Source organism: Tachypleus tridentatus, chromosome 2 (assembly GCF_004210375.1).
Source record: "Tachypleus tridentatus isolate NWPU-2018 chromosome 2, ASM421037v1, whole genome shotgun sequence".
Taxonomy (NCBI): domain Eukaryota; kingdom Metazoa; phylum Arthropoda; class Merostomata; order Xiphosura; family Limulidae; genus Tachypleus; species Tachypleus tridentatus.
In genome coordinates, this window is record NC_134826.1 from 153,704,240 (window position 1) to 153,848,418 (window position 144,179).

The following is a 144,179-nucleotide window of genomic DNA, read 5'->3' on the forward strand; positions in this document are numbered from 1 at the left end:
ACCTCAACTTTTGGTGCTACCTAATATTAACTGAAAGGATAGCTTCGATCAGTTAATTATTATATCTTGATTTCGCTTCTGCTCCCGAGATATCTAGAGATACATACAAAATAGCAGACGAACGTGAAAATACAGCAGGACAAACTAGAAGAAACTTAGAACAGAAAATAGACAACTACAAAAGAAATAACAATACACAACATATGAATCAATGAGGAAAAAAAAAAAGTTACTTTGGCATAACCTACAAATACCAATTATAATATTTGTAAATATAATGAAATAATGAAGTGTAATAAATGTAATATTAAAGCATTATGTAAAGCCGAATGTCCAGTGGGAAACTTCACTAACAGATGGCATGAAATCTCCAAATTGGTAAGTAAATTTCATCATGAGATTTTGCTGGGTATATATAAATCTTAAATTAATCAAAATACTGCACTCCTGACAATGATGCAAAGAGATGCTGAAACACGTAAAAGGTACAAGACTGAATATCACAGCAAGTGGTGTGTACAGGAATTTAACAACATCAAGTGAAAATACTGTTTTATTATTAAAACACGTGATACACAATTTCAACATAATGAAATGCCTTGAAGTGAAAATATTCTACTTTGCTATAACTAATATGGCATCAAGTAATTAAACTCATTAAAATGCTGTTTTATCAAATGGTCAAAAGATATTCATGTTCTTTTAAGTATATATTATTCCACAGAATGTAGTTTCACTAAGATACACATGTTCTTATGCTACTCAATACATTGCAGTTTCACTAAGATAACAATGTTCTCCTAAGTATATATTATTCCATACACTGTAGTTTCATTAAGATAACAATGTTCTCCTAAGTATATATTATTCCATACACTGTAGTTTCATTAAGATAACAATGTTCTCCTAAGTATATATTATTCCATACACTGTAGATTCACTAAGATACCCACGTTCTTATGTTACTCCATACACTGCAGTTTCACTAAGATACCCACGTTCTTATGTTATTCCATACACTGCAGTTTCACCAAGATACCCACGTTCTTATGTTATTCCATACACTGCAGTTTCACCAAGATACCCACGTTCTTATGTTATTCCATACACTGCAGTTTCACTAAGATACCCACGTTCTTATGTTATTCCATACACTGCAGTTTCACTAAGATACCCACGTTCTTATGTTATTCCATACACTGCAGTTTCACTAAGATACCCACGTTCTTATGTTATTCCATACACTGCAGTTTCACTAAGATACCCACGTTCTTATGCTATTCCATACACTGTAGTTTCACTAAGATACCCACGTTCTTATGTTATTCCATACACTGTAGTTTCACTAAGATACCCACGTTCTTATGTTATTCCATACACTGCAGTTTCACTAAGATACCCACGTTCTTATGTTATTCCATACACTGCAGTTTCACTAAGATACCCACGTTCTTATGTTATTCCATACACTGCAGTTTCACTAAGATACCCACGTTCTTATGTTATTCCATACACTGCAGTTTCACTAAGATACCCACGTTCTTATGTTATTCCATACACTGCAGTTTCACTAAGATACCCACGTTCTTATGTTATTCCATACACTGCAGTTTCACTAAGATACCCACGTTCTTATGTTATTCCATACACTGCAGTTTCACTAAGATACCCACGTTCTTATGTTATTCCATACACTGCAGTTTCACTAAGATACCCACGTTCTTATGTTATTACATAAAATGTAGTTTTATTAAGATAAGTGTTCTCCTAAGTATATATTATTCCATACACTGTAGTTTCATTAAGATACCCATGTTCTTATATTATTTGATATACTGTACTTTCACTTAGATACCCACATTATGTTATCACTTACATTGTATTCACTAAGTTACCCACATTCTTATATTACTCAATACAGTGTAGTTTCATTAAGATAAAGATGTTGTTCGAAGTATATATTATTTCATATACTGTAGTTTCACTAAGAAACCCATGTTCTTGTTGTACCATACACTGTAATTTCATTAAGATAACAATGCTCTCCTACCCATATATTATTCCATATACTGTGGTTTCGCTAAAATATATATAAAATGTTCTGATCTAGAGTTTTTGAGAGTTGAAAAATTGTGAAAAATAACAGCTTTCAAACCTCAATTCACTATCTGTTTCAGATTACTAAAGTATCCATGATTTATATCATAAATCTTAGTTCTATAATTGCAATGACTAGACATATACATATTTTATTAACATTACGTTTGATATCTTCAATATTTCTGACTAACTACAGCATAACTTTAGTTTTCAACTAAATTTAGCTAATGTTAACAAGCTGGTCATCATCTTATTCTCTCTCTCTAACATTACTTCCAAAATTAAAACCTAGAACTCAAAATCAAACAGATATTTCAAGAACATCAAAAAAGCCAAGGGCTGCTGAATAAAATATTATCAGAATATATATTATAAAGAGGAATTATATTGAAAAAAGGAAACATAGGTGAAACAGTTAGCACCAAAAATACATTTTTAAATAGTAAGAGACACAGAACAAGGGTAGTTGAATAAGACAGTACTATAGCACACTTGCAAAAAAAAATTATGTGAAAGAACATAGGTGTAGTAAAATGGTTAGTGAAACTGGATGAAGGTAGTTCAAATAGTTCGTACTAAAACACGTTTTAAAATGGTTAGTCTAAATGGCAAAGGTAGTTCAGGCAGTTTGTACTAAAACACACATTTTAAATTGGTTAGTGAAACAGGGCAAAGGTAGTTCAGGCAGTTTGTACTAAAACACATGTTTTAAAATGGTTTGTGAAATGGGATGAAGGTAGTTCAGACAGTTCATACTAAAACACACATATTAAATTGGTTAGTGAAAAGGGCAAAGATAGTTCAGGCAGTTCGTACTAAAACACACATTCTAAATTGGTTAGTGAAACAGGGCAAAGGTAGTTCAGACAGTTCGTACTAAAACACACGTATTAAATTGGTTAGTGAAAAGGGCAAAGATAGTTCAGGCAGTTCGTACTAAAACACACATTCTAAATTGGTTAGTGAAACAGGGCAAAGGTAGTTCAGACAGTTCGTACTAAAACACATTTTAAATTGGTTAGTGAAAAGAGCAAAGGTAGTTCAGGCAGTTTGTACTAAAACACATTTTAAAATGGGATGTAGGTAGTTCAGGCAGTTTGTAATAAAACACACATTTTAAATTGGTTAGTGAAACAGGGCAAAGGTAGTTCAGGCAGGTTGAACTAGAACACAAATTTTAAATTGGTTAGTGAAACAGAGCAATGGTAGTTCAGGCAGTTCGTACTAAAACACACGTTTTAAAATGGTTAGTGAAATGGGATGAAGGTAGTTTAGGCATTTTGTAATAAAATGTGTTTTGAAATGGTTAGTGACATGAAATACTTCTGACAGTCTTGTACTAAATCCTATATTTTAAAGGGCACTTGAAATAGTGAGTCAGAGGAAATGTAAAAGAATAGGATACTTTCTTAGTGTTCTTGGTTGAGCGATGCATGGAAGTGTTGAACATTTTGGTAAAGAACTTCACAACTAACAAACATCAGTTTAAGTTTCAATTATTTACATCATATAAATTGTTGCAATAATATTTCCTCAGACAATGACTGTAGTTTCTCATTCAATAGGAAACTTTGTTTTCATGTCTGTACTACTGCTTACTTTGTTTATTGGTATAACAAATCATCTAGATTCTATAGTATGACTCTTGCTTTTCTTATCTTCTCCTGTGCCATGACTCTTTCTACACTCATATTCTTTGTTTCTGTCATGGCTTTCTTTACATCCAGTTGTATTGTGTTTGTTTCTATCATAACTTTCTGTATGGTCTACCATCTGTTTGTCTCTATTATGACCTTCTGCCATTTGTTTGTTTTTATTATGACTTTTTGTATGGTCTACCATCTGTTTGTCTCTACCATGACTTTCTGTACAGTACCCTGCCATTTGTTTGTTTTTATCATGATTTTCTTTCGATCGAATTACATTCTGTTTGCTTGTATCATGACTCTTTGTATGCATCCCTATCATTTGCTTCTGATCCACTGCCATCTGTGTGTCTGTATCATGGCTCTCTGTAAAGTCCACCATCATCTGCTTGTCTGTATCATGGCTTTCTTTACAGTTCCCTATCATCTGTTTTTCTGTACCATAACTCTCTGTACATTCCCCTGTCATCTGTTTGTCTGGATCGCAGCTTTCTGTATGGTCCCTTACCATCTGTTTGTTAATATCACACCTTCTCTTATGATCATACATTAATTCTTGTTGAGTACTTTTTACTATGACATGATCAGAAGAATTTGTATTAGTTACATTAGAAGATCCAATCTTAAGAAGATCAGAAAGTTCTAATGGGTCAAAGTCCACACTCTCCTCTTTTCCACAAATACCTCGAATAACAGAAAGAGAAGGAGCCCAACTGTCATCATCTGTGTCTGATCCTATTCGTGATACTTCTAAACGTTCCATTTTCTTGCGCATTACATTCACGCTATGTAGAAGAGCATCCCTTTCATCTTGAAGAGAGTTTACCCTCTCTTCCAGTCGTTTCACAGTGTTCTGGTGAGAACTAACAGACATCTCCAAGTTATGGATAGAGGTGTGTGCTACCTGAAAAGTAACAAAGTAAGTTCAGAATAATTATAAAACAAAATTCTGATATCTCATTCATAAAACAATCAAATGAAATGAACTAATTACAGCTCTTCCAGATCATTCTCCTGCAACATTTAAACAAATTTCTGTAGCTACATTTATAAACAACAAGACTTGCCTGTAGCTTTATCAAACACTAAAACACTTTTCATAGTTGCTTAAAGAAAAAAATAGCATATCATACCCTCTTTATAAAACTTACATGTAGTTACTTCCAAAAAATAATTATGTACAGCTACTCCAAAAGAAAATGGAAAAACTTTGGTAACAATTTGGTAACAGCAAATCGTGTGAAATTACTCTGAGACATAAATTCTTATTTGTAACTATTCCAGAATACTTGTGTGGTTCCTCAAGAAAAGACAGAAGTGCTTTCTTGCTACAACTTTGGGTTAAAAGCTGATCCAGTTAAATGTAAAATTATTAAAATTATTATTATCCAGAAACACTCATGTTGCTCCAAAGATCTACACTTGAAGATATCTTACTGATAGTTCGAAGAAAAGAGATTTATGTGACTACTTTGCCACAAATATATATTTTATCACTGTTTAAGAAGACGGGGAGCTAGGCAGAAGTTTCTTCCAGAGACAAGACTTACCTGCAGTTGCTCTAGCAGTTCCATGTTCTGCCGTTTCAAATTTCGATTTATAGTTTCCAGTTTCTGAATTAAGTCATCGTCTGCACGGTCTGGACTGTAAAGCATTTCTTCTTGTAAGACATGATATTCTACTTCATATGCCTGAAGTTGTTTACTAAGGTCCAGATTAAATACCTATTGAACAAATTTACCAGCTATAAGTGTTATAACAGGATATAATGAAAATCAGATTGTAACAAAGTCAATAAAGTTTGTAACACACTACCTGTTTAAAACAGGTCTAATAAGCTAAAAGAATGTAAAAAGCTATATGTTAAGATTAACACTAAAAGTATAGAGAAAACCTCTTATAAATATTTCTGAAGAATATGACAATAAATAACAATTAAAAGCAAATTATAAAAGGTTAAAACATAAATGACTTGTATTTATAGTGGATATGTACAAGTATGTAATAGATTTCTTTAGAAAAAAGCAACAAATAGTTGTTAAACAAGACAGACAATGTAAACTAGAGAGAAAAATTGGGTGTTTACAATATAAAATGAAAAATATTTATATTTTTGGTGATGTAATAGCACTTACTGAGAACTGGGCAACATTAATAGTAGTTTAAATAAGTCAAACCTGATTAAAAACTCTTTCCATCTGAATTATTCCCATTGATGGCAAAGTAGTCTTGAGAAATTCCATTATTGATTCAAAACTGCAGCACTGCAATAGAAGTTCCCTGTGGTTACTAAGCAACACAAGTGCCACTTTAAAAACTGCTTCAATACCTTGTAGAAATATCAAGTCTGCAAAGCAAAGTAGCTCATTACAAAAACATTACAATCTACAAACAAAAGTAGCTAAAACTTTTAATAAACATTAAAACCAACTTTAACACCTCATAGAAACATCAAGTGTGCATAGAAAGGTAGCTTGAGACAAAACCTTCAAATCACTTTAAACTCTTTCAGTATGTTGTAGAAATAATGTCTGAAGGACAACAAATATCTCATGATGAAAATTTACAAATATCATTAAAAACTGTTTTGAGACCTTTTAGAAATATAAAAAAACATCCTTTGTTGAATATTCTGTTACAATTTTGTATTGTTTAAATTGTTTATTGACATTTTAAACTTCTCACCAAACTGATTTTTTTTTTATGGAACATTGCAAAGTATCTTTGTGATGTTTTAACATTGATATGAATATTTAAAACTATTCCAAATCACCTGTTTTTCAAGAAGCTTTTGGTATTACTGTGTTTCTAATATTTATTACAAAAGTTTGTTTTCCACCTAGTGATTCAATTGTAATATATTTTAAGGAACTTTTATTATATTTAAATAATCAGTTTAAATTTTAACTAAAATGGAAAGTAACAAAAAAAAAACACCAAAAAATATTTAAAAAAGCTTTATTACAAGAAAAATTATGAAAGCACTAGAAAATACTTTAGTTTATATTAAGCCACTATACTGCAAGGAAATTTTAATTTTAAGTCATATTTATCTCAACATCATTGACCATATATTTATCTGTATTTTTAATATAAACACAACTTTAAAATTCTTCCTTAAGTGGTTCAACAACCAACCAAAATTCATCTGTACTTTTGATACCAGCATACAGCTCTATTTCAGATTCTTCCTTAAGTGGTTCACCAACCAACCTAGATTTATCTGTATTTTTAATACAAATATAAATTTATTTAAAATTCTTTTAAAGGACTCACCAAATAACCTGGATACAAAACCTAAGGGGAATTGAGAAGCAAAAAGAGTGAGAAACCATGGAGCTGCATAGAGTGTCGGCCCAATTTCATAATTCTCCAAGTGGGAGTAAACATCATGATGTTGGTCATGAAGTAATCTAGAGAGTTGATACATCTGGACCTAAACAGAAATAAATACTGTTAAATTACACTACACCCAAATAAAGATAAATTTAAAGAGCATGATGAAAATATTACCTTTTTAAAATGTTGTGTATTGCCCCTCATTTGTTATCAATTACTAACTTCTGTAAAAGCTACTATTTTAAAGACCTCTTCTAATTCCCTAAACTTAATGACTAATGTCTGGTAAAATAAAGATCTTCACTATTTTATGAATACATTTCACAGAATTAAATTGGAGAGTATGAAGAATGTTCATTTTGTACACTAATGAAAATGAAAAAACTGTGAACAATTGATTATTGAACTTTATTGTGTGACTAATTCATAAGATTAATTTAATATTTTTCAAAAGCAGCACTCTCAAGAGGCAATAAAAACCTTACTTGTAAAACAAATCTAAGAAATTATTCAGTAAATTTAACTACACTTCTCCCACCTGTAAAGCTACCATGTCCGGCTTATACTGCCTTCGGAATCCAAGAAGAAAGAGGATATGTTTCATCATTTGGAAGGCCTGTCCTTCTGACATCTGTAAATGCACATTTAATAACATGAATTATTTTGTATCATAAAACTGAACACAAAATAGTTTTTCTTATATTTGGGAAGTATATTACTTCCATGGTATTCTTCTGTTTTATCATTATCTACTGTTAATATGCATAAAGTGACAAGAAACTTGAGATGCTTGTAGGTTAACCTCACTTGAAGGTTCAGAAACACCATCACAAACATGTGTAACAAAGCAATTGAACTACTGATGTATGTTGCCTCACACATCACCCTACACCTCTTCAATTTTGTTTCCAGACAATATGAAACATTAGCAGTAAGTCACAAAACTAGGGAAAGGAATAAAACCTACTGTTTGTAGTCAGAGATAAATGGTAACAATATATTATTCATGCTCCAACACTTATAAATAAATGTATTTTATGATAATAAAGCCTGAAAAGCTATCATTGTACATAACATGCTTGACAAACTAAACTGGTTAGAATATGTACTACACAATAAAAAACCAGAAAATTAAATTGGTTGCAATATCAATTTTTTTTCCTGCTTATAACCATAGGGCACTTTAAATGATTAATTGATTGATTGATTTAGTGTTTTATGGCACAAAGCAGCTAGGCTATCTGCACCAAACGTCCAGTAAAAAGGTAAAAATAAATTAAATGTCGTAAAATAGATAAAATGGAAATGAAGGTAAAACAGAAAAAGTATAAAACCAATGTTGACACCTAGCCTACAATGTTAAGAGAGAAAGCAGAGTAAGAGAAGTTGTAAAGGACTTTCTCTAGCATAACCCAACAGGAAAACTAACAGGTAAGTACAAGAACCACCGTCAGTCACCTGAAGTTGGCCTTTCCAGTCCTGGTTCGGGTTCGGGTTATGTTGTCATAACAGCCATTTTCAAAAGGTAAAATAAGAAGTGTTAAAAGACATGTAGTAAAATTGTAATAATAATTAGCCAAATGTCTGATAAAAAGGTAAAAGTAAATGAAGTAAAATTCGTAAAAGGAAACAAAGGTAAAAACAAAACAGCAATTCAAACATAAAGCATCAAGAAAAACATTCTCCTGCCAGATCCGGTTAAAAACAATTAGAAGAATATCAAGAGAAGCAGGAGAGAGATAGCACAGCATGTCATAGGGTACATCATCAGGTCCAACAGATGTACTGCCAGACCTATGAAGGGCCATTTTCAGTTCCACCAGTGTAAAGGGACAATTGTAGTAAAAAAGACAGTCAGTACAAAAGGAAAGAGGTGAATGCTCTGTCCGAGTCTTGATGGCCAAGAAGGTGGAGGAACAAGCAGAAGTGCTAGATACCTGGCAAAAGCTTTCACCTAGAGTATCGGCAATGCTCCGGACATCAGCTACCTCTTGGCCATCAGAAAGTAAGATCAAGAGGGGGACAGGATTGTAGTGCCCACTGACCTTTCAAATCCTGTCCCATATGACCTTGGAACTGGTGGTAGAATATATGTTAGTTGTGAACTTAATCCAAGATTCCTTCTGGCTTTGACATCTTACCCACCTAGCATGAGCACGGGCCCGCTGGAAAGCGATGCTGTTCGAAAGTGTGGGATATCTACGAAAAGTATCCCAGGCCCGTTTTTGAGCTTTCCATGCCAAGTGGCAAGCAGGATTCCATAACGGACAAGGATATCGTGGAAAACGTGTTGAGGTTTTAGAAATACATTGAACAGCTGCTTGTATAATACAATCAGTTACCGCTGCCACACAGTCTTCTATTAATGGCTGATTCACGATGGCAGGATAAAGTTCTGCAACAACAGTGAAAGTGGACCAGTCTGCCTGATCCAGCTTCCACCAGGGCACGCGGGTAGGGTGGCACTGACCACGGCCAGTCTCTCTCAAAAGTATAGGAAAATGATCACTGCCTAGTGGATTATTGTCAACCGTCTATGAAAAATGGGAAAATAATGAAGGGGAGCAAACCGAGAGATCAATAGCGGTAAAGGACTGACTAGGTGCATGAAAACAAGTGGAAGAACCAGTACTGAAAAGAAAAAGATTGTGATCAGAGAGCATACGCTCTACAGAATGACCCCTCCTATCAATAACAGCACTTCCCCAGAGGGGATGATGTCCATTAAAGTCCCCCAGGATTAGAAATGGAGTCGGCAACTGTTCAATGAGAGCATCATGGTCTGATTGATCATATGTCTCTCCATGGGACAGGTAGAGAGAACAAACAGTGATGGTATGACCCAAGGAAATACGGATGGCTACGGCATCCAAGGGTGTGTTGAGTGACAAAGACACTCAAAGTGGGCACATACTGATCAACAAATAGTGCCACCCCTCCATGTACTCGGTCCATCACACAGCCTGTCATTTCTGTACAGAGAAAACTGCCTAATGGTGACTGTATCAGCAGGGTTTAGAAATGTTTCTTGCAAGGAAAGACATACAGGATGGTAGAAAGCAATCAGTGTTTTGATATCATCCAGATTAGAACGTAAACCTCGACAGTTCCATTTTATCAAGGTGGCCATTTTTAGTGACGGGTAGGCGAAGTGGCTAGAGAACCCTTCTGTTTACGACCACGTCTTTCTTCCTTACTGTCCTTATTCGGAGGAGGTCTACTGACCTCCATGGATCCTGTCCTGGGTCGATTGGGCAGGTCTTTGTTGTTGGAAGGGGATTCCAGTGACTGAGGACGCGAACGAATGATTGTTTTGCATCATGGGGTTGGAGAAAACGATGTATCAGAAGAAATGCCTGTATTTGAAACCGAAGGATGTGGATCTTGAGATTTGTTGGACTGTATGAGAGGAACAGAGATGGGTGTAGAATCCGATTCATGAACGTTTTTAACCATGGAGGTCAAAAGGCTTTTCATCTGTTTTGAAAATGATTCTCTTGGAGGTACAGAGACATTTGTCTGCACTCCCACTGTAGTTGTGGAACGAAGTGCAGCAGCATACGTACGAGATGGAGTGCCGAACAGCAATTTCTGAGCCTAAGGATAACTAATGTTACAAGCCGTTTTCAAATGCTGCACCTCTTTTTCCCTCCAACCATTTTGGACAAGAACGAAAGTAGGAAGGGTGGGAACCATTGCAGTTGACACAATGTGGGTCCGTGTGACACTCATAGGCATCGTGGTCCTTGCCACCACAATGAGCACATGTCAGGGAACCACGACGGGACGTTTTTGAGTGGCCGAACCTCTGACATTGGAAACATCGAAGAGGGTTTGGAATGTACGGCCGTACCCTGCAAATTAGATAACCTGCCTTGATGGTGTCAGGTGCAAGTGGTGATGTAAATGTCAAAACGAGAATATTTGTCAGTAGTGTAACTCCATCTTTTTGACTGGAGATGTGCCTCACTGCAGAAACTCCTTGAGTGGAGAGACCAGCAAGAATCTCTGACTCGGGGACGTTCTTCAAATCTCTCTCAACCATAACTCCTCGTGATAAATTCAAGGTAGCATGAGGGGTAACCTCAATAGGTAATCCCCCAATTGTCTTTGAATTCAAGAGGAGTTCACTGTGTTGGGATGTGGATGTTTCAACCATTATGTCTCCAGATCAAAGTTTCTTTACTGACTTTGGAGAGCCAGCAAGTCACTCTAGTCCCTTCTGAATGAAAAAGGACAACATTTGCCCTAAAAGTTTTTCTGAAAGATAATGTAATACAAGAAAATGAGGTACGTGTGTTACAGATGTTGAAGATTGCTGCTCAGAGTCTTCAAGACGTGGTCGTTTACCTATTGACTGTTTTTTCACTATTTTATTTAAATTTTTTGAAGGAGGATCCATAGGAAAAAAGAAAAATTTCGGTACCCACTGACCTCACCCACCATGGAGCCCTACAAGGGGATGCACTACAATGTCATGCAAGGACAATGCAGCAATGCCAGGGTTTTGTGAGCACTATACCCAAACGCCAGCATCAGACACAATGTCCACAACCCCCGTTGAGAACTTCCAACACTGGTACTTGGTTGACTCTAGCCCAAGTGGATCAGCTGATTGACCCAAGGGGGGCCACCCAAAGGCCGCCCATCTACAGGAATTCATGGCCAAAGTGGTGTGTTAGGGTTGGACCCCTCAACTACCAGGATCCTCTCCTACCCTTCACGGGCTGCCATGCACGGCAAACACGTGGGTGAATGTTTAGATCCCAAAGGAAGTAAATTGAAAGAGCAGAACCTTCTCTGGGAGGTCCCCTCACCATGTACAGGAATCCACACTGAGGGACTTTAAATGAAAATGTTTTATTAGTGATTCTTGGGCAGAATTATCTGGCAAACCCATAACTAAAACTACTATCACACACTGGTGACTGACAATCACCATGAACAACAACACTACTATCACACACTGGTGACTGACAGTCATCATAAACAACAACACTACTATCACATACTGGTGACTGACAGTCATCATAAACAACAACACTACTATCACACACTGGTGACTGACAGTCATCATAAACAATAACACTACTATCACACACTGGTGACTGACAGTCATCATAAACAATAACACTACTGTAATAAACTGGTGACTGAAAATCACTATAAACAATACTACTATTACAAACTTGTGACTGAAAGTTACCACAACCAATACCTGTACTGTGACTGAATGATACTAACGTGAAGCAACAGGATCCCTGCTACAAAACTGAGCCCCTGACAGTAACCAACCTCTGTATCAAGTAATGAGTAGGCTTTCAATAGATTGAAGAGAGCAAGTTGACCTGGACCAAGTGGTTGAGAGAAATAAGGATGGCTGGGAAATGTTCGTCCTGTAAAGATACATTTCAGAATAAATAAAAGATCAGTATTATCTTATCTACATCGCAATACAACATCTTTGCTTGGTATATTAATTCAGAGTCTATTACATAATTGATGTATTACAAAATGCAATACCATTGTCTTAAAATTACTTATAAAATCATGATAGTTCTGACTAAGCTAATGACACACTTACGTGTAAGTTATGAAATGAGAAGTATCTTTAACCATCTTAATGTAATCCTTCTATTGATAAAAGTTACCAAATTATCCAGACTTAGTAGTCAGTACGGAAATGCCAAGATAGGCCAACCTACTACAAGTTAAACTTTCCATTGTGATATACTGAATAAAATTATAATTTGAAATTTAGTTACCTAGAAGTAGCTTCCAACTTTTATTGATAAAGAAGAGCACCTTCCATATTGATTTTTTTTATTAAACTATTTTGTTACAAAGAGTTTAAATGTCTTTTTAATTGCTAGCATTTGTAGTCATTACTTTCTAGTTTATTTATGAATAAATACTGTGATAGAAAACTTACTTCAAGGAGCTGGGCTTGTCTCATCTTTCCCATGTTATACTTTAATAAATGTTCAAGAGAAAGAGAGGAGATGTGAACTAGGTAACAAATACCAAGTAGGGCTGATAGTCCTATTACTTTTTTTAAATAAGTGGAGTTGCATATAATAAAGATGTTAAGGTTTTTCATTTTTACTTTTGTCTAGTAGATGGGATAATTACTTTGCATCTGGGAGCTATTACCACACACATTATCTGTTATGACTTTAAGGTGAAAATTATGATTGACAATTGATTCTTTAGTGAAATCTTCTTAATGTTTATTTTATATTAAATTCATTAATATTTTATTGTGTTGATTTTAATTGCCTGTCAACAATTAATGTAATTAATTGTCCATAAGCTATTTATTATATATATCATTTAAATCAAATAATTGAAGATTTTCAACAAAACAAACTAAATAATGAGCTGTCAAGGGTTATGTCCACTGCTGGTAAGTTAGCCTTAAGTTTTAACATTTTATGTCCATAAAATTACCAGCCAGCATTGTAATTACACTGGCCTGTTATACTCATTTTAAAACAAAGGTGAGATAACAAAAATTTTCATCCTTCCCTTCTAACAATAAACATCAACTTGTGTATAAAAAACAGCCAGATTTTGAGAACTCAATAATATAAATCAGTACAAAAACTAATTCATCATTGATCAACAGAAATAAACCAAAAATTAAAGAAGCCTTTCTATTAAAACAACTTAAGATCTCTATTAATAAATATCTTCACATGATTCTTAACTTTTCATAAGAGCTACCTATATCTTTCTGTCTCTCAGTACATGTAAAGTTAATAGTGAGTAGACATACTGTTCTATGCTACAGAAAGTAAGGTACATAGTATGCAGACATATGGTTCTATTCTATAGAAAGTAAGGTACATAGTATGCAAACATATGGTTCTATGCTACAGAAAGTAAGGTACATAGTACGCAGACATATGGTTCTATGCTACAGAAAGTAAGGTACATAGTACGCAGACATATGGTTCTATGCTACAGAAAGTAAGGTACATAGTACACAGACATACAGTTCTACGCTACAAAAGGGTAAGGTACGCGTACACAGGCATACGGTTCTACACTACAAAAGGGTAAGGTACATAGTACGTAGTACGTGGATATAAGATGTTACACCATAGAAGGGTAAGGTATGTAATATATAGATATAAGATGTTACACCATAGAAGTGTAAGGTATGTAGTATGTAGATATATGATACTACACTGTAGAAGTGTAAGGTATGTAGTACATAGATATATGATTTTATCCTATAGAAGAGTTTGGTTGCTTGGTGTTTATTGGCACAAAAAAACAGCTAGGCTTTCTGCACCAAACAGTAAAAAATAAAAATAAAATTATTAAAACACATGAAAAGAAATCAAATAAAGTAAAGCAATGGCAAATATTTGTATAAACACTTAAATAGAATTTAAAATGCCAATGATTCTTTAAACTTTAAAAAAATAAGGTGGACTGTGTCACTATCACCAATGACAATGTCTAGCATCAGGGGTAAACCAATGGGAAAAAAAAGATGTCTAATATGGTGCCTTTGACAATAAAACATGAGCAATCATGACTTTAAAGTTATAAAGACCACACACTGGTGCATCAGTTCTAGATAGAAGAAAATTAGGAGTTAAAAACAAAGTAGTGGATAATGTTCCCGTAACATGACGTGTAAATCAGTGTAGTGGACAATATTCCTACAATACGATGTGTAAATCAGAGTAGTGGACAATGTTCCTATAATACAATGTGTAAATCAGAGTAGTGGACAATGTTCCTATAATACAATGTGTAAATCAGAGTAGTGGACAATGTTCCTATAATACAATGTGTAAATCAGAGTAGTGGACAATGTTCCTATAATACAATGTGTAAATCAGAGTAGTGGACAATGTTCCTATAATACAATGTGTAAATCAGAGTAGTGGACAATGTTCCTATAATACAATGTGTAAATCAGTGTTGTAGATAATGTTCCCGTAACATGATGTGTAAATCAGTGTCGTGGACAATGCTCCCGTAACATGATGTGTAAATCAGTGTCGTGGACAATGCTCCCGTAATACGATGTATAAATCAGTGTCGTGGACAATGCTCCCGTAATACGATGTATAAATCAGTGTAGTGGACAATATTCCTATAATACAATGTGTAAATCAGTGTAGTAGATAATGTTCCTATAATACAATATGTAAATCAGTGCAGTGGATAATGTTCCTATAATACAATATGTAAATCAGTGCAGTGGATAATGTTCCTATAATACAATATGTAAATCAGTGCAGTGGATAATGTTCCTATAAGTATGATGTGTAAATCAGTGTAGTGAATAATGTTCCTGTAATAAAATAAGCATAAATCAGTGTAGTGAATAATGTTGTTATAATAGAATAAGTAATTCAGCATAGGGTAACACAATAAGTATAAATCAACACGGATAATGTTCATAAAATTACATACACTAGGAAAAGTCAATGCACAAGGTAATTTTACTATGATAACATACAGAAATTCAGTACAATTTCTGGACTCCAGAATTGGAATATTTAAGTTCTGAAATCTACTGGTAAACTACTGGGATATTGTTTATTTTGTTGCTTTAAGACATAGGGGAATACTTGGCTTTGTCTACCATAGGGATCAAACCCCAAGATTATAGAGCTACTGAAATATACTGTTGAGCCATTTAAATACCATTTATGGTTTGAAAACTGGTTCTAAGTATCATTTTATATCTAGGGTCAAATTTCATCTTCACTTTAAAATATTTCTTACAGTAGGAACCTTCTGTATATATAACACTTTAATATGATGTCAAACACATGTTGGCCCTTTTAAATATTTATGAAAGCAAAATAAACCAATTTACCTAGATCAATGAGAATAGCATGTTGTTGGGATGTCAGCTGACTTAGAAGTTCACTGTAAGACTGACTAAGATCAACATTTTCAGGCACAGAGGCTGGCGTGAAAATGTGGAGCTGTTGCTGCTCAGCAAGGAACTGCCAAACTTCTCCACGTCTGTGACGAGGTACTCCTGACATGATACAAAATAAGTTAAAGGAATTGCCAAACTTCTCCATGTGTGTAATAAGGTACTCCTGAAATGATACAAAATAAGTTAAAGGAACTGCCAAACTTCTCCATGTGTGTAATAAGGTACTCCTGAAATGATACAAAATAAGTTAAAGGAACTGCCAAACTTCTCCATGTGTGTAATAAGGTACTCCTGAAATGATACAAAATAAGTTAAAGGAACTGCCAAACTTCTCCATGTGTGTAATAAGGTACTCCTGAAATGATACAAAATAAGTTAAAGGAACTGCCAAACTTCTCCATGTGTGTAATAAGGTACTCCTGAAATGATACAAAATAAGTTAAAGGAACTGCCAAACTTCTCAATATGTGTAACAAGCTATTCCTGAAATACTACAGAACAGTAGAAAGTGTTACACTTCAACATGTGTAACAAGGTACTAATGATAAACTAAAACATTAACTAAAGGAGCTATTACACTTCTCCCTGTACCTTTTCACAATGTGCTCAGTACAATATACTAGTTTGTCTAAATATTTTCACACATTAAGTACTTGCACTCGAACTTTTAATACAGCACGTGTATCTTCACATAATTTGGTAGATCTTTAGTAAAGATTACAAGTATTTTGTACATAAAAAGTCACATTTTTACCAAATATTCGTTTATGAAAGTAGACTATGTTCTGATACTAGTCTCAATGCAAAGTGATTTCATGTTATGATTAATAAACAACAACTATTCTTCATCCCCCAAATATCAAGTAATATTTATGTAATCTCTAATACCTACTAAATACATTTCAAGTGTTTGATTTCAGTAAAACTATGTTTTTTATTTTTTATACTCTAACTACTTGGGCTTTGGCTGCTGGGTCAACTCATAATTATCATTAAAAAAATGGAAATAAGTGTAAATTATGTTTTTTGTGATGCAAGAATGACTACATATTATGACAATATATGCAGTAATAAAAAACAGAACTTTAGTCATCCCTGTTTTGGCTGTATTTTAGTGGACCTGCATTTTGTAACATGCAGTCACATTTCAACAATCACACATTACTTATCTATATAGATTACTATAAACAAATAAATCATTAAATTTATTTTTTTTGAAATACAGAAAAATGAATCTAAAAGTAAAGAACATGATTATCTCTTCTCACTATGACCTTTAAAACTTGGTTGTAGCTATACAAAGGATGCTAAGCCTTTTAAGATTTTGCACATGAATATCAAACAAATATTACTTTTTTAGGTTTTATATGTACAGTTGAATTAAAAAACCACAAATAATTATACTGACACCTTAGAATTCCACTATAATTTATTAAGTTTAGTAACTACGCTGTATTTAGTTTTTTTTAAAATACGAAACTTCAAGCCGACTAAAGGCACAACCTACCTTCTTGAAATCTTCATTTGAAAGAATGTGGTAACCTCTTCAAAGATTAAAATGACTGAGAACACTGATAGGGGGACATCCTAAGCTGTCAACTGGTTATTCACATGCCACATATTGAAGTAAGTGTATATAATGGATAGCTTTCTAAACTGGAAAGAGGTGAAGGGTTTCTACTGTGTTTTATTCACTACATAAGCCATATCTCAGCAAGATAAAATATATGAAGTTTTAATTTTATATTATAGCTTGTTAATTAGTAATTTGAGTTCCTAATTTGTATGAAACTACTGACTTGATATTTTGATATCACAATTATCTAATTTTAAACAATTCTACATTCAACATACCATGTAACACATTAAAATCTAAATTTAGGTATGTTATTTTAATATTTACTTTTAAATTAAGAAAATAACTCATATATAATATTAATGTTTAAATTATAATCTACAATTAGATTCCAAACTTATTTACATAAATTAATAAAATAGTAGTTCAATAAAATTTTGAATGCAACTTTGGCCTGCACCCCTCACAAAAGGGTTAAAGAAATGGTTATACTTCCCCACACCTGTAACAAGGTGCTCCTGAGATGATACAAAATAAATTAAAAAAACTGCCACTTCTCCAACCCTGTGATGAGGTACTCCTGAGATGATACAAAATAAATTAAAGGAACTGCCACTTCTCCAACCCTGTGATGAGGTACTCCTGAGATGATACAAAATACATCAAAGGAACTACCACTTCTCCAACCCTGTGATGAGGTACTCCTGAGATGATACAAAATAAATTAAAGGAACTGCCACTTCTCCAACCCTGTATGAGGTACTCCTGAGATGATACAAAATACATCAAAGGAACTACCACTTCTCCAACCCTGTGATGAGGTACTCCTGAGATGATACAAAATAAATTAAAGGAACTGCCACTTCTCCAACCCTGTGGTGAGGTACTCCTGAGATGATACAAAATAAATTAAAGGAATGTTTCACTTCTACACACTTGTGATGAGGTACTCTCAAGAGTATCAAATAATGAATTATACACAACAGCAAGTTGTTTTCAGTTTTAAAAGATAAAAACATACAGGTTGCAAAAAATATATATACTCCTCTTGTTATAAGTGAGAAAATAATTTCTATAAAGGTGATCCAAATTCCAGTTCTTTTAAATATGAGTTTCAAACAAATACAGTCAACAACAAGCAGTGACAACATTAAGAACTTAATTAAGCAATATTTATGATAAAAGAAACTGCAGATTCTTCCATGTTTCACTTAATTTGTCCATTATAGATTGAGTCAAATACGTATTAAAAAAGGAACATTTCCATTCTCTAGTCTACTCAGAGCACCATAAACTGTCTGCTGAGACAGAGGAAATGTAGAGCTACTAAAATTTAAATTTTAAATTAAAAGCCAATGATACTGTGAAAAAAACATTTATAATACAAGTAATGTTTGGACTCCAGAATTTCATCATAATTAGTCCTTCAAAACTATATCTGGTACTCAAGAATTCAATTTCTATAAAATGTAATTTTAGGTAAACTTCTAGTGTTGCAGTCAAGTGTGATTTCATTAATATTAGGGCTGTTGGTTTCACTGCCTCACAAGATTTCTGAATTTAACACTGTAATGTTACACAGATAATTAGTTCCTCCTTTATTTTTATTCAATGGTAGTTTTGGGTAGCTAAATGTCTTCTAGATTTAGGATTATATGACATGATTAACCTATTTTACATTTTGAACACAGGGGACAGAACACTTCATCATGTTGATTTGTTAAATCGTGGGAATTTTAACAAGACATTTCTAATTCTTTCATTGTCTTCAGTAAAGCATGCAATACTGAACTTTCACTTCTCAGGCTGAGAAGTCACCTGCCATAACCAAGAGAGTGAGTATACAAGAGAACCACATTAAAAGCAAAAATTTTATTAAAAGAAACTATGTATGTCACCCATCTTAAAACAACAACAAAAAATTGATTGATTAATTGATTTAGTGTTTTATGACACAAAGCAGCAAGGCTATCTGCGCCAGACATTTGGTAAAAATGTAAAAAAAAATAAATAAATAAATAAATGTAGTAATAGACATAAATGGAAATGAAGGTAAAACAAAAATGTATAAAACCAATGTTGACACCTAGTCTACAATGTTAAGATAGAAGGCAGAGTATAAGAAGTTGTAAGGTATTTATTTACTCTAGCAAAAAAGTAATGATCATAACCCGCCAGGAAGACTAACAGGTAAGTTAAAGAACCACAGTCAGTCACCTGAAGTTGGTCTTTCCAGTCCTGGTTCCGGGTTATGAGTCAATATGGCCAGTACTAAAAAGTTAAGTAGTAAAAGTGTGAAATGATATGCAGCAAAAGTATAATAACAACTCGCCAGGACGACTAACGAGTAGTTCAAACAGTAGCGTTAGTCACCTGAAGTTGGCCTTTCCAGTCCTGATGTCGAGTTATTTAATGTTCTGGCCATTGCCCAATGTCAAATTGAAGGAGAGAGATTAAAAAAGGAACCACAATTAAAAAGGTGTAATGAATAAATATGCAACACTTAAATGAGATTAAAAAGATTAATGGCCATTAAAAAATTAAAAACATTATCAAGGTGGACAGAGTTACCATCACCAATAACTCTGTCCAATGTTACAGACTGACCCTGGGAAAAAATATGTTTAAAATATTGCCATCGTTGAGAATTGTAACGATGGCAAGAAAGTAAAAGGTGGCTGATAGTGATTTGAGTGTTACACAAACTACACATTGGTGCATCAGTTCCAGATAAAAGAAAATGAGTTAAAAAACTGTGACCAATGCGTAGCCTAGTGAGAACAACTTCTTCCTTCCGAACTTTACGGAAGCTAGATGGCCAAAGTCCAATTTTGGGTTTGATTTGAAAAAGTTTGTTGTCACGTTGCTCACTCCAAGTGGACTGCCAGCTGGCACGGAGCCGAGCCTTGAAGACAACACCACAGTCCATGTACGGAATAGGCTTGGGATGATGGTGCTGAAGCAGACATATTTAGCTGCCATGTCTGCAAGCTCGTTCCCGCGAATACCAACATGGCCTGGTATCCAGAAAAACTGGATTGAAATAGCTGCTAATGAGAAATGGGCCAGTCGGTTTCGAATATCAGCGAGAATAGGATGTGAGCTAACATGTAGCGATTCCAAGGCAAGTATAGAACTAAGCGAATCAGTATAAATAGTGCAGTTGAAGTACTGCTCAGATGCAATATGATCCAGGGCAAGAGATATGGCATACAGTTCAGCAGTGAACACAGAAGCTGTAGAAGGGATTCTGCGAACAACTACTGACCCATAGCAAACCATAGCAGAGCCCACTGAATTACCTGATTTGGAACCATCTGTATAAATGGGAACTGAATGATTGTTTGAAAGATATTCGTTGAATAAAAGACGGTACTTCCAATCTGGAGTATCTGCCTTTTATAGGTGACTGAAAGAAAGGTCACATTTGGGGGCTGTAATAAGCCATGGTGGGATGGGCCGACCTGTGAAATCTGCAATGTTATCCAAGGACAGACCCAATTCATCCAATTGCGCCTGGATGCGAAGGCCAAATGGAGCAATGACAGATCGTCTGTTCTGAAAAAGTGCTGCCCACCGAGGAAGGGAAACACATTTCCAGGTGGGATGCTTTGGTAAGGAATGAAGTTTCGAAGTATATTGTAAAGATAGTTGCAAACGGCAAAGGTGTAGAGAAGGTTCATGAGATTCAATGTATATACTTTGAACTGGAGAGGTACGGAAAGCCCCAGTGCAGAGTCGAAGTCCTTGGTGATGAATGGGGTCCAGCATCTTTAAGGTCGAGGGTCTGGCAGAGCCATAGACCATTGATCCATAATCGAGTTTCGATCTAATAAGAGCACGATATACCTTTAACAGTGAACAGCAATCTGCCCCCCAACTGGTAGAAGAGAGAACACGGAGGATGTTCAGTGCTCTTGTGCATTTGACCCGAAGCTGCTTTAAGTGTGGTATAAAGGTCAGTTTATGATCAAAGATAAGCCCCAAGAACTTGGTCTCCGGGACCACTGGCAGCAAAACTTCACGGATATGAAGTTCAGGATCAGGGTGAATACCCCGTCAACGGTAAAAGTGCATGCATACAGTTTTGGAGAGAGAGAAATTAAAGCCGTTCGCTAGAGTCCACTTCCGTACACAATTGAGGGCGGTTTGTAGTTGCCGCTCAATATATCTCATGTTTGACGACTGACATGAGATGTGAAAGTCGTCGACATACAGCCCATTTGCAACAGTGAGAGGGAGTTGTTCAGTGATGGCATTTATCTTTATACTGAAGAGTGTAACACTCAATACACAGCCTTGAGGGACTCCAAGTTCCTGTACAAAAGAACGGGAAAGTGTCGAACCCACACAAACTTGGAATCTCCTGTCCATTAAAAAATTTTCAATAAACATGGGTAGATGGCCACATAACCCATATGTATGGAGGTCTCGCAAAACGCCATACCTCCATGTTGTGTCGTAAGCCTTCTCTATGTCAAAGAATATTGATACAAGATGTTGGCGGTTGAGAAAGGCTTCTCTGATAGATGTTTCAAGACAATTAGGTGGTCTGTGGTGGAGTGCTGTCGACGGAACCCACACTGGTGGGCGAGGGAGGTTGTTTGATTCAAGGAACCAAACAAGACGAGCATTAACCATCCTTTCTAATGTCTTACAGAGACAGCTCGTCAAAGCAATTGGACGGTAGTTTGAAGGAATCTTGGGATCTTTCCCTGGCTTAGAGAAAGGTAAAATAATAGCCTGGTGCCAGGCATCAGGAAAAACATTCTCCTGCCAGAGAAAACAATCAGAAGGACATCAAGAGAAGCAGGAGATAGATGGTGCAGCATGTCATAATGAATATCATCAGGTCCAACAGACGTACTGGCAGACCAATGAAGGGCCATTTTTAGTTCCACCAGTGTAAAGGGACAATTATAGTCAAAGAAACAGTCAGTTCGAAAGGAAAGAGGTGATCGCTCTGCCTGAGTCTTGATGGCCAGGAAGGTGGAGGAACAAGCAGAAGTGCTAGATACCCGGCAAAAGCTTTCACCTAGAGTGTTAGCGATGTTCCAAACATCAGTCACCTCCTGACCATCAAAGAGTAAGATCGAGAGGGGGATAGAATTGTAGTGCCCATTAACCTTTCGAATCCTGTCCCATATGATCTTGGAACTGGTGGTAGAAGATATGCTGGTTGTGAACTTAATCTAAGATTCCTTCTGGCTTTGACGTCTTACCCACCTAGCATGTGCACAGGCCCGTTGGAAAGCAACCCGGTTTGAAAGTGTGGGATATCTACGAAAAGTATCCCAGGCCCACTTTTGAGCCTTCCGTGCTAAGTATCAAGCAGGATTCCACCACGGACGAGGATATCGTGGAAAACGTGTCGAGGTTCTAGGAATACACTGAGCAGCTGCATGTGTAATACAGTCAGTTACCACTGCTACACAGTCGTCTATTGATGGCTGATTTACGATGGCAGGATCAAGTTCTGCAAGAGCAGTGAAAGTGGACCAGTCTGCCTGTACCAGCTTCCACCGGGGCACGCGGGTAGGGTGGCATCAACCACGGCCAGTCTCTCTCAAAAGGATCGGAAAATGATCACTGCCTAGTGGATTACTGTCAACCCTCCATGAAAAATGGGAGAATAATGAAGGGGAGCAAACTGAGAGATCAATAGCAGTAAAGGACTGACTAGGTGCATGAAAATAAGTGGAAGAACCAGTATTGAAAAGAGAAAGATTGTGATCAGAGATCATCCGCTCTACAGATCGGCCCCTCCCATCAATAATAGCACTTCCCGAGAGGGGATGATGTCCATTAAAATCCCCTAGGATTAGAAATGGAGATGGCAATTGTTCAATGAGAGCATCAAGATCTGATTGATCATATGTCTCTCCAGGGGACAGGTAGAAAGAACAAACAGTGATGGTATGACCCAAGGAAACATGGATGGCTACAGCCTCCAAGGGTGTGTTGAGTGACAAAGACACTCAAAGTGGGCACATACTGATCAACCAATAGTGCCACCCCTCCATGTACTCGGTCCATCACACAGCCTGTCATTTCTGTACAGAGAAAACTGCCGAATGGTGACTGTATCAGCAGTTTGAGAAATGTTTCTTGTAAAGAAAGACAAACAGGATGGTAGGAAGCAATTAGCGTTTTGATATCATCCAGATTAAACCTCGACAGTTCCATTGTATCAAGGCGGCCATATTTAAGAACGGGTAGGTGAAGTGGCTGGAGAACCCTTCGGTTTACGACCACGTCTTTTTTCTTTACTGTCTTTAGTCGGAGGAGGTCTATCAACCTCCATGGATCCTGCTCTGGGTAGGGTGGGCAGGTTTTTGTTATTGGAAGGGGAATCCAGTGACTGAGGATGCGAACGAATAATTGTTTTGTCTCTTGTGGTGGGAAAAAAAGATGTAGCAGAAGAAATGCCTGTATTTGAAACTGAAGGATGTGGATCTTGAGGTTTGTTGGAAGGTATGGGAGGAACAGAGATGGGTGTGGAAGTTGATTCATCAACCTTTTTAACCACGGAGGTCAAAAGGCTTTTCATTTGTTTTGAAAACGATTCTCTTGCAGGCACAGAGAGATCTGTCTGCACTCCCACTGTAGTTGTGGAATGAAGTGCAGCAGCATATGTCCGAGATGGAGTTGTGGACAGCAATTTCCGAGCCTCACGATAACTAATGTTATGTGTCGTTTTCAAACGCTGCACCTCTTTTTCCTCCACCCATTTTGGGCAAGAATGAAAGTAAGAGGGGTGAGAACCATTGCAGTTTACGCAATGTGGGTTCATGTCACAGTCATAGGCATTGTGGTCCTTGCCTCCACAACGAGCACATGTCAGGGAACCACGACAAGATGTCTTTGAGTGGCCCGAATCTCTGACATTGGAAACATCGAAGAGGGTTTGGTATGTATGGCCGAACTCTGCAAATGAGATAACCTGCCTTGATGGTGGCAGGTGCACGTGGTGAAGTAAATGTTAAAACGACGGTATTTGTTGGCAGTGTAACTCCATCTTTGCGAGTGGAGATGCGCCTCACTGCAGAAACTCCTTGAGTGGGGAGACCAGCGAGAATCTCTGACTCTGGAACGTTCTTCAAATCCATTTCAACAATAACTCCTTGTGAAGAATTCAAGGTAGCATGGGGTGTAACCTCAATAGGTATATCCCCAATTGCCTTTGAATTCAAGAGGAGTTCACTGTGTTGGGATGTGGATGTTTCAACCAATATGTCACCAGATCGAAGTTTCTTTACTGACTTTGGAGAGCCAGCAAGTCCCTCTAGTCCCTTTTGAATAAAAAAAGGGGACATTTGCCCTAAAGGTTTTTCCGAAAGAGAATGAGGTACGTGTGTTACTGATGTTGAAGATTGCTGTTCTGAGTATTCAAGACGTGGTCGCTTACCCATTGACTGTTTTTTTACAATTTTATTTAAATTTTTTAGAGGATCCATAGGAAAAAGAAAAAGTTTCGGTACACACTGACCCCACCCACCATGGAGCCCTACATGGGGACGCACTACAAAATCACGCAAGGACAATGCAGCAACGCCAGGGTTTCGTGAGCACTATACCCAAACACCAGCATCAGGCACAATGTCCACAACACCCGTTGAGAACTTCCAACACTGGTACTTGGTTGACTCTAGCCCAAGTGGACCAGCCGATTGACCCAAGGGGAGCCACCCAAAGGCCGCCCGTCTACAGGAATTCGAGGCCAAAGTGGTGTGTTAGGGTTGGACCCCTCAACCACCAGGATCCTCTCCTCCCCTTCACGGGTCGCCACGCACGGCAAACACATGGGTGGATGTTTAGATCCCAGAGAAGGTAACCAGATAGAACAGAACCTTCCCTGGGAGGTCCCCTCACCACATACAGGAATCCACACCGAGGGGAACAAAAAAAAAAGTTTGTTTTTTGGAATGTTTTCACTTAACAATTCCTCACCTTGTCAGTTTATCTAAACATTATATGTGAGCACCAGCTAAATCTAGCCAGTTATACTTACAGGATAGTTATAGAATTGTCATTGAAATCTAGTCTGACAAACCTAGTCAAATGGTTTGAGGGGTATTTGAATGCAAAAAACTCCAAAACAAGTCTTTGATAGGACATAAATCCAAAAGACAATAAAGAAATCTTCATTGCTCTCCATGAAAGTAGAAATACATGTACAGCAAAATATAAAACCATAACCCAAGCTAATGAGAACCAACTGTGTCATTCACAAAGTGTAGACTATGACCATGCAACACAAAAGCCATTCTAATTAAACTGGGCATATCTCATGATACAGTTAAAATCCAATAAAGAAAATTTGGATGCTTATGCTGAATAAAAAGCTTTAAGTAAAACCTTGAAATCAACAACTATTTTCATAAGAAAGGTGGCTGTAGAAATTACATGAGCATATCAAGTCATGTGTTCTTCATCTGCAAGTGCAAGCTTGGAATTTCTAAGAAGTCAATAGCTGGTTTATAAAGTGGAGGGATAGAATTAGCATAGCTGTTCTCATGGTAATATCACTGTCTGTACATTATAAAGACAGGTGTTTGTTGGAGAAAACATTGTCAACAGCACTAATCATTGCTTCTTAAATTAACAAAAGTTTCTATAGTTTGAGAGTTGGCAATGTTACGTTGCGAAGCTGTTATAATATTTTTGACACTAAAATAGTGATGATTTTATAATTATCAGATTAATGAGTAGTCAAACAATTATTATTAACTCTGGTGTTACTTCAAAGTCTTTTAATGACTCCAAAACCTAAGGGTGTTTCTACCTAAAATATCCAAAACTTATAACTTTATTATTACTAAAGAAAAACTAATTACCATTTTTGACAGCGTCTTTCAGTTTACCAAGACTAAAACACACACTAGACCGGTTTGGAGTACCAAGGAGTTTCTCCCACTGTTTTTGGGCATCTTTAAGACAAGGTGTGATTTCTTCATAGTCCAGTTTTAATCTTTTGTTAGAGACAGCATTCTGTCGGGCTGTATGAAGTAATATTAGAAATGATAAGGCACAGTTGGTAACCCATGTATGATTACTACCATGAAAAAAAAACCCAAAAATAATTATATATGTTAACTAACTAAAACTATTTACCTATAGTACATTTCAACTGGTGTGTTCCATCTCAGGGGTAAAATTACCCCACGGAATTTGAAAAATTATAGAAAATAAACTTACACTCATTCTTTATATATTATACAAATTGATTATTTACATTATACATAATATAAAATATTCAGAAATTGTGATTTTGAAACATTTCAAAGTAAACTGAAAACTTACATTTTTAATTCTCCCAAATTTTTCTGAACACAATACAGACTTGTAGTACACTCCAATGAAGAAGTTCACAATAGTTTTGAATAAAATTATGTTACTTTGATGATGTAATTTAAACACAAGTGTAGTTTCACCCATGTTTAGCCAACCACTACTTCTCAGCTTCAGCAGTCATGGTTTAATGTAATTTCCTATATTAAACTTCAAGAAGTAATGAGCTAGAGATTTAAACATGAAGCAAAACCCATTCCACTTCCATTTCAGCATAGATTTCAATATATATCAGGTCAAAGAAATAAAAGTGTAACACGAAAAACACCTCACGTTGTGTACTATTTGTACAACTTTACAAAAACCACTTTGTATCATACTGTGCTCTATGATACTTGTTCAACAGCGTAAAGAACACTTCCTATGCTGGGCAGTATTCGTAAAACTATATGAAAAATACTTCCGACGTTATGACTTTTCTAAACAAAATACAGTCAAAATCTTCTGTCAGTTGTACAAGTTTAAAGCACAGTAAAATAAGAATATCAGTAGAAGATCTTGTAGATTTGGTATTACTTGTGTTTAACTACAATAAAGTAAAGATCTTGAAGGTTAAGTATTACTTGTACTTTACAATAAAGTAAAGATCTTGAAGGTTAAGTATTACTTGTACTTTACAATAAAGTAAAGATCTTGAAGGTTAAGCATTACTTGTACTTTACAATAAAGTAAAGATCTTGAAGGTTAAGCATTACTTGTACTTTACAATAAAGTAAAAATCTTGAAGGTTAAGCATTACTTGTACTTTACAATAAAGTAAAGATCTTTAAGGTTAGGTATTACTTGTACTTTACAATAAAGTAAAGATCTTTAAGGTTAGGTATTACTTGTACTTTACAATAAAGTAAAGATCTTTAAGGTTAGGTATTACTTGTACTTTACAATAAAGTAAAGATCTTTAAGGTTAGGTATTACTTGTATTTTACAATAAAGTAAAGATCTTGAAGGTTAAGCATTACTTGTATTTTACAATAAAGTAAAGATCTTTAAGGTTAAGTATTACTTGTACTTTACAATAAAGTAAAGATCTTTAAGGTTAGGTATTACTTGTGTTTGTCTACAAAACAATAAAATACCTTGAATATTAAGCATTACTTAAGTTATCTATAAGACAGTAAATAGTTCAAAGATGAGGTATTACCTGTGTTGAACTACAAGACATTAAAAATCTTATAAATTTGGAATTAATTTTCTTTAACTAGAAGGCAGTAACAGCTCTTGAAGATTAGGCATTGTTATACTTACTTAACTACAATAAAGATCATGAATATCAGGTATAACTTCTACTTAACTACAATTAAGATCTTGAAGGTAAGGTATTACTTAACTACAATAAAGTAAAAATCTTGAATATTAGGTATAACTTATACTTAACTACAATAAAGGAAAGATCTCAAATTTAGGTATTACTTATGTTTATCTACAAGACAGTAAAATACCTTGAATATTAGGTATTACTTGTGTTTATATACAAGGCAGTAACAGCTCTTGAAGATTAGGTATTACCTATACTTACAATAAAGTAAAGATCTTGAAGGTTAGGCTTAACTACTATAAAATAAAGATCTTAAAGTTTAGGTATTACTTGTGTTTGTCTACAAGACAGTAAAATACCTGAAATATTAGGCATTACTTATACTTAATTAATGAAGTAATGATATTGAAGGTTAGGTACTACTTATATTTTACAATAAAGGTCTTGAAGATTGGTATTGCTTATACTAAACTTCAATGAAGTAAAGATACTGAAGGTTAGGTACTACTTATACTTTACAATAATGTACAGATCTTGAAGGTTAGGCTTAACTACAAGAAAGAAAAGATCTTGAAGGTTAGGCTACTTAGTGAAGGTACTGATGAATTGGTATTACTTATACTTCACTAAACGGTAGTAAAGATCTTCGAGTATAGATATTAGTTTTGTGACCAGTGTGCACTATGGTTAAGATATGTCACTGTGTTTCCCACTTGTATGTACAACAAAAATTGGATCTAACCTTGCAATTTTCTATTTTCTTTTTCCATACGTATCAATATAACCTGCTCCATTATGGCTTTCTTCCATAAGGCACGCAACTCGAATTTGGGACGCTTGCTTGAAGACCAGACTTTTTCAGATGTTGAAGTCTCTACAGAATCTTCAGGTTTTAGACGCTCCTCTTAGCAAATAAATATATAACAGTAAAACACTGAAACAGGAAATTAATTCATTAACTATTTCTTGGATGTTGAAATAGTATATGCATAAAATATAAGGAGTCTGTCAGTGATAAATAACATAACCAAATTTATTATACTTTTGTAAAAACTATTTGATCTTTGTTGCTCTAAAAGTAAACAAAACAGTACTAAAAATAAAATAAGTACTTTGATTCTAATAATGGTGAGGCAATTTAATATAGTCACACTATAGAAGAAGCTTAATGAAACAACTATTTTGTGTCTTCAATACAGACTTTACCTTAGATGTTTGATTTTAGTGTACATACCAAGTAAAGCTTTTCTTTTCTGAATAGGAGTCTGAACTCTCTGGAAAATGACTTGTCGCCACGATCCTTGTTTACTTGGTGTCTTTTCACCATCTTCAGCAACAGTTCGATTCCCCACTTTCATGAATCTAAACATTTATTAAATTAATATTTGTAACACTCTGATATTTCTAAAGCCTGCAATTCAGTGTTTATAACACTGTTAATTTTCCCAAATTTGTAGGTGCAGTATGACTTTTCTAAAATTTGTTAACACAACACTGAAAGCTAACACTTCCCTTACCTTAAAATTTATTTGTAATAGATACTCACAAACAAAATAGTTTAACCTCTTGCATACCTGTCAATAAAATTTGCATGCACTTAGCCTTGAGCTAATTCCAATCCAAAAGACATAACTTGAACTGCACAAGTTAATGATATCATGATATGATAACCAATAGGAGTGCGAGACAAAACCTTGTGCAGCAGCTCTTCCTAAACACATCCTAAAAATAACTTCATTCTTAGAGAAGAAAAGAAAAAAGTGCCAAAAAGAAGAAGAGAAGAAATGTGTAAACAGACGAGCACAATCATGTAGGGAAAATGTTAAGATAACTCACTTTTACACAGCATATTTGGAATTCCATACTTTCTGAGGGGTTACCTGCATTACACAGACAGTGCTACTACTGCCCTATTTCTTACCATATAATGCTGTACAAACTCAAGGTCCAACACCTCAGTGTCTATGAACTTGTAAATGGCAAGGGTCTCCTATGCTCCACTTGAAGTTGGGAAAAGGGATTCACACTGGAGATAAGATAAAAGCTCAGATCCCCAACAGACACCTACTAGAAAGAACTTTTACTGAAGACAATGTAATAAGTGGCCAAGAAAACCCTATTTTTAAAAGCAACAAGCATGAGTAAAAGTGGGCAGTTGCTTTCTTGGTGCTAATTTTTTCCATTATTATCCATGGGAAGTACAATCTGGATTCAGAAGTTAAGTTATTCTAATATCACAAGGATACTTTTGGTGGTCCTTTGGAAAAAACTCTTTCATAACAATGAGCAGTGACAGAGTTTAGGCAGATAGGAGGAAGCACTTTACAATACCCCAGACCAAATGTAGATTTTGGGAACCAAACAAACTGCAAAGCCATACCAATCATCTGGTGAGATCCTAAAAAAGAAACAAGTCAATAACGACACAAAAGCTCCCAATCTTCCTGGGAACTACAAAATATATTAGAGCAATAACCAACTGTAGGAGTAAATAACCTCTTGATGATATTCTTGGCTAGAAGATAAAAGACCATATCCTCAAAATACAGAAAATGTAGGAGATTAGAGTGAGGAGGGAAGGTAACAGAAAAGTGAAAAGGGAAAGAGAAGAGGAGAGATAGAATTACAATCTCAAAATGTAGATAAAAATAGAGCACAAGTTTAAAAATAAGAACACAGAAGTAAGGTTGAGAAAGCACAGTGAGAAATTGTCCTGAATCAACAAAATTTCAGGGCCTCCTGTCAGTTAAGAACACCCACAAAATACCTCTGGGCAAAGAACACAAATATAAATGAGGTAAGTTTATATTAGCTAGGAGAGCATCATGCATAAGCATCAGAGAAACCAAGTAAACAGAGTTGGATCAGAAAAGGTATGGGTAATTAAGTGGAATGTAAAGAAGAGAATGAAGGTCTTCTGCAAACCTTCTCCAAGAGCAAGTGCCTCAAACATATGGGAAATGTGAGAGATAACACAGAAGAAGGGCAGTAAGAAAAATATAAGTGCAAAAATTAGACACTAAAAAGTGAAATAGAAACTGAGGATCTCACTCCCAAAGCAGGTAAAAATTATTCCAAAAATTATATGAAAAAAAAAAGGCTATAGGTTTGAGTATGTGTTTCATGTAATAAAGCAGAGAAAGAATCAAAATAAGAGAAAAAGAAAAAAACAATTGGGCAGTCATGTCAAGCAAGAGGTGAGAATTTTCCCTCTAGAGAAAAAACTGTGCCTAGAGCAAACCTTGTATGGAAGATGTCTAGTTCAAATCATCCTGGTCATGTTTAAACCAAAGAGAAGGAATGTTAACTGAATGGGTAGGAAGAGGTCCCATTAAAAAATACACAGTATGTCAAACAATGGGTGTTATGTCCTCTACTGAAAATAAGCCCACTTGTCACAATATAGACAAGTCCTTGTTCAGAATGTTCTCACTATCATATTATGAAGCAGAAATTACTGTCACTTGAAGATTCCTAGACAGGTAAGCAAATAAATTTACTTTTTAGTAAAAATAAAAAAAAACAGTTAAACTTCAACAAAACTAACTTTCAACTGTTGAAAATTTCACTTAATTAATTAATTTTAGAATGTGCCTATACTTCACAGTATTGAAGAAATGAAGTTATTTCAAGTGCAAGTGCTTACAGTAATTATTGTGTAATTGTCACATTATTACGTCATCATGAACTAGTGCAGTTCACATTAAGTATGTGCTTTTAGGCTAGTGGAATGCAAACCTCATAGGTAGACATTGTATGATGCAAGACAAAGTAATGTCTTCAAATTGATGTTTTAAATATTCAATTTTTCAAACTTATCAATTGAACATTTGTAGTACTCTGACTTTTCTATGATCTATCAATAAAATACTTAAATCCATATTTATAATCTATTGAACTTCTGCATACTTGTAAACACAATTCCTTTAATACATTGCTATTTTTAAGTCTCTTAAGACAATACCAAAGTTGAAATCTATAATTTATTTACTTTCTCAAATTTGTCAACACATTTGATATTATAATGTTCACTCTGAACAGCATATTAAATGCTCACTGGATAAATAAACTTGTATAATATTACAGTTCCACTACCAGCTTGATTGTTCCCACATAAATTACATTATAACTCCACTTAACAGTTACTACCTACATAACATTACAACTCCATTTAACACATACTCACAACACAACTCCACTTAGCACATGTTCACCTTCTACTATGTTATTTAACCATTTGGCTACAACTATTTTAAATACATGTGAAATTTTAGAGCCATACACTGTATACAACACTCATTAAACTGCTGGAGGCAGACTAAGTATATGGTAAATCAGCAGTCAAGTGCTTAATGAGAATGCTTTTATTTTTATAGACTCACATGTTCATCATTGGGCTAACTTGATGCTGGGGTGACTTTTCTGTTGCAGAAGTTGAATCTGTTCCAGCTCTCTTCATCACTTGCCTCTGGGCTTCTTTAACTGTACTGAATGTTGAGCTACGTGGACGCTGCTCAACAGGCGAAAATCTTTCCTTCTCATTACCTGCATGAGAGTCCCACACATCATAACTTCCTTCTCGTTGTACGTGTTTATTGTCACCAATAACTGAAGTCTCTGAATGGTCTACACTGGTCATCTGTATACAATACACCAAGGGTAATCTTAAACTGAACATGACTAGTAAATCTTGCTACACTAAATAAGAAACAAAACATACAAGAATAACATTACATACTGAAGCCTATACTTAGAAAAGTAATTAAAAGTGTACAAATAGCTTTCTTAACAATACACAATTACATGTGCCTGTATTTAACTTCTGAATAATACCAGACACACACACACACATGTACACACTTTTAGAATAACATCAGTTATTTATCCACAGTTCAGCACACGTGTCCTGCTCATCAACAGTTCAGCACACGTGTCCTGCTCATCAACAGTTTAGTATCAACAGTTTAGTACACGTGTATTACTCAACAGTTTAGTGGAATGTTTAATACACACATGCTATTTATCAACACTTTAGTTCACTGTTTAGTTACCAGTGGTGTTCATTAGTCCTTTATTGTGGTGTTAAATTCCAAATTACACTATTGTTAAATACGAACTTTGTTTATTACTTTGTTTTTTATCTTTAACATAAACAAAACATTTAAAGCACAATCATAAAGCTGGTTATAATAAACCTGTAAACATTTTCTCAGGTACTTTTTTCTTCATTATTGTTAAGTTTTTGGTTGTGTGTTTGCATCTTTTAAAACTTTCTCAATTTTGGTACTATAGGAATTAAAATTTTCTTCAAATCAAAATGTATTTACAGTAACATTTACCTTCACTCACACTTACCCGTTATTACTCAATTGTCAGGGTTTCTTTTTTTACCCATCTAAACATTTTTTCTTGCTTGGTCCAATTTTTTACATTCCACTGAACTGTCACTGGCAATATTCATCACATGACTTTTCCTACCTATGTCAATGACACTAAATATACAACCACCACATTCAGATAATGTTATCACTTTTGTGGGGGTGATTCAATCCCAGTCTCTAATGCTGTCCAGGAAGGCCTGGAGAGTGGTAATGAAGAAAAAGTTTATCTCTAAAACATATTTACCTGCTTTTACATTTAAAGTTAGGATTCCATATACTATAAGTGTATCAAGGGAAGATTGGAACCCTAATGGGGAAATCACATTACATCCATAACAGGTATGCTCTACACATGGAACTTAATTTCCATATTATGGATAGAATTTTACCTGATTTAACATCACTGTAGGCCAGGTTCCAACAATATAACTCAGGTTCCACTACTCATAGTTGTAATGGAAAGGTCATGGGTCCTTATATATATATATATATATATATATATTCCACATTCATAGCTAGGGCTTTTTGGTGAAAATTAATACACTTTGATAAAGTTAAGTAAAGAAAACCAAAAGGAAGGACTGTGTTAAAAACAGCAAATTCAAACCTCTAACTTATTATATTAGTTTGTTATACATAACTTATAAAACAAGCCAAAATAAAAAAAAAACATACTAATTGAAAAGATCTCAGGGTACAAACTATAACGTGGAATTATAAAATGTAACTTAGGTTTTGGAGATGACTATGGAATAAGACGCACACTGCAGTGGGGATGCACCGTCTATCAGTCTTAACCTTCATTTCTCAGTATAACATAAGAAATAAGTAATATTACACAAAATCAAGTCCAAACAAAAAATAAAAAATGCTGCACCAAATAAAAGGACTTCCAGGGTACAGGCTAGAATATGGGATACAAAATGTACCCTATATACATCCGAGTGGATCCAAACCTGTACCCTTAGAGCGACACATTCCAAGCCATTTAAATCATGATGAGACAGTGAACAGTAATGAAATGAAAAACTTATCTACCTGAATAAGTCCAAAGGAAGAAAGAAAATTCCCATGCTCAAAATGACAGGATCGCATATGCCTTAAACTGAAGAAACAGAAGTCATCCAGTCTAGAATTATAAACCTCATCTTCACTTCCCAACTATATAGGAAAGATAAATTCCACTTAATCTCCAGAATTGTGGAGAGGATGTGGAACAACAGTGCTCAACCAAGAATTTAGGATGGGACCACTCTCCATTTGAAAATACAAAGAGACAGTGGACCTTCTTCCCTGAACAATATACTGAATCAATACTGATCAAAGAAAAGAGCCACACTCAACCCAACTGGATAGCCAAGCATCAAATTTGAACCTGTATTATGAGCAGGCTGCTACATCTCCTACCAGAAAAAAAAAACATTCAGGGACCTAGAATTCCCTCAACTTTGCCCTTATGTCCAAGAATGGAGAAAGTCACTCTAACACTCTGGAGGAAAATACTTTGTCCATAACTGCAAACTGGATGTGATAAGGACTCTCTAGCATCTCTAAAGACATGAGTGCAGGCACCCAAACCTTCAAGTCCATTACTGAACACGACCACGATCAAAATCTCATCAGACATAGAAAATAAGAAAGACAAACAGCACAAATCACCTCTACCACTGATGTCAGTAGGTCTGTAGCCATGAAAATTAAACCTTTAGTTAAAAGGGATACTTGGGATATAAGAGTCAGATTGCAAACAGGCATTGAGAAAGAAGATGTAATATAGCCTTAATATACCTTTTAAGTTATTGAAATGGTCATTTGGAACCATGGACCCAAAGCAACTTTAAAAATCTGGAGGACTGGGGACTCTAGGAATATATGGTCATAAGAATCGAATGGTACTCTATAAGGTCAGCTTAAACAAGGCAACTGTGAAAGATTCAGAACATCTGCCAAAGAGCCAAATTAAACAATGAGGTATGGTTTGCACTTCACATCAAACTGAGTTCAACTTCCTCTCAATACACCATTGTTGATATACTCGTAATTTCTGTTGAAAATGTTCATCTTGAGATTAATCAAAATTTCAGACAGATACATGGCAACCCTAGAAATTAAACCACAATAGTGTGAGAAAGACTGAAAAATCTCTATTCCTGTAGCTTGAGCTTCTGGATAGCCAGGTGTACCATGTAAGATCATAATTATCTCCACAGAATAGCTTAAAAAAAGGTGGACACACTGGACAATACCAAAGAAGTAGAAACCAGGATGTAGCTGCCAATCTGGTGTTATCAATAGGACCTAACAGTGGGTTCTAATTCTGTTTTATTAGAATGCATCCACTGGCAAATCCCAAAGACAAAGTACTGGAGATCAAATTGCCAGTAGTTGGGTGATCCACTGAGAACAAATCAAGCAAAGAGTTGAAAAATGGGACCCACTCCGATGGAACCTGGTGACGTAACATCTATTTTATTGAGAGAGTCCGTCTCAACTGAGACAACTGTCCTGTATTGCTAGTGGGGGATAAAATACAAAGAATTCTGAGAAAGGAAGTCCAAAATTCAAAAACAAGAAAACCTGTACCAATAAGAAATACAAGACATAACATGTGTGAAGCCTGATGATTTTCCTCTTAACCCTGTCACAAAAGGTCACAGATCAAAGGCCATGTTATCCTGTATGTTGAATTACATTCAAAATTTTATTGAACTACTGGTTTATAAGTATATTTCAATATGTTTGATATCAAATTGTAGTTTGTAGTTCATATTTTAGCATTATATATTTGTTAATTTCTTAATTTAACAAGAAATACTAAAATTACACCTAAATATTGATTTTGAGATTCAAATGGCATACTGAATGCAGCACAGGTTAAAATTAGATGTTTGTTATGTGAAAATACTAAATCTATAGTTTCACATAAATTAGGAAGTAAAATTACCAATATTGATAAGCTAGAATATACAAGAATAACCTCGTATTCTTTGATAGATTGTTTAGGCAGAGTATTCATTAATAACCTTGTATCTTTTTACTTTACTGAGATATGGCTTGTGTACTAAATCAAATACAATGACCCCATTCACCTCTTTTCATTTTTAGAAATAGTTCCTTATCCTTATGTACACTTACTTCAGTATGATACATGAATAACCAACTGACAGCTTAGAATGTCCCCTATTGGTTTTCTCAGCCATTTTAATGTTTTAGATAGTCATCTCATTCTTTTGACCCAAAATTTCAAGAAGGTAGATTGTGTCTTTATTCTGTTCAAAATTTCATATTTTCTTTAGATCTAAATATATTTTAATTACTAACCTTGATAACTTAATTAAATTCTATGGTATTGATGTAGTAATTTATGATTTTTTGGTTATCAAATTACAATATATAAATCCTAAGAAAAATATTTCTTTTCATATCCTCCATGTGCAAAATTTTAAAAGGCTTAGTATTAGCAACCCATGCCAAGCAGCAGCCGAGTATAGAGGTCACAGCTAGAGATAATTGTTTATTTTACTTCTTTATTTACTGTTTTATATCTAAAACAAAGTTTAATAACTGACTTCTAAATAGTAATAATCTATATATATAGTGTATAATAATTAAAATGTGACTATATTACAAAATACTAGTCCACTAAAACACAGCCAACACAGGTCACTTTGTAAAGACTAAGATTTGAGAGTTTTGGGGCAAACAATAGTTTTTAATCATAACATGAAAATCACTTTGCACTTGAACTAATAATAAAATAGATTCAATATTTTACAAACAAATCTTTATTAAAATACTTCATTAAAATCATATTTTTTTGTGTACAAAAACTTGCAATCTTTAAGTCAACCAAATTTTAAGACATGCATCAAAAGTTAAAGCATAAATACTTAATATGTAGAAATGTGTATATGAAGTACTTTATACCAAGCTCATCTTGAAAGGGTTAACCCTCTTGACCACACTATCCTTTACTGTCACAATGTTTTAGTCAAATTTTAATTAAGTCCCTTTTTGTTTATGTTACAAGTAATTAATATTGCATAATATTACAGCTAATAATCCCTGTTTTAACAGTATATCAATTTTATGTTCATTTTATAAAGCTTTATTTAATAAATCTTGAATTTCTCCCAATCTGAGAAATATGACTTTCTCTAGGCATCCATTCTTCTCTACTTCATTGACAAACCCTCTAATAAATACAAAATCTGATGTAAATTACTCATTATAAAATTGTAATCTCTCAAACAAACCATGATTTTTATAGCCTTCAATCTTGTTTGGTGATTAAGCTACAACTACCTGTCACACCTTCTCTTGCAGGATTTCTTAATAGTTGTCTTATGTTAAATGCTATATTATGTATAACTAACAGAAAGCCAAGGTTTTCATCTATCAATTAATGCATTATGTTACATTATTTCCTGAATAAAAAATTGTTAATTTCTTAGTTAGTACAAGCTTTGTTCACATGCAAAACATATTGACTAACTTGATGAATTTTTATGACTCTTGTTGCATAGTTAGAAAGCCAGAAAAATTGTGACAGTTATGGTATGTTGTCTGCTTTATGTTCTTTGGTCCATTATGTAATTAAATAAAATTTATTTAGTGCATTACTACCATTAGTATAAAAATGTATAGCCAAGTGTCATCAACATTAAACAACAACAAAAAACAAAAGACCAGGATAGGAACTTCACTTCTTGCATTTCATGTTTATTTTTTATTTATTGCTACAAAAGTAACTTTAGTTATGAGGATCCCTTAAACGTTTCACAAGGCACTCACAAGAGCAGTTCAAGGTAGTTTGTGGGTAATGTAATTCGACAGCATAACATGAGGTACACTTACCTCAAGTGATTTACAACTTATAATGGTGTAAATCACAGTTAGGTATGGTTCAAAGAACAATAACACAATAAAATTTAAGAATAAATAGATGTTTGCTGTCACAAGTTTAAAGCTACTTAGGATAAAAAAAAACTTAGTTTCACATCACAACTGAAAATCATTCTAGAATCATTGTATAGAGTTAGGGCAGAGAAAACAAAGTTTTACTGAAAACAAACATTTGAAATGTGTATAGGATGTTTTACACATTACAAAAAGGAAATTTGAGGTTTTCGAGAGGAAAAAAGTACTCAATTTTAATATAAAAATCCCTTTCCATGCAAACTAACACCTGTGTTCTCTTCCATAGGACATGGGGGATTTGAGTGATGTCCACATTTCTAGAAAATAAAGAACCATTTGTGTAGTGGAAAAAGGAGAGGTGAGTAAGAGACAAGATAGTCTATTCCATAGCATCAGGCAAGATGGAAGACACCCGAGTCAAAACAAATTGATGTAAAAAGTAACCAGACTGATGACATATTGAATTGAAGCAAGAATAGATGTCTTAGCCCTCGTTGTTTCTGAAAGTAGAATTAAGATGTGATGATCTGACAACCAACAAGAAAGTGCTAGCAGTAACCAGTCATCTATATAATGGTGTTTGCACAGTGCAATGGAATGGAGGTGTTGAGAAAAAGAGTTATGTGATACAGTAGAACTTGTGTGAAGCCAACATTAGTCTGAAGGTATAAATCCAAAATTGCAGTACATGTCCCTTGTGCACAACAAATGCCCATAGTGGATGAACTCCACCACCATAACAATGTGCAGATAGGAGCTGACCACAATAAGCTTAGACATCCACAATCCCAGTAAAATATGTTAACACAAAATGTGAATAATATAGCTAAAAAAGATCAGTGACTAAACAACAATCTTCTGGATGCATACATCCGACAACCAATGGGAATAAAACCTCTGAAGAATTGACAGTTCTCTCACTATCCCCAAACCAACTTAAACTCTAATAGCTCTAGAACTGAGTTCCAAAATCCTGATGATATCTGTTGTTAAGGCTACCACAAGATATACAATAATCATTGATGCTGCTGGTGGTCATTAAACTGACCAGCAGAACATTGGATATAGACAGAATCGATTCTGGTTACCAGTATATTAGAACCCATAAACAGAGGCATAACCCTCTGTAGGATCCAAGAAAATGTGAGACTCCAACAACAGGGAGGAATATAGAAGCCAAAAATTGAACTAAAGTGAATACTAACAGTGGATGCAGCACAAAAATGAAGTTGGTGATCCTGAGAATCTTTTAACAAAGTGATGCGAAAGAAAAACAATATTGGATTTTAGAGTTGTAAGCCCATAAATTTACACTGTTCCATCAGGGAATTTTGATCCATTCAGGTTAACCACAAACAGTACCTTCAAATCCCAAAATTCAAGGAGCAGATGTATTATTTGAGAGTAAAAAAATGCTTCCACCTGGTGTTAATAGGCTAAATCACAAATTTCTAACAACATGCCAAATAAGGTATAACTGAGAATTAAACCTTCCAGCATGAAACACAATATCCGCAGTTGGAGAGAAAACTAAAAATTCGTTCCTAGACCTTTCAGTCATCAAGTAAGGTGTAGGCTCAAAAGCAATCAGCAAAAGGATCAAAGTATCACACTCTCAATGAACCAATACAAGAAAACAAATCAGAAGTAGCTTATCCCAAAGTGACTTTTTTTTTAAATTATTATTATGAAAATCAATTAGAAAACAGATAACATTCAAAGTATCTCCACACAAATGTAATATTGGAAACCCATTAACAACACTTTGTAAAGAAAAAGTGATAATATTATCTGAATGAGGTGCTTAATTACAATACCAGGATAGAGGGTAGATTGACACAGCCACAGAGGGTCATAAAATAAATTCTTCAAGGGCAGTTGAGTGTGGTATATAAGACTAGAACAAGAGTAAACAATTCAGACCAATGCTTAGATAAGCAGAGGAAGAAACCCTGACAGTGAAAAAGCTAAGCATATTTTGGAGCTCTTAAACACTAGTTGAAAAGAAACAAAGCATTGATGTTATCAGTTATAGTGCACCTTTAGGCTTTATTTGTAAAACTCATTATAAACTTTTAAACTTGAGCATTCTTATCTTATACATACTTTACACAAAAATTATATATTTTCTTTGGATATTCCAAAGGGACATTTGCATGAAATAATACACTAACATGCTGGTTATAACAAACTTCTCAAACTCACTAAAATGTACATTCTTTAATATATGATTTCAAAACTGTTGTTTAACAAATGATTGATATAAAAACTTAAGTAAATTTAGAAATTCACCCTTCTGAGAAAAAGACTTTTTATAATCCTATTCTAAAGAATGTTTATCATAGTTTGCTAAATATTTACCCTGCCAGTTGGCTCTGACTCTGTTGTTCCTGACCTTTCCCTTGGGTCTTCTTTTACTTTTCTCTATGAAAAACAATGTCCACACATTTTTAATCACATCTATTTCTTTCAACATAACAGGAAGCAGTACTATCGAAAACTATATTTTCCACTTTTAAAAAAATCGATTTATGACTTTAAAAATGTAAATTAAGTAATTTGAAATAAGTTTCTCATTATCAATATATGATTTATCAATTTCCAAAACAACCACAAGTGAAATTTATATGATAATTTACAAAATGGAAGACAAAAATAAAATATTCTTACCTTCAGAATGTTTTCAAAAGAGCTTGACAATGATTTTCTTGCTTTTTCCTTAAAGGAATCCAGTTTTGAAGAGCTTTTTTTGTCAAAAAAGCCAATCTAGGGTAAATTAATATAAAATCCATATAATGATCTAAATTATTTTACATCTTATATGAATCAGTCTATCTTACAAAAACTAGTCTTGTAATTTCTTTACGTTACATAAAAAATAATGTTCATTTTTTTCATACATATACTTCATCAATGTAATAATCTACTTCTCTGATAACAATTCCAACAATAAGTTACCATACTTAACTCTACCTTATAAACTTCAAATACTGACAGTACAACTTAATGGTAGACAAAATATTACATTTTCTTTTATAAACCAAAAATCTTTTAACATGTTATCAATTACAGTGAAGTATAATAATTATAATGAAATATAATAATCACAATAAATTATAACAATAGAAATATAACAAATACCATTAAATAACAACTATAATACAATATACATTATGACATGATAAAAACAATTATCAATTACAGTGAAGTATAATAATTATAATGAAATATAATAATCACAATAAATTATAACAATAGAAATATAACAAATACCATTAAATAACAACTATAATACAATATACATTATGACATGATAAAACAATTATCAATTACAGTGAAGTATAATAATTATAATGAAATATAATAATCACAATAAATTATAACAATAGAAATATAACAAATACCATTAAATAACAACTATAATACAATATATATTATGACATGATAAAAACAATTGCGACTTTCCAAGACTGGAACGCATTTATGATTAATGTACCTGTACAGAAGACTAAAATAATCACCGACATCCTCGTACAGAAGATTAAAACAATTATCACTGGCATACCTGTACAAAATATTAAAATACAGTTATAACTCACATATCTGTAAAGCTGTACTGCAGCTATGTTTCTTTATTTACAAAATACAGCTGAAACTTACTTCACATTTGTTGCTGTGGTTGCCATTTGTAGCATGAATGTGTTTCATTTGTTTTTTCTCAAAGTAACTTCTGAACAGCATCATCAACACTTCATTCTTTTCTTGTAGAGATGTTGTTTCACTTCCCTAAAAGGAAGAAATCACTATTAGAAGTCAGTTATTTGTGGCTTCTATTTAGGTACTATGAAGTGTACATCACACGAGCCCTAAAATTGTTAGGTAGTCAGGTTTTGGTAAGGTAGACAGCGAATGACTTGTGAAACGTGCATGTTGAGAAATATCCACACACATTTTGTTCGTTTGTTTGTGTGTGCACACGTGTGTGTGGTCATCCAACATTTCAATCTTCTATTTGGGTCATCATCAGCCAAAAAAATAACAGTAGCTTGACACGTTAGAGAACACAAAATCAAAATAATGTTCTACTCACGAGGTGGTAAAACAATAAAATTAATCATATGTATTATCAACTATTTACAAACAGTATCTATGGAAACAAAAACCTTTACTGTTTTGGTCTTTTTATTTTGTATAAACATTCTGTTTATAAAGCAGTTTGTTGCAACGTCATTTTTAGTATAAGTTGCTTTAAAACGAATTAAGTGTAAAATGAACTGTTATATTTTAAACAAGGAGCATTTGTTTCATGCAAAGACTCAGTTCAAGATGAAAATGACAATTACAAATAATGGTGAATCATGAATAACTTATTGGATGTCCAGTTTCATAACTGTGGTGCCAGCTCACTGAATTGGGTGGACTTAAAATGATGTTACCTGATCTCAGCTAAGTTTATTTTTCCTGATATAGGTAGCCTTGCAATCACCACACGTTTATATACAATCTAGAAGCAAAGAGAGATAAGTAATCCTTTGTGCAAGAGATGTTTGAAAACGATGTTAAGTTTGACCTGTGGGTAAACTTCCTTATTAAAGATCTAGGTTGTTGAGAAAGCATGACTACTATAAACAGTACTAAGTTATATTTATTGTTAACTTCTAACACAGAAATGATGGAAATGATAGTAACTGGGTAAAATCTGGGTGCAAATGATCATTGCTCCATTAAGTTTGATGTTTCACTGCAAATGGAGATAATGAAAAATGATACTTTGGTTACAAATTGAAAAAAAAAGCAAATTTTGAATGGATGTGACAAGTATTATCTATTGAGTTGTATTAAATATTCAAGGTCAATATATTCCTTATAGAAAGAAAAGGGCAGCTGTAAGTAACAGAGTTTGAGAGATTATATTAAAACAATACACAATAAATTTAGATTGACTGGTATAACAGGAAAGTTAGAAGATTATATAATAAAATAGTTGGTGAAATAGAAAACTAGAGTATCAAAAATGATTATGAGAAATGGTTGGCTGAAAATGTAAAAATTAACAGTAAGGATTTATATAAATCCCATACCCCTTACTATTCAAGTACCTGTGTCAGTTGCAAACTATTTGTTAATGTGAAAATGACCTAGGAAGGTCAAAACATTGTTTTCTGCTTTATTAGTAAAATTGTTAATACAGATACCAGCCATTCTGAGATACAAAAACTAAAGGTAGGTTTTTAATCTCTCCCATAGATACTGTTTGTAAATAGTCAATAATACATTTGGTTAATTATGTTGTTCCTACTTCATGTGAGTAGAACATTAATTTTGTGTTCTCTAATGTGTCAAGTTACTGTTACTTTATTTTGCCTGACCCATGTAGAAGTTTGAAACATTGCATGAGATTAGCCTAGTTACTTTTAGAAAGTAGTTTAGGTAATTTCAATATATTCTGATGACACAGTGTAACTCAAATCCTTATTTGTAATTAGGCTTAGCATATTCAAACAATGTTTATAAGTAGCTTAAAACTTACTGAAAACAATTATTGAATGTATACTGTTAGAAACAATTTTCTGAGACACTTTTGAAACATCACACACAAAGTCACTGATGAATCTAACATTTTGCCATATTTTGCAATTTATAGCCAGAATTGGTGGCTATTGCAGTCCAATGTATAAAGTTGGAAAAGAAATATATTAACGAAAATCAATGAATATAAATCAACAGAACATATGAAATATAACCATGTAATCAATAATAAAGGAATTAAAACTACTAAGAAAGGAAACAATTAATAGTTTTCTAATATAAATGTATCAATAAAATTTTGGAAATTTTATATATAAAAAAATGATAACAGTTAACTAAATTTTTAGGCTCACACTAGATATTACTTAGTAAGTTCATTCTCAGTTTCATGTTACATCAAACAGAAAAACAGGTATTTGTTATCAAATATCTATACATTAATTCCACTAAATAAGCTACCTTGAATCTCAAAATTATATCTTCTTTTTCTTCTTCAGGTAGTTTTCCCAACCACTTTCTTATGTGATCATGAATGTTTTCAGAAGTCAGGCCTAGTAGAACAACAAAAACATTAAGCTGCACTACAAATACATATTAAATTAGACATTCTTAAAAATACATTATGAAATGTATAAACAGCTAGACTGTGTTAGACATGTACAACTAAGATAACCGAGTTATAAATTTACATCTTAGCTTAATCAACTGTATTAAAAATGTACTAACAGCTAGGATAACTAGCCAACTGACCAGTTGTGCTAGAAAGTAAAACTTAGTTAACTTAACCTTCTAACCATTTGTGTTAAAAATGTACCAAAAACAAGACTATTAAAATTATACATTGAAGTAGATAGTAATGCATTCCTTACCTTTCTAGATTCGTGCAGTACATAAATCAAAGGTTTCATCTTTAACAATTTTTACAAAACTATATCCTTATCGTAGACAAAAAATAAAGTTTAGCTTATAGAATCACACAACTGTTTATTTCATAGAAAGCTTGAAAGAGTTTAAACTAACAGAATTATAAACACTAATGCATAATACACGAGTTAATTTAAAAGGACAATCAGAAACTTCACTAAAATATTTGGGTAAAGTGTTATCTAACGTTTTACAAATATTCTATATATATATATATATATATATATATATATATCAACAAAGAGCCTTATATACGTCCTTTACAATACCTTCAATATCAACACAGAGGCGATGAAACCAGTGCATTGGACAGCTCTCACACATAAAGGTTTGGTTTCGTGCCACTTGTTGTTGCTGGAAAGTCTGGTGAGCACTGTGGAAAGCTTGTTTTAGGGAAAACATCACTTCATCTACCTGCAATAAATACAGCATTACAAACACAAGTTATAAACAACACAATAAAACATCAGCACTGGTCCTGCACAGATGAGACTCAAGCTTAGAGCATGAAAAATACTATTATATCTTGTTCTTTTATTATTAAACATTCCAAAAGGTCTTGTTTGATACAAATAATTAATATAGAAGATACTTTGGTACGTTTTTAAAATTTTCCAGTACCTGACAAACTTAATCTCTTTAATTATATACTAACAAAGAAACTACATGTATTTAACACAGGGTCCCTGAAAGTGTTCTATTTCAAAAATAATTAAAAATCAAGATTAGAAGTAATCAATTCATATATCATGCTGTGTTGCAGCAATACAGATTGCATAATTCTTCTTGTAATTCGTGGCATTTTACTATCATTATGGAAGAAAAATTGTAATGTTAAATGTCCCTTACACGATGCCATTTTAGTGTCTACTGACTGACTAATAGACAACACACTACTATATGATGATGCAAGTGGTTAATCCAGGTGGCTTGTTAAGTAATAGGTTACTTTTCCATATTTCCTGACAGTAGCATCTGTTTTTGGCTTCAATGTTTATATGAATAAAAAAATACACTTTGAAAGAAACAGTGTGCTAGGTTACATATGTTAACATATCAGTGAGATTTTCTAAACCCATTTTTAAAAACAATTATATATATGCATTTGAAAGCAATAAACTTTTAGCTATAATTTTTAGTCACCAAATAAATTAGTGTATTTCATTTTATAAGTTAATTAAACAAATATTTTTTAATCTTGAAAATTAAAGAAATATCTACTAACCACTTGTTCTCTTTGGCAACGAAAAACATATCCAACATAAGTATCAGCACCTGACAACATCTCTCTACAGATAAATCCAAAATGATCTGGACTCTTAATTCCCTAAAAGAGGCAGAGATTCTTATGCAACATATAACCAAGATAATTTACCTACATAATACACAAGAAAATAAATAATGTTTTCTTAAAAAGGCAAAAATTAATGTGATCTTTTTTTCCATCTAGTAACTGTTCAGGAGCACTGCTTAAATCTTTATTAAAAGTTAAAGAATATGTAGAATGAAATAGCTCACCCATTCCATAATCAGACATTAGCCTTCCTATATCCTCCCTTAAAGGCCCAAAAAGACAGTATTTTGTTATTCAACTGAGATTACCATTACTTGCAACCATTCTGACACTTACAATTCTACAGCTTTTCATTAATTATTTAGCAAAGTACTTGCATCAATTATACAAGAAAAACAATTACTTCACTAATTATGATCATAGGTTAACCTGCAAGGTAAACATTTTTTTATAAAGATATTTTTATAAATTTACTGAAAAGATTTGGTTTCAATCTCAGTCTTTCAAACCAAAATCTTGTGTAATTTCCGTTGTTCAATTTTTTTAAAAAACGTACTTGAGAACAATGAGAGATGTCACTAAACATTCGGTTGAGTAACACTTGCTTCTTATCAGTGCTAATAAAACAGAGTTCCATACGTCCAATAAGGAACAGCATAGTACGGTTTCCTTGTTGTCGAGATCGAGGTCGACCAAAGTCAATGCTGCTCCCACTATTAACACGGGTTCGATAAATAGGAAGTGAGTTCTGTTTGGAAGCTCGTGGCATGTCACCACTACAAGACCTGACCCGGGTAGACTCACCACAGCCTTGCAAGTCACTTACAATGGCAGCTTTGGTTGGAGCATCAAGACTCTGGGTATGAGTAATGAGTGAATGGTCCTCAGGAGGAAGCAATAAGTTTTGAGAAGATGACCTTTTCACTTCATAATCTTGTAAACTCTGGATAACAGATGATCGGGTAGCTGTATCCATACTCTGAGTATGTGTCACCAGAGATCTTGTGTTCATCACTGATCTGGACATACTATCATTACTGTCAAGAGAAAACTCCATACTATCTCCACTTCCCTGCCGACTACGGTTCTATAATGGAACATTAAAAGTTAAAGACTACACCCCAAGTCAAATTATTACAAAAATAGAAACATGGGAAAAATAGCATCTCCCATGATGAAAACCCTTAATTAAACTCTTGCTAACATTATAGATCCAAAACAACAGCACTGAATATTCTTAGATCCAAAACTAATCTGCTGTAAACAGCATAAGTCACAAGAACACCACTATAAAACAATGTATAACCTAAACCATTCCACTGTAACAGAATACATCATGAATGCACACTGTGAATAGGATAGATCCCAAACTACACAAGCTGAGGACGTAAGCAGGCATACAGGTACATGGCACTGAAAAACTATTACCTAGACCACTAATGAAAACCTTATTTCAATAATTAAGCAGGCCTACAGATATATCGTATTGAAACACTACCAACCTATATCACTACAAAAAGCTTTAATTTAAAAAAAACAGGCTAGCCCTAGAGGTACAGGACATTGAAATACCATCAAACTAGATCATCACAAAAAGCTTTATCTGAAGAATCTAGTGGACCTATGTACAAAATGCAATAATATAGTTAACTTGCACAGTGGTTCAAATCATTTTCATGTCTCTTAAACTACACGGATCAAAGATGACATAAAAGTGATCCAACTTTCTATTCAGTCAAATTGTCAAACATCTTCCACTTAGCATGTTTTTACTAAATTGTATTTGCCAATAATGGCTTTAAAACATCTACTTTGCAGCTGAATCTGACATTTATTCCTAACAAGAACTGAGTTCACACAGGGAAGGTGTTTATCAATCAAATCATAGTAACATGACCAATGACAACTAATCTTAAGCAAACTGCATAGTGACCAACTATCAAAACATTTCTCCAAAAAATTGTCTTCTCCCATGAGAAGGAAAGAAGAAATTCTAACATTTTCTAAATAGTCTTACCTGAAGAGATGATTGGTTCTAATAAAAGGTACTCTAAACATCATTCAACTTATCTGTTCTATGGAAAATACAATTACAAAAATTTTTCTACTTACATTGTTTGAAATATAACTCATTTTGTAAGAGAATAAATAACTGACTTTAAACTTAGCTTATCACAACTAAGATTTGTATACAAGAGAATAAATAATTTGGCTACAATGTTCTAAATATACTCTTCAAAAAATGAAATGCAAAAGGGATATTTTTGTTATTTTAAAGAGAATATATGTAATAACGTTACAAGCTCAGAGTATATATGTAATGTTACACGTGTTAAGGCACTGATTGTCAGACCAAAATGACAATAAAAGTTGTGCACATTGAAAACGGAGGAAAACATCGGATTTTTCGCCAAAACGCATTGATGTCCAATAAATTTGTTTGAGAGATCTGCATGTTCTGCAAGTGCAACATGTGCAAAATCCCTATAAAAGTGATGGGTTCTTCGTTTCCATAGCTCAGTGTTAAGCCACCGACACGCAATACAGTTACGCCAAGACTGACTGAAACACAACGCAACAACGCCATTGGTCGCTTGGAAGCAGGCGAATCTCGATCAGATGTTGCCAGAGCTGTGAATGTCCACCCAAGCACCATCACAAGGCTATGGAATCGTCACCAACAACATGGATCAACTTGTGACCATCCACGATCTGGCAGACCTCGTGTGACCACGCCCACACAAGATCGCTACATCCGGTTATGTCACCTTCGGGATAGAACCACCACTGCAACGTCTACTGCCTCAACCATACCAGGGCTGCGTAGGATTTCCGATCAGACCGTACGCAACCGTTGACGAGATTCTTAGGCCCTATGTGCAACCCATCATGGTGAACGTCAACGACGTTTTTTCAACATGACAACGCCCGTCCTCACACAGCCCGACTCACCACTGTCTTCTTGAGACACCACAACATCAACGTTCTTCCCTGGCCCTCCAGATCACCAGATTTAAACCACATCGAACATCTTTGGGACGAGTTGGACCGACGTCTGCGACGGCGACAACCTCAACCACAGACTACCTCAGCTTGCAGCAGTTTTGCAGGCTGAGTGGACAGCCATTCCACAGGATGTGATTCGTCATCTCATCACTTCCATAGGCAGGAGATGCCAAGCAGTTATTGATGCTCACGGGGGGGGTGTGCTCGTTATTGACATTGAGTGACGTTAAACTTCACCTAGTGAGCGTGGACTTCGCCTTTGCAGACTTTGGATGTTCAGCAGTGAATGTGCAAAGTTTCACACATGTCATACAGCACTACCTGGAATAAACTTGTTAACAACATGTCTCAAATTTTGCCTTTTGCGTTTCTTTTTTTGAAGAGTATATATTAACATAGATAAAGTTAAAGAGATTTACTTTTAAAAAGAAAAAAGTTGTCCTTTCATGAAGATTTCAAAAGCTCATTAGTTTAAAGAACTCTTGTCAGTTGTGAAAAAATAAAAAAATTATTTGCAGCTCATTGGAGACAAACACCATCAATATATCCAACTCCAATAGTTAAAGTCAGAACAGTTTCAGGCTATCAGAACAAAGTCTGAAGATGATAATCGAGATTTCTTACCACAGAAGAGTCTATTACATTTTCCAGAGAACCTTGAACATTTGGGTTCTCCTCATTTCTAACCACCTGATCAGCTAAGTAATTTTCTACAGGTTCCACTACCATTTCTAAACTGTGTGGAAGGCTCTTACAGCTGGCTCCACTGTCACGTCGCTGTCTCTCCTGAGTTTTTTCTTGGTCCTGCTTGGCTCGTAACTTCTCAAGTTCATAAAGTCTGAATTTTTCTACAGCTTCATCAATAAATGATGGTGGTGCTCTTTTATGAGAAACCTACAACAGAAATATTATAACAAAATAAGCTAATATTCATTTACCCAGCAAAAGATTAACCAGAAAAATATATATATATATATATATAACGGAATATGGAAACAACTAAAAATATATGATTAACAATTTTGGAATGAAGAATTCTTAGTATCCTGAAAAGATTAATTTATATATTGCATTCAAGTTATCAAGTAAACTTTAACAAGTGACAAAACAACAAATGTACACTTAGTATATCTCTTAAAAATTGAGAAAATTACTAGGAACCTTGATTTTCCCAATATAGAGTACTTCATACTGCTGAGAGTTGGTTAATAAGTTGTCCAACCAGGAAGAGTTGCCCCAGCTGAAAGTACTTGACAGAGAAGATTGATGACTCATCTCCTTTGTCATTTCTCTCATACTGGTGAACAGCTCTAAAACCTGCAAGTTAACAAAGATCACTCTTGATCATTCCACCTTCAAAGACATAGAAGTTAAAAATACACCAAAATATCCTTAACTTTCATTTATACACTACACAGATCTAGAAGTAAAAATATATAAAATATCTTGAACCACCTTTTATAACCTGCATAGATCTGGAAGTTAAATATACACATAATCTTAACAATCTATTACACCCTACAAAGATCCAAAAGTTAAAGATACACATAGAATATCCTTAACCTCCTTTTATACCATAAAAATATCTAGAAGTTAAAACTACACATAATCCTAACCATAATTTATATCCCTACACAGATGTAAAACATAAAAATATACATTATTCCTAAATCATCTTTTATATTCCTACACAGATGTAGAACATAAAAATATACATTATTCCTAAATCATCTTTTATATCCCTACACAGATGTGGAACATAAAAATATACATTATTCCTAAATCATCTTTTATATCCCTACACAGGTGTAGAACATAAAAATATACATTATTCCTAAATCATCTTTTATATTCCTACACAGATGTAGAACATAAAAATATACATTATTCCTAAATCATCTTTTATATCCCTACACAGATGTGGAACATAAAAATATACATTATTCCTAAATCATCTTTTATATCCCTACACAGGTGTAGAACATAAAAATAGACAATATGCCTTAATTACCTTTTATAACCCTACACAAATCTCAAGTTAAATATAAACAATATACATTAATCATATTTTATGCCCCTACACAGATCAAGGACAAAAATATACAATATACCTTAATAATTATTTACACCCCTATACAGACACAGAACTTACAAATACACAATATACCTCAACTATCTTTTGTAACCCTACACAGCTCTACAAGTTGAAATACACAACAAACCTTAAATACCTTTTGTAACCCTACACAGATCTACAAGTTGAAAATACACAATATACCTCATCTACCTTTTGTAACCCTACACAGCTCTACAAGTTGAAATACACAACAAACCTTAACTACCTTTTGTAACCCTACACAGATCTACAAGTTAGAAATACATAAAATTCATCACAAGTTTTCACTTGGTTCTTTTGTCTTTGTATTTTATTGTTGTTGACAAAATCATGGTATCTACACAACAGTTTACAAATTTCTATCTTATTCTGTTAAAGTAAACATGACAGGAACACTGTAAATCAAAACATCAAAAAATGCAAAATCTACATCGGTAGAGATCAGCCAGTCACATTTTGGTTTATTCGATGAGTATGTTAATACACATGGTAAGATTAGATCTATATAAAAAAAATTGGTTTAGCATAAAATATGGTTAAATATCATTCAATAAAGGATTAGAAAAGCATTAGATAACAATGTCTAATAATATCGACTTTTTACAACGCTCGATCTTGCGATACAAGATACTTTCTTCGCAAGCTTCAGCGTCATGCGTTTAGCTGATCAAAGGCTGAATGTTGGAGCCTTGATATTTTCACAGTAGTAACAAACAAGTACAGTTGAATTACGTGGTACAGTAGTTCTGTAAACGCAAAAAAAAAAAAAAAAACTTGTACAAGGAGTTACAAACAATTCAACTGGGTGTTAATACTTTAAATACATTACTACTCTTCATTTACGTTACAATGCTCGTGTTTATAACTACTGTGATTCCCTGCGGCTTACAAGTTTACACGGAACCCCTGTTTACGTTATTACCGACTGCTTAGCTTCATCAAATAAACTGAATATTTTTCCTTTCGAAAACTGGAGAATACCGATCAGAACTTATTTCTTAGTTTTGTCATTTCAAAAATTTTGGTAACGAAGTTTACCTTTGAAAGTTTTATTAAAGCAATCGTGTAAAGAAATCAAAATATGTAGTAATGTATATATTAATTTATTTTAACAATTTGTACGTTTTATAGCTATCCTTTTAAACTCTGAAATGTTTTCATAAACAGAATTACAGATACGCGTGAAGACCAAGTTTTGATTGAAAACCTTGCTTATAAGTGAGATTTATATAAAATCAAGTAAACAAGGAAATGACGGATGTTAATAACAGAATTACACCATGGATAGTCTACATAAGAAAGGAAGTTGCCACTGACACGCCCGGTTTTCAAGGCTCCTATCTTAACCTAGTTTTTATATCGGTGTGAACATAATTTCTCTTGCGAATGTATTGTATAAAACATATATAGGCCTTAGGTTAAATATACTTCAAGTGACTGGCAACCGTCTAAGCGTCACTGCAAGGCAACTAGAACAGTCAAAGACAGTGGTGGTAAGAGTGAACTATATTTAGAGCAAGGTTTATTGTCGATGTAACGGAGCAGGCAGGTTGCACATGACGACCACGTGAACTGCACGTTTTTAAAAGATGCAGAATCCTCTATCACACCACAGAAAATGGTATAGAAAAAGAAAAGAATGTAACCTGCCAGGGATACCATACTGGAAAACTGTACACGATTATGCTATGGTAAAAGACCTTTAAGAGTTCATACACATCATTACATTCTCACTAAATAATTACCGAATACAAGAAGTGCTGGAAAAACATCTATAGTAACAAGTAATTAACCACACCTGTGATCATAAATAAGCTGTTTTGCAGGTAAAAACATTTTGTAAATTACACAAACTCTTTCGTATTTTTAAAAATATAGGATTTCGTAATGGGAGGAGGAGTATACATCCTACACGATCTACTATCACAACCTGATGGCAAGGTTGGGATAAGTAAAAAAAAAAAGCTTCTAAACAGTAAAATATATCTCCTACACAAGTTCTCTTACAGTGTGAGGGCAAAATACAGCACAAAGAGAAAAAACACACTAAACAACAAAATATTCTGCTTCCTCTCTCACACAGGGTACAGATAGAAAGATAAAAGCCAAAAAACAGTGAAAAAATATTGCAAATAGTCCTTCCATTTCCTGAGAACAAGACTGCTGTTGTAAGCAACAAGGATGTAATATGCATAATTAGTGTGTTAGTATTCTATCACAAATCACAAACATAGTTTTCAAACAACCAGGACTAAGATATATATACGATACTATGATACATAAAAAAGAACAAACTTTATACTTTGATTTCTTCTCTCTATAAAATGTATTAAAGTTTATATTGATATCCAACAAAACTAGAGCATTACTTTTGACTTCCTCTCTTTAAAAAAATTATTAATGTTTTATTCTTTACATCCAACAAAGCTAGAACTTCAAACTATTGATTTCTTCTCTATAAAATTTATTAATGTACGAATTTATATTAGAGCTATACACACTTGATTTCCTCTCTAACTTTTTATATCCAATTTTAACTTATCAGATCAAGATAACACGTTTTAATGTTTTACAACTACTAAAATAACACATATACTTACAGTACTCTCATCATCAGCCTGGAAGACATGGCATGTCATGGGGAGTTCTGGATTGTCTCGGGTCAAGTAGGAGAAGCAACTGTGATCTTGAGAAGTTTGAGCAAACTTAGAAATATTTTGAAGATTATGTTCAAATAGGACCTGATTATCATCTACCATCAATGCTTTTAATGATGAATCAGTTACCTCAATAAAAATTTCAATCTTAGTTTGTCGTTGATGAGCTGTCCTTCTGACCTCAGCTATTATCCAGGGTAACATAGGCTGGGTATAACGTGAATCGAGTACTGCTTGCCCAAGATAGTTAACTCTGTACATTCGCTGAAAGGTAACATGGCTAACATGTAGCCGATAGTGCAATTCTTTATTATGAGAGTTTTCTTGTTCTTTCGTTAGTTCCACCAATGGCATTTCATTAACAGTGTTTCTTGTTTCATCAAAACTGTTTTTGGAAAGCATTTTGGTATATATGTTCTATTCTGGATATTCTATAAAAGAAAAAAACAATTTAAATTCAGACCTTTTATTTAAATGTAGTAGATTAACATTTGCTGAATTTCTAAAAATGCTTTACCTGAAACAATGTGCATTTCTGTGTAGACAGACAAATAGACACTTTATCAAGTTGTATCTCAAGATAGCTGGTATGGGTATTAAAACATTTATTAAAATAAAGTAGAGAAAAATGTTTCAACCTTCTTAGGTCACCTTCAGGTTGACAAGGTTAACCTGAAAATGATCCAAGAAGGTCAAAATAAGGTTAATCTGAACATGACCTAAGAAGATCGAAATGTTCTTTATTTTAATGGATGGATGTGGAGTCCCTGAAAATAAAACTACGGAACTATGCCCAGAAAGTAAAGAAAAAATGAATTGGACAACAACTGAAAAAGAGAATGAGACAGGATGAAAAAAGGTTTAGTAATGTAAACCAGAAGTAGTAAAAAAAACAGTCAAAGTGGTAGAAGAAAATACCCAGTCAAGAAAAAGAGATTCAAAGGATAAGAGCACTAGAAAAGAGGAAGGATTACAATCACAGTCTACAACAGAGGAATCTTAATTTCAGGGAATACATGGCATCTGCAAGACAGCACAAAACAGAGACAGAAAAAACCTGCAATAATTCAATCACACAATAGAAGTAGAGAAAGAAAATATTAAGGTAAATACAAGAAGTTAACACAAGGACCAGTGAAAACAACTGAAGTAAAAGAATAACTGCTACATATCAGAGTTATCATAGCAGCAAAAGTCAAAGGTGGGAGTTACCTGATCTTCATGGATAGGAGAATCAGAAGCAAAGACAGGTTGTGGAAAAGTTGGTAAACACATGGAAGGCTTAGCAAAAGTTATAGAACAGGAAGCCCCAAATCTAAGCTTGAGATGAAAAATGTAGAATATAACCCACTAAATGATGTACAGTAGTGATAACATTGCTCACTGTCAGAAAAGTTCCAATTACCATGTCACTATTTAAGGAAAATAACAGCTTCTATGGAGGAATCTGAAGGTTTCAGAAATATTGATATGAAAACCATATTTAATAATTACCACGAAGCTGACTTAACTTAAAGCAATAATACTGTTCTTATTCAAATAGTTTTGGTACATCTGTACAAGGTATTTAGGCTTTGGTCATTTTCAGATTGTTAAAATCAAAACAATGACATAATTACAATGAAGGATATTCTTGTCAAAGAAATCATATCCAAATTATGGAATGCGAGTCCAAAAACCTCAGTTTACTTTACAGTAAATCAAACTGATGAACCAAAGGACAATAATTTGTATCAGAATCTGTAAATGGAATCAATTTTTAAAATTTCCTCTCATGAAATACAGAAAAAGAAGGTAAGAAAAATACTTCAAATGTTAAATAAAAGTTGAAAATAGTAGTTGCCAAAGTACATAATTCTTAATAAAAAAAATAACAATTGAGCATATCAAAAAGCTTCTAGTATACATAAAGTGCTAAAGGAGAGCACTGAGTTGAGGATGTGTTGCCTTCTTATTGATAGGAGGGAGTACAGCTTAGAAGCTCTGTGCCTTACAAATGTATAGAAGAGAGCTGAGCCCATCCAGGAAATGTATTGACAAAGGCCCTTAAATTGAAACAAATACTGAGTTGGGGTCAGTACACTCTAAGAGCTTCACCAGCTAAATCCAAATGAGTAGAATTTGAAATAAGAAAAGTTGTAACATAGACTGCTTTCCAGAATGAGGCTAGGAAGGGGTCAATCTTCAAAATGAAGGAAACACATACATAAAAGAGATCTACCTCAGAACAATAAAACCTTCCATTCTGAATGAAGATATGACAAGAAACTGATTCAAGAACACAGACCTACAAGTGGCTTTCTAATTGACAACGTTTTGGGAAATACAAAAACAGGAATAAAGTACTGAAGTTGAGGACCAATTCTATTACATTCATTGTCTGGAGTTAAGACTTCAAGGGTGGAAAGAATGCCAAAGTAGAAGGAAAATGTTGAAAGCTGAAAGACAGAGAAAGCTAAGATAATACTTCCAAAAATCTTCTTGAAGAAAGGGAGTCAACTGGAATCTCCAAGATCAAGATAAAGGTGACTAATTCCAGAAGATAATGCATGCTGACCAAGCACATTTTTGGAAAAAAAAAAAAAAAAAGAGGAGGAGAAAGCTGCAGTAGGAGAAGATCCCCATTCTAGAAGACATTCAAGAGATTGGAGTTCTGGAAAAAAATATCCCAATCATAAGAAATGAAAGAGTTAAAGCCTCAATGCCAAGGAGGTCATAATAACTGAGAATCAACACAAAGCTGAGACAAAGGAAACTGTATGAATGTGAACACCATACAAAGAAAAAGTAAAGAAAAAGAGTCTGAAGTTTGAAGCTCATAAAACAGCTTCAACCATCAACCAACATAAACAAATATAGTGAGGTATATCATAGTGAAGAATAAAGGATATAAGCAAAGAGGTGACGGGAACAGCTGCTCAAATATATGGCTGCTGGCTCTGTACATGTTATGTAAGTAGGAGATTGTCCTGGGTCTTAGTAAAAGAACCAAACACATGACATACATTGGCAATATTGATTCTTACCATGAAAAGACCTTCAGTCATTACTGTAGGAGAATAAGAAAACTCTTTTGAGGAGTGTATGGCCTCTGGCAACTTCAGAAATGTGAATGTGAAAATTTATATTCAAATAACAATTAAAATAACTGGAATTTTTTTAATTTTGCCATTTTGTAAAGAAATAAAATTAATTTAATAAATTTAATGATTTTTATCAGAAACTTAAAACTAGGATCTTTCAAATGCAGGTACATCACAACATATCCTTCATTTGTCAAAAAGATTATGAAAATACAACTAAGTACTACTGCACCAAAAAAAATAAGCTTTTTGTTTAAACAAGTGAAGGATATTGCATCTAATGTTGAAACATGATCTGATGTTCCTTAGCAATAGACTACCCCAGTGCATACATACCTAGAAATATTTTAGCAGTTGTGTCAAGGTGCAAGCTAATAATTCCAAGGAAAGATGACTAGTCTGAATACACAGTTTCACTTAATTTCTAATTTTATATGTTAATTCTAGTATTTTCTTTAGTCTAAATGGAAAAAAAGGAAAAACAATAAACTAACTAGTTTAATTTACATCTTATATATCATTCCATGACATTAAAACTCCCTCTAGTAGCAAATACTAGTTTACAAAACTGTTCCATCCCTGTACAGTTAAGGCCATTTAACAATCCTATCATATAAAAACAAGGTACATTAAAGTTAAAAACTAAGATAATTAAAATAAAGTAACTTTTTATCAATAAAAACATTAATATTCAAAAATATAGATATTAAAATCATGTGCGAAACAAATTACAATCAAAGTTTTGAGTCACAAAAAAAATTCTTTCTTTACTCATTTGATGTCCATAAACTGTTTGGAAATAACCTTTTTGATTGTCTTCTTTTCTGTAGATGATATGATCTCTTATAATTTATCAGTACTTGTTGTCATCACCAAATGAGCCTTCTCCAGGCAGGTGTTTGGTAAAACATAACTGGGACTCCATCTTTGAGGATACTTTGGAAGAAGTCTAAACAAGAACTTTTCAACAGCTTAATTTTTCAATAGAAAAGCCTTCTTTCAAGTTGACCAGTTATCTGCTCTCTCACTGACATGCACCAAAAGACAATCTTAACAGATAACCTTTGGTTTGGACTGCCTGTGTTTTTATATAGTACAACTTATATTATTGATTCTTTTGACTAAGCACAAGAACCTTCTCAACAGCTAATTTAATCTTGCAAATAGTACAATTTTGCAGAGAGCTGAAAGGCCACTCCATATCACTACAAAAATTCAGTTTTATATACATTTACGTCAAACCAGAAAAAAAACAACTTTAAACAGATTTAGATAGTTAAGCAATTCCAGTGTAAGTTAATATAAACTGTACACTTAAGTGTACTGCTTAGTTTCTGTATACTGTAAAGATTGCAACATCTCAGCAAAGAGGACAATCTGTAGAAAGGGCCCTATGAGCAACTAAAGAACTGCAGTAAACCACAACATTGAGTCATCTGATCTTGAAGATGTTTCTACTCTGGAGCCTGGAGTATAAATTTTATAAGGTAACTCAGTGCAAGATTGCAATAAAGGATGGCACTGAGCCATGTAAGATGGACTGGTACTCAAGTTCATCAACACCTAACTATAAATAAAGCTCCATCAACTTTTATTGGATAAAAAAGTAAGAATACTACAGGTCTAATTTCAAAACCAAAATCTTCTAAAGTATGAAGACACACTGTCCAATAGGATGTTGTGGCAACTAATATAGCATTGCAAGCACATGCAACATAAGTTGTGGTTCAGACTGTGTACAAACTTTGGACTGAAAAAGTGCAGAAAATTTCTATGCACAAGGTTTAAGATCTTCATTAAAGAGCTTCTAGCCAAAACATAGAAAAGACATTCCAGTCTAGTTAAGACTGAATGAAGAATTCTAAGCATAGAATACCTATCCACTCCTCAAAATGAGGATATTCAGTGACACAGAACACCTGACTAAGCTCTTTTTGGTGTGAAATAGTCAGATTATTGGGAAGACTTGAAGTTATAACTTTCCTGTACTAAAAATGTATTTATGATAGGTACTCACTTCCTTACAAAAATAAAGCTATTCTTGCTCAGTAACAGCCTTTATATAGAAAAACATTTTTCACATGTCACAAGCCTTGAGCTCCTACATAACCCATGATCAATGTCATTCAACTGGGTTTCACATGTAAATCATCATGGAACAACCCTCTACAAATAAAGAGTGGCACATCTGACTCCCTCTATTTGATTATACTAAGCTATCACTTCAAGCATTATCAGACAATGGAAGCACTGGTTTTCAGTCAGAAGAAAGTGGGAAGTGTGAGGAAGCTACTTCTTTGTTACAGTATAGGAAGCTCCTTCTTCGTTACAGTATAGGAAGCTACTTCTTGGTCACTGGATTGCAAAATTTATAAAAGAGAGTATGGCTATTTCTCCATTCAACTTGAAACTGATGGGAGAGTGAGAAATTCATCCAAGACTATTTTGACTTTGAAATCAAAAGAAGGGAGAAAAAGACAACAGAGCCTTAAAGTGGTTAGAAAATTACTGTTGGGGGAAAAGAGTCACCTTTCTTCAATGTTATTAGTTTTTAATTTTCCTACTTTCTTCTATTCAACCCATTTTGATCAAGGACAAGATAGAAACTACTGTATTTAATAAAATGCAAGTCAAACTCACTCTTATTGATATTATGGTCAAGGTATCCTGCTAATAATGAAAACATCAAAGCTGGTTTGGAATATAGGGCCAGACATTGCATTTCAAATGGCCTGTTCTTACAAGGCCATGTGGAACTTGACATACAAATATTAAAATAAGCAACCTAGGAGGCTAACTCCATTCTTCCAAATGGAGATTTACTTAATAGCTGATATTCATTTATTGGAAAGACCAGCCAAAATCACTAACATAAGGATGTGAAGATCCATCTGACTATATATCCCACTTATGAATTCAAAATACCATGAGGGATGATCTCAGTGATTTTTTCCCCCCATTAAGCTTCAGTCTGTTAATGGGTTCACTGTCATGTGACCACAGTATTGAGAAATAGTTTCCAGATATTAGTTCCTTTATCAGCTGTGGTCATTTAGTAAACCAGTCTTAACCATTTTGTACAAAAAGAAGTTTCTGACTAAGAGGGTATAAATAAAACAGAGGTACAGGAACTGCACTGTAATGGTCATGGTCATTTTGCAATTAATGTGTGAAGTTGAGATTATTTATATGGGTAGAAAAAAACATTCAGTGCACACTGACCTCACTCACCATGAAGTATTACATTGTCAAAAGCATAACATACTGTGGAAAGAGAAGCAAGGCCAGTGCTTTCTGGGTAATATAATAAACATCAATTTTAGACAATGTCCATAAAACCCATAAGGACATCCAATAATGAAACAGTTGACTCTAGCCACAACTGACCAGTATACTGACCATTAGAAAATCCCTGGTGAAAGTAGCAAGTTGTAGTGATCTAGCCACCATTCAACCATAAAGATCCTCTCTACCTATTACTAGATTCTTGCTCTGCAAGTACAAATGTGTTTCAATCTCACGTATGAGAATTCACTTACTGTGTATTCTTCCCATTACTAGGTTCTTGCTCTGCAAGTATAAATGTATTTCAATTTCTGTCTTCTAAACAGTTTGATCATTAAGCCACATGCTCATCACATGATGTAAAAAACTTCCTCTGTTAAAAAAAATACATAATCTAATGTGAAGACATGGCCTACAACACTAGTTAAACTTCTTTGGACAGATTTCTAACTTATGTTAAATGAAGCTAATCAGTTGAATAGTTTTTTATGTTATTTTACACAATTTGCCAATGTTAAGCTATTTTGATTACAGGTAAACAGCTGGACAAGTTTATAAACGAATTTAAACATGTACAACTTGACATGCTACTTTTTCTGTAACAAAACTCTTTTGGACAGTTTTATAAGAACTGGAGAACTTTATATACTATGTAATCTACAAGTTGAACAATTTGATGAGCTATTCCATTTAAAAGTAAACAGCTGGATAACTTTACAAACTATTTTAGATAGAGGTGAAAATAAGAACAACTTTATAAATTGTCTCACTTCCTGAAAGATTCAATAGCTTCACCAAGATGCTTGTAAAACATAAATAAATAATTTGCTGATTTCTTTCTTCATCAACCTCAATCCAAAGACTCAACCTCTGAGATAACAGCTGTCCGCTTAGCTTCCAGTTTACTTTTTACAAACACATAGGTCATCTTTCTTAGTCTTACTTTTCCAAATAATACTCAAACATTGTGAATAATCTTAGTAGCCATGGGTCTATAAAACCAACAGCAACAAAATTTTACAGAAACAATAACAAGAAATAAAGTAAGTTTGTCCTGATCTACTTTTCATTCAGAATAACTTTTACACATTACCTTCATAACTTAAAAAAGAAGCTTACCTAAAGAACAATAGTTATTTAGTGAAACACTCTCTTTTCCTTCTTAAGCTAATTACTCAATTTAAACAGTTCATTTCCTGAATAATGGACTCAAGGAGTTCTTTTGGTTTTTTAAACTCCACTTGATATACCAGTAGTTGTTAAATGTTTATTTTTTTTAAACTCTAAGTTTCTTGTTTTTACCTAACACAGAGGAGTCCTGAAAAACTATTTTCTCTATCCATGAATATTCAGAATACAATGTAATTCTATATATAACTTGTTAATTCTTTCTCACACTTTTCATTACTAATGTAAGTTATTCTAGCATTCACTAAAAAAGAGCATTTTCTTTTGTTCCCATTACCAATTTACATCTTTAATAATACAAGTAAATCCTTTTCACAGATTACTATGTACATACACAAATTATTCTTCATGCAATATAAAATTCATGATGGTTCCTTTCTTCATGAAATTATATTTTATCTCATACTGATACACCTCACTTATAAACACAAAATCTGATATTTCTTCTTTCTTGAAAAGAGTAATTTTAAGATATTAAGACCTTCTTACCTAACTTCTTTTAAATTTTTTTATATATTTACTGATCAGGTTGTTAAAACTGGACAGGTGAGTTATGCTGCTTACAGGAAAAGACTTATCATTACAGGAGAATTTGTATGTGAATATACCATGAAAATGAGTTAAAACTGAAATGTAAGATGAATAATAACATTTTCTAGAGCTTCTAGTATAATGATTACAATAACACTGCCAGAGTTACAGGCAGATCTCTGAACAACTTTGGTTAATAACCAATATAATAAACCAGGACTGCACTGAATAATAACAGTATTCCAATCAAAATACTACTACAAAAATATAAAGAACACTATTTACAAAACTACTGTTAAAAATCATCAGTCTTTTTTTTTTTCTTTCTGAAAATATCAAACATGTCAGTAAAGAGAAAACCTATCACCAAGAAAGAAAACACTTTTGTAGAATCTCTTTACCAGTGAAGTTCAAGACCATTACAAGAGGATGTTGGAACAAACTTATGGAAAAATTCTTGTGGTCCTTAAAGTATTTAGTCATGTAGAATATAGAAATAAGAGTGGGTGATTATTGTAATAGTTTTTTGTTTGTTTTTTAAGATGGTTGTGTAAAAACAAGAAACTCACATTCAACAATCAAATTGACATTTTTATGTATGCAAAGCTTTTGTGCCTATCTTTCCCTATATTATTAAAGAAACATCCATTAAAGGTCGTCCTACTGTGAAGAGGTGACTACCATGCACTGAACTGCTCACTGCCACCTTCTTACGTTTAATCATACAGCGTAATTCACAAACACTAGTTAATAACAGTAACACTTAACTGTAGTGTATATACACAAAATTAAGAAGTTGTACAAACTACATTAAAGGTTTACTAATCTATAAAAAATGGATATTTATAATGAACAAAATATGATACCTGCAAGTTTCAGTAATGGATATATTACATCAGTGTTAAAATGCTTGCAAACTATACTACACCTACTACTAACAGTTAAACAACTTTACATTTGAAATTATACAAATCTGTACTTAAGAGTTAACTGAAGGATTAGGTCACCCTATATATTAGCATACACATTATTAGTACTATGACTTTAATTAACGTTCAAATACGTAAATTATTTTCATTCCTATTCTACTAATAATAATATTATTAATAAATACTCACGTTATTTACAACAGATCATACTAAACGAAGATGCTATAATAAATATTAATAACTTCTACTTATTAGACCATCACAATTTGTTATTACACCACCTCAAAACTACCACTTCTCAGCCATTATGATCAATCCAACACTAAACATATAAAATTGAAACACACGAACATATGGGGGCTTCTAAACACTGTAGACATCTGGTGGAACAAAAGTTAACCTTTTATGCCTTGTATCTTTTTGAGCATCATAGTTGTTTTTTTTTCTTATTTTGGTATTCACTCGTGATCTCAAAGTTTAACTTTTTGTTTTCATAATGAGTAAGTCAGGCTTTCTATGTAACGTATCAGTTAACATGAAGCAACAATATGTGTCGTGAAACTATATTTATACATGCCACTAGTGTACAGTGTTATTTTACTGTTATGAATGTGCATGAACGTTATTATACGGCCTACAGCCAAGTTTAAGTTACAGTGCTTGTTCATGAAGCAAAAATTAAATATGAAGTACAATTTATTACCAGTCATTAGATTCACCATCTGTTACGGAGTTAAACTTGTTTCTGGGAATTCCGTCGTTCGTCAATAATCATAGAGAAGAACAAATTGAAAAATTGACCCCAAGGTTCTTTTAGCACTATACTGTATAATAGCTATATTGTGTTTTAGTAACATTTGACTCACCACAGTAAAGCTGTGTTTATTTATGATTTGAATAATATGTTACATTGGTGGTATTAATGTGTTATTATAATTGTAAAACAAGCTGTTTGGGATAAGAGATGCCAAGTCTTGTTTTTCGATTCATCTTTGTCCAGGATTGTTGATGAGGGGTGGAATTACCCGAAACCAGTACAGTATATCGAATAATAAATTGGGATTCATGTTTATTTTTAATAACTTAAGTCCTCCGGTGATTCATCACTAAACTCTTCGTTTCCGATTCAGAAGAATAGGTCAGTAATACCAATGATGTATGTTTTTAATATCTTATACAACTTACCTTCTGGATAATTCAGAAGAATGAATTAGTAACATCAAATGTATATTCTTAGTATCTTACACAACTTATCTTATGTTAGTAACATCAAATGTATATTCTTAATACCTTACACAACTTATCTTATGGATAATTCAGAAGTATGAATTAGTAACATCAAATGTATATTCTTAATACCTTACACAACTTATCTTCTGGATAATTCAGAAGAATGAATTAGTAACATCAAATGTATATTCTTAGTATCTTAAAAATTGTGGAAGATATTCTCTTTTGTAAAAGTATCATTGCAGATACAAAGGCTCAAGTCTTGTTTCAGATCCTTGACACTTTTATGTATGAAAACAACTAGACTGGACTAAGTGCGTTGGCGTCTGTACTGATAGTGGTCGCTCTATGTCCGGCTGTTATGGAGAATTGCAGGCACTCATAGAAGCAAAGTTCTTGATGCACTACAGACCCACTGCAAATTCTACGGGGAAGCCCTTGTGTCAAGCACCTGAGTCCTCCACTGAGCCTTGTTCTGGAAAGTATACCGAAAGTAGTGAATTTTGCAAAAGCTCGGCCACAGAAGGTGTTTTTTTTTTAACTGTGTGAGGATATGGGATCTGAGCACATATCTTTGTTCTACTATTGTAGCTCACGATGGCTGTCCCGTGTGTTCGAATTACGACAAGAACTCTTATCTAGAAAAAGAACACGAATGTGCTAAAAACTTCTTGGATACTGATTTCTGTCAAAATTAGCATACCATTGTGATTTCTTCGAAAAACTGAATGCGTTGAATCTCTCTCTGCAGGGAAGCAACACGCACATTCTGAATCTCGCAGAGAAGGTTTCAGCCTTTAGAAAAAGTTACTATTATGGAGAAGAAAAATGAATGAAGATGGTGGTAAATACTGTTTCACCCTGTTGCAGCAGTTTGTTACATCCAATAAAGTTGATTTAACCCACAAAGTAGGTCCCCAGTGGCTCAGCGTTATGTCTGCGGACTTACAACGCTAAAAACCGGGTTTCGATACCCGTGGTAGGCAGAGCACAGATAGCGCATTGTATAGCTTTGTGCTTAATTCAAAACAACAACAACAATCTACGAAATAAAATCTGTTTTTGAGGAGCTCCTAACACAGCTCAGTGACTGGTTTTAAAATTATTTTCCAGAATATATGGAGAAGTTTGCATGGATCCAAAACTCATGCAAGGCTCAGACGCCAGCCAAATTTACATCTGCAGAAAAAGAAAATTTATTGAGCTGTGTTGTGACAAGACGTTAAAAACAAAATTTGGCCCGGGGAATTTTGTAAAACGTTTTAACGCATTACAGGAAGTAAACTTGTATAAATGTTAAAGAACTCGATAGATAAAAGTATTCTCTGCCTCCTTCGTTTAAATGAGTAATCTTCTTGCAGTTGAAAAAGGCCAACTCTGATCTTTTAAAGGTCCTATTACACTTACAAATGTTGATTACAAAATATATTCCAAGTGCATTAACACTATGATATCTAACTTAGCAGATATGATTATCATCTCATCAAAGACAGCTGGTGTTCCATGATATAATATTTTCTTCAATATTAAAATGCTATGAGACGTCAAATACTTATTTAACTATAAGAGTTTTTCTGTATGTGTTATATCACTTTATGTGACATTTGATCGAGTAAATTACGATTTTACTTTATGTACTAAGCAGATACGGTTTTTCTGAACATTTTGTTAAATGGATAAAATTAATCCACAGCGATAGTTAAAACCAATGTTAACGTTTGTGGATATTTACTAGATTCTTTTGAAATAAGATAAGGTGTGAACCACCCTCTCTCTCTCTCACCCCACCCAGTGGCGTAGTGGCACATCTGTGGACTTGCAATGCTAGAAACCGGTTTTTGATGCCCATGGTGGGCAGAGCATTGTGCAGCTAAATGCTTAACTCAAACAAAACTCTAGAACAGCGGTTCTTAAACGTTTTGGTCTCAGGACCCCTTTAAACCCCAAAAATTGATTGAGGACTCCCAAAGAGCTTTTATATATGTGGGTTATATCTGTCGATATTTACTGTATTAGAAATTAAAACTGAAAACTTTTAAATATTTATTTTTAATTAAATTAAAAATAGCAAAAATATACCCATTACACGTTAAACATAGGATATTTTTATGAAAAACAAAATAAAATATTTTCAGTGAGAAGAGTGGCATTGTTTTACATTTTTTCAAATCTCTTTAATGTCTGGTTTAACAGAAGACAGCTGGATTCTCATATCTGCTTCTGCATTCAATCTGTTGCGATATATTATTTTGGTTGAAGCATGTGAAGAAAATCCGAACTCACACAGGTATGTAGTTGGAAAAGGGAGGAGTATTTTAACAGTTTCTTCAGATAACTGTGGATATTATTCTTTGATACTAAACCAAAACTCGACAAGTGATAGTTTCTCAAAGGTTAGTTGCAATGTAAAATCTGAAACCATATCAATGAGCTTTTCGTACTCTGTTACATTAAAATCCATTGGTCTATCTTGCACTTTAAATGGATCTTTTACCGATGTACGATCTTGTAGCATCATGCATTGGTCATTTGGAAAATATTGGTTCACTGAGTTATGCAGATCTTCTAAATGTTGACAAAGTTTATTATACAATATCAAAAAATCACATTCGTTAGTATCACCACCGATCTCGTCATTAAGTATTGGAAAGTAGTCAAACTCACGATCGCGGATACAAGTTGTACAAAATTTTAACTTTCGCTTAAAGGCTCGAATTTTACCCTTGGCAACAAATAATGTCAGTTGTTTTCCTTGACGTGACAGGCTCTCTTCGTTCATTTTCAAGAAAATGTTGGCCAAACCCAAGTCGGAATAACCATAATTTGTCTGTCAGTCGTTCGTTCAAGTACAAATGGTTTTCTATGACAAAAGCGGCTAGTTCAGCTCGCAACTCAAACAATCGCACGAGTGCTTTTCCTTGAGACAACCATCGTACTTCGGTATGCAGTAGTAATGCTTTATGCAAACTTCCCATTTTGTCACACAGAATATTAAAAAGACGTACACTTAAGGATCGAGATTTAATAAAATTAATAATTTTTACTGCTTCATCAAGGGCATTCTTAAGTGAAACTGGCTTTTTTTTTTTACCGCTAGTGCATGGCAGTGAAGAATACAATGACTACTAGTACAGTTTGGTGACACTGCCTTGTTCCTGCTAAAACGCCAGCAGTTTTATCTACAACTGCTTTTGCACCATCAGTGCAAATGTCAAAATAGTTGTTCTAGGATAAACCATGAAATTCAAAAACATTATTCAACACATTGAATATTGTTTGTTGGCAAGAATTCACATAAAATAAGATCTTATTCGATGGTTAGTTGGTGCTGATACTGGACGAATACAAGCAAAACAGCAAGTCCGGCCACGTCTGTATATTCATCAATTTGTAAGGCAAAAGTACAAATCCGTAGACGAGATACTAACTCAGTCTTTATGTTTGTAGCTAATTCTTTAATTCGACGAGTTACTGTATCGTTGGAAGGTGGGGCTGCTGTGATTTCTGTTACTGATTTTTCTTCCAGTATGCATTCAACAATGTCAACTGTACAAGGCTTTATTAGTCTCTCAGCAATATTAGGCGCCAATGCAATACAATAACTTACTCTTTAAGATGCTTCAGTGGCTTTTTTCATTTCTAGTTTGAAAAGCTGTTACAAATAAAGAGCTGATCACGTTTAAAATATTCAGTCCCTTTTTCATTAAACTTTGAATGATTGGTCTCAAAATGACGCCGCAACTTAACTGACACCATAATACTATTTGAAGTGTCCTGTTGCATAAGACACAATAAGGTAAATTATTAACATCTATAAAGCCGAGGATCTTTCGTCATATTTTAGTTTTCATTTACAGCTTTGCCCAGTTTCTTTGGAGAAGATTCCTCCCTTCCATGAGTCAGAGAACTCTCTGTCAGTTTCATCTTTTTCAGCACCTTCGGATGTAGATGGCCAACGATTCATTGTTAGATATAAGAAAAATATTTTATAAATATTCTTTTATTTTAGAATAAAATACAATTAAATTATAAAATAGTAAAAGTTTTAGATAAAATTTAAAAAAAAATTAGAAAAGTTTTCAACAATTTTCTTTAAAATATTATTGCAAAATAAGACAACAAAGTGTACTTCTCAAACGATTGAACAATTGTTTGCCGTCTGATTCCTCTCTGCACTTATATTTCTCCTTCTAAATTTTTCTATTAGAATATTAGATTTTAATTTATTCAAGGTTAAGTATAATTTTTATATGTATTTATTTCTAGAATAGAGAAAAGTCCAAATTTATCGACCATACAGATTAAAATTCAATAAAAGTTCAATCCAAAATAATATCGTTTATATATACAAAAACATAAGAACAAAATCTTAAAACTTGAAGATACAACCTTCCTTTTCAAAGACTCAAATTGTACTACGACGTTATTAGAATTTGAAGACACGACCTTCCTTCTCAAAGACTCAAAATGTACTAACACGTTATTAGAATTTGAAGACACGACCTTCCTTCTCAAAGACTTACAACGTGCTAAGATATTATTTGCTTTTTTCACTCTCATTCACTCGCTCGGTTTAAAACGTACAATAGACTGACTTATTATACAAGCAGCTGCTCAATGTATTCCTAACACCTCTACACGTTTTCCACTATATCCTCGTCCATAGTGGAATCCTGCCTGCCATACGGCACGGAAGATTCAAAAACGAGTCTGGGATACCTTCCGTAGACATTTCACACTCTCGAACCGCATCGCTTTCCAGCGGGCCCACGCACATGCTCGATGGGTAAGACGTTAAAGCCAGAAGGAATCTTGGATTAAGTTCAAAACCAGCATATCCTCTACCACCAGTTCCAAAGTCATTTAGGACAAGATTCGAAAGGTCAGTGGGCAATATAACTCTGTCTCCCTATCTCGATCTTGCTCTCTGATGGCCAGGAAGTAACTAATACCCAGAGCATCGCCGATACTCCAGGTGAAACTTTTGCCGGGTATCTAGCACTTCTGCCTCTTCTTCCACCTTCTTGGCCATCAAGACTCGGGCTGAGAAATCACTTCTTTCCTTTCGAACTGATTGTTTCTGTGACTATAATCGCCCCTTTACACTGGTGTAACTCAAACTGGCCCTTCATCGGTCTGAACCTGATGATATACACTATGACATGCCGCGCCATCTATCTCCTGCTTCTCTTGCTATTCTTCTGATTCTTTTTAACCGGATCTGACAGAGAATGTTTTTTTCCTGATCCATGGTGCCAGGCTATTGTTCTACCTTTCTTCAAGCCTGGGAAGGATCCTAAGATTCCTTCAAACTACCGTGTAATTGCTTTGACGAGCTGTCTCTGTAAAACCTTAGAGAGGATGGTTAATGCTCGTCTTGTTTGGTTCCTCGAATCAAACAGTCTCCTCTCGCCCACCCAGTATGGGTTTCGATAACAGCGCTCCACCATGGAAACTTCAATCAAAGAAGCCTTTCTCAAACGACAACATCTTATGTCAATATTCTTTGACATTGAGAAGGCTTATGATACAACGTGGAGGTATGGCATTTTGTTCGCATGGGTTCAACACTTTCCCGTTCTTTTCTACAGTAACTTCGAGTCCCTCAGGGCTGTGTTCTGAGTGTCACTCTTTTCAGTATAAAAATTAATGCCATCACTGAACAACTCCCTTTCACTATTGCAAATGGGCTCTATGTCGACAACTTTCACATCTCATGTCAGTCGTCGAACATGAGGTACATTGAGCAGCAGCTACAGAATACTCTCAATTGTTTACTGAAGTGGACCACAGCAAATGGCTTTACCTTCTCTCTCTCTAAAACCGTTTGCATGCACTTTTACGGCCAACGGGGTATTCACCCTGATCCTGAACTCCGTATCGGTGAAGTTGTGTTACCTGTGGTCTCTGAGACTAAGTTCTTGGGGCTTATCTTTGACCGCAAGCTAACCTTTATACTACACATCCGGCAGCTACGGGTCAAATGTGCAAGAGCACTGAATATCCTCCGTGACCTCTACCACACATCTAAGCCCGCCCTCTACATTCCGACACTCAGTTACAAAAACCCTTTCAAACATGTGGTCAGCTTCCGGTTAGTTACCTCTTTCTTTCTTTGTGAACCTGACGATGACCGAAGAAGGTCGAAACGTTGTTCGCTCCTCTACGTAAAAAATTTTCTCAACCCACACGAGACGTTTTTACATAAAAATGCTAGATCCTCTTCATCATCAAGGACTTTGGCTCTGCACTGGGGCTTTCCGCACTTCCCCAGTTCAGAGCTCATACATATAGTCTCATGAAGTTTCTTTGCACCTCTGGCGTTTGCAACTGTCTTTACTATATGCTTCGAAACTTCGTTCCTAACCAAAGCATCTCACCTGGGGTTGTGTTTTCCTTCCTCGATGGGCAGTGTTTTTTAGACCAGACGGTCTGCCATTGCTCCTTTTGGTCTTCGTATCCAGGTGCAGTAGATGAATTGGATCTGTCCTTGGATAACATTGCTGTGTCCACTGGTCAGCCCATCCCACCATGGCTTCTTACAGTCCCCAATTGTGACATATCTTCAGGTCATCTGAGAAAAGTAGATACTCCTGTTTGGAAACACTGTCTGCTATTTGCTAAACATGTTTTGAACCATCCTTCCATTCCTATTTACACAGATGGTTCGAAATCAGGTGACTGTGTGGGCTCTGCCATGGTTTGTTGTGGTTTGGTGGTTGTGTGCAGAATCCCCACTATAGCTTCTATGTTCACTGCTGAACTGTATACCATTTCTTTTGCCCTGGATCACATAGAAGCTAAGCAGTACTCGAACTGCACGATTCATACTGACTTTCTTAGTTCTCTACTGGCCCTGGAATCGCTTCACATTGGTTCACACCCTGTTCTCACCGATATTCAAAACTGACTGGCCCATTTCTCTTTATCATATATTTCTATTAGGTTTTTCTGGATACTAGGCCACGTTGGTAATCGCGGGAACGAGCTCGCCAACACTGCAGCTAAGTCTGTCTGCCTGGCACTGTCATCGCTGTGCCTGTTCCATACATAGACTATGGACCTGTATTCAAGGCTCGACTCTGTGCCAGCTGGCAGTCGACTTGGAGTGAGCAAGGTGAAAACAAGCTTTTCCCAATAAAACCCTATATTGGACTTTGGCCGTCTTGTTCCTGTAAGGATTGGAAAGAGGAAGTTGTTCTAACTAGACTACGCATTGGTCACAGTTTTTTAACTCATCGTTTTCTTTTATCTGGAACTGATGCACCAGTATGTAACACTCAGATCACAATACGCCCCATTTTACTTTCTTGTCATCGTTATGATTCACAACGACGGCACCATTTTAAGCATGTTCTGTTCCAAGGTTTGTCCATAACGTTAGACAATGTTATTGACGATGGGACACTGTCCACCTTGGTAATGTTTTTAGTTTTTTAAAGGCCATTAATCTTTTTAATGCCATTTAAATTTTTTAATTTATACATTACACATTTTTAATGTGGCTCCCTTTTAAAAATCACGGTTCATCTATTTTGATTTGAAATTAGAAACTGACCGTAACATTAAGTAACTCAAACCTAGGACTGGAAAGGTCAATTTCAGGTGACTGACGGTGGTTTTGTACTTATCTGTTAGTCTTCCTGGCGAGTTATGATTATTACAGTTACGCTACAGAAAGTCCTTTACAACTTGAGTTACTGTAGTTTTTCTCTTGAGGTTGTAGACTAGATGTAAACATTGGGTTTAAGCTGTTTATTTATTTTTTTAACTTTGTTTTGTTTTACCTTAATTTCTTTTTATAGATTTTACTGAATTTACTTTTACCTTTTTATCTAGATTATCTGTGCCATAAAACACTAAATCAACCAACCAAACAATCCAAGCAGATTGTGTCTGTTCTATACAGTGGTAACCACTCATACCTTCTGTTTTACATAATGATAATTTCAAGCAGATTGTTGATGACAACCTCAGCATATAAAAAAGACCAACAGGTTTACGCGTCCGTGTTGTTTGAAGGAAACACTGTATTGTCAACCATATCTCTGACGTTTTCGGACTCTAAATATTATAGTGACTTAATTTGAATTTTTACTCAACAGGGATAGAAATTCTTCCAAAAATGCAAGTTAGCTTTGTTTAGTGAAATTTTTAGGATCAATTATGAACTCAACCGAAACGAGTCATTTTAGGGTACTTAATGGTTTTAGACGTTAGCCGTTAGAGGGCATTAAATTTTCTACTTTGTTTGTTTATGTTTGAAAAATTAGCTTTCATTTCAGTACCAGCTTGTCTACTTGGTGCACGTGAAGCAGCCTAGAAACACATAAATAGAAATACTTGCGCGTTGTAAGTTTGGATGCTACAACGAAGGCTTAAGTTTCCTTCAGAGTGACTTAATTGGAACCTTTTTAGGATCAGTATATTATAGTAATGTTTAAATTTGCAAGTTCTTATGTGCAAATGATGAAGTATCAATGTATGTTGGAGCTTAGCCTGTTTAGTGGATCTTCCAGGAAAAGTTGGATTACAAACTTCTCATTACATCTGTTTTTCCTAATACTACTAACACTAGAGTAAGTTCTCTTTTGTTTAACAGTAAATCGTTTAGGAATCAGATATAACTTTCAACTATAGATTATATTAGGTTGAGGAATAATTCGTGAGCGTTTTTAAATAATTTCATTCAAGCATTACATGCAAGACTATACAATACTTCAATGCATGAACACATTACACCCAAAACATTTATTATGATACTTTATTTCATGTAATACCTAGGTATATAGTATGCATTGTTGTAAACGAAATTGCAAGAAATTAAATGCGAAAAGCAGATGGTGTCGAAAATGCTCGATTTTGTCCACTTGACATTCCATTTAATGAGCTGAAAATGAAAGCAAAAATTAAAGACATATGAAAATCAAACACACCATCTATTAGAGCAAAAAATTATCTACCAAATGACATGAAATAATTTGCGAAAGCGTTTCATGGTAAAAACGCTCACGAATTATTCCTCAACCCAATAGGTATAACCCGAGAGTTGTGTAAATGTTGGCTAACAATACTGGATATAACACACGGTAAATACTTTCTGAGTGTCAGGTAATTGTTGCTTAATAAAACTAAATTTATCATTAGACACGGTAAATACTTTCTGAGTGTCAGGTAATTGTTGTCCAACAAAACTAAATTTATCATGAGACACGGTAAATACTTTCTGAGTGTCAGGTAATTTTATGCCCAACAGAACTAAATATAACATGAGACACGGTAAATACTTTCTTAGTGTCAGGTAATTCACGTAATAATCAACAGATTGTTCATGTATCAGAACTTTTATTGTTCACTGTATTTTAAATCTAGGACGATGTAGTACCAGAAACGGAGCTTATAAAACCATCAGCATTTGATACCCAGTATTATGTTTATTGTATCATCAGTAAGCATACCTTTAATGTTTATTGTATCATCCGTAAGCATACCTTTTAATGTTTATTGTATCATCAGTAAACATGAATTTTAATGTTTATTGTATTATCAGTAGACATTGCTTTTAATGTTTATTGTATTATCAATAGATATGACTTTTAATGTTTATTGTATTATCAGTAGACATAACTTTTAATGTTTATTGTGTTATCATTAAACATAGCTTTAAGTGTTTATTGTATCATCAGTAGACATGACTTTTAATGTTTATTCTAAATTGTATCAGTAAACCGACTTTTAAAGTTTTATTGTAATTTATATTTGGAAAGAAACATTGAATGTTTATCACCATTTATATCAGAAGTAGAAACTTGAATGTTTGTTGTAATTTATATCAGAAACAGGACTTCGAATGTTTATTATAATTAATGTGAATAAATATTCGAAATTTTATTTCTCATAAGCCACTCTAGGTATCAAATATTAAAAATATCTAAATTTAATTTTATGATACCATATTATACTAGATATAAAAAATAGTCAAATATTTCTATAATATTTTTAATGCTCATTATTACATGAAGTTTATGTTCGTTGAGTACCAGTTTAGTTCATTAAATGTGAAGTACGTAACATTAAGATTCTTACTTATACCACAGAACACCCAATATTTAATACAAATATTAATACAGTTTAGTTCATTAAATGTGAAGTACGTAACATTAAGATTCTTACTTATACCACAGGACACCCAATATTTAATACAAATATTAATACAGTTTAGTTCATTAAAAGTGAAGTACGTAACATTAAGATACTTACTTATACCACAGGACACCCAATATTTAATACAAATATTAATACAGTTTAGTCCATTAAATGTGAAGTACGAAACATTAAGATTCTTACTACCACCACAGGACACCCAATATTTAATACAAATATTAATACAGTTTAGTTCATTAAATGTGAAGTACGTAACATTAAGATTCTTACTTATACCACAGGACACCCAATATTTAATACAAATATTAATACAGTTTAGTTCATTAAATGTGAAGTACGTAACATTAAGATTCTTACTTATACCACAGGACACCCAATATTTAATACAAATATTAATACAGTTTAGTCCATTAAATTTGAAGTACGTAACATTAAGATTCTTACTTATACCACAGGACACCCAATATTTAATACAAATATTAATACAGTTTAGTTCATTAAATGTGAAGTACGTAACATTAAGATTCTTACTTATACCACAGGACACCCAATATTTAATACAAATATTAATACAGTTTAGTCCATTAAATGTGAAGTACGTAACATTAAGATTCTTACTTATACCACAGGACACCCAATATTTAATACAAATATTAATACAGTTTAGTTCATTAAATGTGAAGTACGTAACATTAAGGTTCTTACTTATACCACAGGACACCCAATATTTAATACAAATATTAATACAGTTTAGTTCATTGAATGTGAAGTACGTAACATTAAGATTCTTACTTATACCACAGGACACCCAATATTTAATACAAATATTAATACAGTTTAGTTCATTAAAAGTGAAGTACGTAACATTAAGATTCTTACTTATACCACAGGACACCCAATATTTAATACAAATATTAATACAGTTTAGTCCATTAAATGTGAAGTACGAAACATTAAGATTCTTACTACCACCACAGCACACCCAATATTTAATACAAATATTAATACAGTTTAGTTCATTAAATGTGAAGTACGTAACATTAAGATTCTTACTTATACCACAGGACACCCAATATTTAATACAAATATTAATACAGTTTAGTTCATTAAAAGTGAAGTACGTAACATTAAGATTCTTACTTATACCACAGGACACCCAATATTTAATACAAATATTAATACAGTTTAGTTCATTAAATGTGAAGTACGTAACATTAAGATTCTTACTTATACCACAGGACACCCAATATTTAATACAAATATTAATACAGTTTAGTCCATTAAATGTGAAGTACGTAACATTAAGATTCTTACTTATACCACAGGACACCCAATATTTAATACAAATATTAATACAGTTTATTCCATTAAATGTGAAGTACGTAACATTAAGATTCTTACTTATACCACAGGACACCCAATATTTAATACAAATATTAATACAGTTTAGTTCATTAAATGTGAAGTACGTAACATTAAGATTCTTACTTATACCACAGGACACCCAATATTTAATACAAATATTAATACAGTTTAGTTCATTAAATGTGAAGTACGTAACATTAAGATTCTTACTTATACCACAGGACACCCAATATTTAATACAAATATTAATACAGTTTAGTTCATTAAATGTGAAGTACGTAACATTAAGATTCTTACTACCACCACAGGACACCCAATATTTAATACAAATATTAATACAGTTTAGTTCATTAAATGTGAAGTACGTAACATTAAGATTCTTACTTATACCACAGGACACCCAATATTTAATACAAATATTAATACAGTTTAGTCCATTAAATGTGAAGTACGTAACATTAAGATTCTTACTTATACCACAGGACACCCAATATTTAATACAAATATTAATACAGTTTAGTTCATTAAATGTGAAGTACGCAACATTAAGATTCTTACTTTTTCCACAGGACACCCAATATTTAATACAAATATTAATACAGTTTAGTTCATTAAATGTGAAGTACGTAACATTAAGATTCTTACTTATACCACAGGACACCCAATATTTAATACAAATATTAATACAGTTTAGTTCATTAAATGTGAAGTACGTAACATTAAGATTCTTACTACCACCACAGGACACCCAATATTTAATACAAATATTAATACAGTTTAGTTCATTAAATGTGAAGTACGTAACATTAAGATTCTTACTTATACCACAGGACACCCAATATTTAATACAAATATTAATACAGTTTAGTTCCATTAAATGTGAAGTACGTAACATTAAGATTCTTACTTATACCACAGGACACCCAGTATTTAATACAAGTATTAATACAGTTTAGTTCAGTAAATGTGAAGTACGTAACATTAAGATTTTTACTTATACCACAGGACACCCAATATTTAATACAAATATTAATACAGTTTAGTCCATTAAATGTGAAGTACGTAACATTAAGATTCTTACTTATACCACAGGACACCCAATATTTAATACAAATATTAATACAGTTTAGTTCATTAAATGTGAAGTACGTAACATTAAGATTCTTACTTATACCACAGGACACCCAATATTTAATACAAATATTAATACAGTTTAGTTCATTAAAAGTGAAGTACGTAACATTAAGATTCTTACTTATACCACAGGACACCCAATATTTAATACAAATATTAATACAGTTTAGTTCCATTAAATGTGAAGTACGTAACACTAAGATTCTTACTTATACCACCACAGGACACCCAATATTTAATACAAATATTAATACAGTTTAGTCCATTAAATGTGAAGTACGTAACATTAAGATTCTTACTACCACCACAGGACACTCAATATTTAATACAAATATTAATACAGTTTAGTCCATTAAATGTGAAGTACGTAACATTAAGATTCTTACTACCACCACAGGACACCCAATATTTAATACAAATATTAATACAGTTTAGTTCCATTAAATGTGAAGTACGTAACATTAAGATTCTTACTTATACCACAGGACACCCAATATTTCATACAAATAATTTTGTTTTTAATTACTGTTGATTGGGAAATTTACTTTTGAATTATAATACTTTTTCAGTAATGAATCCGTCAGGTGCTAAAATGTTTGGTATCTTATTCGATTTATTTAAGTTTGTGAATATCTTTTCAACTGAGTTACCTTTCCTAATGATAAGCGTCATATTTCATTCTATAATTAGTCAAATAAAACCGATAAATAAAATAATTTTGAAAACTGTAATCATCACATAGCAACCGACAGGTTTCCATCGCTATCTTTTCATTCTAACGTTGTTCCTTGCTGCTTCGTTTACTCTGAGCTGATGAAATTGGAACTGAATCCATACAAGTATGATAGTTTAATATGGAGATTAGTAACTACGAATTCTTCATGCTTCATTTCTAAAAAAAGCCTAAAGCTACACCTTTTTAACCGTGGTATGACGAACAGCTATTTGGCATCTAGTTAGCATATATTAACGTTAGCCACAGCTATTTAGCGGGACGTGATGAACCGTACCATAGAACCTTGACAGCTCCCACTTGTCGCTGTCGCTCAGATTTAAATGAAAACACATATGGCATTCTGACGTAAGTAGAAACACAACTTCATCCATAAAACACAGAAACTATGCAACTTTAAGGATTTTCTCTGTAGTGTTTGATAGTACAACAGTTCACCTAACGATACAATAACAAATACAGAGGGAAATGTCTACCTATACTAAATACATATATGAGTCAAAGCAACAATTTTATCTTCCTTTGAAATAAAACTATTAGGTATTACTTAATAAAACCTATTAATGTTATACGTTGTTCTACATAAAAGGGAATGATACCTTCTATTGAAAGAAAACTATTAGGTTTTTGTTTGAATTTTGAATTTCGCGCAAAACTACACGAGGGCTATCTGCGCTAGCCATCCCTAATTCAGCAGTGTAAGGTAAGACAGCTAGTCATCACCACCAACCGCCAACTCTTGGGCTACTCTTTTACCAGTGAATAGTGGTATTGACCGTCACATTATAACGCCCTCACGGCTGAAAGGGCGAGCATGTTTGGTGTTGCGACGGGGATTCGAATCCGCCACCCTCAGATAATGAGTCGAACGCCTCAACCCACCTGGCCATGCCAAGCCTAAACTATTAGGTACTACTTAATAAAACCTAGTAAAGTTATACGTTGTTCTACATACAAGTGTATGACAGCTTCTATTGAAATAAAACTATTAGGTACTACTTAAAAAACTTAGTAAAGTTGTACGCTCTTCTACATAAAAGGGCATGATAGCTTGTATTGAAATAAAACTATTAAGTACCAGTAATATCGAACGACCTTATTAGTCTAGTAAAGGTTACTGATGGCCTGTGTGATCATTTCCTGAAAACTAAATTATGAAATAGAATCACCATAGAACAGGAAAATAGCCCCAAATTACGTGAGGTTGCGTTACATTTGCTTCAGTTTGTCTACTTATAAAATAAAGATTCACTTATGAAGTAAAGTCTAAGTTTTTACTCTGGGTTCCAGTCATAATTAAAATATCTTAAATAAATAATATGTATAATACAATTCTAGGCTCCACTAATATCAGTAATAGCCGTCCACTTAGAACCTGATGACGGTTTTCCAAAAGTAATTGAAATTTATTGCACTTTAAGCTATAGTACAGCTAACCCTTGTAACAAGGCCTCAAGATTTCCTGAGTCTAAAAAACTGAATAAAGTCAAATAAATAATATGTAGCCAACTTTGCACACACAGTTTTAGTGAGAGAGCTTTGAGTATTCTTAATTCATGTTAAACTAATACAATGGTTAATTATCGACGTTAAAACCTGTAGAATAATTTTGTCAACATCTGGAAAATCTTGATAAAACTTGCGGAGAATTTGTTCTTCTGGGTTTCAACATAGATAAGTTGGCCAATGGTCAGTAAAGATCTTGGACGAGTCCACCTGGAACTACTCTGATTCGTGAACAAGGATAACTTAACATGCGAGTAAAATATTACGTTATATTTTAAGAAAGAGAGTCAGAAAAGAAGACACTTTATCCAATTAGCTCTTGTTAAAAAATAAAGTACTAAAACAATTATTAACAATAGGTCATTTATGATTTACCGAAGAGCCATAATCTCTTCTTACTTGGCTGGATAATTCAGCCGACAAAAAAAAAACAAAAAAAACTGCAGTATACTGCGATCCAATGACATTATGCCCCAGTTTTACTAATAATTAGGTGTCTTCCAGTCTCTAGTTCCAACGTTTATGAATAAAGCTACTACTTAGTGAAACTTCAGAAAACTATATGTTGTTTTTTAATCAAGTTAACCTTTACTGAAATAAAACAACTAAGTATTAATTAGTGAAATCTAAGTACTGCTGTTGGTTATTTTCCTAAATTATGTCGTGTTGACATCTAATAATACTGTTAAATACAACAGCTCAACAGTAGGTTTATAACTTTAAAAACTCAGTTTCCATACTCAGGTGAAAGAAACCACAATAAGTTCAACTCTGTGTTTTGCAGCAGACAAACGATATTAATTAGTAAAGTCTTTCTACACCTAATGGTTGCTTTACTACGTAATAGTGTGTTAACCAGTGGTTAAGTAATGGTACTGCTTAATAAGACGAAAGGATTTATGGGTTGGATGTTCTTTGGATGTGAAATGAAATAAATGATGAAGTTCTTCTAGTTAGAAGTACTGTGTGAAAGTTATTCTGCGCACTGAGTACATCTTCTAGTTAGAAGTACTGTGTGAAAGTTATTCTGTGCACTGAGTACATCTTCTAGTTAGAAGTACTGTGTGAAAGTTATTCTGTGCACTGAGTACATCTTCTAGTTAGAAATACTGTGTGAAAGTTATTCTGTGCACTGAGTACATCTTTTAGTTAGAAGTACTGTGTGAAAGTTATTCTGTGCACTGAGTACATCTTCTAGTTAGAAGTACTGTGTGAAAGTTATTCTGTGCACTGAGTACATCTTCTATTTAGAAGTACTGTGTGAAAGTTATTCTGTGCACTGAGTGCATCTTCTAGTTAGAAGTACTGTATGAAAGTTATTCTGTGCACTGAGTACATCTTCTAGTTAGAAGTACTGTGTGAAAGTTATTCTGTGCACTGAGTACATCTTCTATTTAGAAGTACTGTGTGAAAGTTATTCTGTGCACTGAGTGCATCTTCTAGTTAGAAGTACTGTATGAAAGTTATTCTGTGCACTGAGTACATCTTCTAGTTAGAAGTACTGTATGAAAGTTATTCTGTGCACTGAGTACATCTTCTAGTTAGAAATACTGTGTGAAAGTTATTCTGTGCACTGAGTACATCTTCTATTTAGAAGTACTGTGTGAAAGTTATTCTGTGCACTGAGTGCATCTTCTAGTTAGAAGTACTGTGTGAAAGTTATTCTGTGCACTGAGTGCATCTTCTAGTTAGAAGTACTGTATGAAAGTTATTCTGTGCACTGAGTACATCTTCTAGTTAGAAGTACTGTGTGAAAGTTATTCTGTGCACTGAGTACATCTCTATTTAGAAGTACTGTGTGAAAGTTATTCTGTGCACTGAGTGCATCTTCTAGTTAGAAGTACTGTATGAAAGTTATTCTGTGCACTGAGTACATCTTCTAGTTAGAAGTACTGTATGAAAGTTATTCTGTGCACTGAGTACATCTTCTAGTTAGAAATACTGTGTGAAAGTTATTCTGTGCACTGAGTACATCTTCTAGTTAGAAGTACTGTGTGAAAGTTATTCCGTGCACTGAGTACATCTTCTAGTTAGAAGTACTGTGTGAAAGTTATTCTGTGCACTGAGTACATCTTCTATTTAGAAGTACTGTGTGAAAGTTATTCTGTGCACTGAGTGCATCTTCTAGTTAGAAGTACTGTATGAAAGTTATTCTGTGCACTGAGTACATCTTCTAGTTAGAAGTACTGTATGAAAGTTATTCTGTGCACTGAGTACATCTTCTAGTTAGAAATACTGTGTGAAAGTTATTCTGTGCACTGAGTACATCTTCTAGTTAGAAGTACTGTGTGAAAGTTATTCCGTGCACTGAGTACATCTTCTAGTTAGAAGTACTGTGTGAAAGTTATTCTGTGCACTGAGTACATCTTCTATTTAGAAGTACTGTGTGAAAGTTATTCTGTGCACTGAGTGCATCTTCTAGTTAGAAGTACTGTATGAAAGTTATTCTGTGCACTGAGTACATCTTTTAGTGATAGAATTAGAAGTGAACGTTGGAATCCCTGCAAAGTGCCGTACGAACATTATTCTAAATAATAATATATATATTCTGGTGGACAAAGAAGTGAACGTTGGAATCCCTCTAAAGTGCCGTACGAACATTATTCTAAATAATAATATATATATTCTGGTGGACATAGAAGTGAACGTTGGAATCCCTGCAAAGTGCCGTACGAAAATTATTGGGTTTGAGATGTTTCATTATAGTCTGGATATAGTTGTAATTAATTGAAAACAGAACAATATTTGTGTATTTGTGGTGTATGTAAAAAGATGAATTAAATAAAATCTCTTCTGGTAAATAAAAAGTCGAATTCAATCATTTGTTTTGTTTCTTTCTAAGTTTTCTTTATCTCTTAGGAAACTGAATAATTGAAAGCATGGATATGGGTTGGTAATAATTTACTTATATAATTTAAGTAAATAATTTATTTATTTACTTTATCATTTAAGGGTATTTGCATGTTTCAAATTATGCACATAACTACATAATGTGAGCTCTTCCCACTATTGTTGTGTCACTGGTTAACAGTAGTAGATTTCACAAATGTTGTATTATGTAAGAAAACAACTTACAAGCCCATTAAATGATTTGGTTTTAACTTCCAGATTTCATAAAGCAGATGAAAATATTAATTCAGCGGGCGACGTCTTGTTGAATACTTCGCTACTGTTGGATACACTTCTGTCAGAAGAAAAGTACGATAGGAAACTTCGCCCAGGATTTGGTGGTAAGTCACAAATCCTGATTTTTATTTAATCGTAAGCTTTCAGTAACATATATTGTACAATTTTCGGAGCGTAAGATATTTTAGTTGCAATAATATGTTAATAAAGAAGCAAAGTTACAGTAGAAGAACTGGCTATGTAACACTTATGACTGATGTTTAAGTAATGACTGTTTATAGATTATTGAGAAAAACAATTAATACTTTGTAGTTATCAACGAAATTAATTGTTAACCATATAACAAAATAAAACTCCAAAAATCTGGAGTTTCTTTGAGAGCAAAGTCACGTTGAGCTATCTAGTGTGACAACTTCAAGGACACTATCCTCGGAATCTAGTATTGTAAATCCGCAAACTTAGCGCTGTCCTATTGAGGGATGCACGTAATTTGGGGACAGAAAGAGAGGTTGTATTACTTATTAAGAATAAAAAATATAGTTTGGAAGTAAGGAAGAAATTACTTATTAACTGTTCCATAGTCTTGTTTAAATAAACCAGTAAGAATAATTGCAGGAACTGTATACAAAATCATGCAGGAATAACACCTCCTTCTTAATATTAAAATTTGGATCTATGAACCCAGCTCTGGATACATGCCCGTCCCTAGTTTAGGATCAAGTTAAAACAAGGTGTTAAAATTTTTTTATTCATTAACATTTTAACTCGCTGCCTCGGTCACAGTCTTGATTCTTCAAGTCGGTTATTTATCCTGTCATGTGTGCTGCTTGTTCACATACTTTTATTTATTCTGTCATGTGTGCTGCCTGTTCACTTATCTTTTATTTATTCTGTCATGTGTGCTGCTTGCTCATTTATCTTTTATTTATCCTGTCATGTGTGCTGCTTGTTCACTTATCTTCTATTTATCTTGTAATGTGTGCTGCTTGTTCACTTATCTTTTATCCTGTCATGTGTGCTGCTTGTTCACTTATCTTTTATTTATCCTGTCATGTGTGCTGCTTGTTCACTTATCTTTTATTTATCCTGTCATGTGTGCTGCTTGTTTACTTATCTTTTATTTATCCTGTCATGTGTGCTGCCTGTTCACTTATCTTTTATTTATCCTGTCATGTGTGCTTCTTGTTCACATATCTTTTATTTATCCTGTCATGTGTGCTGCTTGTTCACTTAAACTTTTATTTATCCTGTCATGTGTGCTGCTTGTTCACTTAAACTTTTATTTATCCTCTCATGTGTGCTGCTTGTTCACTTATCTTTTATTTATCCTGTCATGTGTGCTGCCTGTTCACTTATCTTTTATTTATCCTGTCATGTGTGCTGCCTGTTCACTTATCTTTTATTTATCCTGTCATGTGTGCTGCTTCATGTCAACGAACATCATAGGGTCAGTACTTTCACGTCAACGAACATCAGAAGATATCACTATTAATATCAATTCCTCAGATAGCCATAGTTTAAAATAACCTGATTTAAAAGATTCAACAAAGAAAGCAGAGAGGGAGCAGCTTTTACTGCAGAAGATGGATTATAGTAGTTACTGTTTGGATAATAACTAAAGTTCCTGTCGACAACAGTTTCATAGGATCATCAAGGACAGAACCATTCATTTGGCCATCTGTCTAGAGAAAATTTCTCCAATGATAGCACAGCACATTAAGATAAAAGACGACAGAAACAAACGTAACCAAAAGAAGCTTAGTGAATGAACAATTTCATTGATTTATTTGAGTACTAAGACTGTTAAAGAGACTTCGTAATCGAGAAAGAGGGTTGCATTGTAAGCTATGTTTTTTTTGTTTGCTAGACAAAGCGTGTCATGTATGACATAATGATACAATGTCTAGAAATTTCCTGAAAGAATTTGGAAGCTTCCTGTGTTGTTGTGAATGTTATATAAAAATGAGTGGGTGAATTAAATTATTTAATGATTTCAGTGCCAATTAATGAGTTAGAAAGTTCGAGTCCGTTCATTTGTAGTATTGCTTATAAGTTAATCATCTTGTTTGTTATCACCTGTTTAACGTGAACATTCTGCCGTCAGTCTCGGAATTCCTTTTCAAATACTGTTTGTGAAGCTAGGCCTATCAATGAACTTATCCTGCAGTAAACGTTATTGAAGAGAGAAATGACTTCTTTCTCATTAACCATAATCGAAATGAAGCCGTCCAACTTTCAAAAAATATATTTAATAACGTCTCATATTGAGATAACAGTGTCACTTCCGCTTACTCTTGGAAAAGTGCATAATTATGCCTAGGAATGCATTGATAAAATACTACATTAAAATTTATTTGATAATAATAGAGATAAACCATTTATCAAAAACGATTTTAAAGATAGGATTACATATGATTTACAAAGCACTTTCGAAATGAATAAATTTATTTCAATTGAATGAAGTAAATTTGACTCAGAAAACAGTAGATTAATAGTTGGAAATTCATAGATTTTGTATGTGGCACGAAACAGCAACCTTCATATTGCCGCTAGAAGTTTTAGTTCATACATGACTACAGAAAAATACGCAGGTTCCAGAAGTCGTGATACAAAATGATTAAACCCTATAACCTGAGCACTTTCGAAAGGCGCACCTTTCTTTTTCAGGATGTAATGGTATTACCGTTATACATTTATTTTAATACTTACGTTTGTTTCAGTTTAATGCATATGAAGTATATTGTTGGGTGTGTATTGAACATGTCCCGCCTGTTTTTTAAATTTATAGAAGGTTTTTTGAGAGTTTGTTTGGTTTGAATTTCGCGCAAAGCTACTCAAGGGCTATCTGCGCTAGTCGTCCCTAATTCAGCAGTGTAAAGCTAGAGGGAAGGCAACTAGTCATCATCACCCATCACCAACTCTTGGGCTGCTCTTTTACCAACGAATAGTGGGATTGACCTTCACATTATAACGCCCCCACGGGTGAAATGGCGAGCATCTTTGGTGCGACGTGGATTCGAACCAGCAACCCTCAGATTACGAGTCGAACGCCTTAACCCACGTGGCCATGCCAGGCCTTCAGAGTAAAAATCAACAATATTTGTTTTACGCAAATGCTAGCGTGTTTTCGAACATTGTTGAACATTCGTGAATCTCGCCTTAAAGTATATAAACCAACGCGTCAAGAGACAGAATATATATTATTGGTCGGCTAGTGTCAGTATACTATTAGCCTCGGAAGCTATAATTGTAGTTAAGATTTATTAATCAGAAAACGACAAAATTTGCCCAGGAACATTTAGAGATTTCGAGCCTTACAAACTTTAGTGAATTTAATTACATCGTTCGTTATTATTTTTACGAGTACATTAAATATCTTTGCTAACTAAGAAAAGGCAGCACTAGCTTTGGCGAGGTGTAACAATATAAACACAGAATTAATTTGCTCGTTGTGGATCTAAATAGTCAATAAGATATTCATTCAGTACCGGATGTTGGACTCAGTATTATCTGTAAGCTTGTGATAATTGTTTTAATACATTCTGTTTTTGTTTGTATATCAAAATAAATTTGTGTTAAGAAAGAAAATTGTGTGTCAATCTTAATGGCAAATATCATAAGCTGGATACATATTAACAGTTAATTAGCTTATAAATTCAAACTAAAATTTCTGGCTAATCGAAATCGCAATATGTAAGGCACGTAATGTAATAAATCGGAGATTCGTCTGAGATAAATTATAATACGTAATAAGGAGCGAACTGAAAAAGCCACAAATTATGGCCATATGTTTACAATCACAATAAATCTTTCACCATTAAAATGATAAAATTTTTTCAGATGGACAGTAAAGCTCAGCTTGGCTGGTTACAGGTATAACTATAATTCAGTACACAAATGTTTAATAAACTGTTTCAAAGCAAATTTGGATCTTATTACTCCTGAAAAAGAAACTTCCACCTTTAAAATGTCCTCCTTTCAAAAAGTTCTACCTTTAAAATGTCCCCCTTTCAAAAAGCTCCACCTTTAAAATGTCCCCCTTTCAAAAAGCTTTACCTTTAGAATGTCCCCTTTAAAAGCTCCACCTTTAAAATGTCCCTCTTTCAAAACGTTCAACCTTTAAAATGTCCTCTTTCAAAAAGCTCCACCTTTAAAATGTCCCCTTTTAAAAAGCTCCACCTTTAAAATGTCCCCTTTTAAAAAGCTCCACCTTTAAAATGACCTCTTTCAAAAAGCTCCACCTTTACAATGTCCCCTTTCATAAAGTTCCACCTTTAAAATGTCCCCCTTTTAAAAAGCTCCACCTTTAAAATGACCCCTTTCAAAAGCTCCACCTTTAAAATGTCCCCCTTTCAAAAAGTCCCACCTTTAAAATGTCCCCCTTTCAAAAAGCTCCACCTTTACAATGTCCCCTTTCATAAAGTTCCACCTTTAAAATGTCCCCCTTTCAAAAAGCTCCACCTTTAAAATGTCCCTCTTTCAAAACGTTCAACCTTTAAAATGTCCTCTTTCAAAGCTCCACCTTTAAAATGTCCCTTTAAAGCTCCACCTTTAAATGTCCCTTTAAAGAGCTCCACCTTTAAATGATCTCTTTCAAAGCTCCACCTTTACAGAATGTCCTTTTCATAAGTTCCACCTTTAAAGATGTCCCCTTTAAAGCTCCACCTTTAAATGACCCTTTCAAAGCTCCACCTTTAAATGTCCCCTTTCAAAGTCCCACCTTTAAAGATGTCCCCTTTCAAAAAATCCACCTTTACAGTGTCCCTTTCATAAGGTTCCACCTTTAAAATGTCCCCTTCAAAGCTCCACCTTTAAATGTCCTTTTCAAAGGTTCCACCTTTAAATGTCCCCTTTCAAAGTTCCACCTTTAAAATGTCCCTTTAAAAGCTCCACCTTTAAATGTCCCCTTTCAAAACGTTCAACCTTTAAATGTCCTCTTTCAAAGCTCCACCTTTAAAGATGTCCCTTTAAAGCTCCACCTTTAAATGACCCTTTCAAAGCTCCACCTTTAAATGTCCCCTTTCAAAGTCCACCTTTAAGATGTCCTTTCAAAGCTCCACCTTTAAGTGTCCTTTCAAAGTTCCACCTTTAAATGTCCCCTTTCAAAGTTCCACCTTTAAAATGTCCCTTTCAAAGCTCCACCTTTAAAGATGTCCCCTTTCAAAGGTTCCACCTTTAAATGTCCCTTTCAAGAAACCCACCTTTAAATGTCCCCTTTCAAAGTTCCACCTTTAAAATGTCCCCTTTCAAAGTTCCACCTTTAAGATGTCCCTTTTCCACCTTTAAATGTCCCCTTTCAAACGTTCAACCTTTAAATGTCCTCTTTCAAAAGCTCCACCTTTAAAATGTCCCCTTTAAAAAGCTCCACCTTTAAAATGACCCCTTTCAAAAAGCTCCACCTTTAAAATGTCCCCCTTTCAAAAAGTCCCACCTTTAAAATGTCCCCCTTTCAAAAAGCTCCACCTTTAAAATGTCCCCTTTCAAAAAGTTCCACCTTTAAAATGTCCCCTTTCAAAAAGTTCCACCTTTAAAATGTCCCCTTTCAAAAAGCTCCACCTTTAAAATGTCCCCTTTCAAAAAGCTCCACCTTTAAAATGTCCTCCTTTCAAAAAGCTCCACCTTTAAAATGTCCCCTTTTAAAAGTTCCACCTTTAAATATCCCCCTTTCAAAAAGTCCTTTAAAATGTTCCCCTTTCAAAATGCTCCACCTTTAATAAATCCAAAATTAAGCTATGACTAAAAATATTTTGTACATAGAGGTTCTGTCTTGAGGGAGCCTCTATAAGTTGAAAGGACTAGCGCCTTACCTTTAATATAACACTATTCAGTATGCATTTCCCGTGCTATTTATCCCACAATAGTAGTGTCCACATTACCGAGCTTCAAAAACTCACCAGACCAATAACTTAGGTTGAAATAAAACTAGCAACCAAAACACTAAAATATAGTGCCCCAGGTGAGGATAACATACGTAATATTATTCTTAAAAAAGCACCTACCTCATTTATAAGCCATCTAGCAGCCTTATTCAACCTTTCTTTTTACTCAGGGTACTACCCGCCTCAGTGCAAGTCAGCCATAATCAAAGTCATACCTAAAACGAACCCTGCACCCAACAATCCAAAAGACTATAGACCCATCAGCTTAATTAATAGCATTGGTAAATTATTGGAAAACATATTAGCCACTCGCATTACATGGTATTTGAAAAGTAATATGTTACTTTCTGAAATACAAAATGTCTCCCAAAGAAAAAGACAGACCGCTGATCATTTAGTTCGATTAACCGAATCCATTATTCAAGGTTTTAATAGAAATAACACCACTGTTGGTTTATTTTTGGACGTTAAACAAGCCTTTGATTCTGTCTAGCACCAGGGGCTTAAATTTAAACTCCTTCAGTTTAACCTCCCGTCCACTCTGACAAGATGGATAGCCAGCTTTCTTGATAACAGGACAGCTCAAGTAAGAATTAACAACGCTACATCCCACACTGTTCACCTCTCAGCAGACGTTCCCCAGGGTTCAGTACTTAGCCCTCTGTTGTATATACTGTATGTTAACGACATCCCCTTTCCCAAGTTCAAGTACACCTATGCGTCGCAATATGCTGACGACATAGCAGTATGGAGCATGTCACGTGAACCCCTTCTGGCCGCCGATAAAGTCCAATCCATACTAAATGCATTACCACCTGATGTAACACCTGGCGGATAGCGCTTAATGCCATTAAAACACAGGCTATAATATTCAAACGTAAAATCACGAGGAAAAAGAAATCTATCTCTAAAGTTAAACTTAATATGATAGACACTGAACTTAAATTTTCTTCGACTATAAAATTCCTTGGCATTACGTTTAACAAGAAGTTAACTTGGACCGATAACTTTAAAACCATTCTCTCAAAAGTCTATAAACGAATCTACTACCTCAGAAGGATTAGTAGTATCGTCAGAGGATGTAGAACAAAAACGATTCTCACCATATACAGAATTTACGTTCGACTGATCATTGAATACGGCAACATGATCACTGCAAACGCACCCCTTTCCCATCTTAAGAAATTACAACTGGCCCAGAATCTTGCTATTCGACTCCCCAGGTACACACCGATAGCTTACCTCGATAAAGCAAGCACCATCCCACGTATCAAGAAAAGACTTACCTATCTATCAGCTAAATACTACAGAAAAGCAAACAACCGTACGCAATTAACAAAACAATTTCCACAACTAGCAGCCACCCCACGATCTTGGCAGCGATACCTCTCGCCATATAATTACATACATGCCCTGAATGTAACCTAAAATGACTAACCATCTATGCTTTTTTTCTTTTTTTACTTCCAGCGTTGGGCACTGGTGGGGCTGGTTTCTTTCGGCGCCCCACCAGTGAAAGTGGGTTTTCTCGGGGTACTCCCGTTTCCCCCCACATCAAAATTCTTTTCGCTTAGGATTTATAGATCCCAGCCCTGTAAATAGGCCAGTTAGAACGCATCTTAATCATCTCCAAATTCTAGTATCAAAATTTGGGTTAATTAAGATCATGAGTTTTAACCAAGCTGACGTACTGTTTGCATCTTTCTGCTCGTCTCACATATCATCTTTCTTCGACTATACGCACGTTTAAGAAACCTTCAAGTGGATAAATGGATTGCTGAGTCTCTCGCCGTAATCTTCGATCTCTCTCCGATTCGGGGGCCTCCTCCGCAGCTTTTTCCGACGCTCCTTATGTAGTCACACAAGCATGCTAATCTCAGGGACATCTGTGATCACCATTCCATATTAACAAATATCTTGCCACTCAAGTTCACTTCACTAATCACGTACTCCGTTAAATTTTATCTAGTCGCGTATGGGGTGAAGAGAAACTGTAGTTTCTGACCGCCCCTGGTTATTTTTCGTTGAACATTGATTAACAGAATCCTAAATTAACCTAAATACCTATCTAGTATCTACTTACCTTTAATAAGTTCTCCCTTTAGAAAGGCCCGTCTTTAATATGTTCTTCCTTTAGAAATAATTCATCCTTAATGTGTGTGTTTTTTTATAACAAAGCCACATCGGGCTATCAGCTGAGCCCACCGAGGGAAATCGAACCCCTGATTTTAGCATTGTAATTCTGTAGACATACCGCTGTACTAGCGGGGGGCACATCTTTAATAAGTTCCCCCTTTAGAAAGACCCATCTTTAATAAATTCTCCCTTTAAAAAGATCCATCTTTAATAAGTTCCCATTTAGAAAAACCCATCTTTAATAAATTCTTTATTTAGAAAGATCCATCTTTAATAAGTTATCTTTTTAGAAAGCGCTCTGATTATAAGGTTCTATCATTTTTTATCAAGTTTCATAAAAAATTAAAAAAACATTCGTTTCAGAATGTTTGCGCCAAGCTAAACAGAAAGGTATTTGTGTATAGATGTCTCTGTTTTTGAAATGAGATACTGAGAATGTGGGAAGTTAATAGCGCCCTCCTTAAACTCTTAGACTACTCTTGTTTGACTGTTATTGAAATGTGAAGAGCATTCCTGTTGGAACAAGCCATAGATTAGTCTGGGCCACGACCTGCACAATCACTAAAGTAATTTGTGTACTAACACATTACACGTGTTAAGATAAATATATTGGGATTTCAGACTTACTGAATTCTTTTATGTATTATCTATATATCATAGATTTTTCTCGAGATCTAATCAACTTATTTTTAATCGTAGGTCCTGCGGTTGAAATACTAACTGATATTGAAATTAGAAGCTTTGGATCCATATCAGAGACTGACATGGTAAGCATTGGACAATATTGTTAAATTTTGGATCCATACTGTTAACAATACTTTAATAAAAATTTTAATAATAATTTTAAACAAAGTTTCCTCTTTACGGCTTCATCAGGGTAATAAACACACCTTTTTTGATATTGCTAAGTAAATCAACAATTTGATAACAGGTAGAATTGTACAACTTTTTGAACAATAATGTTATGTTTTTATCACTTATTTGATAGTATGTATTACATGCATAATGAATGATAGAATTTTTGTTTCACATTTGCATTTCTTCGCACATAGCCATTTGAAAATCATCTTCTTTCTTTAATGTGGTAACCTGTTAGATCATTTACCATTTCATTTATAGATTTATGATCTAAATATCAGTTTGTTTTCATTTCTATTCTGGATTTTGATTAATAGCAGTGCATTTTAGACAATCTTTTTAAAGTACTAGAAATGTAGGAAGCGGAGAAAGTCACGTACTTGTTAATACACAATCGTGGATCAGTGCAAGACTATTAGTCGGCTAAAATTAGCAAATAGATCAATGGTATTAGCAGTGACGGGGTAGTGCTACAAATATACAATACATTTGAAGCAGAGTCATGTACTTGTTAATATCAACTTATAATCGTGCATTGGTGCACGACTGTTGGTTGGCTAAAGTTAACAAATAGATCAATGGTAGCAGTAGTGATGGTGTAGTGCTACACATAACAAGAAGTGATAGTACGTGAAGGCTGTGTCGGAGAAATAAAGACACTGGATGCAGCAGTGAGAACCAGTCTAGTACCTGATGACAGGAAATGTACGTATGTATGTCCTAATTCATGGGACGTTGAGATAGTTTCCTATAGCAAAAATACTCCATATTATGTAGTAGACCTTAAGACCACGTGTATCAAGGAACCAATATATGACCTGGTGATACGAAACTAAAACAAGTGCAGAAGAAAGACACTTCACCAGAGAAACTACATAACAGTGAACGACAGAAAGTCGAACATAATAAAATATAAAAAGATTATTGAACCAAACCTACCAAAACACTTATAGTGAGGAAGCCAAATACAAAGACAGTCAGTAACACTTCTATAACAAAATGGCCAATGATCAATATTTTAAGGTCGGACAAAAGGTTTTAGTTCTGCTACTTACAGAAAACAACAAACATCTTGTAGCGGAAAAGATCTTTTACGTTACGGAAAGTTGTCAACAGAATTCACTGTTGAAAGTTAATGGAACAGTCATGGTCTAACACATCAATCTGTTGAAAAGGTAATTCGAGAGAAGAGAACTTAAGGGTGTAGCTATTGATGTACCTAGTGGACATCGCAGATGTAACTATCACAGAAACAGAATCTGAAGATATTTATCTACTAGGCTGAAGAGCGCTAGGTGGAGATGAGACATAAAGATGTCAACATCATTGAAGACCTGATTGGTAGGAGAAGAAAGACGAACAGTACGTACTGTGCCAATATTTAGATAGATCAGAAAAACAGATCTCAGTCAACACGAGGTCAAGACGAAGCCTTACTGGAAACCCTACGCTAGGAAAGACAAAGAAACTGTAAATGTTGGGGTAGACTATATGAGAATACTTAGATTTTGTCTGTAGTGAAAAAAAGTGTAAATATTTCTCTTGAAGAGGCCTTTGGTGTAGATAAAATTATTTATTTTTTTATTATCTGAGTGGATATTTTATGTTTGTTTAGTTTTGTTCATGACACGAGTTAACGTTAGAAGCAATAATTTTAAAAGCAATGTTATGACAACTTTAATTACGCAACTCGATATGTCTGTATTGGTAACTCATTGATGTAGAGATTATCCAACGTTGCATAAAATTTATTGATACCGAGAATACAGAGAGCGGTTGAATAAGTAATTACCATATAAATAGCGTGAAATGAGCAGGAATATAGACAAATAAAGACTGAGTTAAGGGAAATGAGCGTTGCGAGTTAGAATTAGGCCAAAGAAAAGTTAAATACAAAATGAATCGTCGTAGGAGTGGAAGGCCTAACGATCAATATATATTACATTGAGACTAGCAGCGTTGAAACAGATAAAAAAAAATAATTCGTCAAAGTTCGACAGTTCTAAAGTAATTGAAGTAGCTTCACTGAACTTTAACAAACAGACAGATGATTCTTGCAAATAGAAATAGAGAAAAATTGAGCAGACGATTTTAGATACAACCGTGATAACTCGACGATAAAGTAAGTGTACTGCACTTGGATAGTATGGCGACAATAATAGAGAAAAATAGTTGGACTTCTCAACTAAAGTTCTAAAGAAATTGAATAGGCGTAAGTGGACTTTTGACAAAACAAGAGAATTATATATTGTCCATGATATGCCTATGATTTGTCTAGTGTATAGAAGTTGTGCATACGTTTAACTACTTCCGAATATATATTTATTATTTTGAAAACAACTAAAGTAAGTGCTATTCATTGATTTTTTGAATTTATTTATCTACTACGGAAGAATCCTTAGCTCAACACAGCCACACATGTATTTATTAATATGTACTACTTAAAGAGTAAGTTTATGACAGCAGTGCTTAGGTATGGGTATTTATTGTGTAATCACTGGTGTCTATGTACGGGGTATTTTCTTAACTGTGTAATCAGTAGTATTTACGTTAGGGTATTGTGTTAATTGCGTAATCATTAGTGTATACTTATAGAGTATTCTCTTGACTGTGTAATCAGTAGTGATTAGGTATGGAATATTGTTTTTTTTTATAATACTTTTACTGGTTTGTGTGGTTTGGTCCAGTGTTTTGTGATAATACTTTTACTGGTTTGTGTGTTGTGTGTAGTTTGGTCCACTTTTATGTGATAATTATTTTATTGGTTTGTGTGGTTTTGTCCAGTGTAATATGATCATACGTTTACTGGTTTGTGTTGTGTGTGGTTTTGTCCAGTGTTATATGATCATACGTTTACTGGTTTGTGTTGTGTGTGGTTTGGTCCACTCTTATGTGATAATACTTTTAATGGTTTGTGTGTTATGTTCCAGTGATGTGTGATAGTACTTTTACTGGTTTGTGTGTTGTATGTGGTTTGGTCCACTGTTGTGTGATTAAACTTTTACTGGTTTTTGTGTTGCGTGTAGTTTGGTGCAGTATTGTGTGATAGTACCTTTACTGATTTGTGTGTTGTGTGTAGTTTGGTGCAGTTTTGTGTGATAATACTTTTACTGGTTTTTGTGTTGTGTGTAGTTTGGTGCAGTTTTGTGTGATAATACTTTTACTGATTTGTGTATTGCGTGTAGTTTGGTGCAGTATTGTGTGGTAGTACTTTTACTGATTTGTGTGTTGCGTGTAATTTGGTGCAGTATTGTATGATAGTACTTTTACTGGCTTTTATGTTGTGTGTGGTTTGTCCGCTGTTGTGTGTGGTTTGTCCACTGTTGTGTGGTAATAGTTTTACTGATTTGTGTGTTGCGTGTAGTTTGGTGGAGTATTGTGTGATAGTACTTTTACTGGCTTTTATGTTGTGTGTGGTTTGTCAACTGTTGTGTGGTAATAGTTTTACTGGTTTGGGTGTTGTGTGTGGTTTTGTCCACTGTAGTGTGATAATACTTTTACTGGTTTTTGTGTTGTGTGTAGTTTGGTGCAGTATTGTGTGATAGTAGTTTTACTGGTTTGTGTGTTGTGTGTGGTTTGGTCCACTCTTGTATGATATTACTTTTACTGATTTGTGTGTTGTGTGTAGTTTGGTGCAGTATTGTGTGATAATACTATACTTTTAATGAGTTGTGTGTTTTATGTGATTTGGTCCACTCTTGTGTGATAATACTTTTATTGATTTGTATACTGTGTGTGGTATTATTACAGGTGTATTCCATGGACTGTTATTTTCGACAGACTTGGTGGGATAAGCGGTTGAAATTTCAAAGTGCAAATCTTGATGTCCTATCTATGGATTGGAAGTTTCTACAAAGAGTTTGGATTCCTGACACATATTTCTTAAATGGACAGAAATCCTATTTGCACAACGTCACAGTTCCAAACAAGTTTATCCGAGTGCGTCGTGATGGACAACTTAAATACTCTATGAGGTTAGCAACACAGATTGTCTTCACATTGCTATGGTTTCTTTGTTCAAAATGTTTCTTTCAGCACGAATATTTTTCTAGCAGTTGTCACATACATAAGGAAACAAATACGACTGTCAAAAGAGAAATAAGGTCTTAGAGAAGTGATTTTAAATTATCTGAAATATATCTATAACAGTAGATTATTATTTAAGGAAAGAAATGAAACGTACAACATTATAGATTATTATTATAAAACTGTCACTTTAAGGTAAAATATGACACAGAAATTACCAAAATATCTTTTTGATTTGTATAAATAACTGACCATTTATTTATGTATTCCTAATATTGACACCGTAGAACCACATGTTTATAAACCGTGGTTTTTATACACCTTTTACATATTACCAAGTGACATCATATAACCATATATTTATAACCTTAACTGTGGTTCTTAAATCTTTCGCATATTCTTGGTACTGACAGCCTGAAACTGTGGTTCTTTTAAATATGCTAGCTCTGTTGTAATCTGACCATGTATCATGAACATATCAGTTATTTGAACTTATTTCTAACCCTGATAACATATAACAGGAGATCTGAAGACTTTCACATACTTTTAACCTTAACAATATTTAACGGGGGACTTTAAGTCTTTCACGTATTTCTAACTCTAACAACATATAACAGAAAATCTTAAGACTTTCACGTATTTTTATACCTAACAACATTTAATGTGTGTGTGTTTGTGTTTTCTTATAGCAAAGCCACATCAGGCTATCTGCTGAGCCCACCGAGGGGAATCGAACCCCTGATTATAACGTTGTAAAGCCGGAGACATACCGCTATACTAGCGGAGGGCGAACAACATTTAATAGGTGATCTTAAGAATTTCACGTATTTTAACCCTAACAACATTTAACAGGGGATCTTAAAACCTTCACGTACTTTTAACCTTAACAACATTTAACTGTGGATCTTAAGTCGCAGCCTATTCTTTATGTTGCTATTTTTAATACTTTGCTTAATATCCAGATTCGAGTAGAAAGAACCGTCTGTTTCTACAGTACTAGTTGAAAGTGAAAGGGTGTAGTGGTTTCTCATTCGTAGCTGTTGGTTTTTAATTTCTGTTGTTTTAACTCATCATCCTGAAAATGTAATTCTGCAAGATTCGTCTGGTTTTACTTTTATGGGCTTTATGGGTGCAGAAATGGCGAATAACTCTTTGTATTTGTCAGGTTTCTGTCATGTTTGATGACTATATAAATGATCTTTCAGACATTTCAAAGTGACACTTGACGCTCATTTTTTTCATAGTGTCGTGCCCTCACAGGATTTAGTTTTATGAATTATTATAAAACTATTTCAAACCTTGGAAACTGTCTCGAGAGTACGAATGCATCATCTGTACCTCAAACAAAGATATGTTGTTTTTTGGAAGAAGAAAAACGTTTAAAAAAGCAATTTTAAAATTTGCAGTGCTGTGTGAAAAGTTAATATTATATCTAGAAGTTGGATCCAGAACCAAAGGATAGACTAGAACAAGTGATGGTGTTCAACGGATGCAGTAGCTGACAACGTAAGAGACTACAACTAGTGTAGGTGTTCAACGGATGCAGAGCCGACAACGTAAGAGACTACAACTAGTGTAGGTGTTCAAGGGATACAGTAGCTGACAACGTAAGAGACTACAACTAGTGATGGTGTTCAACAGATACAGTAGCTGACAGCGTAAGAGACTACAGCTAGTGATGGTGTTCAACAGATACAGTAGCTGACTACGTAGGAGACTATAACTAGTGTAGGTGTTCAAAGGATACAGTAGCTGACATTGTAAGAGACTACAACTAGTGTAGATGTTCAAAGGATACAGTAGCTGACAGCGTAGGAGACTACAACTAGTGATGGTGTTCAACAGATACAGTAGCTGAGAACGTAAGAGACTACAACTAGTGATGGTGTTCAACAGATACAGTAGCTGACATTGTAAGAGACTACAACTAGTGTAGGTGTTCAAAGGATACAGTAGCTGACAGCGTAGGAGACTACAACTAGTGATGGTGTTCAACAGATACAGTAGCTGAGAACGTAAGAGACTACAACTAGTGATGGTGTTCAACAGATACAGTAGCTGACATTGTAAGAGACTACAACTAGTGATGGTGTTCAACAGATACAGTAGCTGACAACGTAAGAGGCTACAACTAGTGTAAGTGTTCAACGGAGTTTTGAACTGAGTTAACGCACATAAATCATGTCATGATGTACTGTATGTGTTAACACACATATATCGTATCTTGAAGTATGACTTAACGCGCATAAATCGTATCTTGAAGTATGACTTAACGCACATATATCGTATCTTGAAGTATTAGTTAACACACATAAATCGTATCTTGGAGTATTAGTTAACACACATAAATCGTATCTTGAAGTATTAGTTAGCGCACGTACATCGTATCTTGAAGTATCACTTAACACACATAAATCGTGTTTTGAGTATCAGTTAACGCACATAAATCATATTTTGGAGTATGAGTTAACGCACATAAATCGTATCTTGTAGTGTGAGTTCACGCACATAAATCGTATTTTGAGTATCAGTTAACGCATATGAATCGTATTTTGAAGTACAAGTTAAAGCACATAAATCGTATCTTTTAGTATCAGTTAACGTCCTTAAATCGTATTTTGAAGTATGGGTTAATGCAGATACATCGTGTCTTGAAGTATCACTAAAGGGACATAAATCGTATTTTGAGTTTCAGTTAACGCAGATAAATGGTATATTGAAGTATGAGTTAACGCACATAAATCGTATATTAAATGATTAAATATTATATTCCACTGTTTTTAACTTCATCATAGATTAACTATCAAAGCCAGATGCCCGATGCATTTAAGAAAATATCCCCTTGACAGTCAAGCCTGTCCATTGAAGATTGGAAGTTGTAAGTCAGTATTTCCTACGTATCCATAGTAAATCGTGTTTCTTAAATCTAATGTGAGGTTCTAGTAAGTTAAGAATATCTAATGTAATTATACAAGTGGATTTTAACCCTTTCTACGTTTATTCCCAAATTATTATGAAGTTGTAGGATTCTTAATGTGACGTTTGTTTTTAAGTGTTTATTAAGTTGTAGCATTGGTAATGTGATATTTGTTTCCTAAATTTTTTAAAGTTGTGGTATTCATAATGTGTTGTTTCTTTACTAAGTTTTATGAAGTTGTGGGATTCTTAATGTGACTTTTGTTCCTAAGTTTTTATGAAGTTGTGGAATTTTTAATTTGACGTTATTTTCCGAAATTTTTATGAAGTTTTGGGATTTTAATATGACGTTTTTACTACGATTTAATGAAGTTTTGGGATTTTAATATGACGTTTTTACTAAGATTTAATGAAGTTGTGGGATACTTGATGTGCTGTTTGTTCCTAAATTTTTTGAAGTTGTGGGATACTTAATATGATGTTTCTTTTCGAAGTGTGTATAAAGTTGTGGGATTCTTGATGTGACGTTTATTCCGAACTTTTCATAAATTTGTGGTATTTTTAATGTGACGTTTTTTTCCTAAGATTTTGTGAAGTTGTGAGGTCCTTAATGTGACTTTTTTTTCCTGAAGTTTTATGAATTTGTGGGATTATTGGTGTGACGTTTCTTTCTTTAGTGATTATGAAGTTCTCAGATTCTTAATATAACGTTTGATCTTTAGTTTTTATTAAGTTGTGGGTTCTTAATGTGACGTTTCTTATCTAAATTATTATGAAGTTGTTGGATTGAGAATGTGATATTTCTTTATAAGATTTTATGAAGTTGTGAGATTGTTATATGACATTTCTTCCTAATATTTTATGAAGTTGTGGGATTTTTTAATATCATATTTCTTTCTTAATATTTTAAACGTTACGAAATTCTTTATGTAACTTTGTTTCTGAGTTTTCATGATGTTTTATGACTTAATTTGGCTTTTGTTTCCTAAATTTTTATTAGGTTGTGGGATTCTTAATATGACGGGTGTGTCTTAAGAATTTATGAAGTTGTTGAATTATTAATGTGATGTTTGTTCGTAAAATTCTATGAAGTTGTGGTTTTCTTAATGTGATGCTTTTTTCTATGGTTTTACGAAGCTGTGGGATTCTTTATGTGACGTTTGTTTCTAAAGTTTTTGACTCTTAATGTGACATTTCTTTGCTTCGTTTTTTATAAAGTTGTGGGATTCTTAATGTGTCGTTTCTTTCCTAAGGTTTTATGATGTTATTAGATCTAGAATTCGACTTTTTAATCGTGATATTTTTATGAAGTTGTAGGAATAATAATGTGACGTTTTTTCCGTAGTTTTTATGAAGTTGTGGGATGCTTAATGTGATGTTTCTTTCTAAAGTTTTTAGACGTTATGGGATTCTTTGTGTGACGTTTCTTTCCTAAGTGTTTATGAAGTTTTGGGATTCTTAATGTAACGTTATTCCTGAGATACAATGAAGTTGTGGGATACTTAATGTGGCATTTGTTCCAAATTTCATTAGAAGTTGTGGGATTATTAATGTGATGTTTGTTCCTAAGTTTTTATGAAGTTGCATAACTATTATTGTGACGTTTGATTCTGAGTTTTTTTATGAAGTTGTTAGATTCTTAATGAGTCGTTTCTTTTTTGAGTTTTATGTTGTTTCTGATTTTTAATATGACTTTTCTTTCCAAAATTTTTACGATAAGTTATAAATTTCTTAATGTGACGTTTGTTCCTAAAGATTGATGGAGTTGTGGGAATTTTATGATGTTTTATGACTTTTAATGTGACGCTCTTTTCCTAGTTTTTATAAAGATGTGGGATTCTTAACGTAACGTTTCTTTCCTAAGATTTAATGAAGTTGTGGCATTCTCAATGTGACGTTTGTTCCTATGTTTTTGTGATGTGGTAGGATTCATAATGTGAATTTTTTAGTTTTATGTTTTTTATTCTTAATGTGATGTTTCTTTCCTAAGTTTTTATGAAGTTGTGGGATTCTTAATTTGACGTTTCTTATCTAAATTTTTATGAAGTTGTTGGATTGTGAATGTGATGTTTGTTCGTAAGGTTTTATGAAGTTGTGAGATTGTTACATGACATTTCTTTCTAATATTTTATGAAATTGTGGGATTCTCAATGTAACGTTTCTTTTCGAAGTTTTTATGACGTTGTGGCATTCTTAATGTGACGTTTGTTCGTAAGGTTTTCTGAAGTTGTGGGATTCTTAATGTAACGTTTCTTTCTTAAATTTTTAAATGTCAAGAGATTCTTTATGTGACTTTGTTCCCGAGTTTTTATGATGTTTTATGACTTAATCTGACTTGTGTTTCCTAAGCTTTTATGAAGTTGTGAGATTTTTAATATGACGGGTGTGTCCTAAGAATTTATGAAGTTGTTGGAATATTAATGTGATATTTGTTCGTAAAATTCTACGAAGTTGTGGGTTTCTTAATGTGATGCTTTTTTCCATAGTTTTACGAACTGTGGGATTTTTTATGTGACGTTTGTTTCTAAAGATTGACTTTTAATGTGACATTTCTTTGCTTCGTTTTTTGTGAAGTTGTGGGATTCTTAATATGACGTTTGTTCCTACGTTTTTAAGAAGTTGAGAGATTCTTAATGTGTCGTTTCTTTCCTAAAGTTTTATGAAGTTATAAGATCTAGAATTTGACTTTTTAATCCTGAGTTTTTTTATGAAGTTGTGGGAAGTTGTGACGTTTTTTTTTTCCGTAGTTGATATGAAGTTATGGGATTCTTAATGTGACATTTTTTCCTGAGTTTTATGTTGTTTTTATTTGTTAATGTGACGTTTCTTTCCTAAGTTTCTATGAAGTTATGGGATCCTTAATGTGACGCATGCTCCTAGCTTTTATAAAGTCATGTGATAATTGAGGTTACATTTTCCTAAGTTCTATGAATTTGTGGGATTATTATTGTGTAGTTTGTTCCTAAGTTTTTATGAAGTTGTGTGATTGTTAATGTGATGTTTGTTTACTGGGTTTTTGTGAAGGTATGGGATTCTTTATGTGACGTTTCTACCTAAGTTTTTATGAAGTTGTAGTAGGATTCTTCATACTACCTTTGTTCCTGAGTTTTTATGAAGTTGCGGGATTCTTAATGTGACGTTTGTTCCTACATTTTTATGAAGTTGTGTCATTCTTAATGTGATGATTGTTTTCTAAGTTTTTATGAAATTTTGGGATTTTAATGTTTAGTTTGTTGCTTAGTTTTTATGAAGTTGTGGGACTGTTTATATAACATATCTTTCCTACGTTTTTACGAAGTTTTGATATTTATAATGTGACGCTTGTTCATCTTAGTTCATGAAGTTGTGTGATTCTTAATTTGACGTTTGCTCCTCAGTTCTAATGAGGTTGTAGGATTCTTAATGTGATATTTTTTCTTACGTTTTCAGATGTTATAGGGTTTTTGTGTGACGTTTGTTCCTGAGTTTTTATGAAGTTTTATGACTCTTAATTTGACGGGTTTTTTTTTTCTAAGGTTCAATGAAATTGTGGGATTCTTAATATAACCTTTGTTTAGTAAATTTTGATGAAGTTGTGGCATTCCTAATCTGACGTTTGTCTTCTACGTTTTTATGAAGTTGTGGGATTCTTAATGTGACGTTATTCCTCAGATTTAATGAAGTTGTAGGATACTTAATGTGGCGTTTGTTCCAAATTTCATTAGAAGTTGTGGGATTGTTAATGTTATTTTTGTTCCTAAGTTTTTATGAAGTTGTCGGTTTATTAATGTGAATTTTATTTCTAAGTTTTAATGAACTTATGTAATTAGTAATGTCATGTTTGTCCCCAAGTTTTGTAAAGTCGTGGGATTCTCAATGTGACGTTTCTTTCATAAGTTTTATGAAGCTGTGGGATTCTTAATGGGATGTTTCTTCCTAAGTGTTTATGAAATTGTGGGATTTTTAATGTGACATTTCTTTCCGAAATGTTTATTAAGTTGTGGGTTTTTAATGCGACGTTTTTAGTAATATTTTATGAAGTTGTGGGATTCTTAATGTGAAGTTTTTCATAAATATTTATTAACTCGCAGAATTGTCAATGTGAGGTTTGTTCATAAGTTTTTATAACGTTGTGGCATACTTAATATGCTGGTTGTTTCTTAAGTTTTTACAAAGTTGTGGGATTATAAAGTGACGTTTGTATCGTAAGTTTTTAGAATTGTGTATTCATAATGTACTATTTCTTTCCTAAGTTTTTATGAAGTTGTGGGATTCTTAATGTAACGTTTGTTGGTAAGTTTTTATGAAGTTGTGGGATTCTTAATGTAACGTTTGTTGGTAAGTTTTTATGAAGTTGTAGGATTCTTAATGTGATGTTTTTTCTTAAGTTTTTGTGAAGTGATGGGACTCTTACTGTGGCGTTTGTTCCTAGATTTTATGAATTTAAGGGATCCTTAATGTGAAGTTTCTTTCCTAAATTTCTGTGAACTTTGGGATTCTTAATATGACGTTTTTCCTAAGTTTTTATGAAGTTGTGGGATTTTAATATTCAGGTTGCTACGAACGAAGTTTTTGTAAGGTTGTAGGATTTTTAATTTGATATTTGTTTAATTTGTGTTTGTTAAGTGTTATTCTCTATGAGACGTTTGTTTCTTAGTTTCAATGAAGTTGTTGGATTCTTAATGTGATGTATGTACTGAAGTTTTTATGAAGTTGTGGCATTGTTAATATGACGTTTGTTTCTAAGCTTTTATGAAGTTGTTGGATTCTTAATGTGAATTTTGTTCCTAAATTTTAATGAAGTTGTGGTATTCGTAATGTGATGTTTGTTCCTAAATTCTATGATGTTGTGGGATTCTTAATGTGTCGTTTCTTTCCTAAAATTTTATGAAACTGTGCTATCATTAATGTGACGTTTTTTTCCTAAGTGTTTGTGAAGTTCTGGGATTATTAATGTGACGTTTCTTTCCTTATTTTTTTATGAAGTTGTGGGATTCTTAATGTGAATTTTTTCTAAGATTTTGTGAAGTTTTGGGATTCTTAGTTTTCTGTTTCTTTCACACGTTTTATGAAGTTGTATTTTTAATGTGGCTTTTGTTTCCTAAGTTATTGTGAAGTTGTGGTATTTTTAATGTGACTTTTGTTTCCTAACTTTTTATGAAGATTAGGATTCTTAATGTGACGTTTCATTCTAAAGTTTTTATGATGTTATGGGATTAATTATGTGTCGTTTGTTCCTACGTTTTTTGAAGTTTATCACATTATTTATTTGACGTTTCTTTCCTAAGTTTTTATGAAGTTGTGGGATTTTAATGTGAAGTTTGTTCCTTAGTTGTAATGAAGTTGTGGGATTGTTTATATGACGTATCTTTCTACGTTTTAATGAAGTTTTGATATTTTTAATGTGACGCTTGTTCCTATTATTTCACGAAGTTGTGGGATTCTTAATTTTACGTTTGGTTCTTAGCTCTAATGAAGTTGTTGAATTCTTAATGTGATGGTAAGTTTTTAGACGTTATGGGATTAGTTATGCAACCTTTGTTCTTACGTTTTTATGAAGTTTTATGACTTTTTAATTGACATTTCTTTCCTACGTTTTTATGAAGTTGTATTATTAATTTGACGTTTGTCTTCTACGTTGTTATAACGTTGTGGGATTCTTAATGTGACGTTTTTCCTAAGATTTTGTGAAGCTGTGGGATTATTTATTTCCGTTTGTTTTTCAAGTTTAATGAAGTTGTTGAATTCTTAATGTGAAGTTTCCTACATTTTTATGAACTTGCAGAATTGTTAATGTGAGTTTGTTCTTACGTTTTTATGAAATTGTGGCTTTTTTAATGTGATGGTTGTTTCTTAAGTTTATATGAATTTGTGGGATTCTTAATGTGTCCTTTGTTTCGTAAGTTTTTGAAATTGTGTATTTATAATGTGCTATTGCTTTCCTAAGTTTTTATGAAGCTGTGGGTTTCTTAATATGACGTTTTCTTTCCGAAGTTATTATGATGTTTTGGGATTCTTAATGTGACGTTTGTTCCTAAGTTTTAATGAACTTATGGGATTCTTTATGTGACGTTTGTTCGTAAGTTTTTATGAAATTGTGTGATTCTTAATGTGGCGTTTGTTCCTAAGTTTTTATGAATTTATAGGATTATTTATGTGACGTTTCTTTTTTGAGTTTTTATGAAGTTACGGGATTCTTAATGCAACGTGTGTTTTTTAAATATTTTTATGAAGTTGTGGGATTGTTAAGTTGATGTATCTTTTCTAAGTTTTTGGAAGTATGAGATTCTTAATGTGATGTTTCTTTGTTAAGTTTTTATGAAGTGTAGTATTTTAAATATGAAGTTTTTTCTCAAGGTTTTTATTAAGTGTGGAATTCTTAATATGACGTTTCTTTCCTAAGTTTTATGAAGGGTGTGATTCTTAATGTAACGTTGTTCCTAAGTTGTTTTTCCCTATTTTTTCCATCTTTTAATTTGTATTAAATAATTGTCTCCCCTTTCCACATAAATTAACACTTATTTGCTTATTTTTTGTATTTTCTCTCTTCTGAGATGTTTGTGCTAGAAAAGATATTTGTAACAGGTGTACAAGACTCATCACTTGCTTGGTGTTTAATTTACAAACAGTCATCTGCTCATTTTAAACGGCAGTGTTCATTTATGACAATACTGTAGTCCTTTGTAATATGTTTCAAAACTACCAGACGAAGGGCTTTTGCTCAAATCGTTGTAAATTAATATAATTTTTTTGTTATAGGCGAGTGGTTTTTAATTCTTTTTCACGATTTCAACTGAGTACGACACTATAAGAAAATGCATATTGTGCAGTTTAAATCTATTAGCAACAATAAGGGTTGATGTGTATCTGAATACGGCAGTATGAGAATTAAAACCTATAATAAAATAATGTAGAGGACAGCGTTTTGACCATTGTTAATCTGAAGGTGACCTAAGAAAGTTGTTCTGTGCTTTATTTTGATAAAAGTTTTAATACCCATGTCAGTCGTCTTGAGAAGCATTTTTACTTCAAATGGGCTTCTCGCCATCACTAAAAACTGTTTACGTAAATCAACATTCTTATAACAACATTGACAATGTAAGCTAGTCATTCCAGAGTTGTATTAATTTTGTTTACAGTTGCCTACACTGTTCGAGACGTGATCTACAAATGGAAGGGATCTGATCCCGTGATTATATCTAAGGGAGTGACGCTATCTCAGTATGAATTTCCAAAAATCATCACCACTGATATGACAACAAAACGTAAGTAATTAATACAGACTTGAAGGCATGATGACGTCTAACGTTTGAATACGTAAACGGATGGTATAAATTATTCATTAAACAGTTGCAGTTTTTGATGTACAGTCGTGTGAACAAGTTAGGACACCCTATGACAGCCTGTGTATTTTTGTAACATTTTTGGATGTATGGATATTTAATCTCAATTTCAACAATACTGAGAGATTGTAGGAATATAACTGAACAATTAAAACTGAAGAAAAGACTTTTCAAGATCTTCTATAAATGTAATTCTAAAAAAAATGCATATTCTATCTGAGGAAAAAGTTAGGACACCCCTACATTTATTCCCGCTTGAAATGGCTCAACTCACACACAGGTGCACATGATTAGAAGATCGTTGCTCAGCATTTTGAATGAGGCTTGCCCTATATAAACCTCAGACATTTAGTTTGGTGTGCTCCTGACTGTTAAAGTGAGAGTGAGCACCATGGTGAGAGCAAAAGAGCTGTCTGAGGCCTTCAGAAAGAAAATTGTAGCCTATTATGAGTCTGGTAAGGGATTTGAAAAGATCCCAAACGATTTTGAAATCAGTAATTCCACTATCCGTAAAGTAGTCAACAAGTGGAGGGCTTTCAAAACAACTGCCAACATGCCCAGGTCTGGTCGTCCAAGCAAGTTCACCCGGAGAGCAGACCACAAGATGCTAAAAGAGGTCTCCAAACACTCTAACATATCATCACGGGACTTACAGCAGGCTCTGACTACTGTTAATGTGAAAGTGCGTGTCTCTACAATCAGAAAGAGACTGCACAAGTTTAACTTGCATGGGAGGTGTGCAAGGAGGAAACCTTTGCTCTCTAAGAGAAACATCAAGGCCAGACTGAAGTTTGACAGAGAGAATGTAGACAAAGACCAGGACTTCTGGAATAATGTTCTTTGAACAGATGAGTCCAAAATTGAATTATTTGGACACCAGAACAGAGCACATGTTTGGCGTAAACTAAATACAGCATTCCAGGAAAAGAACCCCATACCAACTGTGAAGCATGGAGGTGGAAGTGTCATGGTTTGAGGCTGCTATGCTGCAGCAGGACCTGGACAGCTCACAATCATAGAATCCACCATGAATTCTACTGTGTATCAGAGGGTGCTTGAGGATCATGAGGATCTGTACGAAAATTAAAGCTGAAGCAGAACTAGATCCTGCAACACGACAATGACCCAAAACATACAGTAAATCCACCAAGGACTAACGAAACCTAAGAAACAGAGAAGAATGGCCAAGTCAAAGCCCAGATCTTAATCCCATTGAGATGCTGTGGGATAACTTGAAATGGGCTGTACATGCAAGAAACCCCTCAAACATCCCACAGCTGACAGAATTTTGCACTGAAGAGTAGGGCAAATTTTCTTCAATCGATGTCAGAAACAAGAAGCGTCTCACTGCAATTATCTCAGCCAAAGCGGGTAACACTAGCTATTAAGGGGTAGGGTGTCCTAACTTTTTTCTCAGTAAGAATATGCATTTTTTTATAATTACATGTACAGAAGATCTTGAAAAGTCTTTTCTTCAGTTTTAATTGTTTAGTTATATTCCTATAATCTCTCAGTATTGTTAACATTGATATTAAATATCTATATATCCACAAATGTTACAAAAATACACAGGCTTTCATAGGGTGTCATAACGTTTTCACATGACTGTATATTGTTAAACTAGTAGCATAGTTTTTACATACACCAATAATGATAATTCTTTCTTTTCAATGAAATGTGAAAGTTACCTTGGCAAATTTATAAGTTCATCTTATAAACACATATAGGTTATTCAGAGCAATTATTCCTTTCAAGATAAAGTAACTAATTCCAACTGATAACAGCGAGCTATTTATGAAAATCAGAACTATAAACCCAGAAATTAATTAAATATACTGTTAAAACTATCTTGTTTATAACAATTACAATGTATTCCTTCATCACTTGGGTACCCTATATTTTAACGATATTTTCGAACATAAATCCACTAATATTACACGAGTTTCACTTAGTACAGGAGATGTAGGTTAGTAATAAGTACATAAACTAAACTTACAAAGTAAAATATTCAATATAAGAAACTACAGAACATACTTGTATAGATTAATTATAGCGGTTCTATCTTTCAGTTAAAATGTTACCTACTTGCACATATTAACTATTGCAGTTCTGTATTTCCAGTTAAAGTGTTAACTACTCACACAGATTAATTATAACAGTTGTAACATTCCAGTTAAAAGTTAACTACTTATATAGATTAAGTATAGCACTCCTATCTCTCCAGTTCAAACGTTCACTACATATTCAGATTAATTATAGCACTTCTGTCTTTCCAGTTACATCGTCAACTACTCACAAAGATTAATTATAGCACTTCTGTCTTTCCAGTTAAACTGTTAACTACTCACAAAGATTAATTATAACACTTCTATCTTTCCAGTTAAAATGTTAACTACTTTTATAGATTAATTTTAGCACTTTTCTCTTTCCAGTTAAAATGTTACCTACTTACATAGATTAATTATAGCACTTCCGTCTTTCCAGTTAAAGTGTTAACTACTCCCATAGATTGATTATAACAGTCCTATATTTCCAGTTATAACGTTAACTACTTACATAGATTAATTACAGCAGTTCTCTGTTTCAGTTGAAGCGTTAAGTACTTACACAGATTAATTACAGCCTTTCTATCTTTTCAGATAATTTGTTAACTACTTATATAGTTTAATTATAGTAGTGTATCTTTCCAGTTAAAGTGTTAACTACTTATATAGATTAATTATAGCAGTTATATATTTCCAGTTAAAGTGTTAACTACTTACATAAGTTAATTATAGCACTTCTATCTTTCCAGTTAGAATGTTAACTAATTATATAGATTTATTATAGCAGTTCTCCAATTAAAATGTTACCTTCTTACTGATATTAATTACAGCAGTTATATCTTTCCAATTAAAATGTTACTTACTTGAATAGATTAATTATAGCACTTCTATTTTTTTTAGATAAAAGGTTAAGTGGTTACATAGCTTAATTATGGCAGTTCTATCTTTCATTTAAAGTGTTAACTACTTACATAGATTAATTATAGCAGTTCTATGTTTCACTTAAAGTGTTAACTACTTACACAGATGAATTATGGTAGCTTTATCTTTGCAGTTAACATCTTACTTTGTTACACATTTAATTATAGCAGTGTATCTTTCCAGATAAAATGTTAAATACTCACATTGGTTAATTACAGCAGTTATATGTCTCCATTTAAAGTGGTAACTACTTACATAGATTAATTTTAGCATTTCTATCTTTCCAGTTAAATGTTATGTACTCACACAGAATAATTACAGCAGTATGTATTTCCAGTTAAATTAACTACTTACACAGATTGATTATAGCTATTCTAAATTTCAAGTTTAAATATTAACTACTTACATAGATTATATATAGCACTTCTAATTTTGCAGTTAGAATATTACACAGATTAATTATAATAAGTGTTAACTACTCACACAGATTAATTACAGCAGTTCTATCTTTGCAGTTAAACTTCTGATTAAGTTAATTATTGTCTGATTGGATATATTCATCAATTACTTGTAAAGTTTATTTTTTTCCTTTTTATCACCCCTTGTACGTATTCATTGAACAAAGAACTTTCTGTGCCATCATTTCAATTGAACTTCAAATAATTATCAAAAATGTTTTGTTTACCCATAGGAAAACGTTCTATATTAATAGCTCGATTTATTCTAAATCGCCGGCGAGGATATTTTATTCTTCAGATCTATGCACCTTGTGCCATGATTGTTGGAGCCTCTTGGGTGTCTTTTTGGATAAACCGGCATGAAACTCCTGGACGAGTAGCTGTAGGTAAGAAGAGACTAAACGCGACACATAACAAAGATAAACTTGTTGTCACACTAATTAGAATCAACACTGAATTTTAATTTTGTTCACATGTCTTTCGCTAAATAAAATGTAGAACAGTTTTTTGAATTTCGCGCAAAACCAAGCGAGGGCTCTCTGCGTTAGCTGCCCATAATCTAGCAATGGAAAAATGCTACTGATCACCGCCTACTACCAACTAAAAATATACACTTTTGGTAAAGAATAGTGGAATTAACTGTCACATATAACTCGCATTTCTTAAGACTGCGAGTGGAACTCCCTAATCACCTGTCCATGTCGGGGCGCGTAGAACTGTGGACTAAACATTATATTAACTTCCATATATTCTGGAACTACTTAATCGTGTTGTACCAAACTAACAACCAGTGGAATAGAGTATCTATTAACTTGTACATATTCTCGTGTACCTCGCCGTCTTTGTTTAGGTTCATTAAAACACCAAACACTGGACTACATTATGTATTAGCTTGTACATAATCTAGTATGCATCATCGTCTTTTATTAAGTTTAATAAAACAACAGACAGTAAACAAACGTATGTATTAACTTGTACATATTCTGGTATACCTCATGGGGTTTAATTACTTTCATTAAAACACCAGACAGTGTAAAACATTATCTATTAACTTGTGCATAATCTGGTTACCTCACCGAGTTTTATTAGCTTCATTAAAACACCAGACGGTGGATTACAGGATTTATGAGCTAACACATAATCTGGTAAACCTTGTTAACTTTTACATAATCTGGCATACCTCACGGTGTTTTATTTGGTTCATTAAAACAACAGACAGTGTACTACAGTATCTATAAACTTATACATAATCTGGTATACCTGACCGTATTTTATTAGGCTCAGTGAAACATCAGACGGTGGACTATAGTATGTACTTAATTGTACATCTATTGGTATTCCTTACCATCTTTTATTAGGTTCATTAAAACACCAGACATTGGAGTTCAGTATGCATTAGCTAGTACATATTCTGGTATACCTCTCGTTGGTTTATTACATTGCTAAGAACAACATACAGTGGATAACAGTATTTATTATCTTATATTTACTCTTGTATACCTCACCGTGTTTCATAAGGTTTATGAAAACAACAGACAGTGAACTACAGTATGTAACAACGTTTGTATATTGTTGTATACCTCAACGTGTTTTATTAGTTTCATTAAAACAACAATGTACATATTAAGTTTTACATATTCTTGTATTCATCACCATGTGTTACTAGTTTGATTAAAACAACAGAAAGTGGACTACAGTATGTATTAACTTGTATATATTCTAGTGTACTTCACCGTGTTTTATGAGGTTCATTGAAACACCAGACAGTGTACAACAATATTTATTAACTTGTACATATTATGTTATACCTCACCGTGTGTTATAAGTGTTTTTAAAACAACAGACTGTGTTCTACAGTATGTATTAAATTATACATATCGTGGTATACCTCATCGTGTGTTATTAATTTCATTAAAACAACAGACATTGGACTACAGTATGTATTAACTTGTTTATTTTCTGGTATACCTCAACGTGTTTTAGTAGGTTCATTTAAACACGAGATAGTGTACCAAAGTATGTATTTACTTGTTCATATACTGATACACCTCACGGTGTTGTATTAGGTTCCTTAAAGCATCATTCAGTGTTTTACCATTATGTATTCATTTGTACATGTTCTGAAATATCTCATCGTGTTTTATTATGTTCATTTAAAAAGCAGACATTTTACTGCAGTTTGTTTTAACTTGTCTATTTTCTGGTATACCTCACCGATTTTTTAGGTTCATTAAAACACCAGATAGTGTACGACACTATGTCTTTGCTTGTACATATTCTGTTGTACCTCACGTTGCTTTATTGTGTTTGTTAAAACAGCAGACAGTGAACTACGGTATTTTTTAACTTGTACATATTCTGGTATTCCTCACTATGTTTTATTAGTTTCATTAAAACAACAGACAGTGGACTATAATATTTGTTAACTTGTACATATTTTGGTATTCCCCCTCGTGTGTTGTTAGGTTCATTAAAACTCTAGACACTATATTACAGTATATATTAATTTGTACATACTCTGGTATTCCTCACTGTGTTTTATTAGTTTCATTAAAACAACAGACAGTGGAGTACAGTATGTATTCACATGTACATATTCTGGAATATCTCACCGTGTTTGATTGTGTTCATTAAAACATTGAACATTTTATTACAGTATTTAGTGATGATGACAAAACTCGCTTGTAGAGAAATATATATGTGAAAATGGCTGTTTATGGTTTAGGTTCACAAAAATATGTGACGATGGCAGAAGAAGGTCGAAACGTTGTTCGCTCCTCTGCATAAAAAATTTCTCAACCCAAACCAGCCGTTTTTACATATATATTTTGTTACAGTATGTTTTAACTTCTTTATTTTCTGGTATATCTCACAGTGTGTTATTAGGTCCACTAAAGCAAAAGACAGTGGAGTACAGTATGCAGTAACTTGTATATTATGTGGTACACCTCACTGTATTTTGTTTATTAAAACACCAGACAGTGGACTACAGTATGTATGAACTTGTTTATATTCTAGTATACCTTACCGTGTATATTAGGTTCATTAAACACGAGACAGTGCACTATAGTATGTATTAAATTGTACATATTCTGAACTTTCTCACCGTGTTTTATTAGGTTCATTAAAACACCAGACAGTGTACTACAGTTTGTATTAACTTTTACACATTCTGGTATACCTCACCGTGATTTATTATGTTCATAAAAACATAGACATTGTACTGCAGTATGTATTAAATTGTCTATTTTCTGTTACTCCTCACCGTGTTTTATTAGGTTCGTAAAAATACCAGACAGTGTTCTGTAGTATGTATTCACTTGTACATATTTTGAAATATCTTACCGTGTTTTATTATGTTCATTAAAAAATCAGACATTTTACTACAGTATGTTTAAATTGCCTATTTTTGGTATAACGTACAGTGTTTTTTATGTTAATTAAAACGCGAGACAGTGTACGACAGTGATGTCGAGAAAACCCACTTGTAGAGAAAAATATATATGTAAAAAACGACTCGTTTGGAGGAATGAGCAACCTTCTTCGGTCATCGTCAGGGTCACAAACGATGACCGAAGAAGGTCGAAACGTTGTTCGCTCCTCTACCAAAATTACTTTCTTAACCCAAACGAGCCGTTTTTTACATATATAGTGTACGACAGTATGTATTAACTCGTACATACTCTGGTACGTTTCACCGTGTTTTATTAGGTTCATTAAAACACAAGACAGTGTACTACAGTCATGTGAAAAAGTTAGGACACCCTATGAAAGCCATTGTATTTTTGTAACATTTTTGGATATATAGATATTTAATTTTAACAATACTGAGAGATTATAGGAATATAACTAAACAATTAAAACTGAAGAAAAGACTTTTCAAGATCTTCTGTACATGTAATGCTACAAAAATGCATATTCTAACTGAGGAAAAGTTAGGACACTCTACCCCCTAGTATCTAGTGTTACCCCCTTTGGCTGAAATAACTGCAGTGAGATGCTTCTTGTATCCATCTACCAGTCTCTGACATCGGTCAGAAGAAAGTTTGCCCTGCTGCAGTAAAGCAGCCCCAAATCATGACACTTCCACCTCCATGCTTCACAGTTGGTATGGGGTTCTTTTCCTGTAATGTTGTATTTGGTTTACGCCAAACATGTCCTCTGTTCTGGTGTACAAATAACTCAATTTTGGACCCATCTGTCCAAAGAACATTATTTTAGAAGTTTTAGTCTTTGTTTACATTCTCTCTGGCAAACTTCAGTCTGGCCTTGATGTTTCTCTTAGAGAGCAAAGGTTTCTTCCTTGCACACCTCCCATGCAAGTTAAACTTGTGCAGTCTCCTTCTAATTGTAGAGGCACGCACTTTCACATCAACAGTAGCCAGAGCCTGCTGTAGGTCCCGTGATAACATGTTAGGGTGTTTGGAGACCTCTTTTAGCATCTTGCGGTCTGCTCTCGGGGTGATCTTGCTTGGACGACCAGACCTGGGCATGTTGGCAGTTGTTTTGAAAGCCCTCCACTTGTTGACTATTTTCCAGATTGTGGAATGACTGATTTCAAAATCGTTTGGGATCTTTTCAAATCCCTTACCAGACTCATAATAGGCTACAATTTTTCTTTCTGAAGGCCTCAGACAGCTCTTTTGCTCTCACCATGGTGCTCACTCTCACTTTAACAGTCAGGAGCACACCAAACTAAATGTCTGAGGTTTAAATAGGGCAAGCCTCATTCAAAATGCTGAGCAACGATCTTCTAATCATGTGCACCTGTGTGTGAGTTGAGCCATTTCAAGCGGGAATAAATGTAGGGGTGTCCTAACTTTTTCCTCAGATAAAATATGCATTTTTTTAGAATTACATTTATAGAAGATCTTGAAAAGTCTTTTCTTCAGTTTTAATTGTTCAGTTATATTCCTACAATCTCTCAGTATTGTTGAAATTGAGATTAAATATCCATACATCCAAAAATGTTACAAAAATACAGAGGCTGTCCTAACTTTTTCACATGACTATACATTATGAATTTGCTTATACATATTCTGTTACACCTCACGTTGCTTTATTGTGTTTGTTAAAACAGTAGACAGTGAACTACAGTATATATTATCTTGTACATACTCTGGTATATTTCATCGTGTTTTATTAGTTTCATTAAAACAACAGACAGTGGACTACAGTATGTGTTAACTTGAACTTATTCTGGTATTCCCCATCGTATTTTGTTAGGTTGATTAAAACTCAAGACTCTATACTACATTATTCATTAATTTGTACATACTCTGGTATATTTCACCGTGTTTTATTAGGTTCCTTAAAACACCACTCAGTGTTCTACAGTATGTATTCACTTTATTTTTTTATTATGTTTTATTATGTTCATTAAAACATCAAACATTTTATTACAGTATGTATTTAGTTGTTTATTTTCTGGTATATCTTATATTGTGTTATTAGGTTCACTAAAGCAAAAGACAGTGGACTACAGTATGTATTAACTTGTACATATTCTGGTATACATCTCGGTGTGTTATTAGATTCATTAAAACAACAGACAGTGGACTGCACTATGTATTGACTTGTTCATATTCTGGAATATCTCACCGTGTTTTGTTATGTTCATTAAAACATCAAACATTGTACTACAGTATGTATTAATTTGAACATTTTCTGGTATAACTCACCGTGTTTTATTAGGTTAATTAAAACACCAGAGAGTATGTATTTGCTTGTACATATTCTGTTAGATTTCACGTTGCTTTATTATGCTCCTTTAAAAGGCAGATTGTGAACTACAGCCTGTATTAACTTGTACATACTCTGTTATACCTCACCGTGTTTTATTAGGTTCATTAAAACACAAGACAGTGTATTACAGTATGTATTTGCTTGTACGTATTCTGTTATACCTCACATTGCTTTATTATGTTCCTTAAAACATCAGACATTGTACTGCAGTATGTATAAATTTATAGATATTCTTGTATACCTCACGGTGTTTTATTAATTTAATTAAAACACCAGATAGTGGACTTCAGTAATTATTCACATGTGCATATTCTGGAATACCTCACCGTGTTTTATTAGAACACCAGATAGTGAACTACATGATGTATTAACTTGTACATAATTTGATATACCTGACAGTGTTTTCTTGTCAATTTATTCACTCTATTGCTCTGTAATAATAACTACAGCCATGACTAAGATAGGAAACTTGTTTTTTTAACTTGCTTCTTTACGTGTATTTTTGTTGATTTTAATCTATATCTTCGTCTATCGTTCTGATATTTTAATTATCTTTTTTATGTTTTTCATTTCATTATCGTACTCTAAGTTTTTACCCTTATTAAGGTGACGGGTTATTTGAATTATTTTTTTCACCGTAATTCAGCACATATTAATAACATACTTGTGATTCTAATGATTATTTCATGTATGTAGATGTAGTTAAGTACCTTTAATGAAAAGTTTTGTTTTAGTGACGTATTAATCTAATAGAAAGTTTAAAGAAATGTTGACCTTTAGGGAGTCGTCGTTATTCCAAATCATGTATTGTACAAACGTGTCACATAGAGTATCCTTTGGATACTAACGAACCTATAGACGGGTTCATCTGGACTCAATAGAGTGGCGTTTTTCAGGTGCTACGACGGTGCTCACACTGGTTACCATGGGATTTGGTGGTAGAACGTCTTTACCCAAGGTACCCTACCCAACAGCTTTAGACTGGTTTATGATCACCTGCTTAACTTTTGTATTTTCTGCCATGGTTGAGTATGCATGTGTGCAGATGATGGGGCGATATGATGAAGAGAGACAACAGACTCGTCTTCATTCCAAGTGGGAAGAAACGAAGAAGGATGACAGCAGGGTAACTGTTTGGGTTAAAAGAAAACAGAGTTCAATTTTTCTTCTTTTGATTATATACACTATACAGAAATTATCTGTTTTTAGAAAACATAAACAGGAACAGTAAGGTCAAGCTTTCTCTTTAAACAACTACTGCACAATACGTTTATGTTCATATTTACATGAAGAGGGACAGTAAGGTCAAACTTTCTGTTTATACAATGAATGCACAGAACGTTTATGTATTCACGTCAAGAGGGATAGTAAGGTCAAGCTTTTTTTGTACAAGGACTGCAGAGAACGTTTATGTATTTACATAAAGAGGGACAGTAAGGTCAAGCTTTCGTTTTGTACAAGGACTGTATAGAACGTTTTTTAGTACACACAAACAGGGACAGTAAGGTAAAACTTTCTGTTTAAACAAGGACTGTACAGAACGTTTTTGTATTTTGTTCACACAAACAGGGACAGTAAGATAAAGCTCTCTGTTTAAATAAGGACTGTACAGAACGTTTTTGTATTTAGCACACATAAACGGGGACAGTAAGGTGAAGTGTCTGTTTCAATAAGGACTGTACAGTGATATAAACAGTGTATTGTTAATGAGGTAATTTCTTCACTAGCATACTACAAAATCAAGAAATTATACAAATTGCTTTTGAGTAATTTAAATAAAATAATTTATGCACAATAAAAATAGGGTTTATATACAATAAAAATAGAGTTTATATACAATAAAAGTATGGCTTATATACAATAAAATAAAGTTTATATACGATAAAAATAGAGTTTACATACAATAAAAATAGGATTTATATTCAATATAAATAGTTTATATGCAATAAAAGTAGAATCTATATACAATGAAAATGGGGTTTATATGCAATAAAAATATAGTTTATATAGAATAAAAAGTTTATACGATTAAAGTAGGGTTTATTTACAATAAAAATATTGTTTATATACAATAAAAATAGTTTATATATAGTAAAAATGGCATTTTTATACAATAAAAGTAGAGTTTACATACAGTAAAAATAGTTTATATACGATAAAAATAAACTTTATATACAATAAAACTAGGGTTTATATTGAATAAAAATAGAATTTGTATACAATAAAAGTAGAGTTTATATACAATACAAATACAATTTATATACAATAAAAATAGAATTTATATACAATAAAAGTAGCGTTTATATACAATAAAAATATGGCTTATATACAAAAAATATGTTTTTGTACAATTAAAATGGAGTTTTAAAGAATAAAAATACGGATTATATACAGTAAAAATAGGATTCATACACAATTAAAATATTATTACACAAATATTATCATACACAATTAAAATATTATACACAATTCAATACAATTAAAATAGGGCTTATATACTATAAAAACAGGGTTTATATACAAGAAATAGTGTTTATACGCAATAAAATATAGTTGATATACAATAAAAATAGAGTTTATATGCAATAAAAATAGGGTTTATATGCAATAAAAATAGGGTTTATATACAATAAAAATAGGGTTTATATACAATAAAAATAGGGTTTATATACGATAAAAATAGGGTTTATATAGAATAAAATAGAGTTTATATACAATAATAACAGGGTTTATAAATAAAATATAGCTTATATGCAATAAAAATAGGGTTTATATACGATAAAAATAGAGTTTATATACAATAATAACAGGGTTTATAAATAAAATATGGCTTATATACAATAAAAATAGGGTTTATATACAATAAAAATAAGGTTTATATACAGTAAAAATAGAGTTTATACAAATAAAAATAGACTATATAGAATAAAAAATAAAATAGAATAAAAATAGAGTTTATATACGATAAAATAGTTTATATAAATAAAAATAGGGTTTATATACAATAAAATATAGCTTATATAGAATAAAAATAGGGTTTATATACAATAAAAAGACTATATAGAATAAAAATAAAGTAGAATAAAAATAGAGTTTATATAATTATTAAAAATAGAGTTTATATAATTATTAAAAATAGAGTTTATATAATTATTAAAAATAGAATTGATATACGATAAAAAATATACTTTATATACAATGAAAACAGTTTATGTACAATAAAAATTGGGTTTATATACGCTAAGCTTATGTATAAAAAACTATATTGTATAGATTTATACCAAATGAGCAAGATAAATATTAATAATGATAGAATTACTGACCATAAAAAATTGATTTCGTTAACTTCTTTTGGTGTGTTTTTTTTGTTCTTAATATAGCTTGAAGAGTTAAGCAGTAAAGGTTCAACAAGAAAGATAAAAAAACTTAAGGACTTCCCAAGTAACTAAAACTCCACGAAACAGATGTATTGTAAATAGACTGGGACATTGTTTTAAGAAGAACAGAAAAAAATATTCTGAACCATACGTGATGGACGAAATGTTACCATCTAGAGCTGATAAGATTGATACTTACTCAAGAGTTTTATTTCCTTTTACGTTTACCCTGCTCAATATTCTGTACTGGGTTTTGTATCTCTACACAATCGGAGATGAAATAGCGGATGATCTAACTTAGCAGGACATGTGATAGTAGGAAAACTTTAAGATAACAATGGGACATCATTTAAAAATATGCAAGTTAATCAGGTGAAGTAGCTAATTTGGGAATATGCTAGTAAAACAACCTATCCACAAAGTGCCTGGTTCAACCTGAATATATTAAACAAGGTGAAAAGTTCAGGAGAGCTAATCATAACATGGTAACTTCGTGATAACAAAAGGCCTGTTTCAACTAGAATATGTTATACGAAATGAAATACTTCAGTAGGGATTGTCATATCATGAAACTTTGTCACAACCAAAGGACCTGTTCGAACCAAAATATGTTAAATGAAATGAATTACTTCACCACAATTATCGTAACTTGATGACAACCAAAGAACTTCTTTCAACAAGAATATCTTAAACAAAATAAAGTAGTTTAGTAAGGATTTTTGCAGCATAATAACTTCGTGACAACCAAAAAGTCCAGTTCAGCAAGATGAAATAGTTCAGTAAGCATTGTTGTAGCATGATAACTTGATCATAACCAAAGCGCCTGGTTAAATCAGAATGTTTTAAACAAGATTGATTAGCTTACAGGGATTGTCGTAGCATGGTAACTTCGTGAAAACCAAAGATCCTGGTAAAAGGAAAATGTGTTAAACAAGGTGAAAAAGTTCAACAGACATTGTTGTAACTTCATCACTTGGTGAAAACCAAAAAACGGTTGAGCAAGAATGTTAATAACGATGGAGTTGGTCAACAGGATCTGTCGTAGCGTGACAATCAACGGGCCTTGTTCATTTGGAATATGTTAAAGAAGATGAAGCAGTTCAATAGGGATTGTCGAAACATGACAGTTTAGTGATAATCAACGGGCCTTGTTCATTTGGAATATGTTAAAGAAGATGAAGCAGTTCAATAGGGATTGTCGAAACATGACAGCTTAGTGATAATCAACGGGCCTTGTTCATTTGGAATATGTTAAAGAAGATGAAGCAGTTCAATAGGGATTGTCGAAACATGACAGCTTAGTGATAATCAACGGGCCTTGTTCATTTGGAATATGTTAAAGAAGATGAAGCAGTTCAATAGGGATTGTCGAAACATGACAGCTTAGTGATAATCAACTGGCCTTGTTCATTTGGAATATGTTAAAGAAGATGAAGCAGTTCAATAGGGATTGTCGAAACATGACAGCTTAGTGATAATCAACTGGCCTTGTTCATTTGGAATATGTTAATGAAGATGAAGCAGTTCAATAGGGATTGTCGAAACATGACAGCTTAGTGATAATCAACGGGCCTTGTTCATTTGGAATATGTTAAAGAAGATGAAGCAGTTCAATAGGGATTGTCGAAACATGACAGCTTAGTGATAATCAACGGGCCTTGTTCATTTGGAATATGTTAAAGAAGATGAAGCAGTTCAATAGGGATTGTCGAAACATGACAGCTTAGTGATAATCAACGGGCCTTGTTCATTTGGAATATGTTAAAAAAGATGAAGCAGTTCAATAGGGATTGTCGAAACATGACAGCTTAGTGATAATCAACGGGCCTTGTTAATTTGGAATATGTTAAAGAAGATGAAGTAGTTCAATAGGGATTGTCGAAACATGACAGCTTAGTGATAATCAACGGGCCTTGTTCATTTGGAATATGTTAAAGAAGATGAAGCAGTTCAATAGGGATTGTCGAAACATGACAGCTTAGTGATAATCAACGGGCCTTGTTCATTTGGAATATGTTAAAGAAGATGAAGCAGTTCAATAGGGATTGTCGAAACATGACAGCTTAGTGATAATCAACGGGCCTTGTTCATTTGGAATATGTTAATGAAGATGAAGCAGTTCAATAGGGATTGTCGAAACATGACAGCTTAGTGATAATCAACGGGCCTTGTTCATTTGGAATATGTTAAAGAAGATGAAGCAGTTCAATAGGGATTGTCGAAACATGACAGCTTAGTGATAATCAACGGGCCTTGTTCATTTGGAATATGTTAATGAAGATGAAGCAGTTCAATAGGGATTGTCGAAACATGACAGCTTAGTGATAATCAACGGGCCTTGTTCATTTGGAATATGTTAAAGAAGATGAAGCAGTTCAATAGGGATTGTCGAAACATGACAGCTTAGTGATAATCAACGGGCCTTGTTCATTTGGAATATGTTAAAGAAGATGAAGCAGTTCAATAGGGATTGTCGAAACATGACAGCTTAGTGATAATCAACTGGCCTTGTTCATTTGGAATATGTTAAAGAAGATGAAGCAGTTCAATAGGGATTGTCGAAACATGACAGCTTAGTGATAATCAACGGGCCTTGTTCATTTGGAATATGTTAAAGAAGATGAAGCAGTTCAATAGGGATTGTCGAAACATGACAGCTTAGTGATAATCAACGGGCCTTGTTCATTTGGAATATGTTAAAGAAGATGAAGCAGTTCAATAGGGATTGTCGAAACATGACAGCTTAGTGATAATCAACGGGCCTTGTTCATTTGGAATATGTGATAAAAGATGAAGCAGTTCAATAGGGATTGTCGAAACATGACAGCTTAGTGATAATCAACGGGCCTTGTTCATTTGGAATATGTTAATGAAGATGAAGCAGTTCAATAGGGATTGTCGAAACATGACAGCTTAGTGATAATCAACGGGCCTTGTTCATTTGGAATATGTTAATAAAGATGAAGCAGTTCAATAGGGATTGTCGAAACATGACAGCTTAGTGATAATCAACGGGCCTTGTTCATTTGGAATATGTTAAAGAAGATGAAGCAGTTCAATAGGGATTGTCGAAACATGACAGCTTAGTGATAATCAACGGGCCTTGTTCATTTGGAATATGTTAATGAAGATGAAGCAGTTCAATAGGGATTGTCGAAACATGACAGCTTAGTGATAATCAACGGGCCTTGTTCATTTGGAATATGTTAAAGAAGATGAAGCAGTTCAATAGGGATTGTCGAAACATGACAGCTTAGTGATAATCAACGGGCCTTGTTCATTTGGAATATGTTAAAGAAGATGAAGCAGTTCAATAGGGATTGTCGAAACATGACAGCTTAGTGATAATCAACGGGCCTTGTTCAGTTGGAATATGTTAAAGAAGATGAAGCAGTTCAATAGGGATTGTCGAAACATGACAGCTTAGTGATAATCAACTGGCCTTGTTCATTTGGAATATGTTAAAGAAGATGAAGCAGTTCAATAGGGATTGTCGAAACATGACAGCTTAGTGATAATCAACGGGCCTTGTTCATTTGGAATATGTTAAAGAAGATGAAGCAGTTCAATAGGGATTGTCGAAACATGACAGCTTAGTGATAATCAACGGGCCTTGTTCAGTTGGAATATGTTAAAGAAGATGAAGCAGTTCAATAGGGATTGTCGAAACATGACAGCTTAGTGATAATCAACGGGCCTTGTTCAGTTGGAATATGTTAAAGAAGATGAAGCAGTTCAATAGGGATTGTCGAAACATGACAGCTTAGTGATAATCAACGAGCCTTGTTCATTTGGAATATGTTAAAGAAGATGAAGCAGTTCAATAGGGATTGTCGAAACATGACAGCTTAGTGATAATCAACGGGCCTTGTTCAGTTGGAATATGTTAAAGAAGATGAAGCAGTTCAATAGGGATTGTCGAAACATGACAGCTTAGTGATAATCAACGGGCCTTGTTCAGTTGGAATATGTTAAAGAAGATGAAGCAGTTCAATAGGGATTGTCGAAACATGACAGCTTAGTGATAATCAACGGGCCTTGTTCATTTGGAATATGTTAATGAAGATGAAGCAGTTCAATAGGGATTGTCGAAACATGACAGCTTAGTGATAATCAACGGGCCTTGTTCATTTGGAATATGTTAAAGAAGATGAAGCAGTTCAATAGGGATTGTCGAAACATGACAGCTTAGTGATAATCAACGGGCCTTGTTCATTTGGAATATGTTAAAGAAGATGAAGCAGTTCAATAGGGATTGTCGAAACATGACAGCTTAGTGATAATCAACGGGCCTTGTTCATTTGGAATATGTTAAAAAAGATGAAGCAGTTCAATAGGGATTGTCGAAACATGACAGCTTAGTGATAATCAACGAGCCTTGTTCATTTGGAATATGTTAAAGAAGATGAAGCAGTTCAATAGGGATTGTCGAAACATGACAGCTTAGTGATAATCAACGGGCCTTGTTCATTTGGAATATGTTAAAGAAGATGAAGCAGTTCAATAGGGATTGTCGAAACATGACAGCTTAGTGATAATCAACGGGCCTTGTTCATTTGGAATATGTTAAAGAAGATGAAGCAGTTCAATAGGGATTGTCGAAACATGACAGCTTAGTGATAATCAACGGGCCTTGTTCATTTGGAATATGTTAAAGAAGATGAAGCAGTTCAATAGGGATTGTCGAAACATGAGAGCTTAGTGATAATCAACGCGCCTTGTTCATTTGGAATATGTTAAAGAAGATGAAGCAGTTCAATAGGGATTGTCGAAACATGACAGCTTAGTGATAATCAACGGGCCTTGTTCATTTCGAATATGTTAAAGAAGATGAAGCAGTTCAATAGGGATTGTCGAAACATGACAGCTTAGTGATAATCAACGGACCTTGTTCATTTGGAATATGTTAAAGAAGATGAAGCAGTTCAATAGGGATTGTCGAAACATGACAGCTTAGTGATAATCAACTGGCCTTGTTCAGTTGGAATATGTTAAAGAAGAAGAAGTTCAATAGGGATTGTCGAAACATGACAGCTTAGTGATAATCAACGGGCCTTGTTCATTTGGAATATGTTAAAGAAGATGAAGCAGTTCAATAGGGATTGTCGAAACATGACAGCTTAGTGATAATCAACGGGCCTTGTTCATTTGGAATATGTTAATGAAGATGAAGCAGTTCAATAGGGATTGTCGAAACATGACAGCTTAGTGATAATCAACGGGCCTTGTTCATTTGGAATATGTTAAAGAAGATGAAGCAGTTCAATAGGGATTGTCGAAACATGACAGCTTAGTGATAATCAACGGGCCTTGTTCATTTGGAATATGTTAAAGAAGATGAAGCAGTTCAATAGGGATTGTCGAAACATGACAGCTTAGTGATAATCAACGGGCCTTGTTCAGTTGGAATATGTTAAAGAAGATGAAGCAGTTCAATAGGGATTGTCGAAACATGACAGCTTAGTGATAATCAACTGGCCTTGTTCATTTGGAATATGTTAAAGAAGATGAAGCAGTTCAATAGGGATTGTCGAAACATGACAGCTTAGTGATAATCAACGGGCCTTGTTCATTTGGAATATGTTAAAGAAGATGAAGCAGTTCAATAGGGATTGTCGAAACATGACAGCTTAGTGATAATCAACGGGCCTTGTTCATTTGGAATATGTTAATGAAGATGAAGCAGTTCAATAGGGATTGTCGAAACATGACAGCTTAGTGATAATCAACGGGCCTTGTTCATTTGGAATATGTTAAAGAAGATGAAGCAGTTCAATAGGGATTGTCGAAACATGACAGCTTAGTGATAATCAACGGCCTTGTTCATTTGGAATATGTTAAAGAAGATGAAGCAGTTCAATAGGGATTGTCGAAACATGACAGCTTAGTGATAATCAACGGGCCTTGTTCATTTGGAATATGTTAAAGAAGATGAAGCAGTTCAATAGGGATTGTCGAAACATGACAGCTTAGTGATAATCAACGGGCCTTGTTCATTTGGAATATGTTAAAGAAGATGAAGCAGTTCAATAGGGATTGTCGAAACATGACAGCTTAGTGATAATCAACGGGCCTTGTTCATTTGGAATATGTTAAAGAAGATGAAGCAGTTCAATAGGGATTGTCGAAACATGACAGCTTAGTGATAATCAACGGGCCTTGTTCATTTGGAATATGTTAAAGAAGATGAAGCAGTTCAATAGGGATTGTCGAAACATGACAGCTTAGTGATAATCAACGGGCCTTGTTCATTTGGAATATGTTAAAGAAGATGAAGCAGTTCAATAGGGATTGTCGAAACATGACAGCTTAGTGATAATCAACGGGCCTTGTTCATTTGGAATATGTTAAAGAAGATGAAGCAGTTCAATAGGGATTGTCGAAACATGACAGCTTAGTGATAATCAACGGGCCTTGTTCATTTGGAATATGTTAAAGAAGATGAAGCAGTTCAATAGGGATTGTCGAAACATGACAGCTTAGTGATAATCAACGGGCCTTGTTCAGTTGGAATATGTTAATGAAGATGAAGCAGTTCAATAGGGATTGTCGAAACATGACAGCTTAGTGATAATCAACGGGCCTTGTTCATTTGGAATATGTTAAAGAAGATGAAGCAGTTCAATAGGGATTGTCGAAACATGACAGCTTAGTGATAATCAACGGCCTTGTTCATTTGGAATATGTTAAAGAAGATGAAGCAGTTCAATAGGGATTGTCGAAACATGACAGCTTAGTGATAATCAACGGGCCTTGTTCATTTGGAATATGTTAAAGAAGATGAAGCAGTTCAATAGGGATTGTCGAAACATGACAGCTTAGTGATAATCAACGGGCCTTGTTCATTTGGAATATGTTAAAAAAGATGAAGCAGTTCAATAGGGATTGTCGAAACATGACAGCTTAGTGATAATCAACGGGCCTTGTTCAGTTGGAATATGTTAAAGAAGATGAAGCAGTTCAATAGGGATTGTCGAAACATGACAGCTTAGTGATAATCAACGGGCCTTGTTCATTTGGAATATGTTAAAGAAGATGAAGCAGTTCAATAGGGATTGTCGAAACATGACAGCTTAGTGATAATCAACGGGCCTTGTTCATTTGGAATATGTTAAAGAAGATGAAGCAGTTCAATAGGGATTGTCGAAACATGACAGCTTAGTGATAATCAACGGGCCTTGTTCATTTGGAATATGTTAAAGAAGATGAAGCAGTTCAATAGGGATTGTCGAAACATGACAGCTTAGTGATAATCAACGGGCCTTGTTCATTTGGAATATGTTAAAGAAGATGAAGCAGTTCAATAGGGATTGTCGAAACATGACAGCTTAGTGATAATCAACGGGCCTTGTTCATTTGGAATATGTTAAAGAAGATGAAGCAGTTCAATAGGGATTGTCGAAACATGACAGCTTAGTGATAATCAACGGGCCTTGTTCATTTGGAATATGTTAAAGAAGATGAAGCAGTTCAATAGGGATTGTCGAAACATGACAGCTTAGTGATAATCAACGGGCCTTGTTCATTTGGAATATGTTAAAGAAGATGAAGCAGTTCAATAGGGATTGTCGAAACATGACAGCTTAGTGATAATCAACGGGCCTTGTTCATTTGGAATATGTTAATGAAGATGAAGCAGTTCAATAGGGATTGTCGAAACATGACAGCTTAGTGATAATCAACGGGCCTTGTTCATTTGGAATATGTTAAAGAAGATGAAGCAGTTCAATAGGGATTGTCGAAACATGACAGCTTAGTGATAATCAACGGGCCTTGTTCATTTGGAATATGTTAAAGAAGATGAAGCAGTTCAATAGGGATTGTCGAAACATGACAGCTTAGTGATAATCAACGGGCCTTGTTCATTTGGAATATGTTAAAGAAGATGAAGCAGTTCAATAGGGATTGTCGAAACATGACAGCTTAGTGATAATCAACGGGCCTTGTTCATTTGGAATATGTTAAAGAAGATGAAGCAGTTCAATAGGGATTGTCGAAACATGACAGCTTAGTGATAATCAACGGGCCTTGTTCATTTGGAATATGTTAAAGAAGATGAAGCAGTTCAATAGGGATTGTCGAAACATGACAGCTTAGTGATAATCAACGGGCCTTGTTCATTTGGAATATGTTAAAGAAGATGAAGCAGTTCAATAGGGATTGTCGAAACATGACAGCTTAGTGATAATCAACGGGCCTTGTTCATTTGGAATATGTTAAAGAAGATGAAGCAGTTCAATAGGGATTGTCGAAATATGACAGCTTAGTGATAATCAACTGGCCTTGTTCAGTTGGAATATGTTAAAGAAGATGAAGCAGTTCAATAGGGATTGTCGAAACATGACAGCTTAGTGATAATCAACGGGCCTTGTTCAGTTGGAATATGTTAAAGAAGATGAAGCAGTTCAATAGGGATTGTCGAAACATGACAGCTTAGTGATAATCAACGGGCCTTGTTCATTTGGAATATGTTAAAGAAGATGAAGCAGTTCAATAGGGATTGTCGAAACATGACAGCTTAGTGATAATCAACGGGCCTTGTTCATTTGGAATATGTTAAAGAAGATGAAGCAGTTCAATAGGGATTGTCGAAACATGACAGCTTAGTGATAATCAACGGGCCTTGTTCATTTGGAATATGTTAAAGAAGATGAAGCAGTTCAATAGGGATTGTCGAAACATGACAGCTTAGTGATAATCAACGGGCCTTGTTCATTTGGAATATGTTAAAGAAGATGAAGCAGTTCAATAGGGATTGTCGAAACATGACAGCTTAGTGATAATCAACGGGCCTTGTTCATTTGGAATATGTTAAAGAAGATGAAGCAGTTCAATAGGGATTGTCGAAACATGACAGCTTAGTGATAATCAACGGGCCTTGTTCAGTTGGAATATGTTAAAGAAGATGAAGCAGTTCAATAGGGATTGTCGAAACATGACAGCTTAGTGATAATCAACGGGCCTTGTTCATTTGGAATATGTGATAAAAGATGAAGCAGTTCAATAGGGATTGTCGAAACATGACAGCTTAGTGATAATCAACGGGCCTTGTTCATTTGGAATATGTTAAAGAAGATGAAGCAGTTCAATAGGGATTGTCGAAACATGACAGCTTAGTGATAATCAACGGGCCTTGTTCATTTGGAATATGTTAAAGAAGATGAAGCAGTTCAATAGGGATTGTCGAAACATGACAGCTTAGTGATAATCAACTGGCCTTGTTCAGTTGGAATATGTTAAAGAAGATGAAGCAGTTCAATAGGGATTGTCGAAACATGACAGCTTAGTGATAATCAACGGGCCTTGTTCATTTGGAATATGTTAAAGAAGATGAAGCAGTTCAATAGGGATTGTCGAAACATGACAGCTTAGTGATAATCAACGGGCCTTGTTCATTTGGAATATGTTAAAGAAGATGAAGCAGTTCAATAGGGATTGTCGAAACATGACAGCTTAGTGATAATCAACGGGCCTTGTTCATTTGGAATATGTTAAAGAAGATGAAGCAGTTCATTAGGGATTGTCGAAACATGACAGCTTAGTGATAATCAACGGCCTTGTTCATTTGGAATATGTTAAAGAAGATGAAGCAGTTCAATAGGGATTGTCGAAACATGACAGCTTAGTGATAATCAACGGGCCTTGTTCAGTTGGAATATGTTAAAGAAGATGAAGCAGTTCAATAGGGATTGTCGAAACATGACAGCTTAGTGATAATCAACGGGCCTTGTTCATTTGGAATATGTTAAAGAAGATGAAGCAGTTCAATAGGGATTGTCGAAACATGACAGCTTAGTGATAATCAACGGGCCTTGTTCATTTGGAATATGTTAAAGAAGATGAAGCAGTTCAATAGGGATTGTCGAAACATGACAGCTTAGTGATAATCAACGGGCCTTGTTTATTTGGAATATGTGAAAAAAGATGAAGCAGTTCAATAGGGATTGTCGAAACATGACAGCTTAGTGATAATCAACGGGCCTTGTTCATTTGGAATATGTTAAAGAAGATGAAGCAGTTCAATAGGGATTGTCGAAACATGACAGCTTAGTGATAATCAACGGGCCTTGTTCATTTGGAATATGTTAAAGAAGATGAAGCAGTTCAATAGGGATTGTCGAAACATGACAGCTTAGTGATAATCAACGGGCCTTGTTCATTTGGAATATGTTAAAGAAGATGAAGCAGTTCAATAGGGATTGTCGAAACATGACAGCTTAGTGATAATCAACGGGCCTTGTTCATTTGGAATATGTTAAAGAAGATGAAGCAGTTCAATAGGGATTGTCGAAACATGACAGCTTAGTGATAATCAACGGGCCTTGTTCATTTGGAATATGTTAAAGAAGATGAAGCAGTTCATTAGGGATTGTCGAAACATGACAGCTCAGTGATAATCAACGGGCCTTGTTCATTTGGAATATGTTAAAGAAGATGAAGCAGTTCAATAGGGATTGTCGAAACATGACAGCTTAGTGATAATCAACGGGCCTTGTTCATTTGGAATATGTTAAAGAAGATGAAGCAGTTCAATAGGGATTGTCGAAACATGACAGCTTAGTGATAATCAACGGGCCTTGTTCATTTGGAATATGTTAAAGAAGATGAAGCAGTTCAATAGGGATTGTCGAAACATGACAGCTTAGTGATAATCAACGGGCCTTGTTCATTTGGAATATGTTAAAGAAGATGAAGCAGTTCAATAGGGATTGTCGAAACATGACAGCTTAGTGATAATCAACGGGCCTTGTTCATTTGGAATATGTTAAAGAAGATGAAGCAGTTCAATAGGGATTGTCGAAACATGACAGCTTAGTGATAATCAACGGGCCTTGTTCATTTGGAATATGTTAAAAAAGATGAAGCAGTTCAATAGGGATTGTCGAAACATGACAGCTTAGTGATAATCAACGGGCCTTGTTCATTTGGAATATGTTAAAGAAGATGAAGCAGTTCAATAGGGATTGTCGAAACATGACAGCTTAGTGATAATCAACGGGCCTTGTTCAGTTGGAATATGTTAAAGAAGATGAAGCAGTTCAATAGGGATTGTCGAAACATGACAGCTTAGTGATAATCAACGGGCCTTGTTCAGTTGGAATATGTTAAAGAAGATGAAGCAGTTCAATAGGGATTGTCGAAACATGACAGCTTAGTGATAATCAACGGGCCTTGTTCATTTGGAATATGTTAAAGAAGATGAAGCAGTTCAATAGGGATTGTCGAAACATGACAGCTTAGTGATAATCAACGGGCCTTGTTCATTTGGAATATGTTAAAGAAGATGAAGCAGTTCAATAGGGATTGTCGAAACATGACAGCTTAGTGATAATCAACGGGCCTTGTTCATTTGGAATATGTTAAAGAAGATGAAGCAGTTCAATAGGGATTGTCGAAACATGACAGCTTAGTGATAATCAACGGGCCTTGTTCATTTGGAATATGTTAAAGAAGATGAAGCAGTTCAATAGGGATTGTCGAAACATGACAGCTTAGTGATAATCAACGGGCCTTGTTCATTTGGAATATGTTAAAGAAGATGAAGCAGTTCAATAGGGATTGTCGAAACATGACAGCTTAGTGATAATCAACGGGCCTTGTTCATTTGGAATATGTTAAAGAAGATGAAGCAGTTCAATAGGGATTGTCGAAACATGACAGCTTAGTGATAATCAACGGGCCTTGTTCATTTGGAATATGTTAAAGAAGATGAAGCAGTTCAATAGGGATTGTCGAAACATGACAGCTTAGTGATAATCAACGGGCCTTGTTCATTTGGAATATGTTAAAGAAGATGAAGCAGTTCAATAGGGATTGTCGAAACATGACAGCTTAGTGATAATCAACGGGCCTTGTTCATTTGGAATATGTTAAAGAAGATGAAGCAGTTCAATAGGGATTGTCGAAACATGACAGCTTAGTGATAATCAACGGGCCTTGTTCATTTGGAATATGTTAAAGAAGATGAAGCAGTTCAATAGGGATTGTCGAAACATGACAGCTTAGTGATAATCAACGGCCTTGTTCATTTGGAATATGTTAAAGAAGATGAAGCAGTTCAATAGGGATTGTCGAAACATGACAGCTTAGTGATAATCAACGGGCCTTGTTCATTTGGAATATGTTAAAGAAGATGAAGCAGTTCAATAGGGATTGTCGAAACATGACAGCTTAGTGATAATCAACGGGCCTTGTTCATTTGGAATATGTTAAAGAAGATGAAGCAGTTCAATAGGGATTGTCGAAACATGACAGCTTAGTGATAATCAACGGGCCTTGTTCATTTGGAATATGTTAATGAAGATGAAGCAGTTCAATAGGGATTGTCGAAACATGACAGCTTAGTGATAATCAACGGGCCTTGTTCATTTGGAATATGTTAAAGAAGATGAAGCAGTTCAATAGGGATTGTCGAAACATGACAGCTTAGTGATAATCAACGGGCCTTGTTCATTTGGAATATGTTAAAGAAGATGAAGCAGTTCAATAGGGATTGTCGAAACATGACAGCTTAGTGATAATCAACGGGCCTTGTTCATTTGGAATATGTTAAAAAGATGAAGCAGTTCAATAGGGATTGTTGAAACATGACAGCTTATTGATAATCAACGAGCCTTGTTCATTTGAAGATGAAGCAGTTCAATAGGGATTGTCGAAACATGACAGCTTAGTGATAATCAACGGGCCTTGTTCAGTTGGAATATGTTAAAGAAGATGAAGCAGTTCAATAGGGATTGTCGAAACATGACAGCTTAGTGATAATCAACGGGCCTTGTTCATTTGGAATATGTTAAAAAAGATGAAGCAGTTCAATAGGGATTGTCGAAACATGACAGCTTAGTGATAATCAACTGGCCTTGTTCAGTTGGAATATGTTAAAGAAGATGAAGCAGTTCAATAGGGATTGTCGAAACATGACAGCTTAGTGATAATCAACGGGCCTTGTTCATTTGGAATATGTTAAAGAAGATGAAGCAGTTCAATAGGGATTGTCGAAACATGACAGCTTAGTGATAATCAACGGGCCTTGTTCATTTGGAATATGTTAAAGAAGATGAAGCAGTTCAATAGGGATTGTCGAAACATGACAGCTTAGTGATAATCAACGGGCCTTGTTCATTTGGAATATGTTAAAGAAGATGAAGCAGTTCAATAGGGATTGTCGAAACATGACAGCTTAGTGATAATCAACGGGCCTTGTTCATTTGGAATATGTTAAAGAAGATGAAGCAGTTCAATAGGGATTGTCGAAACATGACAGCTTAGTGATAATCAACGGGCCTTGTTCATTTGGAATATGTTAAAGAAGATGAAGCAGTTCAATAGGGATTGTCGAAACATGACAGCTTAGTGATAATCAACTGGCCTTGTTCAGTTGGAATATGTTAAAGAAGATGAAGCAGTTCAATAGGGATTGTCGAAACATGACAGCTTAGTGATAATCAACGGGCCTTGTTCATTTGGAATATGTTAAAGAAGATGAAGCAGTTCAATAGGGATTGTCGAAACATGACAGCTTAGTGATAATCAACGGGCCTTGTTCATTTGGAATATGTTAAAGAAGATGAAGCAGTTCAATAGGGATTGTCGAAACATGACAGCTTAGTGATAATCAACGGGCCTTGTTCATTTGGAATATGTTAAAGAAGATGAAGCAGTTCAATAGGGATTGTCGAAACATGACAGCTTAGTGATAATCAACGGGCCTTGTTCATTTGGAATATGTTAAAGAAGATGAAGCAGTTCAATAGGGATTGTCGAAACATGACAGCTTAGTGATAATCAACGGGCCTTGTTCATTTGGAATATGTTAAAGAAGATGAAGCAGTTCAATAGGGATTGTCGAAACATGACAGCTTAGTGATAATCAACGGGCCTTGTTCATTTGGAATATGTTAAAGAAGATGAAGCAGTTCAATAGGGATTGTCGAAACATGACAGCTTAGTGATAATCAACGGGCCTTGTTCATTTGGAATATGTTAAAGAAGATGAAGCAGTTCAATAGGGATTGTCGAAACATGACAGCTTAGTGATAATCAACGGGCCTTGTTCATTTGGAATATGTTAAAGAAGATGAAGCAGTTCAATAGGGATTGTCGAAACATGACAGCTTAGTGATAATCAACGGGCCTTGTTCATTTGGAATATGTTAAAGAAGATGAAGCAGTTCAATAGGGATTGTCGAAACATGACAGCTTAGTGATAATCAACGGGCCTTGTTCAGTTGGAATATGTTAAAGAAGATGAAGCAGTTCAATAGGGATTGTCGAAACATGACAGCTTAGTGATAATCAACGGGCCTTGTTCAGTTGGAATATGTTAAAGAAGATGAAGCAGTTCAATAGGGATTGTCGAAACATGACAGCTTAGTGATAATCAACGGGCCTTGTTCAGTTGGAATATGTTAAAGAAGATGAAGCAGTTCAATAGGGATTGTCGAAACATGACAGCTTAGTGATAATCAACGGGCCTTGTTCATTTGGAATATGTTAAAGAAGATGAAGCAGTTCAATAGGGATTGTCGAAACATGACAGCTTAGTGATAATCAACGGGCCTTGTTCATTTGGAATATGTTAAAGAAGATGAAGCAGTTCAATAGGGATTGTCGAAACATGACAGCTTAGTGATAATCAACGGGCCTTGTTCATTTGGAATATGTTAAAGAAGATGAAGCAGTTCAATAGGGATTGTCGAAACATGACAGCTTAGTGATAATCAACGGGCCTTGTTCATTTGGAATATGTTAAAGAAGATGAAGCAGTTCAATAGGGATTGTCGAAACATGACAGCTTAGTGATAATCAACGGGCCTTGTTCATTTGGAATATGTTAAAGAAGATGAAGCAGTTCAATAGGGATTGTCGAAACATGACAGCTTAGTGATAATCAACGGGCCTTGTTCAGTTGGAATATGTTAAAGAAGATGAAGCAGTTCAATAGGGATTGTCGAAACATGACAGCTTAGTGATAATCAACGGGCCTTGTTCATTTGGAATATGTTAAAGAAGATGAAGCAGTTCAATAGGGATTGTCGAAACATGACAGCTTAGTGATAATCAACGGGCCTTGTTCATTTGGAATATGTTAAAGAAGATGAAGCAGTTCAATAGGGATTGTCGAAACATGACAGCTTAGTGATAATCAACGGGCCTTGTTCATTTGGAATATGTTAAAGAAGATGAAGCAGTTCAATAGGGATTGTCGAAACATGACAGCTTAGTGATAATCAACGGGCCTTGTTCATTTGGAATATGTTAAAGAAGATGAAGCAGTTCAATAGGGATTGTCGAAACATGACAGCTTAGTGATAATCAACGGGCCTTGTTCATTTGGAATATGTTAAAGAAGATGAAGCAGTTCAATAGGGATTGTCGAAACATGACAGCTTAGTGATAATCAACGGGCCTTGTTCAGTTGGAATATGTTAAAGAAGATGAAGCAGTTCAATAGGGATTGTCGAAACATGACAGCTTAGTGATAATCAACGGGCCTTGTTCATTTGGAATATGTTAAAGAAGATGAAGCAGTTCAATAGGGATTGTCGAAACATGACAGCTTAGTGATAATCAACGGGCCTTGTTCATTTGGAATATGTTAAAGAAGATGAAGCAGTTCAATAGGGATTGTCGAAACATGACAGCTTAGTGATAATCAACGGGCCTTGTTCATTTGGAATATGTTAAAGAAGATGAAGCAGTTCAATAGGGATTGTCGAAACATGACAGCTTAGTGATAATCAACGGGCCTTGTTCATTTGGAATATGTTAAAGAAGATGAAGCAGTTCAATAGGGATTGTCGAAACATGACAGCTTAGTGATAATCAACGGGCCTTGTTCAGTTGGAATATGTTAAAGAAGATGAAGCAGTTCAATAGGGATTGTCGAAACATGACAGCTTAGTGATAATCAACGGGCCTTGTTCATTTGGAATATGTTAAAAAAGATGAAGCAGTTCAATAGGGATTGTCGAAACATGACAGCTTAGTGATAATCAACGGGCCTTGTTCATTTGGAATATGTTAAAGAAGATGAAGCAGTTCAATAGGGATTGTCGAAACATGACAGCTTAGTGATAATCAACGGGCCTTGTTCATTTGGAATATGTTAAAGAAGATGAAGCAGTTCAATAGGGATTGTCGAAACATGACAGCTTAGTGATAATCAACGGGCCTTGTTCATTTGGAATATGTTAAAGAAGATGAAGCAGTTCAATAGGGATTGTCGAAACATGACAGCTTAGTGATAATCAACGGGCCTTGTTCATTTGGAATATGTTAAAGAAGATGAAGCAGTTCAATAGGGATTGTCGAAACATGACAGCTTAGTGATAATCAACGAGCCTTGTTCATTTGAAAGATGAAGCAGTTCAATAGGGATTGTCGAAACATGACAGCTTAGTGATAATCAACGGGCCTTGTTCATTTGGAATATGTTAAAGAAGATGAAGCAGTTCAATAGGGATTGTCGAAACATGACAGCTTAGTGATAATCAACGGGCCTTGTTCATTTGGAATATGTTAAAGAAGATGAAGCAGTTCAATAGGGATTGTCGAAACATGACAGCTTAGTGATAATCAACTGGCCTTGTTCATTTGGAATATGTTAAAGAAGATGAAGCAGTTCAATAGGGATTGTCGAAACATGACAGCTTAGTGATAATCAACGGGCCTTGTTCATTTGGAATATGTTAAAGAAGATGAAGCAGTTCAATAGGGATTGTCGAAACATGACAGCTTAGTGATAATCAACGGGCCTTGTTCAGTTGGAATATGTTAAAGAAGATGAAGCAGTTCAATAGGGATTGTCGAAACATGACAGCTTAGTGATAATCAACGGGCCTTGTTCATTTGGAATATGTTAAAGAAGATGAAGCAGTTCAATAGGGATTGTCGAAACATGACAGCTTAGTGATAATCAACGGGCCTTGTTCATTTGGAATATGTTAAAGAAGATGAAGCAGTTCAATAGGGATTGTCGAAACATGACAGCTTAGTGATAATCAACGGGCCTTGTTCAGTTGGAATATGTTAAAGAAGATGAAGCAGTTCAATAGGGATTGTCGAAACATGACAGCTTAGTGATAATCAACTGGCCTTGTTCAGTTGGAATATGTTAAAGAAGATGAAGCAGTTCAATAGGGATTGTCGAAACATGACAGCTTAGTGATAATCAACGGGCCTTGTTCATTTGGAATATGTTAAAGAAGATGAAGCAGTTCAATAGGGATTGTCGAAACATGACAGCTTAGTGATAATCAACGGGCCTTGTTCATTTGGAATATGTTAATGAAGATGAAGCAGTTCAATAGGGATTGTCGAAACATGACAGCTTAGTGATAATCAACGGGCCTTGTTCATTTGGAATATGTTAAAGAAGATGAAGCAGTTCAATAGGGATTGTCGAAACATGACAGCTTAGTGATAATCAACGGGCCTTGTTCATTTGGAATATGTTAAAGAAGATGAAGCAGTTCAATAGGGATTGTCGAAACATGACAGCTTAGTGATAATCAACGGGCCTTGTTCATTTGGAATATGTTAAAGAAGATGAAGCAGTTCAATAGGGATTGTCGAAACATGACAGCTTAGTGATAATCAACGGGCCTTGTTCATTTGGAATATGTTAAAGAAGATGAAGCAGTTCAATAGGGATTGTCGAAACATGACAGCTTAGTGATAATCAACGGGCCTTGTTCATTTGGAATATGTTAAAGAAGATGAAGCAGTTCAATAGGGATTGTCGAAACATGACAGCTTAGTGATAATCAACGGGCCTTGTTCATTTGGAATATGTTAAAGAAGATGAAGCAGTTCAATAGGGATTGTCGAAACATGACAGCTTAGTGATAATCAACGGGCCTTGTTCATTTGGAATATGTTAAAGAAGATGAAGCAGTTCAATAGGGATTGTCGAAACATGACAGCTTAGTGATAATCAACGGGCCTTGTTCATTTGGAATATGTTAAAGAAGATGAAGCAGTTCAATAGGGATTGTCGAAACATGACAGCTTAGTGATAATCAACGGGCCTTGTTCATTTGGAATATGTTAAAGAAGATGAAGCAGTTCAATAGGGATTGTCGAAACATGACAGCTTAGTGATAATCAACGGGCCTTGTTCATTTGGAATATGTTAAAGAAGATGAAGCAGTTCAATAGGGATTGTCGAAACATGACAGCTTAGTGATAATCAACGGGCCTTGTTCATTTGGAATATGTTAAAGAAGATGAAGCAGTTCAATAGGGATTGTCGAAACATGACAGCTTAGTGATAATCAACGGGCCTTGTTCATTTGGAATATGTTAAAGAAGATGAAGCAGTTCAATAGGGATTGTCGAAACATGACAGCTTAGTGATAATCAACGGGCCTTGTTCATTTGGAATATGTTAAAGAAGATGAAGCAGTTCAATAGGGATTGTCGAAACATGACAGCTTAGTGATAATCAACGGGCCTTGTTCATTTGGAATATGTTAAAGAAGATGAAGCAGTTCAATAGGGATTGTCGAAACATGACAGCTTAGTGATAATCAACGGGCCTTGTTCATTTGGAATATGTTAAAGAAGATGAAGCAGTTCAATAGGGATTGTCGAAACATGACAGCTTAGTGATAATCAACGGGCCTTGTTCATTTGGAATATGTTAAAGAAGATGAAGCAGTTCAATAGGGATTGTCGAAACATGACAGCTTAGTGATAATCAACGGGCCTTGTTCATTTGGAATATGTTAAAGAAGATGAAGCAGTTCAATAGGGATTGTCGAAACATGACAGCTTAGTGATAATCAACGGGCCTTGTTCATTTGGAATATGTTAAAGAAGATGAAGCAGTTCAATAGGGATTGTCGAAACATGACAGCTTAGTGATAATCAACGGGCCTTGTTCATTTGGAATATGTTAAAGAAGATGAAGCAGTTCAATAGGGATTGTCGAAACATGACAGCTTAGTGATAATCAACGGGCCTTGTTCATTTGGAATATGTTAAAGAAGATGAAGCAGTTCAATAGGGATTGTCGAAACATGACAGCTTAGTGATAATCAACGGGCCTTGTTCATTTGGAATATGTTAAAGAAGATGAAGCAGTTCAATAGGGATTGTCGAAACATGACAGCTTAGTGATAATCAACGGGCCTTGTTCAGTTGGAATATGTTAAAGAAGATGAAGCAGTTCAATAGGGATTGTCGAAACATGACAGCTTAGTGATAATCAACGGGCCTTGTTCATTTGGAATATGTTAAAGAAGATGAAGCAGTTCAATAGGGATTGTCGAAACATGACAGCTTAGTGATAATCAACGGGCCTTGTTCATTTGGAATATGTTAAAGAAGATGAAGCAGTTCAATAGGGATTGTCGAAACATGACAGCTTAGTGATAATCAACGGGCCTTGTTCATTTGGAATATGTTAAAGAAGATGAAGCAGTTCAATAGGGATTGTCGAAACATGACAGCTTAGTGATAATCAACGGGCCTTGTTCATTTGGAATATGTTAAAGAAGATGAAGCAGTTCAATAGGGATTGTCGAAACATGACAGCTTAGTGATAATCAACGGGCCTTGTTCAGTTGGAATATGTTAAAGAAGATGAAGCAGTTCAATAGGGATTGTCGAAACATGACAGCTTAGTGATAATCAACGGGCCTTGTTCATTTGGAATATGTTAAAGAAGATGAAGCAGTTCAATAGGGATTGTCGAAACATGACAGCTTAGTGATAATCAACGGGCCTTGTTCATTTGGAATATGTTAAAGAAGATGAAGCAGTTCAATAGGGATTGTCGAAACATGACAGCTTAGTGATAATCAACGGGCCTTGTTCATTTGGAATATGTTAAAGAAGATGAAGCAGTTCAATAGGGATTGTCGAAACATGACAGCTTAGTGATAATCAACGGGCCTTGTTCATTTGGAATATGTTAAAGAAGATGAAGCAGTTCAATAGGGATTGTCGAAACATGACAGCTTAGTGATAATCAACGGGCCTTGTTCATTTGGAATATGTTAAAGAAGATGAAGCAGTTCAATAGGGATTGTCGAAACATGACAGCTTAGTGATAATCAACGGGCCTTGTTCAGTTGGAATATGTTAAAGAAGATGAAGCAGTTCAATAGGGATTGTCGAAACATGACAGCTTAGTGATAATCAACGGGCCTTGTTCATTTGGAATATGTTAAAGAAGATGAAGCAGTTCAATAGGGATTGTCGAAACATGACAGCTTAGTGATAATCAACGGGCCTTGTTCATTTGGAATATGTTAAAGAAGATGAAGCAGTTCAATAGGGATTGTCGAAACATGACAGCTTAGTGATAATCAACGGGCCTTGTTCATTTGGAATATGTTAAAGAAGATGAAGCAGTTCAATAGGGATTGTCGAAACATGACAGCTTAGTGATAATCAACGGGCCTTGTTCATTTGGAATATGTTAAAGAAGATGAAGCAGTTCAATAGGGATTGTCGAAACATGACAGCTTAGTGATAATCAACGGGCCTTGTTCATTTGGAATATGTTAAAGAAGATGAAGCAGTTCAATAGGGATTGTCGAAACATGACAGCTTAGTGATAATCAACGGGCCTTGTTCAGTTGGAATATGTTAAAGAAGATGAAGCAGTTCAATAGGGATTGTCGAAACATGACAGCTTAGTGATAATCAACGGGCCTTGTTCATTTGGAATATGTTAAAGAAGATGAAGCAGTTCAATAGGGATTGTCGAAACATGACAGCTTAGTGATAATCAACGGGCCTTGTTCATTTGGAATATGTTAAAGAAGATGAAGCAGTTCAATAGGGATTGTCGAAACATGACAGCTTAGTGATAATCAACGGGCCTTGTTCATTTGGAATATGTTAAAGAAGATGAAGCAGTTCAATAGGGATTGTCGAAACATGACAGCTTAGTGATAATCAACGGGCCTTGTTCATTTGGAATATGTTAAAGAAGATGAAGCAGTTCAATAGGGATTGTCGAAACATGACAGCTTAGTGATAATCAACGGGCCTTGTTCATTTGGAATATGTTAAAGAAGATGAAGCAGTTCAATAGGGATTGTCGAAACATGACAGCTTAGTGATAATCAACGGGCCTTGTTCATTTGGAATATGTTAAAGAAGATGAAGCAGTTCAATAGGGATTGTCGAAACATGACAGCTTAGTGATAATCAACGGGCCTTGTTCATTTGGAATATGTTAAAGAAGATGAAGCAGTTCAATAGGGATTGTCGAAACATGACAGCTTAGTGATAATCAACGGGCCTTGTTCATTTGGAATATGTTAAAGAAGATGAAGCAGTTCAATAGGGATTGTCGAAACATGACAGCTTAGTGATAATCAACGGGCCTTGTTCATTTGGAATATGTTAAAGAAGATGAAGCAGTTCAATAGGGATTGTCGAAACATGACAGCTTAGTGATAATCAACGGGCCTTGTTCATTTGGAATATGTTAAAGAAGATGAAGCAGTTCAATAGGGATTGTCGAAACATGACAGCTTAGTGATAATCAACGGGCCTTGTTCATTTGGAATATGTTAAAGAAGATGAAGCAGTTCAATAGGGATTGTCGAAACATGACAGCTTAGTGATAATCAACGGGCCTTGTTCATTTGGAATATGTTAAAGAAGATGAAGCAGTTCAATAGGGATTGTCGAAACATGACAGCTTAGTGATAATCAACGGGCCTTGTTCATTTGGAATATGTTAAAGAAGATGAAGCAGTTCAATAGGGATTGTCGAAACATGACAGCTTAGTGATAATCAACGGGCCTTGTTCATTTGGAATATGTTAAAGAAGATGAAGCAGTTCAATAGGGATTGTCGAAACATGACAGCTTAGTGATAATCAACGGGCCTTGTTCATTTGGAATATGTTAAAGAAGATGAAGCAGTTCAATAGGGATTGTCGAAACATGACAGCTTAGTGATAATCAACGGGCCTTGTTCATTTGGAATATGTTAAAGAAGATGAAGCAGTTCAATAGGGATTGTCGAAACATGACAGCTTAGTGATAATCAACGGGCCTTGTTCATTTGGAATATGTTAAAGAAGATGAAGCAGTTCAATAGGGATTGTCGAAACATGACAGCTTAGTGATAATCAACGGGCCTTGTTCATTTGGAATATGTTAAAGAAGATGAAGCAGTTCAATAGGGATTGTCGAAACATGACAGCTTAGTGATAATCAACGGGCCTTGTTCATTTGGAATATGTTAAAGAAGATGAAGCAGTTCAATAGGGATTGTCGAAACATGACAGCTTAGTGATAATCAACGGGCCTTGTTCATTTGGAATATGTTAAAGAAGATGAAGCAGTTCAATAGGGATTGTCGAAACATGACAGCTTAGTGATAATCAACGGGCCTTGTTCATTTGGAATATGTTAAAGAAGATGAAGCAGTTCAATAGGGATTGTCGAAACATGACAGCTTAGTGATAATCAACGGGCCTTGTTCATTTGGAATATGTTAAAGAAGATGAAGCAGTTCAATAGGGATTGTCGAAACATGACAGCTTAGTGATAATCAACGGGCCTTGTTCATTTGGAATATGTTAAAGAAGATGAAGCAGTTCAATAGGGATTGTCGAAACATGACAGCTTAGTGATAATCAACGGGCCTTGTTCATTTGGAATATGTTAAAGAAGATGAAGCAGTTCAATAGGGATTGTCGAAACATGACAGCTTAGTGATAATCAACGGGCCTTGTTCATTTGGAATATGTTAAAGAAGATGAAGCAGTTCAATAGGGATTGTCGAAACATGACAGCTTAGTGATAATCAACGGGCCTTGTTCATTTGGAATATGTTAAAGAAGATGAAGCAGTTCAATAGGGATTGTCGAAACATGACAGCTTAGTGATAATCAACGGGCCTTGTTCATTTGGAATATGTTAAAGAAGATGAAGCAGTTCAATAGGGATTGTCGAAACATGACAGCTTAGTGATAATCAACGGGCCTTGTTCATTTGGAATATGTTAAAGAAGATGAAGCAGTTCAATAGGGATTGTCGAAACATGACAGCTTAGTGATAATCAACGGGCCTTGTTCATTTGGAATATGTTAAAGAAGATGAAGCAGTTCAATAGGGATTGTCGAAACATGACAGCTTAGTGATAATCAACGGGCCTTGTTCATTTGGAATATGTTAAAGAAGATGAAGCAGTTCAATAGGGATTGTCGAAACATGACAGCTTAGTGATAATCAACGGGCCTTGTTCATTTGGAATATGTTAAAGAAGATGAAGCAGTTCAATAGGGATTGTCGAAACATGACAGCTTAGTGATAATCAACGGGCCTTGTTCATTTGGAATATGTTAAAGAAGATGAAGCAGTTCAATAGGGATTGTCGAAACATGACAGCTTAGTGATAATCAACGGGCCTTGTTCATTTGGAATATGTTAAAGAAGATGAAGCAGTTCAATAGGGATTGTCGAAACATGACAGCTTAGTGATAATCAACGGGCCTTGTTCATTTGGAATATGTTAAAGAAGATGAAGCAGTTCAATAGGGATTGTCGAAACATGACAGCTTAGTGATAATCAACGGGCCTTGTTCATTTGGAATATGTTAAAGAAGATGAAGCAGTTCAATAGGGATTGTCGAAACATGACAGCTTAGTGATAATCAACGGGCCTTGTTCATTTGGAATATGTTAAAGAAGATGAAGCAGTTCAATAGGGATTGTCGAAACATGACAGCTTAGTGATAATCAACGGGCCTTGTTCATTTGGAATATGTTAAAGAAGATGAAGCAGTTCAATAGGGATTGTCGAAACATGACAGCTTAGTGATAATCAACGGGCCTTGTTGATTTGGAATATGTTAAAGAAGATGAAGCAGTTCAATAGGGATTGTCGAAACATGACAGCTTAGTGATAATCAACGGGCCTTGTTCAGTTGGAATATGTTAAAGAAGATGAAGCAGTTCAATAGGGATTGTCGAAACATGACAGCTTAGTGATAATCAACGGGCCTTGTTCATTTGGAATATGTTAAAGAAGATGAAGCAGTTCAATAGGGATTGTCGAAACATGACAGCTTAGTGATAATCAACGGGCCTTGTTCATTTGGAATATGTTAAAGAAGATGAAGCAGTTCAATAGGGATTGTCGAAACATGACAGCTTAGTGATAATCAACGGGCCTTGTTCATTTGGAATATGTTAAAGAAGATGAAGCAGTTCAATAGGGATTGTCGAAACATGACAGCTTAGTGATAATCAACGGGCCTTGTTCATTTGGAATATGTTAAAGAAGATGAAGCAGTTCAATAGGGATTGTCGAAACATGACAGCTTAGTGATAATCAACGGGCCTTGTTCATTTGGAATATGTTAAAGAAGATGAAGCAGTTCAATAGGGATTGTCGAAACATGACAGCTTAGTGATAATCAACGGGCCTTGTTCATTTGGAATATGTTAAAGAAGATGAAGCAGTTCAATAGGGATTGTCGAAACATGACAGCTTAGTGATAATCAACGGGCCTTGTTGATTTGGAATATGTTAAAGAAGATGAAGCAGTTCAATAGGTTGTCGAAATATGACAGCTTAGTGATAATCAACGGGCCTTGTTCATTTGGAATATGTTAAAGAAGATGAAGAAGTTCAATGGGGATTGTCGAAACATGACAGCTTAGTGATAATCAACGGCCTTGTTCATTTGGAATATGTTAAAGAAGATGAAGCAGTTCAATAGGGATTGTCGAAACATGACAGCTTAGTGATAATCAACGGGCCTTGTTCATTTGGAATATGTTAATGAAGATGAAGCAGTTCAATAGGGATTGTCGAAACATGACAGCTTAGTGATAATCAACGGGCCTTGTTCATTTGGAATATGTTAAAGAAGATGAAGCAGTTCAATAGGGATTGTCGAAACATGACAGCTTAGTGATAATCAACGGCCTTGTTCATTTGGAATATGTTAAAGAAGATGAAGCAGTTCAATAGGGATTGTCGAAACATGACAGCTTAGTGATAATCAACGGGCCTTGTTCATTTGGAATATGTTAAAGAAGATGAAGCAGTTCAATAGGGATTGTCGAAACATGACAGCTTAGTGATAATCAACAGGCCTTGTTCATTTGGAATATGTTAAAGAAGATGAAGCAGTTCAATAGGGATTGTCGAAACATGACAGCTTAGTGATAATCAACGGGCCTTGTTCATTTGGAATATGTTAAAGAAGATGAAGCAGTTCAATAGGGATTGTCGAAACATGACAGCTTAGTGATAATCAACGGGCCTTGTTCAGTTGGAATATGTTAAAGAAGATGAAGCAGTTCAATAGGGATTGTCGAAACATGACAGCTTAGTGATAATCAACGGGCCTTGTTCATTTTGGAATATGTTAAAAAGATGAAGCAGTTCAATAGGGATTGTCGAAACATGACAACTTAGTGATAATCAACGGGCCTTGTTCATTTGGAATATGTTAAAGAAGATGAAGCAGTTCAATAGGGATTGTCGAAACATGACAGCTTAGTGATAATCAACGGGCCTTGTTCATTTGGAATATGTTAAAGAAGATGAAGCAGTTCAATAGGGATTGTCGAAACATGACAGCTTAGTGATAATCAACGGGCCTTGTTCATTTGGAATATGTTAAAGAAGATGAAGCAGTTCAATAGGGATTGTCGAAACATGACAGCTTAGTGATAATCAACGGGCCTTGTTCATTTGGAATATGTTAAAGAAGATGAAGCAGTTCAATAGGGATTGTCGAAACATGACAGCTTAGTGATAATCAACGGGCCTTGTTCATTTGGAATATGTTAAAGAAGATGAAGCAGTTCAATAGGGATTGTCGAAACATGACAGCTTTTAGTGATAATCAACGAGCCTTGTTCATTTGGAATATGTTAAAGAAGATGAAGCAGTTCAATAGGGATTGTCGAAACATGACAGCTTAGTGATAATCAACGGGCCTTGTTCATTTGGAATATGTTAAAGAAGATGAAGCAGTTCAATAGGGATTGTCGAAACATGACAGCTTAGTGATAATCAACGGGCCTTGTTCAGTTCATTTGGAATATGTTAAAGAAGATGAAGCAGTTCAATAGGGATTGTCGAAACATGACAGCTAGTGATAATCAACGGGCCTTGTTCAGTTGGAATATGTTAAAGAAGATGAAGCAGTTCAATAGGGATTGTCGAAACATGACAGCTTAGTGATAATCAACGGGCCTTGTTCATTTGGAATATGT

The 144,179-nt window shown here is 34.2% G+C and overlaps 2 protein-coding genes across 3 annotated transcripts; one reads left to right on the top strand and one right to left on the bottom strand.

The window, feature by feature from the left end:
- Positions 1 to 537: 537 nt before the first annotated feature.
- On the bottom strand, positions 538 to 63,357 carry plx (PTB_TBC1D1_like and TBC domain-containing protein plx). 2 transcript variants are annotated; one of them, XM_076491682.1, is made up of 22 exons: positions 63,217 to 63,357; positions 53,955 to 54,442; positions 50,400 to 50,555; positions 49,863 to 50,132; positions 46,789 to 47,319; positions 46,164 to 46,265; positions 45,208 to 45,352; positions 44,474 to 44,565; positions 42,146 to 42,271; positions 41,156 to 41,251; positions 40,847 to 40,909; positions 32,567 to 32,823; positions 29,419 to 29,546; positions 28,927 to 29,088; positions 26,416 to 26,577; positions 15,934 to 16,101; positions 12,330 to 12,481; positions 7,624 to 7,716; positions 7,023 to 7,182; positions 5,924 to 6,093; positions 5,297 to 5,470; positions 538 to 4,650 (listed from the first exon to the last, which is right to left on the bottom strand). In XM_076491682.1, exons 2-22 carry the CDS (start codon positions 54,411 to 54,413, stop codon positions 3,721 to 3,723), a joined length of 4,596 nt encoding a protein of 1,531 aa, XP_076347797.1. In that variant the 5' UTR covers positions 54,414 to 54,442; positions 63,217 to 63,357; the 3' UTR covers positions 538 to 3,720. The 2 variants fall into 2 exon arrangements, 1 of the variants encoding a protein (XP_076347797.1); XR_013025617.1 differs by lacking the exon at positions 538 to 4,650 and having other exon boundaries at positions 5,334 to 5,470; positions 5,924 to 6,010.
- Positions 63,358 to 64,605: 1,248 nt separating this feature from the next.
- On the top strand, positions 64,606 to 118,324 carry LOC143245656 (gamma-aminobutyric acid receptor subunit alpha-6-like). Its single transcript, XM_076492005.1, has 9 exons — positions 64,606 to 64,739; positions 82,268 to 82,389; positions 91,000 to 91,067; positions 94,909 to 95,132; positions 97,980 to 98,062; positions 105,219 to 105,344; positions 109,080 to 109,232; positions 115,488 to 115,717; positions 118,090 to 118,324. The coding sequence occupies exons 1-9, from the start codon at positions 64,606 to 64,608 to the stop codon at positions 118,267 to 118,269; spliced, it is 1,320 nt and encodes a 439-aa protein (XP_076348120.1). The 3' UTR covers positions 118,270 to 118,324.
- Positions 118,325 to 144,179: the final 25,855 nt, after the last annotated feature.

Excerpts from the sequence above, each read along its gene's own strand:
- LOC143245656 (XM_076492005.1), top strand. The coding sequence starts at position 64,606 with ATGTCCGGCTGTTATGGAGAATTGCAGGCACTCATAGAAGCAAAGTTC. Across the intron at positions 95,133-97,979 it reads CAACTTAAATACTCTATGAG|ATTAACTATCAAAGCCAGAT; the intron begins GTTAGCAACACA and ends ACTTCATCATAG. Across the intron at positions 115,718-118,089 it reads CGAAGAAGGATGACAGCAGG|AAGAACAGAAAAAAATATTC; the intron begins GTAACTGTTTGG and ends CATTGTTTTAAG.
- plx (XM_076491682.1), bottom strand. The coding sequence starts at position 54,413 with ATGCTTTCCAAAAACAGTTTTGATGAAACAAGAAACACTGTTAATGAA. Across the intron at positions 50,556-53,954 it reads AGGCTGATGATGAGAGTACT|GTTTTAGAGCTGTTCACCAG; the intron begins GTAAGTATATGT and ends GTTAACTTGCAG. Across the intron at positions 4,651-5,296 it reads AACTGCTAGAGCAACTGCAG|GTAGCACACACCTCTATCCA; the intron begins GTAAGTCTTGTC and ends GTTACTTTTCAG.